General features: G+C 31.2%; 6 protein-coding genes and 2 long non-coding RNA genes across 10 annotated transcripts; 3 read left to right on the top strand and 5 right to left on the bottom strand.

Moving 5' to 3' along the window:
• Positions 1–4010: 4010 nt before the first annotated feature.
• LOC143084303 (uncharacterized) lies at positions 4011–22401 on the top strand. The gene is made up of 12 exons (XM_076260714.1): positions 4011–4082; positions 5333–5563; positions 6313–6387; positions 8214–8324; positions 8825–8941; positions 11300–11454; positions 16324–16369; positions 16654–16884; positions 17717–17791; positions 19644–19748; positions 20859–21029; positions 22306–22401. Exons 1-12 carry the CDS (start codon positions 4011–4013, stop codon positions 22399–22401), a joined length of 1485 nt encoding a protein of 494 aa, XP_076116829.1.
• A 4969-nt stretch (positions 22402–27370) lies between these two features.
• LOC143082037 (uncharacterized) lies at positions 27371–32716 on the top strand. The gene is made up of 5 exons (XM_076257616.1): positions 27371–27435; positions 28383–28511; positions 29822–30013; positions 31208–31291; positions 32274–32716. Exons 1-5 carry the CDS (start codon positions 27382–27384, stop codon positions 32391–32393), a joined length of 579 nt encoding a protein of 192 aa, XP_076113731.1. The 5' UTR covers positions 27371–27381; the 3' UTR covers positions 32394–32716.
• An 11424-nt stretch (positions 32717–44140) lies between these two features.
• LOC143084302 (uncharacterized) lies at positions 44141–53875 on the bottom strand. The gene is made up of 8 exons (XM_076260713.1): positions 53808–53875; positions 51910–52076; positions 49925–49970; positions 48928–49164; positions 48286–48360; positions 47028–47156; positions 45080–45274; positions 44141–44194 (listed from the first exon to the last, which is right to left on the bottom strand). Exons 4-8 carry the CDS (start codon positions 49162–49164, stop codon positions 44141–44143), a joined length of 690 nt encoding a protein of 229 aa, XP_076116828.1. The 5' UTR covers positions 49925–49970; positions 51910–52076; positions 53808–53875.
• Positions 53876–54604: 729 nt separating this feature from the next.
• LOC143082036 (uncharacterized) lies at positions 54605–57784 on the bottom strand. The gene is made up of 3 exons (XR_012980230.1): positions 57709–57784; positions 56978–57082; positions 54605–54774 (listed from the first exon to the last, which is right to left on the bottom strand). It is a non-coding gene; the product is annotated as an uncharacterized LOC143082036 (long non-coding RNA).
• Positions 57785–62975: 5191 nt separating this feature from the next.
• On the bottom strand, positions 62976–65662 carry LOC143082035 (uncharacterized). Its single transcript, XR_012980229.1, has 3 exons — positions 65550–65662; positions 64439–64558; positions 62976–63123 (listed from the first exon to the last, which is right to left on the bottom strand). It is a non-coding gene; the product is annotated as an uncharacterized LOC143082035 (long non-coding RNA).
• Positions 65663–73288: 7626 nt separating this feature from the next.
• On the bottom strand, positions 73289–78634 carry LOC143082034 (apolipoprotein D-like). The gene is made up of 4 exons (XM_076257615.1): positions 78451–78634; positions 76827–76954; positions 75381–75466; positions 73289–74081 (listed from the first exon to the last, which is right to left on the bottom strand). Exons 1-4 carry the CDS (start codon positions 78565–78567, stop codon positions 73852–73854), a joined length of 561 nt encoding a protein of 186 aa, XP_076113730.1. The 5' UTR covers positions 78568–78634; the 3' UTR covers positions 73289–73851.
• Positions 78635–85980: 7346 nt separating this feature from the next.
• On the bottom strand, positions 85981–91321 carry LOC143083938 (uncharacterized). Its single transcript, XM_076260346.1, has 4 exons — positions 91181–91321; positions 90147–90473; positions 87101–87260; positions 85981–86269 (listed from the first exon to the last, which is right to left on the bottom strand). The coding sequence occupies exons 1-4, from the start codon at positions 91181–91183 to the stop codon at positions 86184–86186; spliced, it is 576 nt and encodes a 191-aa protein (XP_076116461.1). The 5' UTR covers positions 91184–91321; the 3' UTR covers positions 85981–86183.
• Positions 91322–95481: 4160 nt separating this feature from the next.
• On the top strand, positions 95482–101430 carry LOC143083936 (RING finger protein 145-like). 3 transcript variants are annotated; one of them, XM_076260342.1, is made up of 4 exons: positions 95539–95601; positions 97677–97693; positions 98226–98351; positions 99437–101430. In XM_076260342.1, exons 2-4 carry the CDS (start codon positions 97687–97689, stop codon positions 100315–100317), a joined length of 1014 nt encoding a protein of 337 aa, XP_076116457.1. In that variant the 5' UTR covers positions 95539–95601; positions 97677–97686; the 3' UTR covers positions 100318–101430. The 3 variants fall into 3 exon arrangements, with proteins under 3 accessions (XP_076116459.1, XP_076116457.1, XP_076116456.1); XM_076260344.1 differs by lacking the exon at positions 97677–97693 and having other exon boundaries at positions 95482–95617; XM_076260341.1 differs by lacking the exon at positions 95539–95601 and having other exon boundaries at positions 97584–97693.
• Positions 101431–102495: the final 1065 nt, after the last annotated feature.

The raw sequence follows: 102495 nt of genomic DNA, 5'->3' as shown, positions 1-102495 counted from the left end.
AGTTCATTTAATCAAACTGATATTCGTAACCACAACATCATAATTTTTGATTACCCAATTCACAGAGTAGGTTGTATTCTGGCCAACATTTACTTTTAACATCCAACTATATTTGTAAAAATACATAAGAGTATATAACAATTTTGTAAAAGACTCTACGTATGCCATGATATCATATACATATATAAGCAAAAAACCCTAAAAAATACTGTCAGTTTATTTTTCCATCATTTTTCATGAAGATTCTATATGTTTGGTTGATTTTCTTCCAAGTATTGACGTCAAATCATTACGATACATAAAATAAGAGGATACATGAAGTGACAGTAAAAAGAAAACCGAGTAACAATTAATTCATGATTTTTCCTTGTTAGTTCATACTTCGTCTTATCCTAAAAATGTGTCAGTTAGATTTGTTTGATCAATATTTATAAAATCAATAAGAAATTAAGGTGAAAAGACACTGTGTTATTCAAATTGCAAATGTTATTACGCATTCTAAACTAAACAAAGACTCTTTGGTTTAAGTTTGTAAGTTGTCTTTTTTTTTACTTAAGTTTATAAATAATAAACTCAGGCATAAAAAATAAACTTTATATTCTTATAAAAGTAGTTTTCTTGGATCCCTACACAAAAATTACATACCAATATTCGAAAGTTAAAATTCCTGTGATTTAAATTTCAATTAAGATCTGTAGCTTGTGAAGTTTACATTTGTGACGGATAAATAAAAAAAGAGAGGGACGAAAGATACCAAAGGGACAGTCAAACTCATAAATCGAAAATAAACTGACAACGCCATGGCTTAAAATGAAAAAGACAAGCAGACAAACAATAGTACACATGACACAACATAGAAAATTAAAGAATAAGCAACACGAATCCCACCAAAATTGATTCATGATTCGTGCAATAAAAAAAAACTTTTAAAAATCCGAACTCTAACTAAAATGCATCGTCAAATGACAAAATCAAAATCTGAAACACTTCAACCGAATGGAACTAAAATGTCCTTATGCTGACTTTTACAGATGTTTTATGTAGAAACCTGTGCAATAATGTGTTTTATAGCAGGGTTAACATATCATTTGTATTAAAGTCGCACAAATGAAAGACGAAAATACAAAACATATCACAGAACAACAACACAAAACAGGATGTGTAAATACAGATCCATGCCAAATGGACACGACCAACAGCAGACTAACCAGTAAAAGTTATATTCATGAAGAAAAATAGAAGAATAATATACACGTTATTAAGATGATAAACAACATCAGTATTTAAAATATCTACTTTAAGACAACCATGTATCAATTGTAAAGTTAATACAGAACACAGCAGCTGAAAGCTCTTAAAAGCCGAATGAGTTGGGAAAACATATATTCTATATTCATGTTAAGTTAGTATATTTATAATTTTAAATCTAAGATAGTCCCGTTTGTCATAAACTCTTGAACTCAAATGAGCGCATTTGTCAAAACCAAGTTGAATGTCCTAGGAATGAGGTTGAGAAGCCATGTCTGTTGTGTCTTTAAATGCTGGTTCTTCTGGACTTCATATTAATGGAGCCCAATAAGAAGAAAAAAAATATTTATGGACAATGTCTTTGGTATTAAGAAGACAAACAGCGTCAGTATTTATAATATATACTTAAAGACAAGCATGTATCATTTGCAACGTTAATACCAGCGGAGTACTGGTGACGTCTGATAAAGTTTGGGTAGCAGCTAAAAGCTCTTAAATGCTGAATGAGTTTTGGAACTGTTTATCCCTTATTTATTCGAAGTTGGTTTATTGCTGCTAAGATTGGTGACATTTATAATTTAAAATTTAAATGATCTCGTTCGTCATAAGTTCTTAAACTCAAATGACCACTTTTGTCAAATTTGAATTATATGTCTTAACAATGACTGTTGTTCTCATCAATGCTAGTTCTGGAGCAAAAATTAATGGAGCGCAATCAGAACAAAATAGATTAGATTTATGAACAATGTCTTTGTAGAACGTATAGATGAGCCGGCAAGTTCAGTCCTAATATTTGCTGTTCAATGCAATTTTTATTGAAACTACAAAGGACAACAAAAATATCATGGTTTTCAGATGATATGTTTCTATATGTAGGATTACCTGAATTATGATGTGTTCATTATAAAACTCGAAGTAGTACACGTTACATACAAATACAATTTTACTTAAGGCTTTGTCCGCAGGAACAACAGAATATTGATCGTGCGAAGACGATACAATACAAGTTATAACATGTTATGAAAAATAGTTGTCTCATCATATGAATACGTTTAAATTAATGCAGTTAAATACAAGACTATATGTAGTATAGCTTTTTTATTTTATGAGATAGTAGTTATTATAATTAGTTACCTAAGCATTAATTGTGTTGCAATGTCTAACAAGATGTTAACATAAAATGATGAGACCTATTTGTAATTATTTACAAAATGACGTTATGATTTTGCAGTTAAAAAATCACTAGAAGAATCAGAGATGGACTGATCAGAACTTTCTGTTTGACGTGCATAGTAATTTAAGAGTATACGATGCATAAACTTTGTCGATGTTCTAAGAACTTATCATAGTAACTATATATACATATACACAAAATTTAGATTTATTCGGACAATATCTAAGTTTTCCCGAAAGATCTCTTGAGATCTGAATTGGCACTTTTATTGACGTTAACAACATCATCATAGTAGTTTGGAAACTAATTGTACATTTGTATACTCCGTTTGATTTCGTTAATAGTAAGAGACGAATTTCCGACAAAGAAACCACTATAGGGACGGACATACAGTAATATTCTGACAGGTAATAATAATTTAATTTTGGATGTAACGCATCTTCTGATTGGCTGACGTTATTTTGTTATAAGCCAATAGACATAATTTAGTCATGTGACCGTGACGTCATTAACGTTTTGTCATGGTTTTCTACGATTTAGAATGGAATTCAGAATTAAATTATAAGAAATGACATAAACAATATGGTGCACACTGTTAATTAACCCGCTACGCGCGTTATTCAGTGTGCACCAAATTTTTTATGTTATTTCTTCATAGACATAAAAAATATTACAGTCATTCCTTAAATAAAATTAACGGTTCCAAATTTTCTGTACCAAATGCGCATTTCGACAATACATGTCTCTTCAGTGATGCCCGTGGTCAAAATATTTGAAATCCAAAGCTGATATAAAAGATGTAGAGCTATAATCAAAAAGTTTAGCCAAATCCGTAAAAAGGAATCAGAGCTTTGCGTGAGGGAGATACATTCCTTAATTTATAAGAATTTCTAATAATTTGACATTCTATTTGTATTTCATTTCTTTTAAAATTGAACAATGAATCTTAAATATATTATTGGTCTTTGTTTTTTTATGGCTTAAATTTAAAGGTGATTTCTGGCCTTGACATATACAAAAAGCAGATCTTCCCATTTAATATAGTCAACTATAATTTAACTTCAAATTGAATAGAAAAAAATAATACAGAATGCAAATACTAATGCATGCAGTTTTGACCGCGGTTTGATAAGTATATATCATGTATATCATGTATACGTAATGCATCGATGTGCGTTAATGCGCATACAGAACAAACCGTTCTAAAGGCGCCTAACTTCAAATATTTTAATAAAATTATACGAAACAAAATTCTCACGTACAAACGGCGATGTAACGTAAATGAACATGTGCGTTGACTCTGAATAAACTATAACTATAAAATATAAGATGTATCAGTTTAAATGCTCTGATAGATATGTCCTAGGTTGAAGGCATATTATCTTTACACCAGGTAACATATATATATATAAATATATAATCACATCAAATCAAGTTTTGAATATTTAAATAGACCGAAGTTAAATGAATCTATTATGTGTACCTATAATGCTTCAATGGATTTTGAAATAAAACATTTTTAAATCTTGTAATCAACAAAATCATTTTTATGAGCTATCGTTTAATAAACCAATATATATATCCTAAAATGGCTACTATAAAAAGAGGTCCTTTGACTATTTCAGTAAATATTATTCTGATAGCATCCATAATAACTAAGGTAAGCAAATACATTTTGAAGGTCATTTGTTGATAAATTTAATAATATATTAGGGTATATTATTTCTTAATTCTTCTTGAAGCAAATGTAAAATTAAAATTATTGCAAACAATCTTATACCACAAGAAGTCTTCTACATTAGATATACTAAGCAAAACCTATATCGAAGAAAAATACTGCAGGAAATGTGTTATATTATAGTCTGTGGTTGTTACCGCCAAAATGTATGACTGATAGTTCGATGCCTGTGTGCTGGAACAGAATGCTGGTTAATCAAGATTTTTTTTCTCGAATATAAAAGTTTATAAAGTGAAACTTTCATTTGATCTTTATAGCCATCTTCGATTCTGGTTACACCATCCTTCACTAATTGCTGCAATTGAATCTCTTCAGTGCACAGTTTTGAAAATTGTTGTGTCTAATGTTTACAAATCTTGTGAAACCAAAACTTAATATTTACGTTAATCATGTTAATATATCAACATTTGGGCGAGTAACGTACACAAGAACTCTAATTAGTCGAATGAAAACTTAAAAAAAAACTTGTTGCTAAATTTCGTCCGATTCAGAAGAAGATGGAGCGTGTTAATTTTTTATTTACAAACTATACCTTTACACGGGATTTCTTAAAGGCGTTTTTGATTGGACGCAGTCAATTAGAACTGCGGCCAATTGAATTCATTGCCTTGTGGATCCGAAGGTGGATAAGAGTGGAGTAGATTGAAAAAGTTGTCTAGCTGAAATGCATAGTCGCTGACAATTTTAAAAATGTGTCTTCCCCCTAAGGGTGATTTGGGAATAGAAATATGGTCACTTGGTATTCTTTTAGACCGGTAGTAAAACGCTTGCCAAAGTGGGGCGTCCGTTTGGTTGTTCGGGATGTACAATTTTTTAGCCACGTCTGGTCGGAACAAAGACACTAAACCCGATGCTTCTTGTAAAGAGAGTGACACGCTCTTTGAAAGTTTAGAACGCTTGAACAACTTTTTCGTAGGTGGCCTGCTGCAAGGCACAGTTTTTGTTCCTGTCCAATATACCCTCATTTCCAGAGGCAGTCCAAATTTGCCCGACCATAATCCCGGATAACTTCTTTTATAAAATCTATCTATAGCATCATTTGTCAGCTTGTTCTTGCCCTAAAGATGCATGAAATATTTGGCACTGAACGTTAACTAACTAAACAATCAATTGATCAAAATGTGTCTTAGTTCACCATTTCAAGATTTGCAATGTTTGATGAATTGTTTTAGGCTTTTTCCTTTGGATTTATAATGATGGGAATCTACATTAAAGTTGGTGACGATATCTTAGAAGATGACGTCATTAAAGTCGTAAATATGCAAGAAATTTCCGGCATGCCACTTGGCACAATGGTGAAAGCAATTGTGTTTTCTCTTATTGGAGTGTTTGTGCTGGAACTGCTCACTGGCGTAGTTGGTATATGGGGAGCCTTTGGTAGGAGAAAGCAGATGTTAGCGATAGTAAGCCCTGCTCAGTACGGTATATCAATTTGTAGGTTAAATGTGGGTTAAGATTTGTACGAACGATTATGGCGATTGGTTGTTTAGAATGAAAACGTTGTTTATTTCTTTTTTACATCTTAAGATTTACACAGTCATGTACATACATTTCAATTTTATCTGTCATATAAACAAATCGGGGATCTTGACATTTTATTTCATTTCTAAACGTATAAAGTCAGGATGTAGGTTGACGAATGTTAAATCAATAATAATATGAGATGGTTTTCTCGTTTACATGATCAATACGATTTCGATTTAACAAATTTAACAAATAGAAAAACAACCTTAAGTTTAAAGTTGGATACGGGCATACAGGAAAATGCAACTAAAAGATATACAAATATTAAAGATATACACGGTTTGATAGTATCAATTATTAGAAGGACCATGGAGTCGATACGCGAGAAAGTTATTCGAACATAGAATGAGTTATAGATTATTTACTTTTATAACAATCAGTATTGTCAACTAATAAAAACATCATTTTAGTATCGTAGGTCCACTCCAACATACAGTACTATTATACACTAAAAATGTGCATAAACAGACATGAAGGTATTAGTATGACTATCGTTTGATACTTTTAAATTGAACCCGACATTAAGAAGAAATAAGAAAGAAAAAATACTTATATAACATTAAATTTGTATCTGGAAAAAATATCCACATAAAACATTAGGTATTACCTATCAGATTCAATATTGCAGACTGTTTTACTGAGATCATTGATGATTGTGATATACAGTATATACATAGTTGTCCTTGCTGCATTATACAATGAGGTAAGTGTTAATACTATTATGTTAATACTATGAAGACATACACAACAAAGTTCCATCGTGATATAAAAACCACGAAAAAACCCAAAACATTGATTTAATGTAAAATGCAACTTTCCACCTAACACAACTTCATCATAAATAAATACGTGTGAGAAGATGTGGTATAATCGTCAATGAAAAAACCTTCCCCAAGAAACAAAATGATATTGACGTATAGGTTGTCAAATGCCATACAACAATGAAATAAAACCTACAACTAAGATAGATGTAAATCGACCCAAATGACAAATGTAAATCATTTCAAGACAGAAAATTAACGGCCATATTTATGCACAAAAAAAACTAAAGAAAAACAAACATGATATACACCAACAAACGACAATAACGGACTTACAGGCTTTGGACAGCTATAAATAACATTCTGTATGATTTCTTTTGCAGGCCCCTTCATCTTTCTAGTATGTATTTGATTGGTTCATATTCAATGATACAATGTATGTTAAAATCTTAATCTTACCGAATTAGGTAATTTCAATTATACCGAATAGGTTGAACAAAGGTATAGAGAAAAAAAAACATATTAATTCACATTACATTACGTTGTACATTTTTTTAGGAAGCATATATGTGACCCGCCATGACATTTGCAGGATTATGGAGGTAGAACGTCATTGTTAGAAAAATTATAAACATGATAAATATCGAGATTCAACGAAATACGTATTTGTGAAGAAGATATAAACACTTTAAAATCCTTTGCTTTTCTTTTGCGGACGCCGAACTATACATCATACATAAGTTTTTAAGAAGTTTTACTTTTTCGTTTGAAGTGAAAAATATTTGAATCTACATTTTAAACTGAAAAAAAAAATCAAATTTCTGCTCTATAGATTTCCTTTCATAAATGAAGTCTGAAATATATCCGTAATAAATGTACCGTAAAATGAATATAAGAGAACACCTACTTATAAACTGTTACGCGTCGCATACTATGTATAGAGACATCTTTTGCATAATAAATTTAAATTAAAAAAAGGAATTCTTAAAGCTTACTTTGACAAATTTTAAACTAATTTTATTTCAACAAGTTTAAATAACATGTTCTAAAATAGAGCTACAAACAAACAAATAATGCTCTGCTCTATAGATTTTCTTTCATAAATGAAGACTGAAATATATTTATAATAAATGCACCGTATCAAATTAATATATGAGAACACTTACTTATTAACTGTTACGCGTCGCATACTATGTTTAGAGACATGCATAATAAATCTAAATTAAAAAAAAGGAATTCTTAAAGCTTACTTTGACAAATTTTAAACTAATTTTATTTCAACAAGTTTAAATTACATGTTCTAAAATAGAGATAAGAATTGTTTGCATTGTAGTAAATTTAAGTCTTTGAAATTTTATTCAAAAACGCTATTAAACATCACTAAGAGCCAATAAATAGAACAATTTTGTGTATTATAAATTAGTGCCTTCAATAAGTAAAAGTCGTCATAGAACAGTCTCATTTTCATACCGGTATTCGAAATGTCTCGTTTCATTGCTATTACAACAAATATGTCATAATAACATGACAGAGAGTTTTGTTTCGGAATATTCTAGATAAATATACAAAAATCAAATTTTAGACAATGTACCCTCCTAAGACTGGAAATGGCTAGTCACATATAGTTAACGGCGTTTTTCTCACAATGACGTTCTACCTCCATAAGCCTGGATATGTCGTGGCTGGTCACATATATGGTCTCTTTCAAACCAATTACTAGTTTATTACTGCCATTTCGTTAAACTTTTTTTTATATCTATATTTGTAGAAGTCAAAACTGAGAGGAACGTTAATGAATTATATACACGCTTATGAAGCAGGTTCGAGTTATATATCATCTACATATCTTTACTATACATTTCCAAATTTTCTGTCAAAGGTAAGATTTTAATTGTTCTAACATACATTAAAATCGATCTCCCTGTACTGCAATGGTGAAAAATGAAAATCTAGTATCCCACCATAGATTCAATAAATCACCAAGATTTAGAAAATGATTATTGAAAAAAGTAGACCTACTCTGATCACTAGTGTCCGGGTGTTGAGGTTAACTAAAACTGACTATCAAATAAATATATGAGTGAAAATTTGTACAAGCCTGTGCAACACGACGGGTTGTACGTACCCTTATGAAGCATATGCGATCATTAATTTTTTTAAGTTAGGTTCATATCATTCAGCTTAGTTTTCTATATTTTGTTTTGTGTACTATTTTGTACCAAGACCATGAAGACGGAACAACAAAACTTTTAACAGAAAAAAAAAACAACAACAAAAAGACTTACTAAAGATGACATTCAAAACATCTGTTGGAAGACAGTTAAAGTTAAACTTTGTATCTGATGCATTATAATTGTAGTAAAATTTATTTTTATATAGCTGGGATGTGACGGAGAACAGCCCGGTATTTACTTCTGTCCTGCAATCTATAATGAGCAGCTCAGTAGCTATCTGCAGATATATTTTGGACTGATTGTAACGTGTATCATATGTCAGGTATGGTTAAGAAAGGTTGACTTCACTAGAGATGAAACCTGTTATTAAGTACCTTCATTTTAGAATAGTCAGGTATGGTATAATCATTTACAAGGTTCTTCAGGGTTTTCATCTCCTGATATGCATGTATCATCTGCCACGTGCATACACATTTAGTCCAAATGTCACAATCTGACTTTAATTCAAAAAACAACGTTACATATTAGACGACTAGTCTGGTGTCTAAACATCAATAACCGAATAAACATATTATTAGCGAGTACATAAACAAATATACCGTACTACTGAACCATTCGCGACTGACAGCTTGATAATAACTGACAATCCTAATGCCTAGCGTCATTCGAACTTACACCTTGAGTATGAAAGAATACTGATACAGTAGTTGAATAGATCATTGTGCAATTGATACACTCCATCATTGGTATGGTTATATTTAACTGTTTACAAAACTTATTATTTAAAAAAAAATAGTGCTTTGGAATAGATTACCAAATAATTAGCTGTATTTGGCAAAACTTTTAGGAATTTTGGTCCTTAATATTTTCCAACTTCTTACTTTATTTGGTCTGTTAACCTTTTTGGAATCGAGCGTCACTGATGAGTCTTTTGAAGACGAAACGCACGTCTGGCGTAAATACAAAATTTACTCCTGGTATATATGATGAGTTTATTTGTAGAAACAATACTTTAACTATGACGATGTAACTATTCAATTTTAAATTTGGCACGAAAAAAAATGATTGATTGATTGATTGTTGGTTGCTTAACGTCCAGTGGCAAATATTTCATGCATATTCAGGACGAGAACAAGTTAACGATAAATACAATAGGTAGGTTGTTACAATAGAGGTCATCTAGGACGATGGTGGAGGAAATTTGGACTGCCACTGGGAAATGAGGGTATATTGGATAGGGACATAAGTTTTGCCTTGCAACAAACCACCTACGGACCCCTCAAAGAGTTGGTGCAAGGGTTCTTAACGTGCAAAGAGCGTGGCACTCTCGTTACACGAGGCATCGGATTTAACGTCTCCCTTCTGACCAGACGTGACTGCGAACTAGACACATCCCGCTAAGCCTAACGGACGCCCCACTTTGGCAAGCGTTTTATTGCGGGTCGGGAGAAGACCAAGTGACCATATTTCTATATCCCAGTCATCCTTGGGGTGCGGGAAAATTTGAAGAAAAAAAAATGTTTTTACTGCAAATTGGGATACAAAGAAAGTAAATATTAACCTTTGAAGTACTGTAGTGAATTTTTAAGACTATGTGATTGACATCGTCTGAATTTATATAAGAATCATTTCCATGAAAATTATATAGCCCATTTTTTCAATAGTGTCATATTCATTTATTTTTTTAGCTTAAATGTATGAAGTTGTGTTTAAGTCATTTGAAAGGGAACCACTTATGATAATATGAAGATATTTTGTAACCAATCTTATTTGCATTGGGATTTTCTTTTCTTCGGAGGTTATTTTTCCCTGCTCCTTCAATCATGGCGTCTACCTTGAATATTAAGGATAGTTTGGATATTTAAGTATTGCTTTTGATTACAACATTTGCATTCAACTATTAAAATTGCAAAGAGACAGACTTATATCTCTCTGTCAACATGCATTATCTTCTTTTTAAGTTTAGGTATATGGGTCCAGTATAAAGAAAGGAGATTTAAGTCTTACTTGTCAATACCAAAGGAGGGTACGACGGGTTTGGGATTCATTTTTTTAAAAGTCTATATTAAGCATGTTATAGGGGTACATGTGAAATTCAAAATTTCTCTAAAAAGACTTTCCAAATAGTGATTTTAACATAGTTGTATTGCTAGATGCTGTGTATGCTGGTACAACAACACTTTGTGAAAACGAAAAGATAAAGTATACTCTAACTAAAAAATCTACTGTATAACGTGATAAGTGAAGATATTATTCGTATTCTGAAATTAACTTTCTTCAATTGCATTCCAAAATCTTAATATTTTATCTAAGAACTATATCATGTATATATAGCACATTGTAGTTGTTACTTTATTTGCAGATATTAAATTTCAATTCGGTATTCCAAAATGTATGAAAATATAATTTAATAACGTGATCAATTTTATATAAAGCGTTGTAATTAGGTTGAAGAAACAATAGAAACAAGAGAAGTTGCTGACTATGCGGTATAGGCTTTGTTCATTGTTGAAGGCCGTACGGTGACCTATAGCTGTTAATGTCTGTGTCGTGTTGGTCTTTTGTGGATAGTTGTCTCATTAGCAATCATACCTCATCTTCTTTTTTTATATTATTGAACTTTACTACTGAGCTAAGTTCACGACGATGTACGAAGCTTTATATGTTTGTGTTTCTGCAGTGTTTCATCATAGTTGCTGTAGAATATACGTACAGGAAACTGGAATTCAAAGAAAAGAAATCAAAGATTACAGACAACAAGTACTATCTGCTGTTTTCTTTAAAGCATGGTATCCTCCGAACTCTGTTAATTTCTGCTAAAGATAACTGGCAAAGGTAATGTCACGGAAATCACTTTTGAGGAACATTTTAAAAATCTATATGTATAAATAATAAACGCAGTTCTAAAACAAACAAAAAGTAAAATCACAAAAATACTGATTTCCAGAAAAATTCAATTCGGCAAGTCCCTAAAAAAAACCTCAAACACATCTAACGAATGAATAAAACAACTATCATGCTCCTGACTTGGTACAGGCATTTTCTTATGTAGAAAGTGGTGGATTGATCCTGGTTTTACAGCTAGCTAAACCTCTTACTTGTATGACAGTCTTATCAAATTCAATTATATTGATAACGATGAGTGTACAAAGCAAACAGACGTAATAGGTAAAAAAATGTATAATCGCGCCTTTGGCGTACATCAGTTGTTTAGCATGTAAACGTCACACAGTAAGATATAGAATAATTTTATCGTTGGAAGCATGAACAGAATATGGTCTATAGTTCTTTTATGTAAATTTAATACAAGCCATTGCACAAACCATACATATGAATATACCACGTCTGTAATGACGTGATGGGGTTAAATCAGCTTTATATAAGTGTTACTGGTAAATTATTTAGTCCACGATTTCTTTACCGAATATCGCTTAAACTTTTGGTAAAAGTTTCCATAAATATAAGTACTTGGTTTGCAAGTATGGTTGTACAAATACACATTTTGTTTTAAACGAAATAGCACATCATATGTTTTGTGGATGTTATTTACCGACATTTAGATAAATTATCAATCCTTTAGATAAATGCATTTTAAAGATTTACCAATTCAAATCTGTGCATTATAAATTTAGATAATAATTTTATTCGTATAAATATTGACTTTGATATAAGTAAAATAAAACCATACTTAATATTGTTTTTTTTATATTTATATAAACTTACCTGTATTTTTGCGGTTTGGAATATCATAATGTCATGTAACAGGTCGAGAACTCTAGATTTTCTGACGTCAGAATATATTTGCATAGTAATTTCCAAAACACAAGGCCAATATGGCCTTGAAAAACTGACCAATCGACTCAATGAACTACAATGCATTGTGGGCTACTACGAGTAAAATACTACTTAAAACACGTGGAAATAGTGGGAAAAACAGTCAACTGATATATTGTCTGGGACTCTCATTACCAATATTTTTATTCTGCAAATATATTTAATGTAAAATATATAACGTAATCTTCAATTTGCATGCTCAGATTAAAAAAATATTGTTTACTGGCTTCAGGATTCGACTTTCTTTTCCGCCTTGCAAAAGTAGTTGAACCGGTTTTGTGCATTGTTATGACATTTGTATGAATTGGACCTGCATTAATTTCACGACACGAAACAGTGAACTATCCAATGAAGTGACCACTGTCCAGTAAGAAAATCATTTAAGCTTTTTTTCAATCAGTATTTAAATGTCATTCCAAAATCATTTCTGCCTAGAAAAACATGAAACTTTCATCAGAGACATAATTGTATTATATGTCTCTGCTTTCATTGAAACACTTCTTTCTGTACTGAATGAGTAAATTTTTTTTAACAGGACCTGAACTTAAAGTTAGAACATCATAATATTCAGTATGCTAAAATTAAGTTTTATGAAAGCGGCAGGGGCGCTTCCAGCCATTTCAAAAGGGGGTCCTAACCCTGGACAAAAGGGGAGGTACGATTTATAGCTCATTTTTTTTTTATAGTTTCATCCATCGATAATATCCGTTTGTTGCTAATTTTATCACAAAATATACGTCAGGGTTTTTTTTATCATTTGGCTGCTGTCCTGACATATGTAAAATATCTCCAATATTAAAAGTCTCTGGATCATAGTGGGTGCCATATTACCTATTATATTTTTTTTTCGAAAACGTGCTTTGTATATAGAAATAAGAAGATGAGGTATGAGTGCCAAAGAGACACCTTACCAACAAAGACTTATTCTGTTTCAGTAAAGTAAGCAGTCATAGGTTCAATGCTGAAAAGTAAGCTATAAATGACCCAAAAATTACTTGTGTAAAACAATAAAAAAAAAAAAAAAAAAAAAAATTCGGCCCAACTAAATGTATAAAAGTAGAAGAAATCTATCCCATCAAAATAAATATATTGTATAGGAACCTGTATTTCAGTGGTTGTCGTTTGTTTATGAGTTACATATTTGTTTTTCGTTCATTTTTTTTTTATATAATTAAAGACGTTAGTTTTTCTCGTTTGAATTGTTTTACATTGTCATATTGGGGCCTTTTATAACTATGCGGTATGGGTTTTGCTCATTGTTGAAGGCCGTACGGTGATCTATAAACGTTAATTTCTGTGTCATGTTGGTCTCTTGTGGACAGCGGTTGCATTGGCAATCATACCACATCTTCTTTTTTATTATAGATCCAACGCTGCAATTTTCACAAAACATATAAAATTTTCCACCATGTCGCACATACATATGGATAACATCATTACAGCTTATTTCCTAATGCATGTAGAGCAAAACGTTGGTCAGCTTGCTTGCTTTGTTTGTATATTGTACAAAATATAAAATATACAAGTTAAACTAAGCCTATATATATATATTGTTTAAAGATGTCAATCTTATTTCAAAGCTTGTATAAACAACTATACAAACAAAGCAAGCAAGCCAACCAAAGTTTTACTTTGCAGGTATACGAAATCAGCTGTAATGATTTATTCAGTTTGGAAAAAGTCTGAGCCTGTTAAAAACGAACACACTGATATTACAGTTGCTGACTTCATTACCTTCAAAACAAAGGGAACAGTTTGGAATTATAGATTTTGTTAACACTGTCATGTATGTAAATATTTCTACGCCTTTTTTAAGAACACAAAATTCAAGGATCACACATTTGCCTTCATTTATCTATACGAAAATTGCTGTACTCGTGAATATCAGCACCGGCTGTTATCGACAGCTTACTTTACACTAGTAAGTTTGTCTCATGGGTAATTGTGTTTTTTTCGCTGTTGTTTCGTTGCTTTCTGGTGGACAAATACATGAAATCTCTGTGCCATCGTCAAACATGTTAATGGCTATTTATCGGATAATTCAAACACTGTTTTCTTCGCATAGAAACAACTCTTCGTTAATCTGAGCATGGAAGTAATACTTTATATCACGAACTATAAATGAGGATACACAAAATGAAAAACTAAGCGAAATTGTGAATCCCGCATTGCACGAAAAAATGTGTTGTATTTCAGTAAATAACACGTGTTCTTGGAAGATTGTAAACACGTAGTAGTCCATCATGCATTGTGACTCATTTAGTGGATTGGTTAAAAACCTAGGTAAAAATAAATTGCGTCACATGTAAATAAACATATACATGTGCGAGAACATAAGTATGCTAATTTATGCATTTCCATATAAGGTAGTGGTCCTGACCTGTGTAAATAAACTCATCATAGATACCAGGACTAAATTTTGTGTATCACCAGACGCGCGTTTCGTTTACAAAAGACTCATCAGTGACGCTCGAATCAAAAAAAGTTAAAAAGGCCAAATAAAGTACGAAATTGAAGAGCATTGAGGACCAAATATTTATATGTATTTTGAAGTTTGTTTTTGTAGCAGTTCAGTGTTTTTGTTGTTCCGTTGATTTCCGCTCATAATTGATGTGTTTCCTTTGATTTTGGTTTATGAGCCAGATTTGTTTCGCTTTATCAACTTAGCATTATTGAACAGCGGTAGACTACTGTTTCCTTTACTTACTATTTACTCAAAATACATTTAGATAATAAATGTGTACTGATTGCTATATTTGTCTTAGATGCAGTTTTTTTTTTAATATTATATCTGTACTTTGTTTCTTAAATAATTTTGAAGGATGTATAAGTACCCTGCTTTGAATCGAATTGATCAGCCTATCGTTTTTCAACTAATCTTTATTGTTTGTTATTATGTTGTTCTGTTAAAACACTGTCCCAGGCTATGTGAGTGTAAGCGTCTTCAGACATGTTTTATCCTGCAAATGAATTTTCTACGTGCATATCCGAAGTGTCAGGAGCCTGTGGAACATTGGTTGTAGTTTTCCTGTCGGTCATATTTCTTTTTCGTCAATTGTGAAGTCATAATTCAGTCCGCTTGTTCTCTCAATTGATTTTATTCATAATTTTACGGCAATGGTTTATTATACCCGATTATCTGATATGCTTTTTTCACGGTTGAAGGGATTTCGGTTGCATGTAATTGCTAACATCCATTATATGACCACTATGGTAGGCAGTTGAATAATTGAAAATCATATTGCATCTCCTTATTTTTTTGTGAGAACTACAGTTTAACTTTTCAAAGGGAAAAATTCATGTATGATGGTTTAGCAATTGCACCATACATTGACAAATAGCAACGACACATTACATTGGAAGAAACACAAATGAGTGATTGAAATATTTCAAACACTTTTATGATAACACCTTATATAAGTGTTTGACAAAATGACAAATAGAGAAAATGAGAAGAGACGGAAAATAAAATATAAAGAAAAATATTTCCAGAAAGTTAAAAGGCTAATCGCTAGTAGTTTGTTAAAAGAAGGACATGGCTACATTCTTTTTCTCATGATCCCCCGTTCGTTTATTCGAAAAAATCCTCTTATTTCATATTTGCACAGCGACGGTAGACAAAACTTGTACATTATATGGACATTTTCTAAAGAATGTACTTGGCCTTGTATACATTTGTAACTTTGCTTAAAAATAGCATCAACCGATGACCTTTATTGATGATTTGAAACTAGAATGCATAACTTCAAGTTAGAAAAATCTTAATACAGTATAGGATATTTGAATGAAGATTAATGCCGGCTTATATTTGTCAGTTTGTGGAAGAAAAAAAAAACCAAAGTATAACTAAATGAAAACCAACAATTTTAGATCGAAGTCAGCATTTTTATCAGTTATACTGAAGATCACTTCCCTTGTGAGTATTTTATTTATAGATACAAATAAAAACTCTTTTAACAAAAAACGAATACATTTAATGATATTCCTAACAATATACGTGGAAGATCTTTTTTTCTACCATTTATGTTTACAAATATTATATCAAGTCTGATGTTTTTTTTTTAATTGAAAAACTCGAAAGTGATAATTTCTTATAACTTCGTAAAGTAATACTTAGAATAACAGTGATAGTAATTCAGAGATATCATCCCTATTATAAGGGTAAAACCAAATAACAATAATTGATGGTTTACATTTCAGATAGTAGGAGGTGGCCTCCTTGGATTAGGACTGACTTTAATTGGGGACAACTTTATTTATGATAGTTCCCTCAAATATATCTTTTATCAAATACAGATTTACAATTACTATTTCTATGATATACTTGTTGGATTGGCTGCGTCAAGTGTAGTTTTTGGTATATTGGCGATGGTAATATCAATCATTGGAATAGTTGGGTCATGGAGAAAATCATCAGGCCTTTTGATCACGGTAGGTTGCCAAATACTAATAGTGATTTTTAGGCTAATCTATTTCAGTAGTTACCTAATTATAATTAACGTAAAGTGGTACGTTTGTTTTATTTAAGTCATTTAAAAATATTTTTCTAATGGTTATTGGTGTGTAAACTGACCTCTACAAATCTGTGTTCATTCCTTAAACGTGTAGTTCTTAAGTCAAACACTTTTGCATTTTTGATAAACATTTTTTTGTTAATTTGCTACTTTTTACCATCAAAAGCACAGATTGATATGTCGTAACCAAAAAGTTATTCACTATAGCGAATTTCTGAAATGATGGTTCATTGCTAGGGAATCTCAAGTGAAATAATTCTAACATCCAGAGCTTCTTTTTCATGGAAAATCATCAGAGTTTAAAACGTTTTGCCGATACATATATGATTCAATTAAAAGAGGTATTAAACTAATAACATATCGTATGATTGCAAATTCGACGGAAATAAGGCAAAACTCATGCCACCTATCATGCTACTGAAGGCCCCAACAAGTACAAAAGAAAATAATTTTTAATGAGAAACTAACGCTGTCATTTATGAACAAAACTAAAATACAATAAGATATATATCGAAAAATGAAAACTATCAAATTACAGGCTCCTGACTTGATACAGTTCTATACAAAAATGTATTTATATCCGAATCTTAACGACCTAAACTACATTTGAATTGGTTCCTATTCTTGAGCAGTGTTAGTCCGCCTAATTACCACACTTAACCAATCAACATTGATTTGTTTTTAAACTTTATATTAACCAATCAGCTTTAAAATTGCTAGAATCATATATGTATATAACTATTTTTCAGAGTTCAGTTTTGTCCACTATTTTACATGTTCCAAGGTTATTTAGTATCATAGTGTTCTCTGTGTTAATTCAGAAGGTACGTATGCTAACATAAGTAATTATTCAATCATGATACATAATAAAATATAGAAATAGGTTTTGATTAATATTGCAAAAGAGAAATTTTCTCCTGGAAAAAGTAAAACAACAAAATTCTGAACTTTGAGAAAAAATCAAACAGGAATCACCCTTATTAAATGACAAATTTAAAAGCTCAAACATATAAAACGAATAGAAAACAACTTTTATATTCCAGACTTGGTATAGGCATTTTCTCATGAAAAAATGATGTATTGGTTTTATAGCTAGCTCAACCTCTCACTTATATGACATACGCAACAATTTCCAAATGTATTTCATCTTTTAACTTATTTAACCGAATTCCTACCATATAATATCAATAATCTGGTCATTATTGATATCAATAATGTGGTCATTATTGATATTATATGGTATTATTCCTACCATATAATATCAATAATATAGAATATCAATAATGTGGTCATTTTTATAAATTTCCTGTTTACAAAAGTTTGAATTTTTCGAAAAACTAAGGATTTTCTTATCCCAGGCATAGATTACCTTAGCCGTATTTGGAACAACTTTTTGGAATTTTGGATACTCAATGCTCTTCAACTTTGTACTTGTTTGGCTTTATAAATATTTTGATATGAGCGTCACTGATGAGTCTTATGTTGACGAAACGCGCGTCTGGCGTACTAAATTATAATCCTGGTACCTTTGATAACTATTTACACCACTGGGTCGATGCCACTGCTGGTGGACGTTTCGTCCCCGAGGGTATCACCAGCCCAGTAGTCAACACTTCGGTGTTGACATGAATATCAATAATGTGGTCATTTTTATAAATTTCCTGTTTACAAAAGTTTGAATTTTTCGAAAAACTAAGGATTTTCTTATCCCAGGCATAGATTACCTTAGCCGTATTTGGCACAACTTTTTGGAATTTTGGATCCTCAATGCTCTTCAACTTTGTACTTGTTTGGCTTTATAAATATTTTGATATGAGCGTCACTGATGAGTCTTATGTAGACGAAACGCGCGTCTGGCGTACTAAATTATAATCCTGGTACCTTTGATAACTATTTACACCACTGGGTCGATGCCACTGCTGGTGGACGTTTCGTCCCCGAGGGTATCACCAGCCCAGTAGTCAACACTTCGGTGTTGACATGAATATCAATAATGTGGTCATTTTTATAAATTTCCTGTTTACAAAAGTTTGAATTTTTCGAAAAACTAAGGATTTTCTTATCCCAGGCATAGATTACCTTAGCCGTATTTGGCACAACTTTTTGGAATTTTGGATCCTCAATGCTCTTCAACTTTGTACTTGTTTGGCTTTATAAATATTTTGATATGAGCGTCACTGATGAGTCTTATGTAGACGAAACGCGCGTCTGGCGTACTAAATTATAATCCTGGTACCTTTGATAACTATTTACACCACTGGGTCGATGCCACTGCTGGTGGACGTTTCGTCCCCGAGGGTATCACCAGCCCAGTAGTCAACACTTCGGTGTTGACATGAATATCAATAATGTGGTCATTTTTATAAATTTCCTGTTTACAAAAGTTTGAATTTTTCGAAAAACTAAGGATTTTCTTATCCCAGGCATAGATTACCTTAGCCGTATTTGGCACAACTTTTTGGAATTTTGGATCCTCAATGCTCTGCAACTTTGTACTTGTTTGGCTTTATAAATATTTTGATATGAGCGTCACTGATGAGTCTTATGTAGACGAAACGCGCGTCTGGCGTACTAAATTATAATCCTGGTACCTTTGATAACTATATAAGTCGTATAAAAATATGTTATCTGTAGTCATAAATATTTGTTGATAACATTTTTTTTTTCCATTTTCAGATTAAGGACGACATGAAAGATCAACTTTATATACAACAGAACGGATATTACTACAACAACACTCAGAACAAATTAACAGAAAACTGGAATAACATGATAATGAAAGTATGTTGGATAATATTTGTTGAAAAAATAATTGCATATTAAATAAAGATATTTTTGATCGCCAACATGAACGTTTCGATTAGTTTTTTGTGATAAACAACATATCAGTTTCTTCTTTATGAAAAAGACTTATTACAGTGTCATGAAGTCCTCAATGCTTTTCAACTTCGCGACTAATTAGTCTTTTTCACTTTATTATTATTCTAGCGTCAATAACAAGACTTTTGTAGACGAAATTCGTGTCTAGCGCAAATACAAAATTCCATTCCTGGTATCTATGATGAGTTTATTTGCCTTGAATTTTCAGAGCATATAAAAGTTTGAAATTGTTAAGATAATTTTTAATTCATTATTTCTTTTTTCCTGGATGACTATAACTACATCTCAAGATGTGCAAAAGATGGAAGAAGGATACCAGAGGAACAATCAAACTAATAAATCGAAAATAAACTGTCTAAAAATGAAAAAGACAAACAGACAAACGATAGAACACATGACACAACATAGAAAACTGTAGAATAATCAACACACACCTCACCTTAACTAGGGGAGATCTCATTTGCTCCGGAAGGGTAAGCTGATCCTGCTCCACATTTGGCACCCAATCGTGTTGCTTATGTTATAATAAATCCGGTAAATATAGTATTACAAAATCTATCTCCCGAAAATCTTTCTAACAAATTCTTCTGTTTCATTTAAAACGATTTATTTATCGGCTTATTAAATTAGTGGACAGCCGCTGCATGTCGTCAATTATATCAAGTATTATGCGTGAAATAGAAGAGTTTTTTTACTTGTTCTAATGACAATATTGTGAACATATTGAACGTATAAACAATATTAATAAGATAATGTGGGTTGAGTGTCAATAAGTCAAATATCTATCAAAGTCAAAATGTATAAAACGTAAATATAGTTAAAAGTAATGCCTTCAATACGGACCATTGGCTCACACCAAATATCAAGCTAACAAGGGTCCAACCATGACTATTGTAAAACAGTTCGAACAGAAAAACCAGCGGTCTTATATATTTAAAAAAGAGTAACGATAATCACTTATGAACAAAACCAATAAACGAAAAATACTGATCAACATGTAAACATATGTAGTTACAGTGCTGTGGAGTGTTTTGGTTTTCTGATACCAGTTTTAGTGGTATATACGAATACCAGTTCTGTTGTAAAAATGCCGATGAGAGTAGAATGGATGCAGGATCGTATTACACTACAAGTTCAAATAATTTAGACTATTTTGGTAGTTGTGGTGGATACAAAAGAGACGTAAGTTTAATAAATATTAATTTGGTAATCCTCTATGTTCAAACGATCTTCCAGTCTATAACATATTTAGTATACTACTTTGAGCCTATATAATAAATTCATTAATGAAAATTCATTGAAGAGTACGCTGTAAAAGATGTGCGAAGGATATTGAAGGGATATTCAAGCTCACAAGTAAAAAAGCCCCAAAAAATAAACGGACAACGCCATTGCAAAACCGAACAGATAGTTTAAACATATTTATTTATAGGGGATTTAGATGCAAGTTATTGCAACCTGTATTAATCCGTTTCCACTTTGCGGTTGCGAGTGCTGCCTTGTAGCGGCGTTAAACTGCTCTTTTTAAGAAATTTGCAAGGGTGTCTTTAACGTACAAGTGATATGGCTCTCTCTATACACGGCTCAACCATTTATCGTCCCCTTCCGACGGACTATCGTCGTTTCTTTAAGACCATACTCGCAAATGGTGTCAAGGGAGAGCCGAAAATTAAGTCCCTTCACCGAAAAGATAAACAGTACACAATACACTACACATACGACAAAAGACTGAACAACACGTTCCTCCCAAAATTATTGTGGTTATATCAGTTGTACCCCAAGGTTTTAAGATCCTGCTCTACGTGTGGCACCCATTGTGTTGTAAATATTAGTACAAACCCTTCGGTGTGTCTTTTTTTTGAAGAAGAGGAGACAGAATCTTTGTTGTTAGTTATTAGTTTGAAATCCTGTACTAATGACCTAATGATACATTAAGGAACTTAAGTGTATCAGCAGCAGTATTAAAAATAAATAAAGCACCTTTTTATTGTATGTCTTACGGTTTTTAGTTGTGATTTCATAACTCGATATATTTGTAATTCAAACTCAACATAACTAATATAACTGTGTTCTTCAAAGAAATACATATTGTTTTGTTTGTTATAATGGGTGGTAAACGATAAAAGGATTGGAAAATTACGACTTCACGAACATTTAAATATATATACATGTATGTACTTCTGTTCATAACATTCATAGAATGAAGAAAATAAAAGACTTGTACATTTACCATCGAAAGTCATTGCTGTAACCTTGCCGAAATAAATAGAATACCACACAATTCGATTATTATCAGAAATCAACGTAATAATGTCTACAAATTATAAGGCGGTATCTATTTTTGCAAATGAGTATGTTTTTTTAAAACATATTGATGGACAGCATATACAGATAAACAGTTTTTGTGTAGATACAAAAGGTTAATTAAAGTGATTTTAATACTTTTATTTTATCTTAGACATGCACTGGAAAGATAGTCTTCAAAACCAAAATGTTTATTGGCTGGTTTCTTGGAATAGTGTCAGTGCAAATGATTATTGAGGTAGTAAAATAAGACTTGCATAGATACATTGAAATCTCAATCGCAAACCCTATAAATTTGCTTTGTGATTTGCATATAGGACGAGTAAATAATTGAGAAACAAACATGCTTATTAGTTCAAATACATTAATAAACACAAATTGTGTAGAATACCTTTAAAAATAGGACAACTGCTACAATGTATATTATAGCAAAAATTTGTTCAAAAGCTTGCAAAATACAAAATTACTATAAAAAAAATACTGGAATTGCATAAACTCCGAAAAGATGCAAGAATTTTGTTAGGTTGGTGAAATGTTTCTTTGTAATGAAAAATACATGTGTATTCGGCCACATGTCGACTCTATGTACGCCTTCTCCACACAACAAAGTTTAACATATCACATCTGAAAAAAAGTCATCCCATCGCAAACATTATGGCAATCAGAACCATTCACTTTTAAATTGCATCTACCCTTTGATCAGGTTGTTGTCTCTTTCACAGTTTCCCCATTTTTATTCTCAATTGTATTTTTGCTGAACGGCAGACTTCCTTTTATGATAATTGGGATTTTCGACAAAGAAAGCGTTTCTTGTCTAAGATATTTTCATTATCCATTTATTTGCAATACACTTAAAAAAGAGACATTGACATGTCAAATATAGTTATTTCATGTTGTCGTTACCAAAAGTCAAATATTTTTTTGCAAAACGTAATAGGCAAACAATAAGACAAAGATACACATATCTGATATAAATGGATTTTTAAAATTGAAATAGTTATGTCGAAATAGAACATATTTAAATTTGATCACGCATGGTCAACAAACACAACATAACATTATGTTTTAATAATCATACAACGTACGTAATCGGCATAGGAACAGTTATGTTATACATTGTTGTTTTGCGTTTAGTAAAATTGTTTCTTATTCTGACATTTGCGTAAAATTCATGAAATAAATTTTCTTAGAATGATATAAATGCTACATGAATACCAAATTTAGTGTTAAAAATATTAATCTCATGATTTGTTTTACAAAAATATAGCCGCTAACCTTACACTTATAGATTATTGGATTCCTATTTGCAAACAAAGAATATTCATTGATTACTTCAATGGATACACATGAAACTAAAGGTCCAGCTGATCAAGATCAGGCACCTAACTCAAACACAATAATATTACGCAAACTATTTGGAGGAATACAGCAATTCTTTATTATTAGCTGGAAAAGGTACAGTTACATACACCAGTTGCCAAAAACTCATTCTTTTTTCTTAATAAAGAACGAAACTTGAATGATAGTTGAAAATACTTGCATTATATTGACAACACTATGTGAGCACAACCAACAGACATATAAGATACAAATGTCAAAAATTTTAGTCAAAAAGTCTGCGTTGTGTTATTATATTTTTCACTTAAAAAAACAACTTTGTTAATAAAAAAAACCAACATGACATATAGTCACTCTATATAAAAAGCACATGAGCAAAAAGGAAAGACATGAATACGAAGGAAAAAAAAACGTGGCACAATAACACTATGGCGAAATATGTAGGACCTACCAAGCAAACAGTTGAGGTGAAAAATAGGTCCCCAGATGAAAGTTGCAGTGCTTTTGTTTTGATAAATAGTAGAAAAAGAATGCACGACGTTCTGTATTTCAAATGATTATCAGTAAGTGCCTACCGATTGTTTGGGTTCTTTAGGTCCTCGATACAAAATTGATATTGTGCTTTCAATATGAAAGGTGAAAACTAAGCAACTGCAATGTTCCAACTTCCTTCACTATCATATAATTATTTTGCACCTGGAAATAAAGTACTTTTCTGTTTCGGTACAATAACTAATTACAATTTTAGCAGTTTATTTCTCCTGATGTTCTTCTTTTATCAAATACTCATCTGTTTACATCCATACTCCTTATATCGAGCGATTCATACAATAGATCACTTTCGAGTTATGTACTGCACCAGAAAAAAATCGTAAATTATGCGCGCTTTTAGGATATCATTTACCAGATAGACTTGATTGCATATATCCTTGTATCATTAAAGTTCAGCATGCGTCCTTGTGACAGTCATTTTGCAGGATAAACTAGAAAAAAAGTGTTTGTTCCGTGCTTAATCACCATTACTTGATGACATGCTGTTTATAAGAATTTAATTTGCCTAATAAGTCATGCAATACATCATTACATTTTTTCATCCACTAGATTAACGTGGACAGGAAGTGAAAATATCTTTAAGCGCACAAATGGTGTTCATTGAAGTTTTTAGAAAACAAATCAAACTTGAAAGTTGTCTATTGGTCAAATGTACACAAAACGCTGACACATTAATTTAAGAACAATTACTAGTACCCAACGACGTAAGACAGGTAAAACAAGACTCCATCCAGATAAAACTCCAGTTTTGCCTTTAAACAGAAATAATAAAAAAACACAATAATATACAAAATCTTAGATACTTGCAAACATCAAATAATAGAATATGTGCCGTTCAATAAATACGTAAAAATCCCTAGAACTAAAATTGGATACTATAAACGGAACAAGTTTTTTTGTTTTAAATCTGTTTATCTGATGTCCATCATATTAGTATTTATGAAATGCGCGTCTGGCGTACTAAATTATATCCTGATACCTTTGATAACTATTTATTCTTGTCATGCCAGTTTTTAAACACTTCCGATAGGTGAGCAGACATCAGTCTTCACCTCGAGATTGAAATGAAATAGCTGCAATTGGAGAGAATGTTTGCAAATTTACCATGTTATTTAAAAAAGATGATTTCTTAAAAAGTCATGTTAATGACAATTATGTTTCAGAAATGTGTTGTTTGGTCGAGTGTCCTGTATGCATATATATCGAAATAATGTCCAGAAAAAAAAGCAGCGTACACATTGAACATTTTTAAAGAGACATGAACTGTTAAAAACAGTTAAATTAAAATGTGTCAATCCTTAATCACTAAAGCTTCTGCATAAATGTGCGGGCAATAGTTCATTCTTACTTCAAGTACATAAAAACTATTTTCATTTTTAGATCCAAAACATCTTTGTTACATTTTATCTTGTACGGGACTGTGCTGGTGAGTGCTCAGAATTCAGAAGGAAGTTTTGTAAATTATTATCATTATAGTTATATATGAATTATGTAATTGTCTTTACATATTTATGTTAACTCATTTGGTTAGTTCATTTATTCTTAATAAAAAAAAAATCCGAGTTTATTAATGATTTTAATTTTTGATTATATCAAAACACAAGTTGTCTAATTATGATTTCAAGAAATGGTTAATACAAATGATATGATAAATTTTATGAAGCTGCATTTAACGAAAAAAGAAAAAAAGCTTTTGACTACAGTAACAATGATATTTTGTTTGATATGTTTTGAAAATAAGATAAATATTAGTAGACTAATTGGTAAAACGGCCGATGATATACAACTTAATCAAATGTCGAAGAGAATCTGACAAAACCGTGACAAACAAGAGGAAACAAAATACAAATAGTTTAATAAAGAAGACAAAAACATAACTAGATATGTTCACAAGGAGAATCAATTGTTTTAAAAGGATGCATGCATGGTCTGAAACAAAATATTTCAGATATGTAATATTGGAACACTCGGATTGGCAATATACGTTCGGTATGATTCCGTGTTTGGAAACATAGATATACAGGCACTGCTGTCAGAATTTATAATAGCAGACCAAACACTGACCAGAGCACTCAACATGTTTTCCATTGTTGTTGTTACTTTTTCATCTGCGTCGATTGTTCTCTTGATTTACTCATTTGGTTTTATGGTATCGACTAAATGGAGAAGGCTGCTATTGTTAATTGTAAGTGTTAAGGAGGAAAATACATTTATAGGTAAAGTTAATGATCTTAGAAAGGGTAAATTAAAAAAAAAAGACATCCCTCTTAAAATATAAAAAAACATTGAGCACTCAAAATGCATATAATTAACATCAAAAGTGAAATTGGGAAACAACAGTTTATAAACTCTATGAATCAATAAACTCATCACATATACAAGCCTTATACATGTGTATGAGAGACGAACGTTTCGTATACAAAAGTATCATCAGTGCCGTGCGATTAATAATACTAAAACAATAACAAATCTTAATATGGATCACTATTTTCGAAAGATTTTTCATATACAGCAATGGTTATTAATATAACAGTTACATACAATAACATGCTGTTTATTTATTGGGTCTTCCAAATTGTTCAGCAATTACAAACTAATAGAATAGATACATTTGTTTGAAGCGCTTTCTGGATTTCCTTTAACAATGAATGCAAAGACGTAAGCATTTAAACACTTTTTTCAAATTAAAGTGCTTAATCCCTAAAGCAAGGAATAGTTGGTGCATTTTGGTGAATACATTTTTTTTACCAAAATGCACAAACTATTCCTTGCTTTAGGGATTAAGCACTTTAATTTGAAAATATTTATTTTTTTATAATAAACCAATAACCAAAAGTATGTAATAATTCATTTCAGTTCCAGGGAGTCACAGTTTTTTTACTTTGTATTATTAAAATTACTTTTTTTCGTTTCAAAATTAAAATATGTATCAGTCACGTTAGTAAGATAATCTAATAAGTGTTTAAGAGAAAAAAAAGCATAAACAACTAATGAATTTACCACGTCAGGAATAAAGCAGTTGTTTTCACATGATTCGTTGAATGTTGGCGATTGATTTTGTCAGTGTTTTCGAACTTTCCCTTTTAAAATTAGCTCTGTACCTCATATGTTCAAGATACCTTCTCATCCTAAACAAAATCTGAAATATTCAATAGTAACATAAAAAAACGAAATAGTTGACAGGAAACATATGTTCAAATATGCAACTTATGTAACTTTCGCTTATGTTAAGACTTAACATCAGTGTATGGAAAAACATGTAGCGTAAATTAGTCGATTGTATTCACAGTGAAGTGAACTAAATATTATTACTGTTCAGAATGTAGGATTTTGGAGTATTATGACAGTGGCAAATCTAGTTCAAATTGGCTTGTGGAAGGAGTTTATGTCACAGGTAAATCACTTTGAAATATGTTGACTAGTTATACATGTTATAGTATGCAATAATATTGAGAATGGTAATGAGCAATATGTCATAGAGACAATAACCCGACCAAAGAGCAACGGAAAGCCACTTATGTGTACTAAATACAGCAAAAAAATCCCGCACCGGGAAGTTGGCCTCATCTGGACCATAAAAAGATGTGCACTGAAAATCGATGTCAAACGAAGCCTCAAAACATATAAGTGAACTCAAATTAAAAAAACCCACACAATACTTACTTAACTACAGTTCAATGCATTTATTAATGCACATTATTTTTCTTATCAAGATAAAGTATACGCATATGGTTCAGACTTAAAATGAATGAATGAATGAATTTGATGCGACTGTCATACAGGCAAGATGTTTAGCTAGATATAAATCCAGTTTTAATTCATCCTTTTCTACAGAAGGAAATACCTGTACCAAGTTGTTCAATCGTTTGATGAGTTAGAGCTTTTGATTTTGTCATTTGATTATGGAATGTCCGTTTTGATTTTCCTCGTTTCCACGGAGTACAGTTTTTTTTTTTTGTAATTTTACCTTTGTAATTACACAGATTGATAATAATAAAGTTTAAATGAACTTCGGTACGATATCTACAAAAACATTGTTATATGAGTTTTACATAAGATTCTTTGAATACATAATTACTGCTTTAAATCATCTTCTTTGGGTATTTAAATAGTAATTACCGGTGTGATCTGCTATTTTTTTCCACCACTGATTCCCAATTTTTATTGTTAGTATGTTTATCCAATTGAAACTGAGGAAACGATTTGGTTTTTTTTTTTCGGTTCACAAAATGTCACCAGTTCAAACGAAAGGTTGCTTCACCATGTTCACACTTATCGTAAAAGTATATCTAACGTCAAATGATATTTGAGTGTGAATAGTAATCATATTTTTTTCTAAAGGCAGTCACGGATATAGAACACCGGATCAGTATAAAATACGTAAATAGCCATTACACGTATATGTTTTCTCATGCGTCTGGACACTACGACAGAGAAACATCACTATCATGGAATACATTATTTGTAAAGGTTCGTAATTGTTATGGCTAATGTAGGTTTTTCATTAAGGATGTATTCTTTGACGTTTCAGTCTCGTTTGAATCTCGTTCTGGAACTATTTCTAAAATATGTGACACAAATGAACAATATAAATAAATTTGAAAAAAAATATAATCAAACTTAACTCTGTGAAACAATTAGATATTTCTAATGAGTAGTAAATTTTGTATCCAACAAAACAGTATTTTTACCCAAAATTTTGAGAAAATGGGTGAGTGATACAAAAATGATTTTACCAGAAACATGTACATCCCACATCCTTTTTTCTTTTCAAATTTCCTAGATATGTATTTTATCACTTATTTATAACAAAGAAGTTGAAACAATATGCAATTTGTACTCAAAACGGCGAAAAATCACCAATTTACAAAATTGACAAACAAAAAAGCATAAACATATGATAAAACTTTCTTATATTAATTACCTATAGTTTTTTTTACATTAAATTAATTCATATTTGTCCCCTTTATCTTTATTGAAAGTATGACAAAAAACTTAAATGTGGAAATTTTTTTTTCATGATTTTAACCCAAAACTAGGTACAAATGGAATAAAAATGGGAAAAAATCATCTAAATTGGGCACTTTCAAAGGGCTTTAGCAAAAAAAAAAAGTGCACCACCATATGATTTTTTCTTCACAAATTATTTTTTTACATTCATATAAACCCCAAAAACAGGTTCAAAAATAAAGTTTAATTCTCGACATTTTTGGCTCGTCAGAGGTGTACATCCTTAAATCGACTTGTTAATGATTAATCTTATACGGAGGTATGCTGCAGAGAAGGACAAAAATTAACAAGCTTTAATGATAACAACATGTACATGATGTGTATCAGGAGCAAAAAGTCGACTGTACATGTAATGTTTGAATCGAGAATGATGATCTATAAATGTACAAAGGTATACTAATGTATATCCGTTTTAGCCTGATTATCTGTGTTTGTGCATTTGTTTAGTCTTTAATCTTCGGAAAGACCTTGGATGCACCCTTGACCAAGAAAATTTGCGATACAGAGATGTTTAGGGGTCAGATGTTTAGCCTAATACAAAAGTATGGTGGTCCATGCATGGAAGCAAAATTCATTACAATTTGAACAAATTAATAGTACAAATAATGATTTTAGTGCACAATTATGACGTCATAGTGACACAATAATTTTTTGAATGCGTGAAATTGTTTATTTGTCAGATGTATTAACCTATCTTTAACTAATTGTTTGATATTATTAATAAAGAATTAGTTCGCACTGGTATACAGAATAATCATTTGTTTTCATAGGCTAAATGCTGTGGTGTACGCACTGAAGTGTTTGCCCTATTCGCAACATCAAACTGGAAAAACCAGGCTGATTCACACTCCCAAATTATCCCAGTGCAGTGTTGTAAATCTCAAACAGAAGTTTATCCTTATGGCAGTGAATACGATTTTAACTGTACACATACACTTTTAAGCGGGTATTACCATGATCAGGTAAATTTTGCAAATATGTTAATTTTCTTCATTTGTACAGACCAAATACCACCGAAAAAAACGACCGAATATTTTGGATCCTAAAACGTATCAACAATCGTAAAATAGATCAATCACTGCACTGCTGTCCAATCGTTCCTTAAAAAATTCTCAGCTTTCCTGCAAAGGGTCGGTGGTTCTCTCTTCATACACTCCGGCTTCCTTTCTCAATAGACACTGAGCATGTGATATTCAAAAGTGCTGAAAGTAACGGTAAACTCTTACAATTAATTAATCAATCTATCAATCAAGTCGTTTAGTCTTTAGTGTTTGATTTTGTGTTTTGCGTACTATTTGATTGTTTATTGATATTTTTCTGTATTAGTCATGGTGTTGTCGATATATATTCGACTTATGATAAAATTGAGAAAGGAAATGGTGAATGTGTCAAAGCGACAACAACCCGACCACAGAGCAGACAACAGCTGAAGGCCACCAATGGGTCTTTGTATGCTCAAAGTAATAAAGAATTGAATTGTATGTCTCTCTGATACCGTTCACCTCTCTATTGATAAAAGATAATATAATTTAATAAATTGATAAAATAGTAAAAAATTAAGGTCGACATGAATACAAATAGAATCTAATACAATAAAGAGGGAGTTAAACAGGTGCATCTTGAAAAAATAATATGCACGCAACAATCGTAACTCGCCAAAAACATCCAAACAAACACCCAAAAGTACCTACATGTATTCGATAAAGATGTACTGTTTATAAAGTTACAACTAATGTTTCCCAAAAGGCTGACGAAATGGTCTACCTTAACGATGCAGGTCTTATATTCGTCTCATGCTTTATGCTCACACCACATCTTCCTATATCTATTTATAGCCAAATATATGCCATATTTGAAGAACAGTTTGCAGTTTGCTGTTTCATTAGCCTCTGGTTGTCATTTAGATTGATTTGAAATCTAATCAATGAGTTGAGAACCGACCAACAGTGCTTTTTGATGCACTATAAAACTTGTTATGTTGTTTGACTTTAGATCAAAAGGGTACTGCAGCTGATTGTCTGTCGGAACCCAAGATTATCGCTAACAGGATAGTACATACTCAATGATTGATTTTGTGATTTTCGATACCTCACCGATACAACAATGATGAGCACTAATATATTTATACCAACAGACAAACTTATATCTATTCGCAGGGATGTGATACAGCAATAGTAAATAAATTGGAATCATACAGTGTCCCGTTTTTTGTATTCATATCAATCGCTATTACTGCTCAGGTAAGACATACCATTTTGATGTATTGAGATTTAATGATTCATTATCTAAAGACGTGGTGTTTACAGTGTAATGTTTGTAAACACATACTTATAGAAGATGGCGGTGTGAAATTCATAACGAATTCTTAAAATGTTTTCTAGAGAAAATCAAACAATACAAATGATTTTTATGCATGATATAAGGATGTTTTTATTCATAAAAGTACATTTGAATGAATAAATAGCAAACTGTTTATCCACTTTTTACCATGTTAAAGAAAGCACGACAGTAGATTCATACACAATATATCTTTGATGTTGCAACATAGAAATAAAAATTAATGCATGATTTTAACTTGGGTCTTTCGGTTATATCATATCAATGATGTAGCAGTCTGCTCTGACGTTTAATAGTACAAAACAAGTAGTCGAAATACAAATTATTGTGTGTTTTTCATATCTTTCTGATAACAATCGTTCACTAATACTTTGAGAAAAAAATATTTTACTAAGGATTTTCTACCCACGGAATGAATAACCTTTAATGTATATGGCACAACTGTTTGAATTATTGGTCCACCATACTCTAAATCATCGTATTTATGTGCGACACTTAAATCATGCAACACTGTTGAGTCTTTCGAACACTAAACATGCGTTTGGAGCACAAAAGTTTGTTCTTAGTATATATGGGCTCATTTTAATGAAGTAAAGCCCTTTTTTAATGAACATGATTTCTAAATATCATTAGAGGGGCGACAAATACTAGAGAGACAATCAAACTCATAGATCAAAAATAAACTGACAATGCCATGGCTCAAACAGAAAACGACAAATAGACAAATAGCAGTTCACAAGGCACAACATAAAAAACTAAAGACTAAGCAACACGAACCCTATAAAACGTATTTACAGTGAAACGTGTCATCTGTATTCTACAGCATATTTCTAAATAGCATGCAAACACTATCATTTGTTGTTTCTTTCATTCTAATTTATATAGATTGGTATCATAGCAACAACCATATTCTATGAATTTATTATGACAAAAAGAGATAATGCAATAGGTGTTGAAGTAGAAAATATCGAATTGAAGGAACTAAAGGAAAGTAAAGAATCATAACAGAACTAGGGAACACGTCTTCTTTGTTAGAAAATTTGAATAGAGTTAGTTATTTTTGTCTTTACATAATACTTAATTTCTAGTTTTTCTGTGTTTATGCTTACATTTGTCTACTGTTAACAAACTGTTATTTTCATGACAACAAAGAAAGATTTGGTTTTAAATGCATGAGGACTGTCTTTTTATTCAAGTGTTACATATTTGACAAACAGACAAACAATAGTACATATGACACACAATAGAAAACTAAAGAATAAGCAACACGAACCCCACCAAAATATAGGGGTGATCTCACGTGCTCCGGAAGGGTACGCAGATCCTGCGCCAACTCACCGCATGCTTAATTTTTGATATTCAATTATCGTTCCTGCAAATCCTACATAAAATGAATACAGTTGGGTGCAGACCAAGCATTACATGTAGACGGGCCGAAAAAGTTAACGCGGCGTTTACTCGCGTGCACTTCATGTAAACGCCGCGTTAACTGTGCGTTAACTCCGAAATTGCAGTAGACATTAAAAGTAAACGGGCGTTTACTTTAGCGTTTACTTCCGCGTTAACGCAAAAACGGCGCGTCTTCTAATTTTGTAAAGAGTAAACGGGCGTTTACTTTCCCGTTTACCTCCGCGTTAACGTGGGAAAATGCGCGTCTTCTATTTTCCTAATAAGTAAACGCGCGTTTACTGTTTGTAGTAAACGGCCGTTAAATCAGATTGTCATCGTAACCTGGATACACTGACCTAAAATATGAAATGATAAGGAACATCAAAATTAATTGACCAACCGGTCATTTCTGCTTGACATATTGACGATTAAAGTTATTTAAAAATGTCACACATTTGTATTTAATTGAACAATAATTATAGTAAATTTCTTGTTCTTCGCAAATAATAGTTTTCTCATCTTAGACAGACTGACTCGTAAAACAAAATTATTTGATATCATTAACCAAAACTGACAATATTTACCTCTTAACAAGTTATCTTATTCTATATAGAAGTAATTCAGTTATATTTTCATGCCATAATTGACCATATAATACGTAACAATTGACAGCAATTTTTGTACCAGCCTGACGGACATGACCTCTTTTTATTTAAAATATTGAATAGTAAACAAAATTCAGTAGTTTTCATACATCAGACTAACTCGTAATATATAATTACTTGTTTGCAACACCAAAACTGACCATATAAGCAATTTATTATGTAAATCTATATAGCCGGCAAAGTAAATGAGTTATATTTTGATATAAAGATTGATTGTATAATAAAAAAGGAAACAATATTTAAATATTATGACATACATTTTTTTTTTGCATCAATTTAGAGTGACAGCATGTCCTTTTTCATTCAAAATATTGAATCGCAAAACAAATTCAATAATTTTCTTACCTTAGACTGACTCGTATAATAAAATTATTTGTCCGCAACACTCAAAACTGACCATATAAGCATTCTAGTATTTAAATCTATATAGCCGCATAGTAAATGAGTTATATGTTCATGTAAGAATTGATTGTATAATGAAAGAGATAGCAGTATTTGAGTATTATGTCTAAAAAAATTTACTCGTATCCATTTAGAGTGTTAGCATGTCTTTTTTTTATTCAATATATTGAATCGTAAACAAATTTCAATAGTTTTCATACCTCAGACTGACTCATATGATAAAATTATTTGTCCGCAACAACCAAAACTGACCATATCAGCATTTTATTATGTAAATCTATATATCTGCATAGTAAATGAGTTATATTTTCATGTAAGGATTAATTGTATAATGAAAAAGGTAGCAATATTTGAATATTATGACTAAAAAATTTTGTTCGCATCAATTTAGAGTGCCAGCATGTACTTTTTTATTCAAAATATTGAATCGTAAACAAAATTCAGTAGTTTTCATACCTCAGACTGACTCATATAATCAAATAATTTGTCCGCAACAACCAAAACTGACCATATAAGCATTCTAGTATTTAAATCTATATAGCCGCATAGTAAATGAGTTATATTTTCATGTAAGAATTGATTGTATAATGAAAGAGATAGCAGTATTTGAGTATTATGACTAAAAAATTTTACTCGTATCCATTTAGAGTGTTAGCATGTCTTTTTTTTATTCAATATATTGAATCGTAAACAAATTTCAGTAGTTTTCATACCTCAGACTGACTCATATAATAAAATTATTTGTCCGCAACAACCAAAACTGACCATATAAGCATTTTATTATGTAAATCTATATATCTGCATAGTAAATGAGTTATATTTTCATGTAAGGATTAATTGTATAATGAAAAAGGTAGCAATATTTGAATATTATGACTAAAAAATTTTGTTTGCATCAATTGAGAGTGCCAGCATGTCCTTTTTTTATTCAAAATATTGAATTGTAAACAAATTTCAGTAGTTTTCATATCTCAGACTGACTCATACAATAAAATTATTTGTCCGCAACACTCAAAACTGACCATATAAGCATTTCATTATGTAAATCTATATAGCCGCACAGTAAATGAGATATATTTTCATGTAAGAATTGATTGTATAAGAAAATAGGTAGCAATATTTGAATATTATGACTAAAAAATTTTGTTCGCATCAATTTAGAGTGCCAGCATGTACTTTTTTATTCAAAATATTGAATCGTAAACAAAATTCAGTAGTTTTCATACCTCAGACTGACTCATATAATAAAATTATTTGTCCGCAACAACCAAAACTGACCATATAAGCATTCTGGTATTTAAATCTATATAGACGCATAGTAAATGAGTTATATTTTCATGTAAGAATTGATTGTATAATGAAAGAGATAGCAGTATTTGAGTATTATGACTAAAAAATTTTACTCGTATCCATTTAGAGTGTTAGCATGTCTTTTTTTTATTCAATATATTGAATCGTAAACAAATTTCAGTAGTTTTCATACCTCAGACTGACTCATATAATAAAATTATTTGTCCGCAACAACCAAAACTGACCATATCAGCATTTTATTATGTAAATCTATATATCTGCATAGTAAATGAGTTATATTTTCATGTAAGGATTAATTGTATAATGAAAAAGGTAGCAATATTTGAATATTATGACTAAAAAATTTTGTTCGCATCAATTTAGAGTGCCAGCATGTACTATTTTATTCAAAATATTGAATCGTAAACAAAATTCAGTAGTTTTCATACCTCAGACTGACTCATATAATAAAATTATTTGTCCGCAACAACCAAAACTGACCATATCAGCATTCTAGTATTTAAATCTATATAGCCGCATAGTAAATGAGTTATATTTTCATGTAAGAATTGATTGTATAATGAAAGAGATAGCAGTATTTGAGTATTATGACTAAAAATTTTTACTCATATCCATTTAGAGTGTTAGCATGTCTTTTTTTTATTCAATATATTGAATCGTAAACAAATTTCAGTAGTTTTCATACCTCAGACTGACTCATATAATAAAATTATTTGTCCGCGACAACCAAAACTGACCATATAAGCATTTTATTATGTAAATCTATATATCTGCAAAGTAAATGAGTTATATTTTCATGTAAGGATTAATTGTATAATGAAAAAGGTATCAATATTTGAATATTATGACTAAAAAATTTTGTTTGCATCAATTTAGAGTGCCAGCATGTCCTTTTTTTATTCAAAATATTGAATCGTAAACCAAATTCAGTAGTTTTCATACCTCAGACTGACTCATATAATAAAATTATTTGTCCGCAACAACCAAAACTGACCATATAAGCATTTTATTATGTAAATCTATATATCTGCATAGTAAATGAGTTATATTTTCATGTTAGGATTAATTGTATAATGAAAAAGGTAGCAATATTTGAATATTATGACTAAAAAATTTTGTTTGCATCAATTGAGAGTGCCAGCATGTCCTTTTTTTATTCAAAATATTGAATCGTAAACAAATTTCAGTAGTTTTCATATCTCAGACTGACTCATATAATAAAATTATTTGTCCGCAACAACCAAAACTGACTATATAAGCATTTAATTATGTAAATCTATATAAACGCATAGTAAATGAGTTATATTTTCATGTAAGGATTGATTGTATAAGAAAATAGGTAGCAATATTTGAATATTATGACTAAAAAATTTTGTTTGCATCAATTTAGAGTGCCAGCATGTACTTTTTTATTCAAAATATTGAATCATCAACAAAATTCAGTAGTTTTCATACCTCAGACTGACTCATAAAATAAAATTATTTGTTCGCAACAACCAAAACTGACCATATAAGCATTTTATTATGTAAATCTATATAGCGTCATAGTAAATGAGTTATATTTTCATGTAAGGATTGATTGTATAATAAAATAAGTAGCAATTTTTGAATATTATGACTAAAATATTTTGTTCGCATCAATTTAGGGTGCCAGCATGTCCCTTTTTTTTCAAAATTCTGAATCGTAAACAAAATTCAGTAGTTTTCATACCTCAGACTGACTCATATAATCATGATAATAAAAATTATGTGTCCACAACAACCAAAACTGACCATATAGGCATTCTAGTATTTAAATCTATATAGCCGCATAGTAAATGAGTTATATTTTCATGTAATGATTGATTGTATAATAAAATAGGTAGCAATATTTGAATATTATGAATAAAAATTTTTGTTCGCATCAATTTAGAGGGCCAGCATGTCCTTTTTTTATTCAAAATATTCAATCGTAAACAAAATTCAGTAGTTTTCATACCTCAGACTGACACATATAATAAAATTATTTGTTCGCAACAACCAAACTGACCATATAAGCATTCTATTATGTAAATCTATATAGCTGCATAGTAAATGAGTTATATTTTCATGTAAGGATTGATTGTATAATGAAAAAGGTAGCAATATTTGAATATTATGACTAACAAATTTTGTTCGCATCAATTTAGAGGGCCAGCATGTCCTTTTTTTATTCAAAATATTGAATTATAACCAAAATTCAGTAGTTTTCATACCTCAGACTGACTCATATAATAAAATTATTTGTCCGCAACAACCAAAACTGACCATATAAGCATTCTAGTATTTAAATCTATATAGCTGCATAGTAAATGAGTTATATTTTCATGTAATGATTGATTGTATAATAAAATAGGTAGCAATATTTGAATATTATGAATAAAAAAATTTGTTTGCATCAATTTAGAGGGCCAGCATGTCCTTTTTTTATTCAAAATATTGAATCATAAACAAAATTCAGTAGTTTTCATACCTCAGACTGACTCATATAATAAAATTATTTGTCCGCAACAACCAAAACTGACCATATAAGCATTTTATTATGTAAATCTATATAGCCTCATAGTAAATGAGTTATATTTTCATGTAAGGATTGATTGTATAATAAAATAGGTAGCAATATTTGAATATTATGACTAAAAAATTTTGTTCGCATCAATTTAGAGTGCCAGCATGTCCTTTTTTTATTCACAATATTGAATCATAAACAAAATTCAGTAGTTTTCATACCTCAGACTGACTCATATAATAAAATTATTTGTCCGCAACAACAAAAACTGACCATATAAGCATTTAATTATGTAAATCTATATAGCCGCATAGTAAATGAGTTATATTTTTATGTAAGGATTGATTGTATAAGAAAATAGGTAGCAATATTTGAATATTATGACTAAAAAATTTTGTTCGCATCAATTTAGAGGGCCAGAATGTCCTTTTTTTATTCAAAATATTTATTCATAAACAAAATTCAGTAGTTTTCATACCTCAGACTGACTCATATAATAAAATTATTTGTCCGCAACAACCAAAACTGACCATATAAGCATTCTATTATGTAAATCTATATAGCTGCATAGTACATGAGTTATATTTTCATGTAAGGATTGATTGTATAATGAAAAAGGTAGCAATATTTGAATATTATGACTAAAAAATTTTGTTTGCATCAATTTAGAGTGCCAGCATGTACTTTTTTTATTCAGTATATTGAATATTGAAACAAATTTCAGTAGTTTTCTAACCTCAGACTGACTCAAATTTTAACCAAAACAGACCATATTAGCACTATATATAGCTGCATAGTAAATTAGTTTATTATATCCATGTAAAGATAGCAATATTTGAACATTTAAATTGACGAGATGACCGGTACAAATGTACATACTTATATTACCCTTTATCGATATCCCTATCAATACACTGTACAATTTACGTCTTTTTTTTTTTGTATCATTTGTCAAAACAGAATCTTATCATGTAAATCCAAGGCAAACAAGGTGAATTTCGATTAAAAATAATGTATTAAATACCCCGAGTTATAGTAGGAATTCGAAGAGACAATTATGAATGGGGAACGAAACAATATAAACCATGATGTTTATATCCCATCATATTAAAATATTCTCCCGATGTCTCGGATAACCTTTCTTTTCGTATCGATATTTGCACATGTAACTTTTGGAAGAAAAATATAGAAAATCTGCCAATCAGTAAAGTTAATGGACTTAATGAAAGTGATTTTGTGTAATTTAATATTTCGAATTAAAAGAGTTTTTGAATTGTTCTGGTTTGAAACACATATACGTAAAATATTAAGACTAAAGGTCGTTTTTATAAAAATAAATGTGCAAATGAACTTGAAGTTTATTTCTAAATTTACCCAATCAGTTAACGCGAAAAGTAAACGTGCGTTTACTTTCAAGTGCACGTAAAAATATACTTGTAAAATCTGTACTAAACGCCCGTTTACCTTTAAGTGCACGTAAAACTAAATTTGAAGAATTCTGAAGTAAACGCCCGTTTACTACTGACTAAACGGACACATAGTAAACGCCCGTTTACTAAGGTAGACATTAGAAATTTCCATTTCAGCCACGTTAACGTAATTATAGTAAACGTGCGTTTACTAGTAAACGGGAGATTTGAAGTTAACTAACGAAATATGTGCACGCGGCGTTAACTTGCGTTTACTTTATGTAATGCTTGGTCTGCACCCAACTGTATGCAGAAAATGTTTCACATCAAACTTATATCAAATAAAAAATGGATATTTGTTCTTGGTTAACATTTTGTACACAAATTAATCTGTGAGTTTTCTCGTTCGAATTAGTTACATTTGTCATTTCGGGGCCTTTAATAGCTGACTATGCGCTATTGAATTTCCTAATTGTTAAAGGTTGTACTGTGACCTACAGTTGTTAATTTCTTTGTCTACTGTGGAGAATTGTCCTATTGCCAATCATACAGCATATTATTGTTCAATTTCTGATCATACTGACATAAATATTTTAATACATTTTGTCAGGTATAATTGATATCTCAATCATCGATATATGTATCCATTTTGTATGAATATATATTACCTGACAGTATGCCAACATCCATGACTATTTGTAATGTAATAATTAAACGATATGGCACCATACAACCTCTAATGTAATGTCTTCCTTCAATTTTTTTTTATTATCATGCGGATTAAAAGATGATTTCGCTATCTATTACATAAGTGAAAAAGGTTGAACTTTAACAACTTATAACAGGAGGTCCATAGAGAACGTGATAAATACAAGACTGTTTTTTTTGTTTGCTAACATACTTATATACAGAACTACAGAAAGATTATAACTTGATTTCAAACTATATCAACAGAAATGAAAAAAAAAACAACGTATGGTCAATAAAATTTAACTATTGAGTAGGAGGTTTAGGAAAACAAACTATATTTTCTATTTTGGTGAAACTGACTGACACATATCCTCAAAGTTGAGCAGTCCGACTTGTGTTACATTCGCCAGAAGTTTTGCCAACCTTTTCGCAGTATAAGATGTCATCACCGTATTGAGTGAAAATTGTTGTATCTACTGTTGAGTTTGTTATCATTTGTTCCTTTGTTTCTTTGGCTTTTTCATAAACTATAACACATATAAAATAATAAAAAAACAAAAAAACGAACAGTTGCACAAAGTCTCAAATATATGATGCTTACAAATACATGCACATAGGAACATTCTCATCCAGTTGTTGGTACTTATCGGTACATTAATGTAAGAAATAAAGACACTATCTCAGCCAATAAAAAGTAAAATCACAAAAATACTGAACTCAGAGGAAAATCAATTCGGAAAGTCCATAATCACATGGCAAAATAAAATAACAAAACGCAAAAAAAACGAATCGACAAGAACTGTCATATTCCTGACTTGGTACAGGCATTTTCAAATGTAGAAAATGGTGGATTGAACCCGGTTTTATACCTCTCACTTGTATGACAGTCGCATCAAATTCCATTATATTGTCACCGAAGCGTGAACAAAACAAACAGACACAATAGGTAAAAATGTAAAAAATAGGGGTACAGCAGTTAACATTGTGTTATCATCTTAATCACTACAAATACAACAAATTTAACGAATAAGCACAAAAAGGCATACATCAAATTAACATCCTCATTTTGATTATATTATACGATTTTATTTGTCTATGTAAAATGCACCCACCAAGGAAGGAGGGTTTTGAGTACTGGTGTAAAATTACGCGTTTGAAATTCGCACAGGAAGACATGAAATAATTTTGTCGTTTAAAGTATGACGGGATGCATAAATACAGTCACGCAAAATAGATATAACAAAAGCTGACGTAACAGTTAAAGTAATAATAATAAATAAAATAATAGTGTGGTTCAAAGTATGACGGGATACATAAGTACAGAGTCACGTCAAATGTATATCACAAAAAAAGTGGGTTAACAGTAAAAGTAATATTAATAAATAAAATAATTGTGTCATTCAAAGTATGACAAGATACATAGGTACAGAGTCACATCATAAAATAATTTTGGCGTTCAAAGTATGATGGGATACATAAGCACAGAGTTACGTCAAAAGGATATCTAAAAAAAACAGACTTAACAGTAAAAGTAATATTAATAAAGACAAATAAAAGAATAATATAACACGTTATTAAGATGATAAGCGACGCCAGTACGCAAAATATATACTCCAAGACCATCGTGTATTATTTGTGAAGTTGAAACGGAATGTTTATCAACAAGTTCTGGGTACCTTCCGATGAACTTTTTTAGATAAAGGACGAGACGTTCTTTGACATACCCCTGGTTCATCAACTTTCTGCCCAGACACTGGTGACGTTTTACAAAGTCTGAGTAGGAGCTGCAAGCTCTTGAATACCGAATAAGTTTGGAAATGTATATTCCATATGCAGGTGAAGTTGGTATATTGATACTAAGGTGGGACAACTAAGTGACATCACAATAATGCAAAATCTGTCAATTGTCTTCACAACATGTATCATTTGGTGAGAATAGGTCACATGACTACTTTCTTGTTTGTCATTACTTTCTTGTTCTACCGTGATATGTCCAAACATATTTACGATTAGTCTATATGAGAAAGAAGTTCAACAATGGCATAACCAATAATAAATCGATATACTAACTATCGTCATAACTGTTCTCAGAACACTAGATATGCATAAGTACGAATATGCTCACCTGACTACTCGCCGGAACTGATTCCGCAACAACTGTTATCACAACGACAAATGTCAGAAAAAAGTGCAGCTTCATTGAATAAGGGTATGTTTCAACAGTATATATTTCTGATAATTTTCCATCGTATTTGTTTTGTAATTGATAATTCATAAGGTGCAGATGAACAATAAGTCCGAAAAATTTGTTTTGCGTTATTTGTGAAAACTGTTTTCAGAATTGAAATCGCATTGTTCATTGTATTCGACGAAAAGCTTCATTTCATTCATATCTATTCATATCTATTAATTATGTATTCATATTAACTACAGTTTGAATCCGTGTTCAACAGTCATATCGTATAAAATAGTGAAGCGTGTGACTGATAATTTGATATATTGTTTTTTTGTAATTACGAAAAATTTTCTTAATGTCCTGATAAAATATCATGTTTTATTGAAATATCAATGACATTAAAAGCACAACTATGAAGCTGACTATAACTATCTGAGTCTACACCCCACTCAAATGAATTACCTATAATGGCTAAGGGTATACTAGGAGGGTTAAGATCTTACAAAACCAGCCAAATATAAGGATCAGGACAATGAACACGACGCTTTATTAATCTATGCGTTCGAAACACTCTGCTGGATTTAACATCACCAGGAACTGTCAAAGCCGAACATTTGTCAATCAATGGTGGAACGGTCAACGGTTAAACGTACTTAATGACCAAAAATATAAAAAAATAAGGAAATCCATCTAAGGTCAGCTTTGCCTGTATTTTTTTTGTTTCCAAAACGGAAAAAAATAACTGTTTTTGGTTGACAAGAAACTCATCCTCAGCGCTTTCCGTGTGTTTTTTTTGGTATTTTTGTTAAATCTACAATGTAATAGGTAGAATTATATTTAAACAATTTTTGGATTCGACAAAATACTAATAACTTACATTTGTAGGTAAAGAATGTTTAGACTTGGTCTCATAATCAATTTATTGATACATTAATGATTTCTATTCTCATACTAGCACTGCACAACCGACTTCAAATTAACATTACATAAACAAATTCCAAGCTATAAACACATAAGGAATATTGCGACTCTTCCACACTTTCACAGCAACTTAATAAAAAAAAAAAGAATATCCTAAATACAAAATTGTCAGCAACTAATTAATCAGTGTTTAGTTTCTCCGTTCGAATGTGTTTTGTTCTTTAGCAAGTATGCCTCATCATTGTCATAAGTAATTTTACACCTTTTAAGTCCTTCAACAGTCGTTTGTGTATAAATCATTGTCAATAAGTTAATTTTTGCAGTTTGTAGTTCTCGTCCATATTAAAAAGCATCTGCATTAAGTAAATTGTTCTGAACTAAATAATATCATCTTTGTACAAAATTCGGACTTGCGTTTCCCGTTATTTCATTTAATTCAACATTGTCTTCATCCGATCTATACGTACCGCATTATCTTCCTTGGTAAGACTGACTGCATTGCATACGGTTGCAGCTATCACACCAATCTTAGGAAAGTTGAATAAAAGAAACAAATTTAAAATAAATCTAATTCAAAACAATTGTTGAAGATAACCACTATAAATTGTAATTAACTGTTATGTGTCTGTTGTCGTTTTTAAAAAAATTGTAATCATAGCGTTGCTATTTTCGACTTGTATGGTTGAATATGCTGTTGGTACTTGTTTAGCTTTATAAATATTTTGATAGCGTCACTGATGAGTAAAAAATGTAACAAATTTAAAAGTGAAACTTTAAGACATATATTAGAATAACAGATATAGAATAATAATCTGCATGGTTATACACATTTCTGTCCATTTCTCGAAGATCTTCTCTTAAACAATGAATACTATTTAAAAAGAAACTATTACAAGTCTTACCTCAGCCAAAGCGTTGATTCCCATGAATACAAAGAATATAAGACTGTATAAATCTAATCGGTTTACTATTACTTTATCACATCCCTATTGTAGCAAAATTATATATTTTAGAATATGCATACAGTATGTACAGTTGTTGTCTTTTGATTATGTAATTTATACGTGTTTCTCGTTTTTCGATTTTTATATAGACTAGACCGTTGGTTTTCCTGTTTGAATGGTTTTACACTAGTAATTTAGGGGCTCTTTATGGCTTGTTGTTCGTTGTGAGCCAAGTCTCAGTGTTGAAGGCCGTTCATTGACCTATAATTGTTTACTTTTATAAATTGTTATTTGGATGGAGAGTTGTCTCATTGGTACTCACATAATACCTTCATATATCTCTATATCTAATAATTTTAGTACATTATAGAACTAAATTATATATCAAATAAACTCAGCACAGATACCAGGACTAAATTTAGTATATACGCCAGACGCACGTTTCGTCTTCAAAAGACTCATCAGTGACGCTCAATTCAAAAATGTTAAAAAGCCCAAATAAAGTACGAAGTTGAAGAGCATTGAGGACCAAAATTCTTAAAAGTTTTGCCAAATACAGCTAAGGTAATCTATGCCTGAGGTAGAAAAGCCTTATTTTTTCAAAAAATTCAAAAATTTCTGAACAGTAAATTTATAAATATAACCATATCAATAACAATTCCTGTCAGCACAAAAAGTGTAAAAACCTTCAGTTTGCAAGACTTTATAGGTATGATTTCAAGTAATTTAGGGGAATTTGTGGTACTCCAAATTTGTATCATGCTTCAAATTAAATGCAAATGCTGTAATAGAAGACCCATCATATTGACGGCGATAAATTCTGCTAATTTCGATAAACATTCATAATTGTCAAATTTCGAAAGATAGGTCGGACCAAACAAAGACCAATTTTCGAAAAATGATGATTTTACATGTTTTGAAAAATCATATAATATAACTAAGAAGATGTGGTATGATTGCATGTGAGACAACTATCCACAAAAGACCAAAATGACACGTACATTAACTACTATAGGTCACTGTACGACCGTCAACAATGAGCAAAGCCCTTACCGCATAAAATGGCAATTTCTTATATGACAATCAAGACAATTAAATCATTACAGCGAAAATCCTCCATACAATAACACATAAAATGATCGACTAACATACTAAACTAAACGCCACATGTCTTCGAATAAGAGTTTCAAAGTATTTGTCATTTTTATTTTTTTCACATCATTTGACCAATATAGTTTTACATACAGAAAAACTTACCTCACTATGATAATAGCCATTTAATAGATTATATGTGCAGTCCGTATCGTATTGACTGGCATATGGATACACTTCTGTCTGAGATTTACAACACTGCACTGGAATACGCTGTGATGTCGAATCACGCCGGTTACCATACCAATATGAATCAGTGAATGAATTTGTTATGTTAATTCCAACGCCACAGCATTCAGCCTATAATAATAAAAAAATACACTCATTATTTTTATTTTTCATTTCTTTAAAAAGTCTTTATTAATTTTAGTACAACTGACATGCACATATGACATACAAAACCTAAGACAAAAAAAAATCTATTTACAAGACAAAACTCCTTTCACCTACACCTCTACAAATTGAAGAGTAAACGAAAACAAACCCAAACAATTCAATACAACACAGACTAATGATCAATTAGTTTACAGAATAACAAGGAAACTACAAGTAAATGAATAACAGCTATTTTTTTGTGCATTTCGTTTTACAATAAATACAAAGAAAACAAATCCACATTCACTTTTCTCAAAACGTTACTTACAGTGTAGTTTACACCTCTTATGAAAAAAAAGTATATCGGCATTATATAAATGTTTTATAGCTGTAACTGAAAAAAACTGCCAATACTCCCTTCATCTTTAGGTTCCGCTATACAGACGATGTTCTTTCACTGAATAATACAAAATTTGGTGACTATGTTGAACGAATCAATCCCATCGAATACAGTTGCGTCTACCTTATATTTTGACTTTCATCTAAAAATTGACAATGAGGATTGGCTGAAAACAAAACTTTACGATAAAAGAGATGATTTCACCTTCCCAATTGTGAACTATCTATTTTCATGTACAATCAGCAACATAGTTCAACAGCGCCTGCATACGGAGTATATAATCTCCTAATTGATACGATATCATATCATGATTACCTAGATAGAGGATTGCTACTCACTAGGAAGCTATTAAATCATGAGTTCCAAATGGTGCAGTTGAAATAATCACTTCGTAAATTTTATGGACGCCATCACGAGCTGGTTGACCGTTATTGAATAACCGTTTCACATATGATGTCGGATATGCCCCTTATGTCGTGAATACAATACCCTTCCCTTTTCAGGAATGTGACCTACCGAATTAGACCATTGTCCGGATTTGTAATAACATAAGCAACACGAAGGGTGCCATATTTGGAGCAGGATCTGCTTACCCCTCCGGAGCACCTGAGATCACCCCAGTTTTTGGTGAGGTTTGTGTTGCTAAGTCTTTAGTTTTCGATGTTGTGTCTTGTGTACTATTATTTGTCTGTTTGTCTTTTTATTTTAAGCCCAAGTGTGTCAGTATATGTCCAATCTATGAATTTTACTGTCCCTCTGATATCTGTCGGCTCTGTTTTAAATGATCTTGTTTGCTTTATTTTCTGTTGTATTGTGATGATTGATTGATTGTATTCTTACATGTAGCGATGTTTACTCATTTTTTTTTTATTTATATCAAAACTTGTGTCCTATAAATTATCGATACGAAAACTATTGTCGTCATATTCTTTTTTGTCATCGGTAGACTCGGAACATTATCATGACGAACTATGTGAACCAATGGAGATAAACTAATCAAAAACTGTACAGTAATATTGATAAAGCTACGTTCACAATTTTGAATTGTATGACGTAACGGGTAACGAGGAAGGGAAAGGGGAAGGACGCAAACAGGGAAAGTTACTCTGACCAAGGCCTGTGAAACAAAAAAGCAGAACCAGAATCATAGCACTAACAGGAAGTCGTCAGGTAATACTCGATAGCTAAAAATTCACAAAAGCGAGTGTTGTCATTTTTATCGAAGGACTTGTATTAAAAGTAGTTACTTAAATGATTAGATAATGTTCATTAAAATAATTAAGTACATGACTATTTGGTGGTAAATGTATTGACTCTCGAAGAACACAAATCACTAACTTTTACAAATAGTGTATTCCAAGATAGAGATGTTTCCCTGTTGAAGTATCCAGATGCATGTGAATGTTGGTAAGTAGATGTATTGTTTATTAATTCAGTACTAATAAGTTCTTCTAATTCTGTGTCTGCCTGTAAAAGCGAACATTATTAAAGAATGATAATGATATACAAATTATTTTCTAAATTATTATTTTCTTATTTTAATCATTAACACAAAACCGTTCATTCGTGTCGGATTCACCATGTATCCTTTGTGATTTTCACTTTGAGGAGAAGGACGTAAGAAATTAAATCGTGCAAGTGTCTGCAGTTTTATAAAAATATGTCATGATGGGCGTTTTACACAATTAACTCGCTTGATGTACAATTTTTAGGATGTAATGCACACATAAATGTTTTGGCATCAAACGTAAGAAATCTCTAAACGATTAACTGAACATATAACAAAATTTCAATCATTAGACTATTGTAATTACAAAAACAACGGTTTAACCCAGAACGTTGCAATTGTAGCAATCAAGTGGAAGTTTTAAGTTGTAAATAAAGGCAACAGTAGTATACCGCTGTTCAAAACTCATAAATCCATGGACAAAAAACAAAATCGGGGTAACAAACTAAAACCGAGGGAAACGCATTAAAAATAAGATGATAACAACGACACAACACTAAAATGTAACACACACAGAAATGGACCAAGCATCAAACAAATATTTTTACTTTACTAGTTTTCGAAATAAAGGGAATCAATCAAACCTAAAGTGTCCCTATTCTTTTGTTCAAATTATTTCGGTTTCAGGAATTTGAGAAGAGAGTAATTTTATCTAGTGTGTCATATTCCAGATTGTGATATATAAACTGCTTGGGGAGACGACTGGCTTGTGATGCATGCATAGCAGACAGTGATGATTATGTTTACGCAGCCGGTCTCGTTCCATTTGGAAATTAAATGATTCCCTTGTTTCATGTTTGTAACCATGAATTGTTTTTGTAGTTCAATTTGAAGATTTGAAATCGCAAAATGCGGCTGCGGCGATGATTCATATTTGTTACATGGAATTATTGTTTACGTTTAGAAATTTAATATTGGCATTGTTATTTGGATGGAGAGTTGTCCCATTGGCACTCACACCACATCTTCCTATATCTATTTCAATTTAGCATTAAACAATGCTTCTTTAGTTCTGAAGTAAACACTTTTTTATATTGTAATGACATATCAGTATTATGATAACTAATCGACTCGTGACTGTATACTTACAGTTGCTATAAATTTTCCCCACAAATCTATTTGCACTAGGGTTGCCACTGTTATTATACTCCATAATCCTACACTCTGCAAAAACATATCGTATTTTTACTTTCTGTTTTCAATCGACTTATTCAATAACATTTATGTCTACTACTAAATTTGCTTTAACCATATATGTTTGTAACTGCATGAAAAAAACGTCGACTTAGGATAATCTAGGATACCAACAAACGAATTGATACATTCACGGGTTACGAACATCATTTTTCTCGACTAAGCCATAAGCATTGTTCATGTTATTAGTATAACTATTTAAAAATAAATGTCGAACTTTGATATGTCTTTGCCAACGTATTTTTGTCCGTAGTATCATACCGAATTCAAACCGATTAGCCACTAAGTAGAAAAAGTTATATAAACATCAAAAGAAAACATTGGTAATTATGTTTTTAACTCTGAATTAGCACTCATGAAACTATATATATCCCTTGAGTCATGGTGTGTTTTTTAAAACAACCCTAATATTGTTTCATTATTGTATATTATGCGTTTATCAGTTATGTATATGGTTTATGTGTGATTATTTGTTTCCAGTTTTTTAAAGTTTTTTTAAAGATAATTTCAAAGTATGTTGGCTTTACTTGCACTTACAATAAGCAGTAACATTTTTTTCCATTTCAGTGTAGCAATGGAAAAAACTGAAAATATTATGACAGCAATTGATGTGGAGGAAAAAGTTACAACAACGATTGAAAAAATGTTGAGTGCTCTGGTAAACGTGTGGTCTGCTATTCTGAACTTCGACAGCAATGCCGCTATATCTGAGTTTCCAAACACAGAATCGTATCTACTATTAATTGCTAATCCGAGTGTTCCAATGTTGCACATCTGGAATAATACATACATCTTCATTAAGATAGATAATTAGAAAATAAATATATAGAAGGCCGAATAAAGAAAAACAATAAGATTATATCCAAAAAAAAAAAAAATTTTTGATTTAACTGCACGTTTGTAAGAAAAAAGATATAATGCACGTCACATTTTTAAGATTAAGTTGAAGATGTTTTCGGATTAACTATCACATCTTTCCCAAATGGTCTGTTTTAAGTTGTTTGCTTGCTTAATAGCAGAAATACGAAATCAAATCTCGATGAAATGTGTTCGTTCGCCGTAAACATTGGTTTTCCAAAAAAAAAAAACCCCGGATCATAATTTATACAGTTATTCCTAAAATTCGTATGCTTAACATCTTTATTGTTATTTTCATAAGACTAAGCAACTCATTTAACATTGAATATAATTCAAATATTAGAATGCAATTCAACAGTTGACATTCAGCTGCAATACCAATGAATCTCATTATTATTGAAGCTGCTTTTAATACGACGAATATACGTAGCAAAATGATTACTAATCGTTTATAAAAGTATCTTCATCAAGCATGCATGTACTGTTTTCAATAACTAAAATACAAATAAGTGAGCGAACAATGAAAATGAGCAACATTACGTGTGCTTACATGATCCGAAAGTTTTGCTTTAAGGTAATGAGAAAAAAGTTATTTGCAACAAGTTAGATAAAATTCAGTGTTAGGAAACATCTTAAATGTGGTTTTCTCAGTGTTTGAGTTTACCGAAATACTTACCGCCAAAATCCCGAGAAAGATGAAATGCAGTACTGATATTTTCGATCTAAAAATATAATGCATATTATGATGCAATAAAATCATTTAATATTGGGTTGTCATGGCATAGTGGGTGTTCTTGTTTGTTTTATCTAGTTTTAGCCATTTACCTCTACTGATACTTTATACATAGAAGTAGATGTGGTTGGATTGCAATGACACAACTCTCTTTCCAAGTATCAATTTATATTTCATTTTACCAAGAATTAAATTCTCTACTCCAGACATGCGTTTTTTTTCTTCTATACGACACTCATCGGTGACGCTTGAAAAAAATCCAATAACAACGGCCACAAATGTACAGAGTTGAAGAGAATAGTTTATCCAAAATTCCGAAATTTGCTAACAAATACAGCTTAGTATATATATCTAATGGGTAACATATCCTTAATTTATCGAAACATTTAAGTTTGAAACTGTCGTTAATTAAATTGAAGTAAATAAGACTTACTTAGAAAGTGGATGTTGCTTTTAAGGCGAAAACACATTGTTTATATGATAGGGAACACACACAAAAATAGTCGTTTAAAATATGTTGCTTAATTAAGATTGAAGACGCCATGATGTCACACATAACAATCATGGCGGAAGCTCCGCAGCAGACGAACATAAATGTGCGTGTTTATCAGAAGGAGATATCAAGAATGTTAAATGCAGACGCTGAGAATACAAAACAGCTAACGCAACAAGCTATAAAGTTGGTCAAAGAATATTACTTGTTGCCATAACAGGATAATTATCTTAAACAATAGAAATTAGGAATTCTGAAAAAGAAAATTAAGTGCCATTTTTTAATATATTATTTACATATATCATGTATATTATATAAAAAAAGGACTTTAACTCAGTCAGTACGTCGTCATCGGTCAATATAATCTGAACAGGTCCATATACAACGTGTTGACCTAGTCAAAAGTCCACAATTGATTAGTATTTGAATCCCAATCTATTTTAGTTTAAAAAAAAATCTTTATAAGAAACCACTATAAAATATATATTTTAATAATGCTAACTTCGTAAGTTGCAAATTATTAAAAACAGATACTGTTGATAACAATTTACATCACTGGGTCGATGCTATTGCTGGTGGACGTTTCGTCCCCGAGGGTATCACCAGCCCAGTAGTCAGCACTTCGGTGTTGACTTGAATATCAATTATGTGGTAATTTTTATAAATTTCCTGTTTACCAAACTTTGAATTTTTCGAAAAACTAAGGATTTTCTTATCCCAGGCATAGATTACCTTTAGTTAGCTGTATTTGGCACAACTTTTTGGAATTTTGGATCCTCAATGCTCTTCAACTTTGTATTTGTTTGGTTTATTACTATTTTGATATGAACGTCACTTATGAGTCTTATGTAGACGAAACGCGCGTCTGGCGTACTAAATTATAATCCTGGTACCTTTGATAACAATTTACACCACTGGGTCGATGCCTCTGCTGGTGGACGCTTCGTCCTCGAGGGTATCACCAGCCTAGTAGTCAGCACTTCGGTGTTGACATAAATATCAATTATGTGGTCATTTTTATAAATTTCCTGTTTACCAAACTTTGAATTTTTCGAAAACTAAGGATTTTCTTATCCCAGGCATAGATTACCTTAGCCGTATTTGGCACAACTTTTTGGAATTTTGGATCCTCAATGCTCTTCAACTTTGTATTTGTTTGGTTTATTACTATTTTGATATGAGCGTCACTGATGAGTCTTATGTAGACGAAACGCGCGTCTTGCGTACTAAATTATAATCCTGGTACCTTTGATAACAATCATCAACATTTGTATCCTTTATTCTAACAAAATAGGATGCCAACAACTGCCTTAATTAGAAAATAAAAAAAAAATGACTTTTTAAGTTGTATTTTGATAAATCAGGATTTGTCACATATTAGACGTTGTGTCAAATAATGTAAATGGGAAAAATAGCAAACGCTTTAAACAACAACCTTTTCCAGTTACTAATGAAGAAAGACTTTATCCCTCGAAATACTGCTCTAAAAATTATTGTCTTTGAGTGAAGCACAGTATGTGAGTCCTCTGGGATTCCATTATCGAGTGTATTTGATGATCTGATCTGTGAATATTCTTTGTTTGTAAATATGAGTCCTACAATCTGCAAAATTCAAATTATACTGAAAATTATTAAAAAATTATACTGTTAAAAATCGTATAAAGCTCTTTTTTCTTCAAATGTTGGAAAAAGGAAAAGTTTCCTATAGACCGCTTGAAATTATAAATTAAAAATGATAGGCAAAAATATATATAACATTACTACTATCGTTAGAGTTCAATTAAACCAAATGTGTGCACAGTTTCAGATGTTAAGAAAAGATCTTATTATACTGAATAAATATTATGTAGTTTGTTTAGAATTCCTTTCAATTGTCTGGCTTATCCACTGCGAACTTTTTAGTACTGTTCAGACAATTCGCTGACAGTCTTATATATCTGTTCAGTCTATACTTATACTATACCACTGTCCCAGGTCAGGGGGAGGGTTGGGATCCCGCTAACATGTTTAACCCCGCCACATTATTTATGTATGTGCCTGTCCCAAGCCAGGAGCCTGTAATTTAGTGGTTGTCGTTTGTATATGTGTTACTTATTTGTTTTTCGTTCATTTTTTTACATAAATAAGGCCTTAGTTTTCTCGCTTGAATTGTTTTACATTGTCTTATTGGGGCCTTTTATAGCTGACTATATGCGGTATGGGCTTTGCTCATTGTTGAAGACCGTATGGTGACATATAATTGTTAATGTTTGTGTCATTTTGGTCTTTTGTGGATAGTTGTCTCATTGGCAATCATACCACATCTTCTTTTTTATATTATATTATTTAGATGCTGTCCAAGACTTAAATCTGTATACTAGTGACATATTATACATGTTACACTAAACAAAATATTTATTATAGCGAAGTCTGCTTTCAACAAAAAAAATTTCAAGGCAACTGTGTGGACGACATGTATTTTTGGTAAAATCTTTGAAAGGTATGTTCTAGTCATAGGAATTAAGAAAACATTTTTTAACTTTCACAACTTGATATATTTAAAAGAAATACAGTTGTTCGCCGACTTAATGTATACCCAAATTAATATAGTTATATTACTATGTGTTAACCTTCTCAAAGGCAAGAACAAATACTATTTTGTCAAGTTATCTGATTTCACTTTCATATATCTGACTGTATACATGACAGATATATAATATAATCTAATTAAAATCCATATTCAAAGGTGAATGCTTATTTGATTTGAACAATCATTTTGTACCTTAGAGTTTTCTTTTACACTTTGAAAATACAACAGAAAATGTATTCAATCAGATGTTCTATGCAAATTACCAAATAGTATTCATATAATAAGAATGTATCAATGTCGTCAAAGTTTGTACTTGAAAAAAACAGGGTCAGTACGACTGTGATTTAATGGTGTAATGTTTCATATTTGATTAGTTTAAGGAGGTACCTAACACTACAGGGAGATAACTCTGTAAAATCAGCTAAACGTTTTGATTACGTTTTGTGGTTAACGGAATATTAAGCTTCTTAATGATCAAAATTAGTGTTTGTCAAACTGCTATATAACCAGTGAAATTTTTTCTGATCAATTGGTTGGTTCAAATATTTTGAAATTTTTATATTTTTGTCAAAGGGTCAAAGTAAATACTTTGTCAAAATTTTATGAAAATTAAACGAGCCAAATTTATTTTAGTGAAAGTGTTGGATACCACCTTAAATAATGAAATAATGATATCTATTTCTATTCATAACATTGCCTTATTGTTGATATGAATCGACACCGTTAACTGTTAAGTTTGGCATTTTGAATCCTTTAAAAAATACCTCAAGCAATATTTGCAGCAAAACTATTGCAAGAAACCAACCGCAGAATTGTCTTGTTTTAAGTATTATTTTTTTCACTGCATGTCTGAAATGAAAAAAACAAGTTGAAAAAAACAGACATACAATCTTGGTTTATGTTTTATGGTTTATTTAAACGATTCAGAAAAAAAAACAATTTATTTTGTATAATGTACAATCATCATCGTTGCTTGTATACTCGTTTTTTTATAGGAGATCCTTCAACTTGAACTTAAGTCAATTATGTTTATTGTTGTAAAGTAGAGGTCGGTCATTCAAAAACGTATCATGCATCTGCAGATATACCAATAACAATGATGTGATCCCTAGCTTAAGACTTTTATACGTTTTCCCTGTATCCCTTTAGTATTTTTCGCCCTTCTGTTCTAACATATGAATCAGCTACACAATCCAATTATTAGAAATAAATCAGTTACCCATCTGCATTATTGAAAGTATATACAATTTAAGCTGTAAATCACATAATGCTTATTGGTAAATCTGCAGGTGCATATACGTCTACGTATATGATTCGGTAATCGGTCTTTAAATGACTGACCTCTAGTTAAAGTTAGATACACATGTAAACTCGGATTAATGATGTTTTCGGTCACTGTTTCAGATAAGCTAAATATAAATGTGAACAATGATTATGTTTCTCTTACGAGCGTCCTTTCAAAATATTAATGTTCATTCGTTTTTATGTTTACAATTTAACTTCGACAAATAACGATATCACTAATGATTCACTTACATCAGTTTTATATCCATCGCAGTCACCAAAAAAATGTAAATGACTGTAATAATGATAATAAGAATAAAAATCATTATAATAATCCGATCCGGAATCTGTTCTACTCTCATGTGCATTTGTACAGCAAAATATGTCTGCATAGCCATGTGATCGTGACAAGGTGTCTGAAGAACTATAAACTCCACAGCACTCTAACTATAAAAAAAATTATATATAGTGTCTAAAAATCAATCAACATACAAATTATCTAGGCGTGGAGCAATTTGAAATTAAATTAAATTAAATAAATGCTTTAGAATGTTATTTAAACACCAATGAGTGTTAAAAAATCATTTGTTATATTTAATATACAGGCAATAGTACGCTAAACAAATTAGCTTCGCCAGGCGCGTGCAGCTAACCACCAAGGAAAAACATCGGAGAAAGTAAACACATGTTTTCTGCCTAATGCATATGTTCTAAATATATTTGAAGCTTGTACATTGTGATAGTTGAATAGTATAAATTCGACGATGTATTCCTTTGGTTTTGGATAAATCTGTTTTTCATCTGTCTTATTAAATTCATCGGGACCAAATTACGTAGATAATGCATCCTTAATATCTCTCTCTCTCTGTTTTCTCTATTGGATGTCTCTTTTTTTTGGTTTGATTATCTCTATTATTGAGAGATGATATTTTCAAAAGTACATCCTTTTCTTAAGAGATATGTCGTTTTTGGGCAGTTTCTTACTTTGGTATACAATGACCATGGGTCAACTAATGTTGAATTTCGTTGATGTTTTCTATTTAAGAAATAATTGATGCCAACTATACTTTATTGTAGTTTTAACATGGGTAGGCATTATATTCGTGATTATTTTTGCCAGAGCGATTCTGATTAGGACAATTACGGTAATTTCTATGTTCGCTGTGTATAAGTGCACCGTATTTGTGTAGGCTATTCCATCAACCTTCCTGTCGATTTTTATCCAACTAGTTCAAACCAGTTTAACTTCGCAAAGTTGTATTTCTAAAATTCAAAATTGTAACAGAAATTAACAAATTAATTTATTAACTAAAACAATATTTGTGTCACAATATAACAGAAAAGTTATATTACAACAGTCTTTTCCTTTGAGGTCAATTTCTGACACGCACATTTTCAAGTCAGTTGTCAATGACGGTGGACGCACAAGGAGAATCGGGTAGGTCTTTATTTACTAAATTAATCGTAAATATTCCGCCGGTTAATATTGTAGCATTGGTAAATATGTTCATATCTGATAGAGGATTCCTTGATAAAGTTGTGCTGACATTCGAGACTTGGCAGGAGGGGCCCTTTGACAGAGATCCATTTATACTTGCGGTGGTGAAAGTTGATCAAAGCCAAAGGGCACGCCTTTGTGCATCTGACGATTTCAAATGCTGTATTAAATGATGATTAAAACTAATACTGGGTGACAATCTTGTTGCATTTGTAAAATGGATTGGAAACCTTGGTGGTATATTGGTAATTACGCCTATTTTTTTTTTATAGGAGAATGGGGTTCGATTCCCTGCTAAGGTCAATCCATTTTATCTGAAATATGAAACAATTTTGTCATTTCAGTACAACAGTAATAATAACCTATACTTTATTTTATATTTTATCGTCGGAACATATGTTTCAATGAAATTATTTTTTACAATGACATGCCTTTTTAACGGGAGAGATGAAACGTGTTTTTCAGAGGGAGGGGTTTTGAAATTAGAACAGCCAACATGAACGTTGTGGTATCTAGGTCAAATATGTCAATTACGAATTGTAACACATTGTTGCCATTGTAAAAGTATTAGTAACAAAATGTGTATCATTTTATTGTTTGCAAGTGTTATAATTTAAGGAAATAAATTAAATGCATACCAATTTAACGAAATTCATTTTTCTGCCGTAGTCAATATACGCATGTGCAAACTAATTTTATTGGATAATAAAGTATGGTTTCTTTACAAAGCTAAAGAAGCACGTCATATTAGAATATTTGTTTTACACTGTCAAATAATCCAGACATAGACCTCTATCTTGTATCAATTGAATTTTAAAACTACTGACCAAAGAGTTAAAAATAATCATAAATTGTTTATTTTTTTCTATTGACAGTAATGAAAAAGCCGGAGACTACGTTTACGAACATGAAGAACGCGAGTCATTCCGGGTTTAAACTATTAAAAAAAACGGGAGAGTCTATTCTCTGTGGGAGCTAAAAAAGGGGGGTTGGCAGGCAGAAAGATGGCATTATATGCATTACTTACAACAAAAATGATCGAAGATAAAATCACAACAATGATTAGAATAATAAAAAAAATACTACCCAATTCTAAATAAGTGGTTCTGTAGACTTACATCAAGCTCATGTATGTTATATAAAGTATCGTACTTGCAAGATCATGTCATTCCATCTCCGAGTTATTTCACTTTGAACGTTGTTATAAAAATAGCCTTGCTGCTGTAAATTAAGCTGAACTCTCATAGTGTCATTAATCTGGAAAAAGGTTCTTATTTTATAATCTAGTGTACATTCAACATGTTCAAGAAGTCATGAGTTTTACATAGTACAGATTAAAAAAAACCTTAAAATGTCGTTATGCCATATGTCATGTTCTAAATAAGAAAGATAATCAATGGTGTCTATTTTGGCCTTCGTAGATTATGCAAATGTTTAGGTGTCGTTATCAGTCATATCACTCTTAAACTAATTATATCCGCCAGTATTGACGATAACACGTATCAGCGTGATCGACCAAGTGCTTTGCAAATAAAAATACCACTTAAGAATTCATACGCTTAAAGCAATTATATATCATTAATCTTTATCTGGAATGCCCAAAGCAATGAATGTGTTTTCAGTGATGCTCGGGGGCATAACATCTTATCTAAAAATTGAATTCTTCTTTTTGTAACTTCTTTGGGGCGTAACAGACTTGACCGAAGTACATTTTGTATGAAGATCGTAAGCGCTTCATTCTAAAAATGTGCGCACGGTCAACGCTATTTCAATCAGGTAAAACAAAGATTTTGTGCTGTTGATCAATAGTTTTCAATGTTTATTTATGTTAACTGTTGTTCGACGGTCGTCTAACATTTTCATTGGTAGATATGTATGCCTACCTTTTCCACGAACACCACAAACAATATGACAGTAACTATCCTTGGCACGTGCAAAATAATAGAAAGAACTGAACTCTGTAAATATAAACTCAATTATTTAGGTCACAACTGTCTTCTGCAAATTTTTTGGTCCTAAATGCTTTTAAACTTTTATTTTTTTTTTTTTTCTTAATTTCATATCCGATCGTCACTGATGAGACTTTTGTAGACGAAAAGCGCATATGGCATAAAAGTAAAAGTCTGGCATGTTTGTTGACTTTATCTGATATAACTTACTAAATATAAAGTCAGTGTACATCTGTCACTAAGAAATTTAAATGCAATTTGTTAAGAACGATTAACGTCATTGAACGTTGACAAATATTTTGAAAGTTCAGATACCACGTTTTACAGTCCGGAACTGAGGACACCTACCTTTGTAAATTCAGAATTTTGAAGTATGTTAATTCAAGAAAGTCCTGTTTTCTTAATTTGTCAATACGAAAAGAATAAGTACGTCTAGTGTGTATGTTTGAAATCGTCAGGATACCTATGACGTTACATTGTTTGGATGCCAAAGACGATATAACAGTTGTGTAGACCTTTTCATTGAATGCATGTTTATCTAAGAGTATGTACTGACAAACAATATATGTATTTTAATATGTGGCATATAAATGGAGATGCATTGCAGTTTAATCTTGGGACTTTTCGAAAAACTGAATTTAATTTTATGTAAGACTACGCGTCGCTAGTTAAACAGTCTCAGCTGGTAGGCTATCTTTATTATTTATGAACCAGTAATAATTGTTTTATAAGCTATCTAAAGTAAAAAAAATATTACATTTTGATATACTATAACTGGTTAATTAACAATTAAAAATTATGCCCAAGTCGCTGGTCAAATTTGTTTCTAACACACTTGTCTCCATAGCATAGTAATTACTATATTTTGGAGATAAATGTATTGCATGTTAAGTGTGTAATAGTTGAAACGGCATGTTAGCTCTATTTGCGACAGCACGAGGTTTGTTTGATATAGTATAATAAAAGAGGGACGAAAGTTACCAGAGGGACATTCAAACTCATTAATCGAAAATAAACTGACAACGCCATGGCTAAAAATGAAAAGGACAAACAGACACACAATAGTACACATGACACAACATAGAAAACTTAAGAATAAACAACACAAACTCCATCAAAAACTAGGGGTGATCTCAGGTGCTCCGGAAGGGTAAGCAGATCCTGCTCCACATGTGGCACCCGTTGTGTTGCTTATGAGAGAACACATCCGATAAATAGTCTAATTCGGTAGGTCACATTTGTGGAAGAGGGGATTGTAGTTACGACGTAAGGAACATATCCGATATCATTTGTGAAACGGTTATTCCATAATGATAAGTGTTACGTTTTTATAATGTAGGCTAATTTGACTAGATTATCTTAACCAGCTACCCTTTAGTCAAAGGAACAGTACACAAACATGTAAATGAATGAATAGAAACACATTCAGAAATAGGAAAAAAAAGTAAAGGCCAGCCATATAACAGAATTACTCAAGACATGCTTTCTTTCTATAAAATTCAAACAAAACTGGTGATAAAAAAACTGTTCTACCTTATTTGTTTTCTAATTTCCAATATCAAAATTAATTAGTTTGTAACCTACCATGATGAGTACTGATGATGATTTTTTCCATGACCCAACTAATCCAAAGACGGCGATTACAATCGTCAAAATACCAAGTACTACCGAAGAAGCAGCCAACCCTACTAGTATATCATAGAAATAATAGTTGTAAAACTGTATTTGGTAAAATATATATTTGAGGGAACTATCATGAATAAATTCATCTCCAATTAAAATAAGTCCTAATCCAAGGAGGCCAGCTCCAACTATCTGAAAATTATAACAGAATGGTTATACTATTGCGTCAATTGCAGTCATACCTCCTGTACATAAAGAGCTTTTATAAAAGTTATGGCATTTGTTAATTAAGCAACACATTTACTTAAAGGTTTGAACAAATATACAAATATTTCTGACAAGGATTCAAACAAAAATATACCTTAAAAGATGCCAACAATAAAAGCCATTATTCGACCCTGCAATTGCAACAATACGAAACGTTTTCAATTTTAACAAAATATGACAATATAATCAATGAACCGATCACGTGTGATGTCATATGAATAACACGATGTAGGTATTTGACATTACATTGTCATTTTTTCATAGTTTTTAATTGAAATAAACGAGAAAAAGCCTCACCAAACAAAGTATACCACGCACTTTGTAAAATGCATTTTGCTGCATTTAATCTGTTAATGTTAACTAAAGAACACGATCCTCAAAAAGTGATAAAACATTACTTTGAAAACTAAGGATTAACATCAACTATCATCTAAACTTACTAATGAAATGATCTTCAGAAAAACAGAGACGAAGACTGTTTTCGACCTATAAAATATTTTGAGAATGCATAAATATAGCTCATAAAGTGGAGTAAAAATAAACATCTCATGTATGTTTATTTCATTTCTTTTATATTTTCTCTTGCACTTTATTTGTTTTATATAAAATAAATAATTGGGCTAATCTTCGAGTAGATCGATAGATCGATAGATAGATAGATATTATATTTTATATACTAGTCAACAAAAGAAACGATACACGACTTTTTTTCAAATTTAAGATGAAGTTTTTCGTTTATAGGACCAGTATTGAAGGTAGTAATACTTAATAACCATGGAAATATAAATCCGTTTCAAAATAGATTTTGTTATCATGACGTGATTTGGCGATATTTAAATTTTTTGACAAAATTTACATAAAACGACAATTTTAAAAATAGAAGTTCCAAATAATGACGCAAACCTCTCATTTAAAGGTAAATACAATGTTTGCAATCATTTTTTTTTTTAAATCAAAATGTTTCTTCGTTTAGTTGTAAAACAAACTTCGACCCTACACGAAATCGTTAAAATGTATACATTATCAATTGATTTACCATAGACAGTATGTGAAAAGTGAAATTAAAAGTAAAAAAAAAAACGGTAACCATCTTAAAACTAATCCGAAAGTTCCAAATTTGCAGTGTGTTATTTTCATACCATAAGCATAATAAGCTTTTGATTTGAGACGAAAACGTTTGTTTTTTGTTTTTTTGCATTTTTGTGAGATTTCAAAAAACACTTTTTTTAACCAAAAATTAAAATAAAATCGATATATCAACGCATTATTTACAACATGAACATAACTCGATTAGCATATTAAATATTTTTCAACAAATTTGAAAATTCATTTAGTTTTTTAGAATTTAGTAAAATAGAGTGTCGATTTTTTATGCAATTTTCCGCAAAAAAATATTTGCACCCTATGATTGTTTGCACAGAATTTAGTTACTTTCCGACAGAATTTGATTTACATAATCTTATGTGCATACATTACAAATTAAAGTGTTTTTGAATAGTGTATCCCATTTTGTTTTACATTTAATACTTTTTGATAAATTTTATTCCAAAGTCGTGTATCGTTTCTTTTGTTGACTAGTATAGAAACTAAATACAAGTTTACAGAGAAACATACAATATTAACACATGTGGTGTTGAGTTGTCATCTTAATGTTATATTTCAAATGGCTATTAAAGGGGAGGTTTAACATGCCACAAAACCAGGTTCAACCTGCCATTTTTTTTATTTAAAAATGTCCTGTACCAAGTCAGGAATATGGCCATTGTTATGTTATAGTTCGTTTCTGTATGCGTTACATTTTAACGTTGCGTCGTTTGTTTTCTCTTATTTTTGAGTGTAAATTCACATTGCGATAAGCCGTGTCACGGTACTTGTCTATCCCAAATCCATGTATTTGGTTTTGATGTTATATTTGTTATTATCGTGGGATTTTGTCTATTGCTTGGTCCGTTTCTGTGTGTGTTATATTGTATTGTTGTGTCATTGTTCTCCTCTTATATTCAATGCGTTTCCCTCAGTTTTAGTTTGTTACCCCGATTTTGTTTTTTGTCCATGGATTTATGAGTTTGAACATCGGTATACTACTGTTGCCTTTATTTATACAATAGTTGATGTAAACAAATACAGTAACCTATTCTAAAATGATTTACAAAATTATGATGACATACTTGTTTAGTAATATGTTGATTGAGAGAATTAAACTCAATAGAAAGAAAAAAAATCAGTAAGATGATAATGCAACTAAAAATAGTTGGAGGGACTAACTGTTTTTTTTTTTATTAATATAACACTTACTAAATTTCTTAAAAAAAGTGATTGTTCTTTTTTGTATTAAATAGTGGCATTATACATTTATTAAGACTATGTGAAAATTTAGTTTGTAGAAATAATTTCGTTCCTTCTTCAAATTAAGTAGAGTGCAAGCACTGCATTTAACAAAATATACACCTGCACATGCTATACGTATATCGTGCGAATATTTAATGTAAATACTGTAATGATAAAATTTCTCTAATTTATGTATTTTTTCACATTTCCTGAGCGGTGAGAGAAAAATAATTTTCATTACTAGTGAAGTATCCAATTGTGACGTCCTGAAAATTAGCGACCATGTCTGATGACGTCACATAAAAATGACACAACTTTCTGCAATTTGTTTGTTAAAAGGGGAAAACACATAAGAAAAACAGATTCCTCAACGATATTTCTTTACTCATTACAGTTGAATTTAAATTGTTGAAAAAGCTCGGCAAGCCGTTCGCTTTGAAGATTTAACTGTTTCGAGAGGCGAAATTTCGTAGCACATTTGTTGTAGTGGTGGAATCTCAATGTATTAATCGATTAACACTAAAGAAAAGAAGTGAAAATAAAATATTCCCAAACTAGTTTTCAAATAGTGTTTTTGTTTGCCTTGGATGTGTTTTGTTTAAAAAATATTTTTTTTTATGCCATGTTTTATGAATTTTTTTTATGCCATGTTTTATGATTTTTTTTTAATTTGAAGGCATTATAAGTGACACTATTGGTCGTCTAATTATATTGGTTCGTTTACGATTTGAGAAGGAAAAATGTTTAAAAATCTACATCTGTTTAATAAAACAATTGATCAATTATATTGAAACGAACAATATAATTAAAGAGACTTAAAGCTGTTTTAAGGGCAAAAACACATAAGTCTATTCTTATTTTAAACATTGTTAAAAATTATGGCGTATGGTGCATTTTAAATGAAGTCACAATTCAACATAAACCGCCACTTTAATTAAATATGCCACTACAAAGTATTTTGAAAACTCTTTCTTACCTTTTCCAGTTATCCTTAGCAAAATTAAACACATTTCTGAAAATTCCATGTTGTATTGTCAATAGTAAGTAGTACTTATTATTTGTAATGCTTGATTTCTTTTCTTTAAATTCAAGTTTTCTGTACGTATATTCTACAGCAACTATTGTTATAGCCTTTAAAAGAAAAACAGAGTATTATGAATTGTCCTTTCCCTTGTTTTCGTAATTTGAAGACCAGCTATTAATCAATTGTAATTTGTTTGTTTTATAATAAAGGAAGTAGTCATCACTGGCCAATACTTGTTTTAGGGTAGTAAGAAACATATTATGTTTATTTTAATTTCTCATCGTATATTAACAAATTCAAACATCGAGTTTCGTGTTGTATATGACTTTTTGTACATACAACATCATTGACGAACATATAGTTATCAAAAGTACCAGCATTATAATTTTATACGCCAGACGCGCGTTTCGTCTACATAAGACTCATCAGTGTCGCTCAGATAATTTTTTTTATAATTTTCCGAAAATAGATATATGAGTACTAACACAATGGTACCAGCAAAAAAAAATTATATATCAGGAATCAAATCATATTTTCTTTGTCAATGAGTTGTTGCTTTAAATCATCAATACAAAATCGTACGCTTCAAAAAATACTTATAATGACTTTTTAAAGGCCCAGATATAATCTCATCCTTGTTTCAAAAGGGCATTTCGATGCTATGACCATATCAAGCCGAATTCAAAACATATAAACAAATTATCATTTTAACAGATACACCTACTTGATTGTTGACAGTTTAGAGTAAATCCTCGAGTATTTACAAGAAGTAAAGTTATGTTTATTTTCTGATAATAACGAGCGTCTTGGCTTAAAGTGGATGGAGCAAGTTTTAGACATGGGAAATTTCGTCATTTTTCCTATAAAAATTTCACCGAAAGATATAGACACCTCGTTGAAAAATATTCCTTATCTACCTCGAATTCACAGTACACACATGATGATCTTTAATTTTATATTCTAGATACTACCCTTGTCTATCTTCTGAATAATTTGTTAAAGTGTTCTTTTTTGACTTTGTATAATTCTTACCTTTACTCTTTAGTCCATACTTGGAATTATACTTTGATCGTGGTTCTTTATTTACTAATCCCGCCATTGTGGGATTGTGCTACGGTAATTTTTTGTATGCTTGTCTTTCAGTTTTGCCTATGTAATTTCTTTATTGAGTGTCTACATGTAATTTTGATTGTCTTTGTTGAAACAGATATTTGTTTTATAGTGCTTAAAGTTATTACACAATGCTGACTGTTGTAACCACATTTCTGACAATTTTACAAATTAGGTCTGTTTGTTTTGCTCAATTTGTTGTTGTCAATATTATGTTTTTGTTGCCTTATTAATGTTCACTTTGTATCCTATTGTTATTAAAAGCACCCAAATCCAAATCAGTAAGTCCCTTAAAATTGTTGGGTTTTTTACCTGGAAAACACAACATGTCACAATCAAACCCAAATATGTCTGCAAGTAACTAGTCAGCTGTTCATTGTAGATATCATAGCAATAATAAATACCAGACTGTCCTCTTCCTTCACACCCTAGCTAAAAAAACGACATAAAAATACAAGTGTCTGTTAAGTATGAGAAGTGAAAGTGATATATATGGGCAACGAATGTCCCTGATTTCATTTCTTAAGTCGAAGGAATCAAACAACCTTGAGTGTAACATATTTATGTAAATGCGATTGAATACTTAACTGTTCTATAGCTTCAACGCTTCTCTTTGCGTCTAAACATTTTTTTTTATTAAAGTCAAATGCATGTAATATTAATATTTCAAAGAGTTAGTTTTATATTGAATGATTTTCAAAATCAATATGAAGTCTTATATTTATCTGACAATATATATGCGTTTCAGATTCAAAACTATAACCAGCCTGAAAAACATCTGTGCATATGTCATTTTCTAAAAAAAAAGGTTCATCAGAAGGTTCGATGACATTGTTGATAAATATTTCGTTTCAACCCTCAAATTATTATACACGATGGTATTGAAATATAGTGTCAGGTAACTGACGATTTGTTTTATCTTAACAACAAGTTATAGTATTCTTTAATTTATCGTTACGAATATTACTTTTACTGTTTAGTCTGTTTTTTTATATCAATTTGACGTGACTCTGTGCTGGTACATCCCGTCAATTTGCCATTTGTGTTATTGGTCTTTGATAATTCTTATATTCGTGTCTTTCATGTTTTCTAATGTGCTTTGTCTACATGCGTTTTTTATGTTTCTTTGATACATATTTCGTGGCTCTTTACTTATACATCCGTCATTGTGTTACTATTCTATAATAATTTATGTATTCTTGTCTTTAATTTATGCGTATGTGCATTACGTCTATGCTTTTTTTTTGTGATTCGTTGATGCATATTCCGTTACTCTCTATATACATAAAGTTATTGTGCTATTGTAAAGTTCTGTATTCTTGTCTTTCATTTTTGCTAATCTACTTTATCTATATGCCTATCTGTGATTTTTTGTTTTTATTTGTTTGTTTTTACATACATTTCAATTGAGAAAAAAACTTACCTTGGAAAGAAAATTTGGAAATGTGTTGTAGAAATATGTTGATGAAATATAATGTAAGCCTGCTGAATAAGCTTTGATATAGTTAAATAATGTTTCCCTGAAGCATGACTTCTAAAAATAGGAATTAAAAATTTTAATAATATAAAAACAAAAACATAGAGGATAAGTCACAAGGGCGTTTCTAAAAGTATAACTGAAAACATATTGATGACGTTGGCAGACCTTCCGTTTTATGGTGTGTATACATAAAACATTAATAAATTACAGACTCGGTAAATAGTTTTACTTGTAACAACTAACGACACATTTTTGTTGTATCAAATGATTTAACTTTTTTTTTCTCATTTTTTTTGTATCGAACGAATACACATTTTTTTCTGATGATGTGTCTTACGTGATACAGATTTCAGATACTGTTTATCTTTACCACCTTGTAAAGTGTGCAATATTTTGTCATTTTTACAACTTGAACTTTATTTCTAAAATTTAGATGTTCGTTTTTTGCTTACCTTATTTTACTTCCCGTGATAAAATGACAGTTGCAAACAGAAACATGAATATACAGCCCTTGGATGGTGTAAACTTCCCAAAACAACGTGTATGGTGTAATGGTGAATGGCATATGGTGCAATGGTGTAAGGTGTATGGTGCTATGGTGTATGGTGTCAGGGGAATGGTGTGATTGTGTAACGTGCGATCGGGAATGGTGTGAATGATAGTGTACGACCTTTCATTTGTAACAAACGAAGTTTTTTTTATTTTCATTTTTTCGGATTGTAAGCATAAACATAATAAAAATCTTAATATTTAAAATTTAATTGCATTATGGGTAATTTCGAATTGTATAGATAGAATAGGGAATGGTGTATGGTGTTAAGTGTAAGGTGTATGGTGTAAAGGTGTAACGTGTATGGTGTAACGGTACAAGGTGTATGGTGTAATGGGGTATGGTGTATGGTGTAATGCTGTATGGTGTAAGTGGGAAGTTTACACCATCCAAGGACTGTACTTAGGGGCGAAAGTGACAAACTCATAGATCGCAAATAAACTAACAACACTAGGGCTTAAAAGAAAAAGACAAACAGACAAAAAAAAGTATACAAGACACAACATAGAAAATAAAAGAATAAGTAACACGAACCCCATCAAAAACTGGGGTGATTTCAGGTGCTCCGGAAGGGTGAACAGACCATGTCATAAGATAACCAGATATGCAATGACTGATATGGACTTTGCCTTCGATGGTGGATCTTTGAAAGACTCTCTTGAACGGATTGATTACAACTGGGTTCAATGGTGTGAGTCTGTTACTGTATCTTACTAGCCACCTGACGAACTTTGAAATATATATGTTGATAAATTCGTGTTGAGTACTTCTGTCTCGAAATCAAGATGAACATATTAGTTCTACTTTTAATTGGGGTAGCATTTATATTTCGCAGGTGTCATATCAAACCTACAGATACAACAATTAAGAAAAACTTGTATAGAACGGATCCCGTTTTTAATTTTCCTTGGAGTTCAGTATTTAGGTGATTTCACATTTTCCACATATACATCAAGGATCATGACAAGTTGTTATTAAACTAACACAAATATTGTTCTTGTTGATCAGCTAGTTCACATTTATCTAATTAGTCATATTCTTACGTTCAATCTTTTTGTAACGTTAGTATTTTAAAATCATGATAAGTAATACGAGTGTTAATCATGTTTATGTTTGGATGATTCGAATCTGACAGCGTGGTTGTACACATTAATCAAATCGGTGTGTTTCTTTAGTATTTAGTTTTGGGGAATTAGTATGAGTTAATATTAATATGACGGAAAAAAGAAAAAATCACAGAAATGCTGATTGCCGAGAAAATTCAAAACTGAATGTCACTAATCAAATTGTTAAATCAAACGCTCAAACATATCACAAGATAACAACTGTGATATTTCTGACTTGGTTGCAGCATTTTCCTATGTAGAAAATGGGTGATTGAACCTGGTTTTATAGCTTGCTAAACCTCTCAATTGTACTACAGTCGCATATAATTCCATTGTTTGTGTATGTGTATGTTTTTGTTAATACGTACTTTTGATAAGGTTAAACCATTTCACTTGATGTTTTACAGTGTGTACTTCTTAACTGCAGTGTTACACTTCTAATTCAGATTAGGGTGTAGGTAAGCGGCTGTGAAAAACATTAAAACCCGCTGCATTTGTTTGCAAATGTCCTGAGTCAGGATCCTGTTTCGAGGATGTCGTTTTTATGTGGTTTTTTTTTTCGTTTCTTGAAAATGTAAATTGAACCGTTATTTTTTTCGTATAAGTAGTGTTTTAAACTGGTCATGTTATGCTATTTAGCGGGCTGTTCAGTGGAAGCAAATGATCCATGTTGATTGTCGTACTTTTATCTATTATTGTTCACTTCTTACACATTGTGACTTGGATTACTTAAGAGTTGTCTTATTCGCCCTCATATCACATCTAAATTATTAGGATTCCCGTTACTCTGTTTTTGTTTTGCAAATTATATTGACATTATAATCAAATTATGTTAAAAGCAAGGTTACTATCCTCATGGTATAAAATTGAAAGGATGACTAAATATATACTGTATATTATAATCATCAATGAGCTCATCAGAACGGTCTACAAATATACAAAATGAAAAGACATAATTCACAGTGTAGATACTATTCTGTACGCTATCCGGAAGTCGCGATTTTCGAAGCGAGAACTTTTCGGATCACATTTTAAATTTGATGGGTATACTGAATTAAACGGTAAATTGATCATCTGTACATTGCTTAATGATTAATTCAGCCGACATCGATATTTTCAAATGGTTTAGAATTAAATTCCGCACATTCATTATTCGTATCTTTGCCTTAATCAAGAGATTTTCAAGTGCTTTTTTCGTCTATCTAAATATTGTCTTGTTCTCCCTTTTATATGCTATTGTTATTGGAGGTTTGGCATACCACAAAACTAGATTCAATCCATAATTTTATTCTTTAAATGTCCTGTACTTAGTCAGGAAAATGTCGATTGTTATATTATAGTTTCTGTGTGTGTTACATTTTAATGTTGTGTTTCTGTTGTGTCGTAGTTCGCCTCTTACCTTTGATGTGTTCCCTTCAGTTTTAGTTTGTAACCCGAATTGTTTCCTTCTCAATCGATTGATGAATTTCGAACAGCGGTATACTACTGTTGTCTGTTTTCTGTTGTCATTGGTTGGTATGGCATTAACTTTAAGCCTAATTGTAAAATACAAAATGTGTGTTTGTGGTTTATTGTCGTTTGAATACTGACACATTACAAGTCATGTACCCTTTAATTTATTTCATTTCGTGTTGAATGTGTTCTGTTTCTAGATACTTACTATTATTAACATCGGTTTCTTCTGTCCAATAACTCCCCATATACCAAATATCCCAGTCAGAAGTTCCAACGCAAAAATTCCATTTAAAGAAAACACAATTGATTTCATTGTTGTCCCTAATGGCATTCCGGCAACATCTTGCAAATCCGCAATTTTTATGACATCAGCATCCAAAATGTCGTCGCCGACTTTGATGAAGATTGCCATTATTATAAATCCAAAAGATAAAGTCTGAAAAAATCAGAAGCATAAAATTATATTATTTGACACTAGCGTTGGGACAGAGTTTCCTGATTAAAACTTCAATACAACAACTAAATATTCCTGGGATAAGAAAATACAAGTTTTGTAAACAGGAAATTTATGAAAATGACCACATAATTGTTATTCCTGTCAACACCGAAGTGTTAACTACTGGGCTGTTGATACCCTCGGGAACGACACGTCCACCAGCAATGGCATTGATCCAGTGGTGAAAATCAGTCATAGAAACCCTTTCAAAATATCGATTTTTTTCTAGGTCCCATCATGCTCCGTTTCTCATCCCTAATTTCTACATTTCTCTAGGTTTACATGTATTTATTTGTGTACATACCTTGACACGAAACAAAAAAAAACCATCGTATTCAATTTCCTATTAAGCCAATAAACGGCTTATTCTATCAGCTGCTTTCTCACATAAGAAAAAACTTGGACATTGTGTTGTATGTGTGCAGTAAAAATTTGATATGTTTAACCCCTATGCATTATAGGATATGTCTGTTACAAGTCTTAAGTCATTGGTTTGTTGGTTTGGTTTGATAAATGTCTGAATAAATGTTAATGAAATCAGAATCTTGTTGCGTCTGGTAAATTTTTTTTTCATTTCTTTCACAGCTTATCTGAGATCACCCGAGTTTTTGATGTGGTTCGTGATGCTTAGTGTATAGTGTTATATATTAATTATTGTACACTATTATTTTCCTATTTGTCTTTTTCGCTTTTTAGCCATGGCAGTCAGTTTTTATTTCGATCTATAAGGTTGAATGTCCCTCTGGTATCTTTCATCCCTCTTTTACGGTATCAGTTTTGGTAATTGTTGAAGACCCTTCGACTTGTTGGGTTTCCTTGAAAAGTTCATTTATATACCGTCTGTTTTTTAAATGAACCCTATCATTGTCAATACAAACAGTAGCGTGTTTTTACAGTAAAATCACAATATAGGAGAGAATATAGTTTTTAATAATAAAGATATGTCTGCTCAATATTTCAAGATCTAAAACAACAAGTCGAACCATATAGTATATACTGTAATATACTTTAATAGAGGCAACATAAGTTATACTATACAGATTGTGTACCATTTATTATCTAATTAAATGCATGATTTTGATGCCTACATCAATGTAGTGAATTCGTAAAATAATCTATTTTTTGTATTTGTTTTTGTCTATCACAAAGTACAAACAATAAAAAGAGCGCCTTTATCCTAGTTTAAATGTTTATCACATCTGTATAATGAATACCCTTTCTTTTAACTGAGGTCAAGACGTTGAAAAATCAATTTTGTTTCGTTTTACAGTTTTCAATGTCACTGTATTTTATCATCTGTTTTGCTAAGTCACAAGCATAGTCAAAATGAAAACGTGATGATTTTATTTGAGAAATGATTTTATTGGTTATTAATGCAACTAGATAAACACTGAATTAATAAAATCGTTTGCATATTTTCTATATATCATATTATTAGTTTTCCTTCATAAATAACTTTGATATGCAGGCAATAATATCCTTATTTGAAGTATCTTACGTGTACAAACCATGCGTCAAACTTAGATAGTCAAAATGTCGTTTGCTCTCTAAGTATTTTTTACGTCAGTGAATGCAATTTGTAACCAGTTGTCTTGCTAACACGTCCACACTTTGTCTTTGGTGAAATTCCTATTGCCTAATTATTAAAGTATTTTTTTTGTCTATTTTGTGTTAAAGTAGTTTTTCAATGTATTGTTTATTTGTTTCGAAACATCGATGTTCAATGGAAGGCAAAAAGTTGGAATATTTTAGTTTAACCTTTATGACAAAATAAAAATTTAACCTAAATATATACATTTCTGTACAAACGTGCTGGATTTAAAATCTTAGTGATAGAATTTTATGTTTATTTTAACATTTGACATTTTTGTAGTGATAATTGTTGTCTATCTTATCTAATGACAAGCTCTAAAATCGTATAAATTTATTGACTTACCCTGGTAATTAAAGATGCCGTCAGAATAATATTTGCTGAAATAGTTAAACGACCACGTCTAGTTTTCGCCATTTTAAAACTTAATAAGCGTCTCGTTATATTTGTGCATTAACGCTCGTAAATTAGATTTGTTGATTATATTAATCAAATAAATTCAAACTGCATCGATCTGTTGTCAGTTAGAATAATTAAATCTTTCAACAACGGTTCATTTAGATATTATAACTATTTGTTTGATCATGTTGATAGGCCTTTATTCAATTATATAATTGAGAAACAACCCAATATACTAGTATTTACACTAGTATGAGTGTATTCAAATGACATGTTAATAGATCATTGATCATAATGAAAAATATAAATTAAAGAAACCAAGCGTAGCGTCTGATACAAAATCAACAAAAAGCTTTGATTATATATTCAACCCAATTTTTACTTTTAGTTGATTCATAATTGACCCAATAAACTGAAAGCGGACAGTATGCGATATACTACAAGGACATCACGTTATCAATCCTGGTATCTATGATGAGTTTGATTAAAAGAGATAATTTATAAAAATTCAAAAGATGGCCAATATTATCGGCCAATCTAACCATCATATTTTCAAGGTACCCTTCGAAATGTTACATTTATACCTTCTGCGTGTCTACTACTTTTACGTAAAATTTGTAACTCAAATTATGAACTATTCTACCTTTAATTGGGATATTGTGCGCATTTTAACAAAACTAAATCTTGAAAACTATAACAAAAAATATAACATGTATTCACTATTTTACATTTAAAAAGAATAAATTTTAAGTTGAACTTTGTCGTGTATAATCAACTGAACGATTGGCACCTAATCGCTTGCTTACAGTTATACTATCATGGTAGGTTTAGTGAACAATACAAAAAATGCAATGGTAAGTACCCAGCATTATACATGTTAAACGAATTTTAATATTATCACAATTACCAGCCGTGTAGTCAAGATTGTACTATTTCTTGTGTGTGTGTCCTTTATGCGCCGTGATTAAAAGACAATACCGTTCAGGGCAATATCGAGCATGTGACCTATAAAATCACTGACCAACACATTACAATGTAATTCAGGTGTTAAAAGTACAAAAAATTAAATGTCAATTATAAGTGAAGGTAAATTGGCCGGTAAATTATTGTGTAAATTGTAGTGTGTCTTTTGGGGACTTTTGGTGTATTTTATTTACTGTAGAATATTATAAATATTTTATACGCAAACTATGTCTGTGAAATTAATTTGAATGTTTAACTTATGTATGCCAAAAAAAAATAAAATAGATTTTTTTTATAATAGAGTCCACCATTTATCCCTGGACATCGGATCATTGTTAACAAAGAGCCCCTTGTGTATACTTCCCTGGGTTATACAAGGTAAATAATATTCAGGTGATTTCAATAAATGTATTTCAAGTCTTACAAAAAAATTAAGAAAAAATACCGTTCGGGGCAACTAAGACAACCCCAATTCAATTTGGGGTTTATGTGTATTATGTTTTGGTATTTCTAGGCTTGTCGTCATAATGTGGATGTGAGAATCTCATAAATCTCACTAAAAAGATACTAACTTACTTTCTAAACTGAATTTGCAGGTATCGCAAGAACCACAAATTAGTCCAGTTTTTTCAGTCATTTATCCGTTTCTTGTTGATACATGCATGATATTTGGAAAATATAACACACTAAAAAATTGTTTTCTGTTATGAGTTAATCTATATGGTTAATATTCCATACCGAATATAAAAGGGTGATGGTAGTTTCTCTTGACTTTGAAAATGTATTTGAATCAAGAAAATAGGGAAGCAAATAGATCAAAAACGAGAATGGCAACGGAGAAGGTGTCAAATAAACAAACACATGACAGAAGAACAGAAAATAGCACACATGACATTTTTCCTTACATCTAGAACATCTTACAATCGAAAGGCTGAGCCAAGTAGATGCCTAAACCATTAGGTATACTTGATTATGACAAACGGCCATCACACTTAACTTCGAAGCATGTTTAGTAAAACATTTTGTATAACATATGAAATTTTGTTAATTTGACACTTATAAACAACCGCTCTACCTATAACATGTATAATTTCAGTGAATGGAAAGAAAAAGAAGACACCATATCAGTTCTTATAATTTATTTAACATTTGATCATTACGTATTTTTTAATATAATACATACAGTATTGCATGATGCTTTAGAGGTGTGAAATTTCATGAGCATTCTTTGTTTTAAAAGATAAACCATTACAGTAGCAGCCAATCAACCATTAAACGATTAATTCTACTACATGTTATATAAACTGAAATTAGTCAAATATACGTTGCATTAATGTTTATTTAAGAATTGAATGCTTCTTTTTGTAACTTCATTGGGTTGTAAAAGCGTTGACCGAAGCGCTTCATTCTAAAAATGTACGCACGGTCAACGCTTTTACAACCCTATGAAGTTACAAAAAGAAGCATTCAATACTTATCATTACATTTTTTAGCTATAGGATCATGAAAACACGAATTTTATATTTTTTTTAATTTAAATCACCTGTGCACTTTATTGTGGGACCTCGTGTTATCATGAATGATAAGTTTTATTGAGTGATGCATTTGCTTAAGGAATAACACATGATGTGCATGTAGCCAATCAGAACAACGTATTATAATGAAACATACATCTAATGTAATTATTAGTTTTTGCAATCTGTTTGGTTTTCTGACGAAAAGTTGCTAGTTTCTATATTATAAGATTTCATAATATTAAAAAGTCGAGATGAAATGGCTGCATCCAGTGTTCTTTGTCTAGAGAGTACCCAGGCGAACTCGACATGAGTAACAGAAAATAAATCTGTGCAGGAGTAAACCAAGGAGTATGATGTGTAGTCGGTATCCAATACCCAGTATTTACCATATGGAGCAACTGTTATAAGAGAAAATCATATTGTTAAAATATTTCGAGGACAGGAACCAAGAGAACAATCTAATTTCACCATGTGTTTATGTCTCAAATAAGTTCAACTCAAGGTCTAATTGAAACAAAATGTAAAAAAATGATAGAAGTAAAATACAAAGCTAAATAGAAAACAAAGAATAACTTGTGTCGACTTAAAATTAATGTAAAAAAACAAAGGAAAATATTAACTACAGTTTATTAAATCAAATTTGTCAAAAAACAAATCATGCTACTTATAATGTACTTGATTCAGTAATTCATATGAATACAATTAGGTTTGAGGTATAAGTCAATATCAAGCGACTGTTAAGCTAATTGGCGGTCATTAGAATTTGATTTGCCGAATATTTTGTGCTACATGTATATGGCATTATTTTTCCAAACGCTCATTTAACACTGAATAGAAGTACCCCTCAACTTGCGAGTTACGTTCAATTAAACCAAAGTTTTACGTACAGTTCGATACAGACCAAGAATTACATAAAGTAAACGCACGTTAACGCAGCATGCAATATTTTGTTGGTTAATTTAAATTAAAAACTATAATTACGTTAACGCGGTCAAAATGGAAATGTCTAATGATTTACTCTTTGTCCGTTTAGTCAGTTTTGAACGGATGTTTACTTCAGATTTCACAAGTTCATTTTTACGTGTATAATAAAGTATACCGGCGTTTACTACAAATTTCACAACTGTATTTTCACGTGCAATTGAAAGTAACGCACGTTTACTTTTCACTTTAACTTATTATTTAAATTAGTAAATAAACTTCGTGTACATTTGTTCATTTTCTAATTTTGTTAAAATGACATTTATCTTAAAATTTTACGTAATACTATATGTTTAAACCCGTTACAATTAAAAACACTTTTAATTCGAAATAATAACTTGTATTAAGTGCAAAAAATCAGTAAAGTCAGTGTATCCAGGATACGATTTGCGTAAACGCGAGTTTACTAAAAAAAAAGTGAACGTGCGTTAACTGTTTAAAAGAATAGAAGACACTCCTTTCCTTTTTTGTCGCTAAGGAATAGCTAAACGTCTAAGCAAACGCCCGTTTACTTTTTATGTCTGCTGGAATTTTGCAGAAAAAGCGGCATTTACAAGAAGTGAACGCGAGTAAACATAGCGCTAACTTTTTACGCCCGTCTACATGTAATGCTTGGTATGCATCAAACTCTATTGCATGTTTACACAATACACACGGTATCTTCCTTTATTTCTTTCTTATATATCTAACAAAAACGATAACAGCTGAATATTTACCTGGAGAAAATTTAATGGCAAGCTTTGCTGGTTCTTTGGGGTCTGGGTTGTATCCGTCACCAATCGCAGTTGTTATTTTTCCATCTCTGAAAAGAAAATAGAACATACAAATGTCCGCTGTTGATAGTGATACGGTGGTGCCATCTATTTGCGAAGTTAGTCAATTGCAAATGAGGTATCTGGTCGAAATGTTTTATTCAAATTAAAATAATCTGTATCAAAAAATATATAACAAAAATATTGGTGTATTAACTCGATCCATGCGATTTTGTCATGCAAAACTTTATTTTAAGGAGTCCTTTTGTTTTGTTATCAAATTGAATTTCTTTATTTTTGTCCTTAAAAATTCTAGTCAAACTGAATTAGGCCGTTAGTTTTCTAGTTTGAGTAGTTTTACATTTGTCATTTCGGCGCATGTTATAGCTGACTATGCGGTATGGGCTATGCTCATTGTTGACGGCCGTAGTTAGACCTATATTTGTTAAAGTCTGTGTCAATTGGTCACTTGTGGAAAGTTGTCTCATTGGCAATCATACCACATCTTTTTTGCCCTAATTTATTGAAACTTTGTTTAAAATTAAATGTTTATTTTTTGTTCGTAACAGGGAACATCAAAGATTTATATCATTTACATACTTTTTCGTATATAGCTGATGTTAATAGAAAATTTCCAAAATTGTGTATGGCAAACAAATAGAATGAACTACTGCCGTCCATTATGATTTGCAAAAGAAGCAGTTGTGTCAAATTTCAATCTGAATTGCACAGATTGTTAGTGTTTCCGCAAAAAATTAATAGATTCTTTTATTGTCTTCATGTACCAGTAACAAAACAAACTGACTGACTGAACAAAACGTATTGAAAAATTGCTGTAAACACCAACAATCAATAAGGTTTTTCATTTAATTTTGAAGTTTTCCTTATTTAGTCTTTTATACCTTTTGTTCGGTTTTGGTAACTTTGTATTTGTTCATCCTTCTTTTAAAATTTCAAATTAAGTCAATTCGGACGTTGGTTGGTTCTGAGAAGATGTACACTTTTTTTTTCGTCATTGTGCACACTCGTATTTATAGTTCCCCTACTTTGAACATGATAGGGAAATTTTGTATAGGTAATTATCTTCTACTATATCATACTAGATTCAATTGTTTGTTATCTTTTACGACTTTGTTTAGTTGTGTTGTATATCTATCATGTCTATCATGTCTATCATGTATGTTTACAAAAGTTAAGGTGTTTGTTTCAAATGATTGTTATGCATTGTGATTTTAAGCTAGATAACCAAAACAAGGTTCAACGCACAATTGTCTGCGGAACATTTCTGTTCATAGTAAGAAAAAAATAGACAGATAATAGGCAAAATTGTCATAAATAGTTAATTTTATAGAGTTCAGTACTGTTTATTATATATTGCTATATATTGTTATAATATAAGGTTAGACTTACTCTGTTTGCCCTCTATTATATACTTGTATATGACCATTTGATTTCATTTGGTAATTTGCATGGATACAACTTTGACCATTTTCAAAATCTGCTTTAAACTTGTATATCTCGTACCAGTCTCCAAGATACTATAGAATATAGACAGATATAAAAATCTATATAGATTATAACATGGCATTTTTGGTATCTGACCCCTTATCATGATATCAGTTCAAGACTCGACGGGCTCAAGGGATGAATTTGACCATGGGATCTGATATGAAAAATTACATGTTATGTTCCATTTATCATATAATTAAGCAGAAAACGTACAGACAAAAACTGTTTTCGAACTTTTGAAAAACTGCATTTGTAGCATTATTTGTTTCGCAATTTTTGGTTATTTATTTTCCTGATTTCTAATACTTATTTTGTCTCAGTTTGTTACGTTTACAAATAAAAACGTACCATTGATGTGTCATGTGATAAAATAACAGAAAAGCATGCTATTATAACCGAAAGCAGTTTATAACGTAAGTCATAGTACACGGCTAAAGTAATTTAATGAAAAATATATGTACAAAATAGTTTATTATGGAGTACAATTAAGCCCATGATGTCCTATAAGTATATGATGAAAAATTATATTGTATAGATAAGAACTCAATCCATAACAATATTTTGTATTTGTAACCAACGTCAGTTTGAAAGGGTAACTATGGATTAAGGAAGACTACTCGTTAATCCAGACCCGTATTTGAAATAATGGGCTTCATCATACTAAGAATAATCATTGTGACTCAAAGCTTTAAGCTGATTGATACAAACTTACCAGTGATAAATTAGATATAAAAAGATCTGACACGAGTGCCAATGAGACAACTCTCTATCCAAGTTACAATTTATAAATGTAAACAGTTAATGTCAAAGTACATGCTTCACCACGGAGCCTTGACTCAAATCGAAAAGCCAGATATAAAGGGCCCCAGAAATGACTAGTATAACCCCATTTAAACGGAATATCCAATAGTCTAATTTATATAAAAAAACGAGACACACTTATGAACTATATCAACAAACGACAACTACTAAAAATCCAATACCTGACCTCGGACAGGTGCAAACAAATGCAGCGGATTTAAACGGTTTAATGGTGTTAAGATCGACGAATGTTCACTAACGGACGAAGAGCTGTTCAAAACTATTAGAAAGAGAAACGGTGAAGACAACAGTAGTTTTGTTAATGTTTAATGCTTGTTATTCAATTAAGAAGAAACAACTCAAGTTATAAAAAACACTGAGGAAAATACAAAGACATCAAAAGGAGTAACATCTGGTATGTCGACAGAATGAGCATCCTTTTCCATACAAATCAAACTTTATATTCTCTTAAACTTATCAGAAATATTCAGATTGAAATGACTGAACTTTGGTCAGTCACACACCACTGCGTTAGAGTTTTTGACCATTTGACCATTTGACCAGTGCGCTTATAAACCGAAAAGAAAAACAACCATAAGAAGCATTCACTATACCTTGTTGATTCAGTATAAACAAACGTTTTCACATAAAAACAAAGATGTAACAGATAACAATTGACAATTAAAAATACTAATATAGATACACGATTCCCTATTCAACTTACCGATGAAAGCTTAAAGTCGGATACCACTTTCACATCTGGACATTTTCCTTTTGAAATAACTTGTGAGTAGGAACTTCCAATTAAAGATAAAATACAGAATATATTATAATACACCATTGCTCAGTTTTTCTGTCGACTGAACTTATACAATAGATACCTATAGTGGAACCTTCAAGTCCTAAAACTGTCAGCTTTTCTGTTGATAGGTGATACCATCTGACCTTCAATTTGTCACGTTTATGGATAAGCACTTCTTATGTAACTGGTCGTAATATATGACCTGATAGTCAAAAAGACGTTTGTGTCACTGAAAGTTCATGTACATTACCATATATGTGTAGTGGCATTGTGTACATTTGTTTTGACATCGGCAAATACATTAGAATACAATGACTTAATAAATATTAAAACATAATTATTAAAAAAAGCCAATTACGAAATAAAGATAAAAGCAGAAAGCAACAATACAGAACGTTAGAGTGAGTTGTAACATACTTTAAACAAGCGGACATTTTCGTATATGTGCAAAAGAAATCTTTACCTACTTCTATGAAGGACAAATATATATAAAAAAAAGTATTCAAATGCAAGCCCTTTTATACACAATCTTGCATTTTGTCATTTTCTATAATATTTTTTGTTGATAAGCTTTGTTGCAAGATAATAACGCGGTGTTGCACACAATAACATAAAAGTGTTATGTACTTTGTATAATTGAGATTTGTTTGAAATTGTGCGATCAAGGATGAATTTATAAACCGGTAATGAGTAATACTCAATGTTTTTCAATATTATACCTGCATTTGAAATTTTTAAAGTATACTATAAAATTTGATTTACCATTTACTGATCTGCTCATCAAAGGTATATCATTTTGAACAGATATATCATGTTCTTTAGTGGTATCTTCGAAAAATACAAGTCGAGAGAATGTAAAATTTCACGAGCGGTAAGGCGAGGGAAATTCGTTCTCAAAACTGGTGTTTTTCGCAAATACCCCTCAAGAACATGCTATATCTGTTTAATTACACCGAATGTTAACGTTCAAAAACGCATTGATGATCGTGACATTGCAAGCGTCCAGTCGGATAGAGTATTTTTTGGCAAATACCACGGCAGAGAGGGTGAAGAAGGCATATTCTCTTTGCAAATATCCCGGCGGCGTTAAAAAATGAACGATATTCATTTGATAACAGTAAATTGGTGAAAAATACACTGGCTATCAACCAATCAAAACCAAGGATTCTTACATAAGGTATAATTACAAACACCATAATTTGTCAACATATTGTGTATAAACATGATACAACTGTTACTCAATTGTCAAATTGTTTGTATATTTAAGTTGAAATTAACATGTTCATATGGGCACAGGTGATTTCAATAGGAATATTCATGTTTTTTCCAATCATACTATTGGTGATTGTGTATTAAAGAATCATATGGGATGTAGGTAATACGTGTATAAGACCGGATACATCACAATAAACGGACCGTCGAACACATTAATAAGAGAGGTTACCTGTCGAGTTAATTTCAAGTCTGATATATGCGTAAGCAGATGTCGTTTTGATGACAATGAGACAACTCTCCATCCAAGTCACAATTTGTACAAATTAAACCATTATAAGTAAAAGAACGACCTAAGATAGTACCTGTACACTAATCTTTTGGACACGGATACAAGACAAACTCTGACATTAAGAACTTTACACCTAGAAATGTGACAAAAATAGCCATGTGTTATGCCTTCCAATCGAAGTGTGTCTTTCGATGTTGTGATGTTATACTATTGTTTCAGAAAAGGGAGAAGGTTTAGTACCATTTAAACGTTTAATCTCGTTGCACTTTTTTGCACTTAGCTGCAGTCAGGAATCTGTTTTGCAGAAGTAGTCGTCTGTTTATATAGTTCATACGTATTTCTCGTTTCTCGTTTCTCGTTTTGATATTGATTAGACCGTTGGATGGTTTTACACTAGTAAATTTTGGGGCTCCTTATAGCTTGCTGTTCGATGTGAACCAAGACTCCTTTATGAAGGACGAACCTTGACCTATACTGGTTTACTTTTATAAATTGTTACTTGGATAGAGAGGAGTCTGATTGGCACTCAAACCACATCTTCCTATATCTATGAAAATCATTTGAAATCATTTGTATTCATCAGTTATCTCCGATAATCTCAAGCACAATACTTGAACAAAAAATAATAAAACAGAATTGTGCCTCTATTAATAATTCATATTATTAATGTAGAAAATTGATTGACCTTTTACATATATTAACATACATCGGAGAATAAAACATATATCAAAACAGTCAAATAATATTTGCTTTGTGTTTTTTTAAAGTCAAATTTGTTTCTAGAAACATAAACTTAAAATAACGGAGCAGTGTGTGTTTTCTTTCGTCCAAAGTTCCATTTGAAACCCGCTAGCACACCTCGTTCTCCCTGGTTGTCTCCAAAAACTGATAAACCTAATTTTAGGTTTTTACGATAGTGTGATGCACCAAGATTTACACCTCGATGTCCTTTTGAAGAAGCAAAGCCTCCTGCGTTTAACTCCCAGTTTTTAATGCGATGTGAAAGGTCGAGATTTGCTCGTGTTCCACTATCTTCAGTCCGAGCCAACTCTCCTTTAAAGATTGGCTTGTGTTTTTGAGCAACAAGACTTTCTCTATGATGTCCTTTTAATGTACCAAAGCCGCCTTGGTATAACGGTAAGGCCATTGATCCTTGTTTTAGAGCAACAAGATCATTTATGTAGAGAGCTATAACCACAAGAAGATAACATGATTTTATCATAGACAAGCTCTTAATATCCTGAAAAGACAAAAATAAATCATTATTACATTTGTAGAACATTGTACCGAGAAAAGAAATACAATTTGAGTTTTAATCCGGTAAAAAAAAGAAAATACTCCTATGTATTACTTACCATTCAATAACCCTTTAATTGTACAGAAATATAATATTTGCAAGTAAAAATCGGTTTAAACTAAGGTTATGTCGTTGATGACGTCATGATTTTATTGCACGCTAATTTTTGGTTACTTTTTGTGGGAAAGGAGTAGGTCCAGTAAGACCCCTTTTTGGCCCCAAAATATAGCAGTTGTACAAAATTGTTAAAATGTAAACTTTTAGTCATTTATTGGATAGTAGAAAGGTTCTGCTACATAAATATGGGCTCTTTTTGCCAATACAATGCACATATATTGAGAACTAGCACCATTAATTCATGCTAAATTACTGAAATCTTCACAATTCCAGCATTTTAGTTAAATTTTAGACGGTTTCCGTGTAAAACGAAAGTGGCCGCATTCGTGTTCATCCAAAATATTGAAATGGAAGTTGTATTTAATGATAATACATAACATATATGAAGATTGAGGATGAACACGGATGAACACGGATGCGGCCACTTTCGTTTTTGACAAAAACCATCTGAAAAATGACCTTTTTCCGCATATTTGGTAGATTTCTCATATTTGAGCCAGAATCTGATCGTTTTTAATGACTAAATAAGTTAAAATCTTTCACAAAAATTAATTGCATCATATGAAATAGACACTTAATTGTTTAAAAAGTGGTCTAAATCTTTCGTCAGATGAAACTGAAATTTGAGGCCAAAATCGGTCCTTACCGGACCTACTCCTTTTATATTGCTATGCAATAAAATGGTATACAAATATCAATTCATTTAATTGATGTTCATATTTCCACGTGTCATGAACACTTTTAACCATAAAAAGTAATAACTAAAATACCGAACTTGATTAAGAGGATGTCTATAAAACTGAGAAATAATATCAACCTACGAAATGAATAAAAACGACTGTCATACTCCTGTCTTGTTTGGGAAGTATCTGACGAAGATAGTAAATCGAACACAATTGTATTGCTTGCTTCACAATGTAGTTGTTTTGGTAATTTATCAACAATTAATTTGCAGCAGTTTAACAACATAAACAAGTGCCCTACATGTTTTTTTAAATTAAAATATATGTGTATTATATATTTTTCGTTTCTTAGTACAATTTATCAAATAAATAAAACAAAAACAAAAACAAAATAAAAAAGGTGAGTAGACACTCAAAATTCTAAGAAAACCCCCCAAAAAACGAAAAACACCAGGTAACAACATCTACAGTAGAAACACTGCAGTCGCTGAATAGTATTTGCATAAACAATTCATAAATTCCAACCACAACTATTAAGGGAGATACAATGTGTCTAAAGGGAAAATAAATGCTCTATATTATTCATGATGTTTTAAAATTTTGGTCAGATTTTCGAAATCCCCTGGTTTTATCCATTTCAAATTTTTTGCCCATGGACCCCCATTTTTCTTTTTCTAAATCTTTTACATGTATAATTATAAGCCATTTGTGAAACTCTTATAAAATCTTACTATTTTTTTAATACTTTTTGAGAACTTGAACTGGTCAATGATAAAGCTATGAAAAATGTCGAAAGAAGATTTTCCCGCCAAAATTCCAATGACTAATATCTCGAAAATAAGCTCATTGACCCCTATACTTTTTTGCTTTTTTGATTCCGCAATTAATCCCCTATCAATATATACTATTGTTATGGAAAGCTATCTATTTTGAAACTGAGAAGCGAACTTCCTTAACTCCATTATTCAAGCTTAAATCAAGTAAAAGAATTTACCAACTGTAGTCTGATTCTATACCAACGCATGAACAGATGTAATTGGTTTCTTTCTATGTAAAGTATTATATGTTGAAAGCGATTTATAGTCGTTTAATGTAAACGTCGAATAAACTTTTAGTATGATGGTGGCTAAAACCAGTTCTATAAAAGTTCGTTATTAATAAAGGGTGATAAAAAGTATCCGTCAATGCGACAGCAACAAACCGACACAATTGAAAAAAAGAAATGTATGTATCAATAAAATATTTTGATAAGATTTTGTTAAATCGTCTTCAGGTAAAAAGTATTGAAAAAATACTTACAATGTTTGCGTCTTTTTCAACTAAGGATTCGTATACAGATAATGTTTTCCCTCAAATAGGTCTATTTATATAATGTCGATATTAAAAAAATCTTCATTGCGTGTCTTAATATTAAACACTTGCGGTCAAAACTTTTGTCTATAGAAACTATATCAGTGTAACCAATACACACTATAATTTAAATTGCAATTGTGGTACTTTCCATGATACTTCTTACCGCATTATAATTGTTTATGATGTAAATGTGTAATATAACATAATAAAAAAAAAATGTTGTATTCAGAACATCATTACATGGAATTTCATACATCAAATGCATAAACAATCCATGTTAATTGTCATTAATGTACATGTATGATAGCATGTACGTGCGTGGAATATTTTCTTTCGATTGTTAGTAGTATATTATAAAAACCAAAGTATTGATGTCATTTTGTAGTTGTCAAATATCAAATAGAACGACTCTTTTCTTTGAACCAAAATGAAATTACTTTTAAAGTTAAAATGTCCCTTTAGTATCTTCACCTCTCTTTCGAAATTTACTTTTAAAGAACAGAGTCCGAAATGTACATTTAAACGCTTTATTTCTTTTATGTGTGAAACACCACCCGACAATTTTCAAAAAGACGCTAACATTATGGTTCAAATGTTATACATTAATTTGAACTTCCAATAGGATGTTGATCCCTTTGCAGAGCTTTGCTACAATTTCTGTCGGGATATGTATGCAGGATGTGATTATTCGATGACCGCATTTAATCCAATTGTTAAATATTATAAATAATCATCTACTTTATGATTCAAATACGGCATTTGATTTTATGATTTTAACCACGCACTGCATTTTGAATTTTTCATCGGAGCTCAGTATTTTTGTAATTTTACTTTTTTCTAATTAATAATGTTCAAGAACAGACTCCAGTATCAGGTGCTGACATTTGATAACATTATTGATGTATGGGTGCTTTGTATCAATGAATGGTTATCGACCAGTTCAATATCTATTGTATCTTCACTCTTATATTTAAGAACTAACTATTTCATGCCATGATCTATGCTCATTTTAACATGGGTAGGCATTATATTTGTTAATATCTTAATACCGAGCGTTAGCGAGGTATTAAATGTTTACAAATATAATGCCTACCCATGTTAAAATGAACACAGAGCATGGCATGATAGAATTATTTCGATTCTAATAGGAATGTTTTGAACTTTTGTACTTCGAAGCGGACCTATACTATAGTAGACGCTCGAAATGTCGCCATTTTGATTTGATGAAGAAAAACCTTATAGAAAAATCAACAGTTTATCAATAAAAAAGAACAGAAACATTTAAATTTACTTTTAGAATGTTTTAATTTTATTTCCTAGCGAGCAACACCAACACAAATGTCCATTTTGATCTCTGGGGTTGTTCAAAATTCATCTGACGTTGCCGTTTCAATGGTGACGTCAATCACGTGCAGCCCATGTTCTATTCCAATTAGAACATGGCTCTGTACCCAAAGCTAAAGAAGCACGTCATATTAGAATTACCAATAACAAATAAATCACAGATATCTTAATGCAGGATGAAACAGTCACACATCAACGTGTCCCAAACTCGGTTCTTAGATGATACTTGTACAATTGGAGGTGTATGGTTTACAGAAGAAAGTTATTTCCGGAAATCCCTTCTAAATCAGAAAAAAATGATAATTTGCATTTCATGTGGTGAACACGTGTCATATGATGGTATCTTGATATATATATAAAAAGGATCAAATTCAGAAATACATATCTTAGCTAAGCTAATGCGAAGACATGTGGTACTCAACTGTAAAATGTTCCAAATTATTGCATTACTTATATTGCATTCAAATGTGTTACCAATCTTGACACGTCCGTCTGTATTTTTGTTAGATAGAAATAAAAAGATGATTGTAACTGCTTCGTATCCATCAGATGACTGAAGCCATTTTGATATTGATATATTGATATTTAACGTTTTGTCTGTAACACAACTGTTGAAAGTTAAGGGGGTGTAGAGCGCACACAAATAGGTGTAATCCTTGTTTCATTGGCAATCATAACACATCTCGTTAATTTTATATGACATACAGTAAATAAAGGCAACAGTAGTATACCGCTGTTCAAAACTCATAAATCCATGGACAAAAACAAAATAGGGTTAACAAACTAAAACTGAGGGAAACGCATTAAATATAAGAGGAGAACAACGACACAACATTAAAATGTAACACACACACAAAAACTAAGACTAAGCATCAGACAAAAATCCTGTGAGAATAACAAATATAACATCAAAACCAAATACATGAATTTGGGATAGATAAGTACCGTGACACGTCTTATAGTAATGTGAATTCACGCTCAAAAATAAGAGAAAACAAGCGACACAACGGAAACAAAATGTTAACACACACAGAAACGAACTATAATATAACAATGGTCATATTCCTGACTTGGTACAGGACCTTTTTAAAGGAAAACAAGGTGGGTTGAACCTGGTTTTGAAGCATGCCAAACAAATAACTTGTAAATTGGTGTAGTAATAACTTTATTTACAAATGATTGATTCAAATACACGTACACAAACAAATGTATACACACATAAAACTATATTTTAACATTATTTGTAACTGAGCCAATTTTAATAATTACATACAAGAATAAATATGCAATATTGATCACTATTTCTATCACTATCATTATCACTTTATTGATATATTAATATTTATAAGAATCATCATTAATACGTATACTTGTTATATCGACATTTCTTTATAACTTGTGGAGCCATCATCTTGAATTCGTCAATAGTCACTTTACCATCAACTGCAAATTAAGAAATGTTCTTCAGATCAAAAAAGTTATTTGTTTATTTTGTATAAGATACATTGATATTTTTTTTTACAAAATATCATGAAACGTAACAATAAATCGAATATTTTTAGAATATAAGAGAAAGGCGAGGATAACAAAGTTGGTTATAAATGTCATGTTAAACAGAATATGCCTAAACTCGTATTAATCTAGAAAGGTTGAAACTGCTCAATAACAAAGGTACCTATTGTTTTTTTCTAATATTACAGATACTTAAGTGTCCTTGGAATGTCCATATTTGTAAAGGTATCGTTTACGATGTCTAGGGGGAGAAAAATACGGGGCAGCATATAAAAAAGACATAACTAAATTATATCAGTCTGAACATGTTAAACATCTGAAGCATGCCTCATGCGGGAGTTCTAACGGCATTGATGACCCATTGGTGGCCTTCGGTTGTTGTCTTCTCTTTGGTCGGGTTGTTGTCTCTTTGACACATTCCTCATTTCCATTCTCAATTTTAATTTTTAATTCAATATCATTATGATAATACACTCTTTTAGTGAAAACCGTTAATGTGTTAATGAAGATCTTTATATATGATAGTGTGAATTGTTTGGTTTGAAAAATGTAGAAAAAATGGTTTTAGAATATACATTCTTGGATAATGATGTTGACCAAACAAATATTTTAAATTAGGAAACATCACATTTTCTATATCGGGGGATGCCTGTACCGAGTCGGCAGTGTGACAGTTATTGTCCATTCGTTTGGTATGTTTAAGCTTTTGATTTTGCCTAGACTTTCCGTAAATTCATTAAATCATAAAAGATCTATACTAACCTGAGGTAGAATCAAGCGCCTTGAACAACCTAAGTGCATCAGTTCTTTGAGGAAATAATTCATAGATCTCATCAACTGTGATAACACTGTCTTCATTTATATCATAAACATTGAAGTCACAATGGTTTACTATAACTCGAACTTCAAAATGTTCACCGTTCTAAGAATAATAAAGAAAATAGTTGGTTAATATGAAAAAGAAGATGTGGTATGATTGCCAATGAGACAACTGTCCACAAGAGACCAAAGGTCACAGACGGTAGCATATATAGGTCATCATACGGCCTTCAACAATGACCAAAGCCGATACCGCATAGTCAGCTATAAAAGGCCCCGATATGACAATGTGAAACAATTCAAACGAGAAAACTAACGGTCTTATTTGTACAAAAAAAGAACGAAAAACAAATATGTAACACATAAACAAACGACAACCACTGAATTACAGGCTCCTGATTTGGGACAAGCCCATACATAAATAATGAGGCGGGGTTAAACATATTTGCGGGACCCCGACCCTCTCCTAACCTGGGACGGTGGTATAACACAAATGTAACAATACAACATAAGAACGAACTATAAAAATCAGTTAAAAAGACTTAACTCATCAGTCGGACACATATACAAGTAGACGTGGCCGGGTACTTGTACATCCCGACAACAAAAAGACACTAGGAACAGATATGAGAGTACTCGCAGTTATCTGAAAGCTAGTTCAAAGCCACTAACAACTAATAAAAAAATCATGCATCTAAGACTAAACTATCAATCCGTACACATCCAACATCCAATGGATTTTGTGTAAAGACGTCATAAAAGAGGGACGAAAGATACCAAAGGGACAGTCAAACTCATAAATCTAAAACAAACTGACAACGCCATGGCTAAAAATGAAAAAGACAAACAGAAAAACAATAGTACACATGACACAACATAGAAAACTAAAGAAATAAACAACACGAACCCCACCAAAAACTAGGGGTGATCTCAGGTGCTCCGGAAGGGTAAGCAGATCCTGCTCCACATGCGGCACCCGTCGTGTTGCTTATGTGATTACAAATCCGGTAAATAGTCTAATTCGGTAGGTCAAATTCATGAAAGGGAAGGGGATTGTAGTTACGACGTGAGGAACATATCCGATATCATTTGTGAAATGGTTATTCCATAACGGTCAACCAACTCGTGATTGCGTCCGTAAAATTTACGAAGGGATGATTTCAACTTCACCATTTGGAACTCTTGATTTAATAGCTTCCTTGTGAGCAGTAAACCTCTATCAAGAAAATCATGATAGGAAATGCAAGCACGGGAATATCGTATCAATTGAGAGATATATACCCCGTATGCAGGTGCTGCTGGAATGTTGCTACTTAGAAATGGAAAGTTCACAATTGGAAAGCTGAAATCATCTCTTTTGTCGTAAAGTTTTGTCTTCAACCGACCCTCATTGTCAATTTCTAGATAAACAGTCAGAGAAAAACATGACCTTGTGCAATGCCAAGTTACAGATATCGACAGATTGTAGATCCATGAATGTGTATAAGTATATAACATACTAGTGATATTTAGTTTGCTTTTAATTTACTGATAACAAAATCAATATTTATACCAATAAAAACAATATTCAATGATCTTATTACAGTGTTGAGTTGGTAACCTTTTCGAAAAGGTTGATTAAGAGGAGCGATACGTTTACAAGGATCATTTCTAAATTTCCGGGCACGGTTAATAACATTTCCGTAAAAATGAGGACGTGCTATCCCATTTGAAATAAGTTTTCTACAGGTACAGCCAAACTTTAAAACCAAATCTTTATATCTATGGAAAAATTTAGCAAAGGTTTTGAGTAATTTATGGTAACGATATTCCTAGTTTAATAATTTACCAGTAATACATAGATTGCGTTCGTTAAAATCAAAAACGTCACAACCTACACAGGCATAGCGAACGAACTGTGAAATATAAACACCGTAAGATTGTGTCGAAGGAACATCACCATCTAAAAATGGAAAAGTAACAATAGGGAACGAAAAATCGTCCCTTTTGTCGTAAATTTTTGTGAAGAGTTTCCCGTTTGAAACCGAAATATCTAAATCCAAGACAGTTATTTGATTTATTTAAAGTAAGTTCCTAGGGGTGAATTTCAGCAGTATATTGAGAAAATTCTTGATTATTTAACGAAAAAATATCATCAAGATAACGGTAAGTGTTGTTGAATTTATCAATAAAATGCAATTTCGACGGGACTTTGCTGAGTTTAGTCATAAACTTGTGATTCTTAACAGTACAAAGACAAGTCTGCTATTAAAGGGGCACACTTAGTGCCCATGGGAATACCTACAACCTGTCCATAAACTTTGTTATCAAAACGTACATAAATATTATCAAGGAGAAAATTAACAGCTTCAATCATCTCATTACACCTCCAGTAAGTATATCAAGCATATTTACCTTTCTCATTAGAGAAGAAGGTTGTCTTATAAGTTTATCATTTTAATACGAATTTAATATAAGACTAATATATGTTTGCGTTTTAACATTCTACATTACAGTGCATGTACTGTTAAATTATGATATTTGAAATCATGAAAGAAGTTATCGTTAGGTTAACATCACCTTGTACTTCATGTGGTGTCTAACATGTTTATTGAACATATTTTAGGTAATCATACAGGTAAAACATTTGTTAATATGAGATATGTGAATCTACAGTGTTTACCAATCACTTGCATTTATACCAAAGCGTATTGGTTTTGAAGAAAATAAAAGCAAACGCAAAATTTCAAGACATAAATATATTCTACTAACTAAAGCATGTAAAGGTCATATACAGTAATATTTCGGGCAAATTGCGAATCATTATTATAACTTTGATTTATCATTTTGATGAACTGAAGCCATTCAACTTTGAAATTTGAGTTGTATGTGTTTTGCGTTTTGGGCGGTTTACAAACATAGATAGTTAATCAAACCATCTTTGTATAGAGTTCAATTAGAACGATAGTAAGAAAATATAGTTCAATAAAAAAAATATATATATATATACCCATGCTGTAGATCTCTTTCCAAACTTCCATTTGAAGCCTAATTTTGCACCTCGATTTCCACGATTGTCTCCAAAAACTGATCCTCCAAATTCAAAGTTTTTACGTTTGTGTGATATCCCTAAACTCCCTCCTCTATGACCTCTTGATGTTCCAAAGACTGATCCGTCAAAACCCCATCTTTTGCGTTGATGGGAAATTCCAAGATCTACCCTTGTTCCAATATCTCTGTTTTTGGTCAAACCTCCAGTAACTGTGGTCTTTTTTTGAGCGATTGTTTGACTGGCACAAAACGCTAAGACTACAAGAACGCAACTCAGTTTTAAGTCCTAGAAAAATAAAATATCCAAGATCAATGTTTGATTAGTAAGAAACAACAAAAAGATAATTCGTGTCAATATACTCTAAAGACATTAAGGTTTCTAGTGATAAATCCTATGACTTTTTTTGTCGACATTCATCAAACATATTTGTTTGTTGATATAAGGTTAACAAAGGTGTAATATAATAGACAAGCACCCACTACTTGATATCCTTCAAAATATGAAATTTATTGTTGATCTTGAAAAACTGGTATCGGTAAATTAAAAAAAATGCAACGTATACTCCAAAAACTTATTTTACTTAATTGTTTTGATATAGTCGCAAAAATCAAGTTGATGCACGTTTGAGAAATTGCCCATAAATGAAGCTGTGAAATAAGTAATTGAGACAAAACTTAAACACATACATACCTGTCTACAAATGCTTTACTCTCGGGGACATTACTCGAATAATTTTTAGTGGTTTTTACCAAACTTCTATACGGTTCATTTGAATTTCTGAATTTTACTTCATAACAAATGTGTCAATCTATTTACTTTTTCAAAATTAACTGACATAGAATAACCCAAAATCATCGACAGTGTTGCAAAAAGACGAAAGATACAGAAAAAGACATTCAGACTCGTCAGTCGGAATTAATTTGAAAATTAACTGACAACCCCATAGCAATGTGTAACAATGTATAACTTCATCATGTGAAATAAATACCTACCATTGTACTGTGTAGTTTTCAAGACTGAACATTTGATTCGATTTTATCTTGTTATATAGTGTAACTATTTGGAAATCCTTTCTGATTCTGCAGCTTTGAACACAATATTTTTGCGGTCAAACTTTCCATTTGGTTCATAAACGTCATATGCAAAAACAAAACCAATCTGCAAATTAAAAGATTATATAATTAAAAAAAAAAGTTCGACCACATTTACTAAGAAGAGAAATTTCACAATGTCAATGTTTTAATTGACATATCAGTATACAGAAGTCACTCAGTACAACCATATCAATGTACAATGTATTATATATCACAAATGCATAAAAAAAAATGATGTGTATCAAAAATATATGTAGGAACATTACGTGCTTATAATATCAACGTAATAGTTTGGAAACATTATAAAGTAAAATTAAAACTAATTACGTGAATGTATAACATTCTCCTTAAACCGGATCTTATCTTTTTATTATGTATTTAAATAAAATGAAAAAAACCCATTAACTTGGAATTCGACATGTCTGATAAACAAATTTTTCTACGAAAAAACATTTAAATAACTTTGCCACATGCTTCGCTTGCTTTAATATGGTATAATAACCTCTTTTTAAAGACTTTATTAGATGAGGACAACAGAGAAGGATCATAAGAATATATATATATATGTATTACAATGAGGTAATCACTCATACCTATATTGGTCATGGCCTGTGCCGCGAAGAACATGATAACGGCCACGAAGGAAAAGGAAATCAAATTTGTTTTGCGATCAAGTCTTTCGTCCTATCCTGAATTACAACCTTTTTTAATATTTTTTTCTTGGCTAATAAGGTATATTATACTTTCCGATCGATATCTTAGCAGTTGTATGTCAATATATTGATTATCCTGAGCGTTGATACAATTCATTAAGTAACACAAAATACGGACAATTAAACTGCATAACAACAGACAATCGACTTTATATCATGAATCAGTGCATAAATCGTTCTTTCAAAGCTGTATCATACGGAACAGTTAAAAGAAGCAGACATTTCCACAGCACAATGAAGAGTGAAACAATTTCCGTGTTTTTTTCTTCTTTATGTGACCTGCCGGTAAGACAAAGTCTTTAGATGTAGTTTGATTGTCACAGAGATCAAATGTCACAGAAAGGATCAGCTATATTTTACCTGATGGCCTTCAAAATTGAACAAAGCTTTTACATTATATGTTGGATTTAAGTTCATGACTGTTACATGGTGTAATTTGTGGCTGATATAAACCTAGTTATTTGATCTCTGAGGGGTATTTGTCTCATTGTCAATTGTCAACAGTTTTTAATGAGGTTTTTGTTGCTCATCGTTTTTTTTATGTGCAGTATTGTTCGTCTGTTTGTCTGATTTTTTGTTAGCCTTGATGTTGTTATTAACAGTTGAGTTTGGACGTCCCTCTTTGTAGTCTCTCGCATCTCTTATAAATCAAATCCTTAAATTGTACAACCCATTGATTCAATATCTGTATTTTAAGCATAATTATTGTGTGACAAAAAACAAAAAAAAAACAGAAATTAAACATAAGATAACAAAGACAAAACAATTCATAAAGATAATACATGTACAATAAAATAGAAGAGCGATGTCTCAGTTCAAATGAGTGTGGTCTATAGCATCAGACTGCGACTGCCGTAAACTCTAAAAAAAAATACCTGGACAAACTGGCAAAATGGAAAACACTCTGGAATATAGAGTTCCATTCTAAAAATGCAGGACTCTCACAGTCACAAAAAGGAAAAAAAAAAAATCCAGTGTCAAAACAAACTCCACGGCCATATTCTGGTGCATGCAGTCTCAACAAAATACCTAGGTTGCACCAGTATTTTGAAAAAAGAAGAAGAAGAAGAAGAAGAAGAAGAAACCAATGTTTGAAACCATATTATATTTAGTTTCATGATATAAGGGTTAAGCATTTCGTGTACGTTTTGTTTGGGATAAGAGACAAACAATTATGAGAATTGTAGCACCTTACAATTACATTATCTCTTAGAATTTTTGTTCATGTACATGTGTATTCAAACAGGACACGTCCAAGAAGTGAAAGAGTTTACATATTCTATGAATTTTATGCTGGCGACCTTTTTCTATCTTTATAAAGTAACACTTACTATTTCCATCATCGCCAGACATTTTTTTTAATTTAAAGTCAAGGACTTTAAAGACTTTATTCTATTTTAGTACTTACAATTATTACTTTTATTATAAGTGTCTGGGATAGATGTTGAATGCTTTGCATATGTATACCATGAATAAGTACCATGATAGTATAGCAATTGCGACAAAATGAATGTTTTTTTAAAGTAACGAATTACAATTGTCAGAATATAATTTAGGTATAAATAAGGTATGTTAGAGACTCTGCTAAAAATAATTATTCCTAGTTTTGCGCGAGCTGTTTCATTTAATGTTGTTTTCTGGTGCCCAATAAAAATTAAAAAAAAACTAATAATTTGAACCTTTTCAAAAGAAGTTTGTCAAAAAAGGGAATTTAATTCAACAAATTCTTTAGAACGATCGTTTCGTATATTGGCCTTTATCGTGTTAAAGTATTCTTATTTTTATTTTATTTGGTAGTTTGTATTGAAATCTGTTCATTTGTTAGTTGAAACACATCAAGTACCGGTACCTTATTCTGGCCTCGTTGACATTCGTAAAGAGCACATTTGTATTGCTGTTAGTTTTTGTTACTATTATACATACAATTTTCCATACTTCAAAAAAAATAAAATATATACCATATGTCATTTATATCAAAAAAGAAGTTTACCATTAAGATTATCAAACAGAATTATCTAATATAACAAATGCACAGGTTATGAAAATTATATAATTTGAGTGTTTTAAGTAGTCAAATATAAGTTAAATTACTCTGAAACATCTTTATATTATTTTTCAAATTGCAATACCCGAAAATATTTGAGACTAAATACATTTTGATTATAATTCCTGGCAATATGAAACATATCCCCGTTTACACTATGCCTGTTCAAACCAGGTTCGACCCGAATTAGTTAATCCGGGTTAAATTTATGTAGTGTGGACGCCTTACCCAGGGTCGAATTAGTTATCAAAGGTACCAGGATTATAATTTAGTTCGCCAGACGCGCGTTTCGTCTACATAAGACTCATCAGTGACGCTCAAATCAAAATATTTATAAAGCCAAACAAGTACAAAGTTGAAGAGCATTGATGATCCAAAATTCCAAAAAGTTCGGCCAAATACGGCTAAGGTAATCTATGCCTGGGATAAGAAAATCCTTAGTTTTTCGAAAAATTCAAAGTTTTGTAAACAGGAAATTTATAAAAATTACCACATTATTGATATTTATGTCAACACCAAAATGTTGACTACTGGGCTGGTGATACCCTCGGGGACGAAACGTCCACCAGCAGTGGCATCGACCCAGTTATGTAAATAGTTATCAAAGGTACCAGACCCCAGATTAAATTATCCCTCATTTGAGTCAACTTACACACTTATTAATGTGAACGCAAAGTGAAGTTAATTGGAGGTTGTTGCTATAGTGACATTTGACGTTTGCTTAAATAAGTCTTCATTGAGTCGTAACCATTACGTAATGTCATATTTTTACAGACGTCAAGCTACCGTATTCAATGGGTCAGACATAATGTTAAAACATTTAAAAAAACATTTTCTTAGATGGTAATCACAATTATTTGATTATCTTTAACATGTTATAACATGTTATACTAAATACTAAATACCTTTTTTTAATGTAAACATAGAAATAGAAACCAATAAAGAATCAGGAAAAAAAGCTCGAAAAAGTTTGAGACAAATGAAAAAGCAAAATCAAAACACTCATTATGGACTTTACTGACTGCTACGAAAAACCCCTTGACCATGAATCAATGCAAATGTAAAGGAATGACATCCATATTCTGTGTAACACGCAATTTGGAACATGTCGATCTATACTGGGGATTTTTTTTATAGTTAGGAACATCGTACATTGTACTATTTAAGTGATAACGTAATATATTCGTCATTAAAATCTCTAGACTCCTTGTATTACTGTGTTAAATATTTTATCGAAGCACATACATACTCAACAAATACATGTCTATCCCTTTGATTTTTATATCGTTTCAATCTTTACGGTTAACTACATACGAAATACTTCTACCTATCATGCGTCGTATGAAGACATTTAAATTAAACTTATTTTAATATCTTATTCACATTACTATAAGTTTTTTATACACATATATATAAACCATTACGCTAAGCCTATTTATACATTTTGAACAACGTTGTTTGAAAATTATCAACAGCAAAGTGTGGAAATTTCTGTTTTTACACCTTAATCGAAGCTTCGAATGTTGACAAATTGACTTGATGTAAGCTTTTGTCGAGTAAAGGTCGCCCAAATGATAGGTAAGATAGCACATACTATTCAAAGCATGTTTTTATATTGAGATTATTCTTTAATGTATACCTCTTAATCTTAAAGTACATAGTCACGTTTTAGTTTAAATTGGAATTTCTAGTATTCTGAGAAGATCGGTAATATATGTCATTTGTGATTTTGTTAAATATAGTTGCTTTTGTGTGCGTTTGGTGACAGTCAAATGTTACAGTTTGTACCTATCTTGGCTAATTTTCATGTCATTTGATGGATATTTGTATCATTGGAAATTGTTCTCATTTATTAAGCAGTAAATATCCTTTTTTGTCAATCACCTTGATCGTATGGTGTCCTCTGACTTAATTTCTAAAATGACATCTTTAAAAAATATGTAAAAATTATCAAAGGGACCAGGATTATAATTTAGTACGCCAGACGCGCGTTTCGTTTACAAAAGACTCATCAGTAACGCTCATATCAAAATATTTATGAAACCAAACAAGTACAAAATGTTGAAGAGCATTGAGGATAAAAAAATTCAAAAAGTTGTGCTAAATACGGCTAAGGTACTAGTAATCTTTGCCTGGAATAAGAAAATCCTTAATGTTTCGAAAAAATCTAAATTTTGTAAACAGGAAATGACCACATTATTGATATTCATGTCAGCACCGGAGTGTTGACTACTGGGCTGGTGATACCCTCGGGGACAAAACGTCCACCAGCAGTGGCATCGACCCAGTGGTGTAAAAGTTATCAAAGGTCCCAGGATTATTATTTAGTACGCCAGACGCGCGTTTCGTCTACATAAGACTCATCAGTGACGATCATCTTAAAATATTTATAAAGGCAAACAAGTAAAAAGTTCAAGAGCATTGAGGATCCGAAATTGAAAAAAAAATGTGCCAAATACGGCTAAGGTAATATATGAACGAGAAATAAAAAGTGATGAAATATACTTTACCTAACTACTGATTTTTGAAAACATTTTGTCTTAAACAAAACCTTTTTTATGATCAGTGGAAAAAAATATTGGTAGTTCAAATAGTTTTATTTAAACGAACGTTTTTGTTTTACAAAAGGAATTATCCATACCAATCTAAATAAGGTCATACAAATTTTTACAACATCCATACACCATACGTTTTTGCCCGACAAATTCACATCAGAATTTTGTCTTACACTCCGTAATCAATCGGTACATATAGAGGAATTTCGTTGTAGTGTTAATCAATCATGACAACATCAACCTGAAGTGACAACACAACATAACAGTTCGAATGTTATGCATCCCACTGTAAATGCCGTACAATCGACTGCAAATGATTATATTCAAAACCTTTCTTTTCTCGTAAATAAAGACAACAGTTGTATATCGCTGTTTGAAATTCATAAATCGATAGAGAAAAAACAAATCCGAATAACAAACTAAAACTGAGGGAAACGGATCAAAAGTAGGAGAACTACGACACAACAGAAACACAATATAAAAATAAAAGAACTATAATATATATAAATGGCCATTTTCCTGACTTTGTACAGGGCATTTAAGAAAAAAATGGTGGGTTGAACTTGGTTTTGTGGCATGCCAAAACTCCCACTTAAATGGCAATGCTAATTATAACTTTAAAATGACACCATTACATGCCAGGACTACAATACAAATAACCTCAATACAGTCAATACTAGTATCTAAAACCTCGACAACTCTTTATCATTAATGTGTTTTAATCTCGTTGACTTTTTATATATAATCAAGTAACAAATTCACAACACGATAAGCTGAAATAAATATACCCCTTCAACTCTGTTATATTGTTTATATCTTTATGGTTAATCAGTTATATTTACAGACGTCATTTAAGTACATTTAAAAACATAGCCTATTTTTAGATTGTATTCACAGTAAACACACTATGCTAAACATAGATGCATAGACCATTACATTAAACCGAAAATTAAAATGTTGGACACAGTTTTTTAAAAATCATTAATGGCGAAGGATAGAAATTCCCATTTTCATGTTTAAAACGAAAGTAAAAATATTGAAAGATTGCCACATTTTTGTTAGGTTATTGTTGTGTAGCAGAGGTCGCTCAAAATGATAGGTAAGATTGCACCTGCTGTTCAAAATGTTTTCGTATTTTGATTATTGCTAAATGTATACCTTTCAGTCTAAGAGTAAATCGTCAAGTGTTTAGTTCAAATTGGACTTTAATGTCAGTCACTTCGTTTACTCCGAGTAGATCGATACGGTAGGTCATTAGTCATTTTGTTATTTGGATTTCTTTTTTTCTTTTTGCGCCTAACATCTGATTTTTTGATTTTTTTCTGTTTTTAGTTCGAATTAAGGGGAATATTAAACGTACAAAACACGTGCTATGTGTGCAAGTCCAAAGCTAGGATTCTTGTGTTACGGTGTGGTCCTTAATTGCTGTCTGTCATGTTTTGATTTATTTGTATCATTAACAGTGTTTTTTCCTTTGGCGCTGTCAGAGTGAGGCACATGTAATCTACTTATCGAGATTGAAAGCTGCACGTTACCCTTGGGTTTCCGTTCTCAATTTAAAGTTCTCAAATTATTCAAATGTCATTATCAAATGCATATTTAAATACTTAATTCTTTTTTTGTAAATCTAGGTATAATGAGAGATCACGGAAGTACCATAATTGGAACGTTACAACGATTGCCGTTACTGTTCTTGATGGATGCTCTACTAAGAATGGATGCAACTCAAATGATATCGACATCTGTTTTATACATGTGTACGTAAAATTATAAATGATGGTACTTTTGGTTATTTCTATAAACACATACACAAATACACAATAAAGTATGGGGGAATATAAATGTGTCAAAAAGACTAATACAACCTAGATACTGAAATACTAATTCAATGATAAAAAGAATGAATGTAAACAAGACAAAAATCAAACTTATGTATGAATAAGGCATACACTTTATTAATATATAAATTAAATTAAGGCAACAGTAGTATACCGCTGTTCAAAATTCGTAAATCTATCACTATGGACCAAAAACAAACAAAAAACTGGCGACAGAGAAAATGAAAACGTTCTCATTTTGGAAGTGCTGTTTAATACCAATTTGTCAACAAACTCTTTCATCGATATTTTAATACCAATTTGTCAACAAACTTATAAGATTGGCACCAAAATATCAAACGTTATTCACAATGACGAAGGATTCATCGCAAATACTGTTGTATTATCTCCTCGGAATTACGTTTTTAACCATTGCTATTGGCTTAAAAGTGATGAGTTTGATATCTATTAAAATTGTGCGTGTATTTTCCCAGAAGACTAGTGATAATTGGAATTTGTTTTAAAGTAGTTTCTGTCTTAGGTGATACAATGACTGGCGTATTTGCAGCGGAATTTCTTAATCATGTTTGGGTCAGTTTGTATCATGTTGCTTTAATAATTTTAACGTATCACTTATTTAACATAAACATGAGTATTTATCTAATTTTACTTCAAATATCCTACAGGATATACTGGCCGAACACACAATATTTTGTTATTAACCTTATTATATATTCTGTTATGGGTAAATTTGATAAAGAACGAGTACTGTGTTTGCTAAAAAATAGAATAACTGAAATCCAACAAGATTATGCGAGCATAATGAAAAACAGAATTGTTTACGTTCTCCTTCCTTATGCAATTGTGTTGACAATTTCTATCCCAATATTGTTATACAGCAATAACATTATCCAAGCTGGGACTATTTTTATGACAACAATTACCATAATGTGTACGACCAATATAGGAACGATTGCCTTTATAACAATGATTACTCACTTCTGTTTTATTTTTTCCAAAAACAGCGATTTGGTTTCTACGTGGGCGTAACTACGGAGTTAATACCTCGGACCTCTTAACGCCTGCCTTTGTCTTGGCTATCCTATTTGCAATCCAGTCATTTCACAGTGATGTAAAATTTCATGGTATGATCATCATGATGATGTGTTTTGAAATTTTTCTTGTTGCTGGTACTGTTCTAGAAGAAGTACACACGATCGTTGATTCGTTTTTGATAGAACTTGGAGTATCGGGAGGCGGCATTATAAAGACATGCAAAGCGGTAACAATTATCATTGTATTAATAATATGCCCAATTTGGGTGGTTATGAAATTTTATAAAATTGGATTTGATTTAGGGATACTATGGTTTCTTGTAGCTTCTGCATCCTGGATATCAGTGTGCATTGAGTCAGTAGGGTCTCTGTCAGTTTACCTCTTGTTGGTAATAGATAGCTTTAAATCAGAACCAATTGAAAAGTTGGATGAAATAATGTATGGCGTCCGTGCGGCAATCGGAATAGTGCATATAGGGTTTGGACTTCTTCAAATATGCTTTCTCACGTGGAATATAACCACGATTCAATGGAGCTGGTTTAGTTGTATTATATTAGCTATTCTTGTTTACATTAGTTATGAGCGAGTAACCAACGGATGGAACGAATTTCAAAGGCGTCGAACTGCAGTTTACAGACTTTCATTCCTGCCAAATGCAACACAAGAACAGTTACATCTTTTAAACGATGCTTATGCCATCTGCCTTCGCAATATGACGTCTGCTATGATTACGCCGTGTAATCACTACTTCCACGAATCATGTTTACAAAAATGGTCATACTTAAAAGAAACCTGTCCAATGTGCAATGCAATAATTAATACTAATTGTTTAGTTAAAAAGGTTGTTTAGAACTTTGTTAAATGTGCAAAGACAAATCATGCAAGTGCATTTGGATACTTGAAGGGAAACAATGAATTTATAACTTGAAAACAGTTTGTTTTATATAATGTAAATGTACCATTACATTTAAGATGACATCACATTAGTTTTACCAATACACAATGCTTTATAGCTTGACAATGACTAGATAAGAAAGATTTCTGTTTGTTGAAAATTTACACACTACGACACTTTTCATAACGTCACATATATATGTTTTTGTTTTCTTTTGAATGTTCGCGAATATGTATGAAAACCGGTATATTTTTTTTTGCTTTTTAGGCTGGAAACATATATCGCGTATGTATATAGATATAGGAAGATGTGGTGTGAGTGCCATACATGTTTTGTCACCAAATGTGTTATGACGTTTTACCTATCTGTTTTAAATATCTGGTTTGTCGAGACCTCCGATATGTGTTTTCTTAGTCTAAATTAGTTGAATTTAAAATCTCAATTTTACAAAATCTTACTTTAACCTTTAGTGTTGTAATTATTTACGCTTTATAAGAATAGTTATTGGAATAAGTTCAACACGAATCAGTGGATTTAATAAATTAGATGATAGAAACGAGGAGTCTTATGTACAGAAGTTGTCGTTTGTTTATGTACTTTATACGTCTTTCTCGTTTCTCATTTTTTTTATATATAGATTAGACCGTTGTTTTCCCGTGATTGGTTTTACACTACTAATTTTGGGGCCCTTTATAGTTTGTTGTTCGGTGTGAGCCCAGGTTCCGTGCTGAAGGCCGTACATTGACCTATAATGGTTTTTTTTTAAATTGATATTGGCACTCACACCGCATCGTTCTTCATCTATGAACAACAATAATATAAAGACAAAATACAAACGTTTACCAAGATAAAAAGCCTTTTATCAATTTGACATACTCAGCAAAGTAGAATCTACCATATACAACAAAATCTAATTACCTGTTGGTGTTTGCAACAAAAAAGTATACATTTATAGCGTCATATCGATTTGTTGCAAATCAGTTATTCATTTTATTATGTCATTTTGTATATAGTATTATTATTAACTTTTTGTAACACATTGTTTTTATGTATCAAATAAAATCTTAATAGATTTGAGCAATCTAAAATGGCCGCATCGTCTGTAGCAACGTTTGAGTTAAAAATTTTTTAACTCAAACTCAGTTGGACCTGCTAAAATATCGCTATATCTACATATTAATGGGAAGTTGATTATCTTATCAATAGTTATCAATCCAGTAAAGAATAATCTTAACAATAAGAATACTTCCAGAAAGCGGAATATTCCTTTTAAATAAAAAAAAGTAATGTAATCTAGATATTTGACCTTTAAAATCAATCAGGGCTCACTAAACATAAAAGGTACGCCAATTGTTGTTTGATAAGTTGAAAAAAAACACATTATGCATTGATTGCACGTACGTTAGTATGTCACCGACGGACGAACATACTCGTTTCGATGCTCTCTGTAACCTTTCTGTTGCAGGACTAATGAAATGTAGAAACAACAAACTGACCAAAATAAATAAACCTATAAGCCTAACAAAATCAAAAGTAAACAATCGACGGTACATGTGAAAACTGTTATATTCCTGACTTGGCACAGTTTTATTTTACTCTCTTAGGAATAGGGTTGGTTTATCTTGGTATTGAAGCTAACTTAATCACCTACTTGCAAGCCAGTTGTTTAAAACTATGTTGTATTGACAATGTTGTCTGAGCAACGCAAATAGGCATAATACATTAATATGACAAGGATCCACAATCCAACATCAGGTAAACAACATGACGACTAATTTAAAAATACAATGAAAGTAATGGACGTCATTCCAACTTTTCGATTTTGTTTCGTATTTAATTTTTGACCCCGTTGGAAATATAACCATTCACCTGTTTTACACTCCTTAAGGGGGTTCGCGGGTCTAAATCATTTATATAGGATTTCTCTATATTTTTCTACAAATGAACTTTATCTTATAGTTAATGGAAAAATAAAATAAAAAAGTGAGGTCACCGTTCATTTGCGCTCACAATCTGCCTTCGAAAGAAGCATACATTTTTGTAAAAGTTTTTTTTTATCTGTTGAAGTAATAGGAAAAATAAAGTTAATATCGAAATAAAAAAAGAAATTTATTACAGAAATCGTTCAAATTT

The sequence above is a fragment of the Mytilus galloprovincialis genome, chromosome 7, assembly GCF_965363235.1.
Source record: "Mytilus galloprovincialis chromosome 7, xbMytGall1.hap1.1, whole genome shotgun sequence".
In the NCBI taxonomy this organism is placed as follows: domain Eukaryota; kingdom Metazoa; phylum Mollusca; class Bivalvia; order Mytilida; family Mytilidae; genus Mytilus; species Mytilus galloprovincialis.
The sequence above is the reverse complement of the archived record's forward strand: the minus strand, read 5'-3'. Positions and strand labels throughout refer to the sequence as shown.

What these genes read in the sequence shown, in the direction of transcription:
- LOC143084303 (XM_076260714.1), top strand. Translation starts at nt 4,011, where the DNA reads ATGGCTACTATAAAAAGAGGTCCTTTGACTATTTCAGTAAATATTATT. An exon ending in TAGCATCCATAATAACTAAG is followed by an intron (nt 4,083 to 5,332) that starts GTAAGCAAATAC and finishes GAATTGTTTTAG; the next exon opens with GCTTTTTCCTTTGGATTTAT. An exon ending in TTGCTGCATTATACAATGAG is followed by an intron (nt 6,388 to 8,213) that starts GTAAGTGTTAAT and finishes CTATATTTGTAG; the next exon opens with AAGTCAAAACTGAGAGGAAC.
- LOC143082037 (XM_076257616.1), top strand. Translation starts at nt 27,382, where the DNA reads ATGACAGTGGCAAATCTAGTTCAAATTGGCTTGTGGAAGGAGTTTATG. An exon ending in GGAAGGAGTTTATGTCACAG is followed by an intron (nt 27,436 to 28,382) that starts GTAAATCACTTT and finishes TTTTTTCTAAAG; the next exon opens with GCAGTCACGGATATAGAACA. An exon ending in GGAATACATTATTTGTAAAG is followed by an intron (nt 28,512 to 29,821) that starts GTTCGTAATTGT and finishes TTGTTTTCATAG; the next exon opens with GCTAAATGCTGTGGTGTACG.
- LOC143084302 (XM_076260713.1), bottom strand. Translation starts at nt 49,164, where the DNA reads ATGTGCAACATTGGAACACTCGGATTAGCAATTAATAGTAGATACGAT. An exon ending in GGGGAAAATTTATAGCAACT is followed by an intron (nt 47,157 to 48,285) that starts GTAAGTATACAG and finishes TCGCTTTTACAG; the next exon opens with GCAGACACAGAATTAGAAGA. An exon ending in GGAATACACTATTTGTAAAA is followed by an intron (nt 45,275 to 47,027) that starts GTTAGTGATTTG and finishes TTATTATTATAG; the next exon opens with GCTGAATGCTGTGGCGTTGG.
- LOC143082034 (XM_076257615.1), bottom strand. Translation starts at nt 78,567, where the DNA reads ATGGTGTATTATAATATATTCTGTATTTTATCTTTAATTGGAAGTTCC. An exon ending in TATAATAGAGGGCAAACAGA is followed by an intron (nt 75,467 to 76,826) that starts GTAAGTCTAACC and finishes TTTTCTTTTCAG; the next exon opens with AGATGGAAAAATAACAACTG. An exon ending in TGCCATTAAATTTTCTCCAG is followed by an intron (nt 74,082 to 75,380) that starts GTAAATATTCAG and finishes CTCTTATAACAG; the next exon opens with TTGCTCCATATGGTAAATAC.
- LOC143083938 (XM_076260346.1), bottom strand. An exon ending in GAAAGAGATCTACAGCATGG is followed by an intron (nt 87,261 to 90,146) that starts GTATATATATAT and finishes TATTATTCTTAG; the next exon opens with AACGGTGAACATTTTGAAGT. An exon ending in GGCGCTTGATTCTACCTCAG is followed by an intron (nt 86,270 to 87,100) that starts GTTAGTATAGAT and finishes CTTAATTTGCAG; the next exon opens with TTGATGGTAAAGTGACTATT.
- LOC143083936 (XM_076260344.1), top strand. An exon ending in GACATCTGTTTTATACATGT is followed by an intron (nt 98,352 to 99,436) that starts GTACGTAAAATT and finishes TTCCAAAAACAG; the next exon opens with CGATTTGGTTTCTACGTGGG.